This window comes from Sphaerodactylus townsendi, linkage group LG04 (genome assembly GCF_021028975.2).
Source record: "Sphaerodactylus townsendi isolate TG3544 linkage group LG04, MPM_Stown_v2.3, whole genome shotgun sequence".
In the NCBI taxonomy this organism is placed as follows: Eukaryota; Metazoa; Chordata; class Lepidosauria; order Squamata; family Sphaerodactylidae; genus Sphaerodactylus; species Sphaerodactylus townsendi.
Window position 1 is genome coordinate 22,833,142 of NC_059428.1, and position 144,179 is coordinate 22,977,320.

The 144,179-nt window shown below is 42.0% G+C and overlaps 1 protein-coding gene across 1 annotated transcript; it reads right to left on the bottom strand.

Moving 5' to 3' along the window:
- Positions 1-9,335: 9,335 nt before the first annotated feature.
- TRPC6 (transient receptor potential cation channel subfamily C member 6) lies at positions 9,336-113,150 on the bottom strand. The gene is made up of 11 exons (XM_048494032.1): positions 112,697-113,150; positions 40,332-41,106; positions 36,500-36,679; positions 33,479-33,643; positions 24,092-24,308; positions 21,416-21,637; positions 18,823-19,087; positions 14,731-14,771; positions 14,515-14,630; positions 14,064-14,139; positions 9,336-12,664 (listed from the first exon to the last, which is right to left on the bottom strand). The coding sequence occupies exons 1-11, from the start codon at positions 112,828-112,830 to the stop codon at positions 12,513-12,515; spliced, it is 2,343 nt and encodes a 780-aa protein (XP_048349989.1). The 5' UTR covers positions 112,831-113,150; the 3' UTR covers positions 9,336-12,512.
- Positions 113,151-144,179: the final 31,029 nt, after the last annotated feature.

Consider the following 144,179-nt stretch of genomic DNA (forward strand, 5'->3'; position numbering starts at 1 on the left):
ACTGGAGGTAGCACAGAAGGGGATTTTGTTTTGTTTTGGCAGGGACAGAAGGAACTGGGGAAACTCTGAAAATGCCTCATTGTGAGGGACATTGAGAGGGCAGGAGGAGGGAGAAAGAAAAGAAAGAAAGGGTGGCATGCAGGCTGCTTTCCTCTGGACCAGTGTTTTCCAACCTTTTCAATGTCACGGTACCCTTCACCTCACTCTTCATATCTCATGGTACCCCTCCCATCCTCCCCCCACCTTCCCCTCCCAGTTCCCCTGCTTGCCACCCCCCACCTTACCCTCCAAGAATGAAGGGAAGCACGGGGGTACGGGTGGGTAGGAAGTGGCTGCTGACCTTGCTGCAGGCCCTGCCCCCTGGGCCAGCTCCATATCCTTGCTGGTGCTGGTGGGAGACACTGCAAAAGTGAGGGGGGGGGCGGTAGCATTGCCGTGGTACCCCTGGGAAATGCTCATGGCACCCCAGGGTACAATGGAACCCTGGTTGGGAATCGCTGCTCTGGACCATGTCTATGCATAGCATAGCAGAGGAGATGGTGACCTCAGAATAATCTACTCATAGAGAGGGCTGCCATCATCTTTGCTCTGTTCCCTTCCATCTTCCTCTGCCTGATTTTTTTCTCTCCCAGATGGAAAAGGCATTTCTAAGGGCTCCATCTGATTATGCCATAGAGTTGGAACCTTCAGGTGGGGCCTAGAGATGTCCCAGAGTTACAACTGATCTCTAGAGATGTAATTCTCTGGAGATCAGTTCTTTCTGAGAAAATGGCTGCTTTGAAGGGTAGACTTTGTAGCACTATACCCCTCTGAGGTCCTTCCTTTCCCCCAAAACCCTGCCCTCTCCAGGCTCCACCCCCAAATCTCAAGGAAATTTCCAACCCAGAGTTGGCAACCCTAAAATATGCCCAGAGAGAGAGAGAGAGAGAGAGAGAGCAAATGACCCAAGGTCACCCAGCGTGCAGACTGAGTGAACAAAAATGTACAATAAATAAAAGGCTTGCTGGACATTTGGATCTAGGTCACCTCAGTCTGACATTTAGAGAGTAATCCTAAACAGGCCTCCTCAGAATCCTGCTTAGGTCTGTTCAGTGGGGTTTCATCCCATGAATGTGTTCTTGGGATGGTACTGGAAAACCACTATAGCATTCAGGCATAAGAGTTTAGTAATCAATTCAGCAAGCATGTAAAAGTGCTTTCGAAAATGCCAGGGAGGGGTGAGATTTGGGAGGGGAGGTATTTCAGCAGGGTATAATATCATGACTGTACCCTCAGAAATTTTCTCCAGGGAAAATTCCATTTTCTCCAAAGAAACTGATCTCTGCAATCAGTTGCAATTCCAGGAGATCTCCAGGCCTTTCCTGGAAGTTGGCAAGCCTTGAGTGGAGGAACCTAAGCAGGGTACAATGCCATAAGTTTGCCCTCCAAAACAGCCATTTCCCAAGGGGAAAGTGATCTCTATAGTCTGGAAATCAGTTGTATAATCTGTAGATTGCTAGGCCCCACCTGGAGAATGGCAACCCTATTCAGCACCGCAACAGTGGATAAAGGGATCAAAAATGCTTTAACCTTTTATGTGTGATTTAGACAGAAATCTTAACAATACTTTCCTGGAAGTTAATCCCTCTGAATAGGGTTAGGGGTAGACCTGCTTACGATTACTCCCTTTCACATTAAAGTACCACAGACAAGGCTTTTAAAATGCTTAGCATGAAAATCGCTGTGGGGGTCTATGATGCAATATCTTCCACGCTACAAGCAGGCAAGCAATGCAAGAAGCTCCCTGTGTCAGTGTGATTATGCAAAAAGATTCCATAGCCGTTCACTGCTTTCGGCCACTCTTGGAAGCAAGAATGAGGGACCACTGCCCCAGTGTGGCGCGTCCAGCTCTTGCAGCCGTCTGTTGAAACTCCAGAATTTAAATAAAAACGTATCTAAAAAAAGAAGTTACAGATAATTTTTTAAAAAGATGCTCACTTACAAGATTTACACTTCCCAGTAAAGCAGATATGGGAATGCTGGAATTGCAGTTGCCAATTGCCAGGTAGAATTTGGAGTTCCACCAGAACTGATCTTCAAACTACTGAAATCAGCTTCAGAGGTTAGAGTCTGACACTTCATTCCAGCTGAGCTCTCTTCCTTCCCCTAGTCCCATGCTACCTCCAAAATCTTTAGGAGTTTCCCAACCAGAAATTGGCAGTTCTAGCTATGAATCTAAGGTTGCCAACTATGACTTGGGAAATGTATGGAGATTTGGGGGCGGAGCCTGGGGTGGGGCAGGAGTGTGAATCCATAGTGTCCACACTCTAAAACTGTCTTAGTCTCCATGGTGATCAGTCATAAATCTGGGAGATCTACAGGCCCATCTGGAGGTTGGCAACCTTAGCTGACATGCTTTTAGACCAAAAGTACAATACACATACATTGAAAAGTACAGGAAGTTTGGAATTATTAAGTCTTTCTTCAGCAGTAGAATTGCTGTTGTCATATTCTTTCTGCCAGAATCTCAGAGCAGCATGTGTGGTTCTCTCCTGCCCATCATTTTTCCTGCAGGTTAGGCTAAGAGGCAGTGACTCAATTCAGATATCATGCAAGACCATGGGTGAACTGAACCCATAGTGTGACTGTCTGAATGTGGTCCTGTTCACTAATTATGGGCTTAACTCCATGATTTGCCATACTGGCTCAGCTGTACCAGGCCTCAGCCCTGGCCAAGAGAGGCATGACTATAACCACTGCAACCTTCTTCTAACCAGGGAGGGTAGCAGAATCCATGACTTCCCAATGCTGGTGTTCATAGAATCATAGAGTTGGAAGAGATCCCAAGGGTACTTGGATGGGAGACCACTCAGGAAGACAAGGGTCAGGCACTGGCAAACCACCTCTGTTAGTCTCTTGTTTCAAAAATGTTACTGTATTGCCATAAGTCAGTTGCACCTTGATGGCACTTTACACACAGTATTGTTTGAAGATGCAGTAGTTTCAAGTTCAGCATTACCTCAATTCTCAGAATTGGGATTTCTCCCCATTATCACTTGCCCTGTAGACAAGATGGAGTTCTCAGGTAAAGATTTATTCCTTCATGACAAAAACAAAAGAAAATATATTCCGTAACTGAAGAATATTATATAAATCATGAGGGGAAGGTTGAAACGTATACAAAAGAGGAAGAAATCTGACACATTTTCACAGTGATTAAAATAGGGACCTTTGATAGAAAGTAACAAAAATAGATAGAGGCCAGCATGGTGTTGTGATTAGAGTGTTGGATATAGTAGACCTAAACTCAGTTTTAGGGTTGCCAGCTCAGCCACATACAGTGGGAGACTGGGAGAGGCATTAGGGAGAAGTTGGCGATGTGACATCATTTCCAGGCTTTCCTGGAAGTTATGTCAGACATTGATCAATTTTTTCCCCACTGTTGCTCTGAACAGTGGTTGGAAACAAGAGGCGGGGGCCTGGGAATCCCCAGTCCTCGCCAGAGAACTGGCAACTATTTGGAACCTCACTGGGTGACCTTTGGCCAGTCATGCTCGCTTAGCATAACATAGCTGTTGTGAGGATAAAATAGGGTTGACAAATCTATCTTGGAAAATTCCAGATTTGGGAACAGTGCCTGGGGTGGATGCTCAGTTAGGATATAATGCCATAGAGTCAGCTCTGCAAACCTGCCATTTCCTGGGGAAACTGATCTCTGTGGTCTGGTCAGTATTTGAAATTCTGGAAGAACTCCTTGAGGATGGTCATGCTATAAGAGCAGAATGATGTAAGCCGTTATAGATTCCCTTTGGGGAGAAAAATGGGGTGCAAATAGCTGGATAATTAATTAGCTTTGCAAAAAGAGGCTGGCTTCACTTTCTTGGGCATCTTCATGGCAAGCTCTCTTAACAGAGGCCTGCCAGTAAAGGACAGCACTTACACAGATGGTGGCACTTAAGACAATCAGTACATGTACGTTTCCACAGTTAGGCAAATAGCAGCTTTCTAGGACCATTCCAGGTCAGGAAAATAGTGTAAGGAAAGGCAGATGAAACTGCTCCATTATTTAACCGCAGTTGATTTCATCATTGTCTGAGCTAACTAGATAATACCCATTTTATTGTGGATTCAGGATAGGCTTACCAGATTGCCATCACAGTGATCAGCCTCTTGATTCAAGTTATCAGCTCCCACTGTCATTGTTTGCTCCAGTGGGAGACAAAATGGGGGATGGGAAGTAATGATGTCACTTATAATTGTATCCAAAAGCGGCATTACAACTCTAGGGATTTGCAAAAATTCCGAAAGTCTCTGGTAAACACCATAGAGTCTGGGGGGATTCCTAGAGTACCGTGACATCACTGCAGGGTTCAACAGGAAATCTCATCATTTCACCCAAGTCCATCTGACAGTTCAGGAACAAAGATGGAGTTAAAGTTCAAAGGTTTGTTTTAATGCTTGACCATATTTTGTATGGCTCTTCATTGACTCTAATAATTACAGTCGGTTGTCTGTTTGTTCAGCATAATTTTTATATATATTTTTATAATCACCGCCCAGAGCCTTAGGGGGTGGGCGGGTTATTAAGTTGAATGAATGAATGAATGAATGAATGAATGAATGAATGAATGAATGAATGAAGAAAGAAAATATCATTGTGGTTTACAGTAATTATATAACATTAAGGCCATTCTTATCAAGAACCACATAATGGATTACAGTTACCGCATAAATCTGTTTTGCTTTCTAACAGGGATTACATCATCTTCACAAAATCAAAGTGCTGTCTATTCTCACAAATTTCAGGATACTATTAATGGAATGTAAATTCAGAGATGTTCAGCCTTTCAGTTATATCAATAACTGTCTCATATAGTATTTATTATTGGAGGTTAGCAATATTACCATAACCATTTCTAAATTATCATTAATTTATTGATTTCATTTTTCCTATTTGATTGATTTGTCAGTTCATTCATTTATACGGGGGGGGGGAGGTTTTTGAAAACAGTAGCATTGAACAATCTATACAGTATTTATTTGGGGCACTCAGGGAGCAAACAGCAAATAATTCAGTCTTAAGACCAATAGCAAGCCCAAGCACATCAGTATGTGACTCTTGATCCCATTACCAGACATGGTCAGCTCCATACAGGTGAGGCAGCAGCCTTGGGATGTAGATTTAGGTGAGTAGTAACCTCCATTTGTTGCCATTGCTGGTGTGGTATAGTGGTTAAGAGCAGTGGACTATTATTTGGATAATGGGGTTTAATTCCCTGGCCCTATACATGAAGCCTACTGGGTGACCTTGGGCTAGTCACAGTCCTCTCAGAACTCTCTCAGCCCCATCTACCTCACAATGTATCTATTATGATAAAGGGAAGGGAATTGTAACCCACTTTGATACTCCTTAAGGGTAGAGGAAAAAGTGGGGTATAAAAACTCTTCTTCATCCGTACCATCAACATGCACATTCAGTCCCACCCCCCTACCCAGCACCTAAATGCTGCTGTTGTGATAATTCTTGAAGCTGTGGCTTAATGGCAGAGCATATATTTGACACAGAGAATGTCCCAGGTTCAATTACTAGCACCTGCAATTAAAAGGACCAATAGTAGGTGATGAGACCTCTGCCTGAGGCACTGGAGAGCTATCACCAGTCTGAGCAGACAATACTGATCTTGATGAACTACCGGTAAGGGTCTAATTTAGTATTTTGGCAGATTCATGTGTTTCTGCTTTCATGCCAGACCACTGTGCATAGCTGGTAAGGCTTTCCAAGCTGTGGCAGGATGTGAAAGTTCAAGGACCTCTATTGTCATGTACAGTTGACTATGCTGAAAGATATTTAAGGAACAAGGAACATGAGAACATAGGAAGAAAGGTGAGCTCTCTGCGCTGGCTTCAGAATGGTTTTGCTGGACCTCTCCTCTCCAAGACAGATGGAGTATTAATTTGCTTTGCTTTCTTGTCAGGATTTGCTTTCTTGTCTTGATCTCTCACTCTGTACTATGCCAGGGTAATAAAGTAACTTGCATGTTGAGCACTTGGTCTTCCAAATAGTCCTTATATTTCTTGAATCAGTGGGTCAGTTGTAGGAGGTGTGTATTCATTCGACTGGAACCATTTTCCCTGGACCCTGGTCATTGTTCCTAATCTCTGTACACAAGTTGGGGGCATTCTGAAATCACAGGCCCAGTTCAGAGACTGATTTGGGCAACTGTGGGAAATGATTAAATTGAAGACCAACCTTAGAGGCCAACAAGATTTTGAGAGTTAAAATGAAAATAGTTAAGCTTCTTTTTTTCTGTATGTCACAGCTTCAGTCCATACGGTGGGTCTTCCATCCCAGTTGCTATTTATCAATTAAAAAAACTCTTATGGAGATACAGGAAGAAATCCTAAAGAAACAAATCCCATTGTATTCCACCAGAATTACTCACAGGAGAGTGTTCTTAGCATGGTCGGCACATTCACAGATCTCCAGACATGTAATTGAGATTGGTCATTGGCCTTCACTGGTACAAATACATTTACTAGTAGGCCCTGGACTACAATACTGTGACGGAGGCTCTTGGGAATTATCTATATTGTTCCCAATCAATTAGAAGTCTCCATCGGGAGCAAGCAAGGCCCTGGGAAATTCCTGAAGTAGCAGTAAATGGTCAGAAAGTTCTGTTGTTTACAAGACCTTTGACATGTAATGTTTGGCTGAGGCCAGGACTGGGTGTTCTTCACAGTAAAAACAACAACATCTGTATGAGGCAATTCAAATTCTGCATCAAGGAAGGCTACATCCAGTAGCAACTGTGTATTATCCAAACCTGCGTCATTTTGCTTATTTTGTATCATACATTCTGTATGTTCTTGGTCGCTGCTGATTCTGCTATTCCTACTATTTTCCATAGAGTTGAAATACATACCAATCTTAATTCTGTTCCCAATAGCTTGAACCCACTCTCGTTTCTGTAGAAATGTACTTTTACATACAGCCCTAACTGAAGTCTTTATTGGAGCAGCCAAATGAATGAGGCTCCAATCTGTCTTGGCTGATGCCCAACATAACCTGGTGTAATCTTAATTGATGCTATCATTGTTGTGAATTCCTTCTTCCCATGGCAGATTTCCCACTATGCCCTCATGCTCTTTCTGAAGGTCTCTATCCCCCAGGAGAAGCATTTCATGCTCCATTTTGGACTTCAGGGAGAGAGGAGGAAGTCTCAGAGGAAGTCTTACACTGCTGATGAAAACCTCCCAACCCTGAAAATCTTCTGACATTCCTCCTTAAAATGATTCAAGATTAATAAAAAATCAGTATGCATATTTACTTATTTATATTTTGGTCATTCAGTAAGCTACGTTTCCCTTGCAGGGGAAATTCACAGTGCGACCTACCATATGATGCAGATACTGCCTGTTGGTTCTGAGGAGACCAGAGCAGCCCAGCAAAGTGTGTGGACAGGGAGTTTGATGAAGGAGAAAAGGGACTTTGGGAAGGGGGGAGAGGGGGTGTGGGGCCAAAATGCATCCCAAGATGTTCCAGGTGATTGGAGCCTGGGTAAAATGACCCCATGTTCCCCACACCCAAAATATACCACTGAAGTTGCCCTCCAGTTTCTGCTTGCTTTGATAGAATGCATACTCAACATGTTCCCAAAAGTCCAGAATAATTGTGAGTAAAGGCAGAGTTCTACTAAAGTTGTGGGATATTGGGTCCCCCTGAACCATTTCCCTGGACATTTCATCAAATGAGACTGTCCTATGTTTGATTCACATGGCTATTTCGTTCCCTCAAAAAGCCATCTGTGGGTGGATGGGTGGGGCAAGATTCACATGGAGCTCCTCTTGCAAAAATGTTCTTGACTTTGATTTTCAGACAACCATGAAAAGGGAAAACCTGAGTTTTTGTTGGCAAACAGACCTCATAATGTTGCCAATTCGATTCTCCATTTTATTTTGGAATGTATTCATAACCATATAGGGGACCGTGGATGTTGCATGGTCTAGGTCCTAGGAGGACAAGTGCCAAAGGCTATAACTAGTATAAAAACCTTGGAGGGGGAGGATGTTCTCTTCCCCATATGCACAACACAGTTTTTTTAAAAAAAATTATCCACATTTCCCCTCTTTTTAATACATCTTCTCAGACCCAAAACTTTCCTTCCCCTTCCATTCTGCTTCTCTCCTTCTTTTCACTCAGTATTTAATCTCTGTTCCCTGCCCCATTTGTTAGCCTTTTCACCCCTACTTTTGATAGAAATAAGTATCACAAAGTCAAACATAATTTGTGCCAAGGCTTCCAAGCACACATATATGAAGTATCTTTAAGGACTGGCATTTGCTTCTGAAAAACATAAAGTAGTCATAGTTTATGAAAATATACATAGTGCATTTTCCTCACAGCCTGCAATCTCTCACTCAAAAAAGGACTCTCAAATGAGAGGATAGAACTTCCATGCTAGGACTTCCAAATCATTATATCTACTTCTGAGTGTGGATCATAACATTTCCACAATGGGGCCAAGGATAGAGAAGGGGTGTTTTTCTTCAAGCTTGCGGGAAACCACAGATGAGTGGGACTGAAACAAAGGTTTGCAGAAGTTCTTATACTGCTGTCTATAATCGTGATCTAATCTCTGTTATTACAAAACCACTGTTGGAATTGCATGGGTGGTAATAATGTCCACAAACATTGGTGGTAGAACCAGTCTTTTCCTGAAAGTATTTCTTGGATCAAGATTTCAAACAGTTTTTTCTTCTTTTCCAAATCCGGCAAACCAAAAGGATCTTAGGGACAAGTTAGGCAAGATGTTGGAAAATCTGTGAATGGTTCTAATGAACATTTTTTTTTTAGAAAGTAGACATTGTGAGTGGCCCAAATTAAAATCAAGGCTTCCTCAATGCTATGTTCATACCCCTACACTATTTTCTCAGCCTCAAAAGACCCATGCCAAAATTGCTATATTTCTGCAGAGGGGTGTCCCATCCCTCAGTTGTACAGGTAATTACTCTTGAAGTGGATCTTTGAGGTAACAAATGGATTGGGTGGGAAAAGATCATCCCCTTTCCACACAACAAAGCTCCAATCTGGAAAAATGCTCAGGAAATCCAGTCACAGATCTCTCAACATCTTAATTTGGGGAATTCAGATTAGCCTGTACACTCCCACACACGCCAGCTGGGTGACCTTGGGCTAGTCACAGCTTCTTGGAGCTCTCTCAGCCCCACCTACCTCACAGGGTGTTTGGTGTGAGGGGGGAAGGGCAAGGAGATTGTAAGCCCCTTTGAATCTCCTGCAGGAGAGAAAGGGGGGATATAAATCCAAACTCTTCTTCTTCTTCTTAATTACTTGACCTCGTGGCTTTCAAGTTTTCTACCTTTAGGAACACTTTCCAAGCTGTCAAAAAATTGCCACAATTTTTTTTCAAGTTTTATTGGACTGTGGATATGACCTCAGCTCACACATTACTGGCTATGTTTCTCAGGCTTCTCTGTTCCCACCCCCAAGTGAGGGCCAAACAATACAAAAAGCTCAGTTGCATGATTCATCAACAAACAGTTAAAAAATTAAAATCGGTCTCAGATGCTGCAATTGGGAGGATCGCTGAGGAAGGATTATACAGCCATTTCTCTTGCTGCTATTTTTCTGTTCAAAATATCCTTCTGGTGGTCTGTCCCCTCCCACCCCCCAGTTGCTGGAGAAAATACAGGGACCGGCGTTCTAAGGCAATTTGTTAAGGATGGCCACATCTCATAGTTTTTACAACTTCTACCCTTGTGCTTTCCTATATTTTTTACAATACATCTGATCTAAGCTCTTTTCCCAAAGAAACACCAAATAAATCTCATTTTGTTTGCCATTCCTGAGACAGGCCTTTAAAGCTTCCACACCCTGAGTACACTGAGCCTCTGGCTCACGCTGTATTATATGGATCTATCCATATGCTCGAGTCTAGTACTTGACCAGGTAGTTAAGGCTAACTCTTTTCGACTGAAGATTCCTAATACAGTTATCGTCTCGACATGATGGTTTCATGCAAAAGCAAAATAACAAAACAAAATGCATTACTGTATCTTATCACGCTTTAGAACACAGTCAAAATAATTTTTGCTTTCCGAACAGTAACCAATATTTCATCAAGGAAACTGTCTTTTCGGTTGTTTGGCTTGCAGCTGAAAGGTATTTAAACCTTGAAGAGGGTTTAGAGTCCGGTCTGCCACGGTTTATGCCAGGCAAATTCTCCAAGAACCTCATTCCATTATATCTTCCGAAACTGTCAAAGGCAATTTCATCCAGCTCCATAGTCTTCCAGCTGAACCATAACTGGCCTGAGTCAGCTATGGCCATTAAAATAACCATCTCCATATAAAAAAATTCCCAGATGGCACTAGATCAAGAATACGAATATAAAATGGTTGCACTGCACGAGTAGGAGGTTTTTAGACTCTTGCTATAAATGGGAGACAAGGACAATAATTTTCAAAGAATACATCCCAAACAAGAGATAAAGAAAGCCAACCCAAGAAAATCATCCCTCAAACCTCCCAGCTTCCTGAAATTCTGTTAGTTCCATTTTGGCTCAGTGGCCCTTGTTTCTATAAGTCAAGAGTGAGATAATTCACATGAAAGACTTCATGTGCTAAGAAACGAGGGAAACACCGTCCATCTCTTCTCTTCTCTTCCTCTTCTCTTCTCTTCTCACCAAGGGACACTTCAGTGTTGCTACGTAACAATTCATATGGCTCCTCTAATGTCCACCACCATTACTACCTTCACACTGGCATGAAACTGGCTGCAACAATGTATTGGCCACGACCTTTGTGAGTAACTTGGATGCTTTTGGGGTACTTCTGGTATTCAGAGGAGAAAATTAGAATGGGTGGGCTCGTGTGAAGGTATTAGATGGCGGATGCCATAGGAAAAAGGGACCACCAAAGAATATGATCACTGCTTAGTACCAGTTTAGTCATCTACCAATCTAGTTGATGACCAGGGCTTTATGACTTATGGAACCTGATATTAAAGGGAAGGAGACTTGCTTCATTAGGGAAAACAAATTCTTACAAAAGTACATCTATAAGAAGTGACTGTGTCAGGACCTCTCCATGCTATTAGGCTTGAGTGCCTGTAGCCTACGCAGATGGACAAATTGCCCCAGGGTAAGTCCCTCATACCAGGGAATCCTAGTGGTCTACCTCATCTTGTGAAGAGGCAAGAAGGATTTAAGCACTTATCAGGAGCATATATTAAAATAGCCATCTGCATCCAATTACTGTAAACTCAAGGCTGGTGGCAGATCGCAGCTCTAATATGCCACTACCAACTCCTTGCCAGTAATCCATAGAATCCAGAAGCTATGGTAGTGGTAGGATCATACTGCAGGACAAAATTTGCTGAAGAGGATGTACAGGTTAAACAGTGACAAACCATCTCTGAATGTTCCTCACCTTGAAAATCGTATGAGGTTGCCATAAATCGGCTTGAGTTGACACCATGGGAAGGGTGGGATGGGGCTTACAGGGACACAATATACAGGGTATCTCTCTAAACTGATTGGTTTCAGACATATGGGACCGCCCCCACCCCAGTATAAAGATAACTCCAAAACCAAAGTTCTAAAAATTCCTAAAGTGGACAACATTCTTCTGTTATGCTTGAGGAGTGAAATGCCTTAAGTTTTATAGGATGGATATAAAGACTTCTGGAATCCCTACCTCAGAGTGTATCCATAATACTGGATGAGTGACTATTCCTCTGCAGTTCTCTGAAGAAAACAAAGGACACCAGTACCTTTACTCAGGAAGTTTCCAGGAAAAACCACAACCATTAAATTGATATGGGATACACTCCTGGGATCTGTACCTGGGTGTATGCTTATGATGGTGTAGTACAAAAGTCTGGTAAAGCTATAGTAACATCATAGTCCTTCTGCTGATGAGCTTTTCCTTCACCCATCCCAAGAATTTATACAGATAAGTCTCTATGCCCTCTTGCTGGCCCTCCATAGCAACTTATGAGACAGGATGCCGGAGTAGATGAAGCACTGGTCTGATCCAACGGGGCTTTTCTTATGTTCCTACATCCTTTCTTAATTTATTTTCTGGGGGGTTTTCAAAGTGATTAGAACTCCATTCTTAAATGATGTTATTTGGAAATCCTGTAGATTTCAAAGGAATCTACTTCCAAGTAAATCTGGATTTGATTACTGTGTGTGTGTGATTGGGGGGAGCAGCATCTTGGTTTCAAAACAAGCAGCTCCATCTTTAATTGTGATGCTGCTCAGGTCATGTTTTGTCTGTCGATACTATTATCAACACAAAATAGGCTGATCTTTCATCTATAAATGGGATTAAATACCTCTGCTCAAATGGTTTCCTTCAGTTACACATAAACAGACTGCCTTCAAGATGTATCTTCTTTTGCAATCTGCTCTAAAAATGTCAACTATATTTGAGGGAAAAATAAGATACCAATTGATATGGCTTTTAGTGGATTATCAATTTGGAGTTTCTCATCAAGAAAGAAGTTTCTGTTATCTGTTAATTTGTTCCTGTTTTGGCTCAATGCACAGTTTCTCCCCAAGTTTTCTGATTAGTTCAGCCAGGTCTTCTGTGTTCTGTGATTTTTCTTCAAGGAGTTCATAACGCAGGCTTGAGATGTCCTGCTTAATTTCTTTCAGCTCACCTGTAAGGGAGGAAGTATGTATTTTGATGTTATTATCGCCCGCTCTAGAAAACACAACTTTGATTAGGATGGGGGGTGGGGGTGGGGGGCTTAAAGACATGGAAAATTTATCCTCAAACACCAACTATATCATATTCTATCTTCACATTCCCCAGTGAAAAATATCTGATATCTGTAATATGTCTTAAAATGGGGGGAACTCACAAGGTGCTGGTCGGGGAGGGACTGAATTTCGGGGGAATGGCCAATAGGGTCTGCCAGGAGGTACTGAATATGCATCTATGTGTAGGTGTATATATGTTGTGCATATGATGCTTGAGATTACTATTGTGTGTATAGACAGTAAATGTTATAGGGCAGTGAGGGTGAACCTTTTTGAGATCGAGTGCCCAAATTGCAACCCAAAACCCACTTATTTATTGCAAAGTGCCAACACGGCAATTTAACCTGAATACTGAGGTTTTAGTTTAGAAAAAACGATTGGCTCCAAGGCGTGCGTTACTCGGGAGTAAGCTTGGTGGTAGTCGGTGTCTTTGCTTTGAAGCAACCATGCAACTCTTTGAACGGGTGAATCACAACCCTAGGAGGGTTTACTCAGAAGCCAGCCCCATTGCCAGCAACCAAGCTTACTCCCAGGTAAAAGATCGCATTTAACAGGGTTTGCGTGAAAATCAGTGGGGTTTAATAGCGCTTAACAGGGTTACCTACACTGCTTCCCCAAAACTAGGTCTTAGGTTTAATGCTAATAATAGAGTCCAGCGGCCCAGGCCAGCCTAGATGTGTGCATGTGCTGGGGGGGGGGTGATTTCCCCCCACATTACAAACTCTGTTTGCATGTGCCCACAGAGAGGGTTCTCAGTGCCACCTCTGGCACCCGTTCCATAGGTTCGCCACCACTGTTATAGAGCTATACACTGTTATTAGTTTTGTGTTTTTAGTTCACACTTGTTTGGAATGCATTTTTATGTTGGTGCAAGATGGGATAGGGAGAGAAGGCAGAATGGTGTAGCCCAGATCTCAAAACCTAGCAGGGTCATTACTTAAAAGGGAGATCACCAGGGAAAATTCAGCAAAGGGCATTGGCAAATCCCTCTGCTTGCTTTGAAAACCCATTGCTGGCACTTCTGTTGTGGGATAATCAGTCTTGGCCCATGGATAGGAAGTTGAGCAATTGTGCCACCCCCTCCTCCCCCCACACACACTGTACTTCACCTCATTGTTCTTAAAATGGTTGTAATTTACCACTCACAAACTATTTGGGTAGCACAGGTTTGAAATTTAAGTGAATAAATAAATGTATCATAGCAAAGTCTTTATAAAACCACAATCTTTGCTTAGCCATTTCCTAGCCCCAGTTCTGCTACCCAATATTCAGACATCAACTTTAGCAGAAACCCACCTTCATTGACTTCATCACTCTCCTTGTCCACTTGAGCTTTCAGGACATATCTTTTAATAAGACGTTTCATAATTTTCTAGGAAAGAGATGCAAAAAAAAATTAAATCTTTCTGGCACTGGCTCATGCAAGCTTACTCAGAAGGCCCAATAAGTCTTAACTCACAAGTAAGCAACCACAGGATCACAGCCTAAGCAATCACAGGATAACAGCGAAGGTATTAGCATGGGGCGCAATAAAGCACAATGGGCCTTTCCCCTCGATAAGGATTCATAACAAATGCAGTTGTGATATACTGTATTCTGCTAGAATCATGCAGTAATTATTATAAAAGCATCTGGCCACATGCAGGCAATTTATTGTCTACCCAGTTTCCTGGATTACAGACAATTGTGATTTTCATTTATTCATTAGTTGTATTACTGCTAGTCTCTTTTAGGATCTAGATCCTACCTGATACTTCCTTTGAGGGTTACTTAAGCTGTTTAAATTGAGGTCATCTGTGCTTTTGATACTTGAGTGCTTTCTTTGGCCTAGCTGGAAAACAGAAAGGAGGACAAAAGTCTTTACTGAATCCGCAAAGCAATTAAGATTCATAACTTCTCCTTTTCTTCCCATCTCCAGCTTGCATTTTTCTCATCAAAATACTTAAGTCTGCAATGTTTATACCAGGAGGACTGCCAAAACCACTGGAGGAAAATGCCCTGTCTCTTTAACAGAAATTTAATGAGTGGAAATGGGTCATTGAAGCTTTTAAGGGCATAGAAGGAAGTGACATCACAGTGTTCCCATTAAGCCTCTATTAAAAAGACAGGCAGTTGGAAACCCTAGTTGTAGTATTATGGCAAAAGGTTTTGCGCGGACTACAGTTTATTTCAACACATGTGGTAACCCCCTGTTGGTGTGTGTGTATATAACATGCACAGTGAGCATAGGTGGGTATAGAAAAAATGTAAAACAGTGGTGCCCACAAGTCAGCTTTGAGAATGAAAAGCAGAGAAGCAAATCTGATTGTGATTGTTCTTATGCCAAACCCCAAATAAATACAGTGAGTCATTCACAGAAATAGCCATTCTTACATTGTATCTCTCTCTCTACCTATGAGATACAGGGGGAGAAACATAATTCCAGTCAGTCCAATTTGAATCTAATCAGATTTGTTGATAATTTCTGGTTCAGGCTGGAACCGCTCTATGAAATCTTTTTTGGATGAAGAAGGGTGTAGAGAGTGGCCTATTCATCCTCAGCAGAGGGGCACTGTTAACACCATTGAAATTCATGGTGGGAAAAGTTAATTAACTTTTCCCACCATAGAACTTGCTGAGGAACCTGGCAGATCCTGGGGAATATCTGAGTGTGTAAGCACTGGCTGCACATTTTTGAAGATGGAGGTGCCAGACTTTCAAGGTGGATCCAAGAGGCCTCCTGGTAATAGCAACCATGCTTGGTGAACTTTGCTTCTGGGAGCAGGGGTTGGGTTTGGGTTGCAGGTTGAGAGAGTTATCAGAGAACTCAACCAGCAGGCTTCACATGCAGGAGTGGGGAAACAAAATATGCCCTTTGGGGGCCCATAAATTTGAACCCCCAGAAACGAAGTTCACCAAGCCTGGATGCTATTATCAGGAGGGCCTCCTGGAGCCACCTTGAGAGTTCGGTGTCTCTATCTGACGCAGCAGTGGCGTAGGAGGTTCAGAGCAGGTGCGCTCTGATCTGGAGGAACTGGGTTTGATTCCCAGCTCTGACGCTTGAGTTGTGGAGGCTTATCTGGGGAATTCAGATTAGCCTGTGCACTCCCACACATGCCAGCTGGGTGACCTTGGGCTAGTCACAGCTTTTTGGAGCTCTCTCAGCCCCACCCACCTCACAGGATGTTTGTTGTGAGGGGGGAAGGGCAAGGAGATTGTAAGCCTCTTTGAGTCTCCTATAGGAGAGAAAGGGGGGATATAAATCCAAACTCTTCTTCTTCTATCTTCAAAAATGTGCAGCCTGTTTACATACTCAGAAATTCCCCATTGACTACAATGGAGCCAAGGCACTGTAGAGAAGAGAATCTTGGGGAAATTTCTTGGGGTGCCTGTCAGGGTGCATTTTTAAAGCTAGTGACACCAGCCACAGAGTATCATCCGGAGACTGTTCTGATGGTACCACCCAAGTTTGGTGAAGTTATACTCAGAGGGACCAAAATTATGGACCCTCAAAGGGGTAGCCCCCATCTCTTGTTAGCTTCCATTGGAAACAATGGGGGATGGGGCACCCCCTATGGTGGTCCATAAATTTGGCCCTCCTGAACCAAACTTCACCAAACTTGGGTGGTATTATTGGAGCAGTATCCAGATGATACTCTGAAATCTTGGTGCCGCTAGCTTTAAAAATGCGCCCCCTGCAGGCCAAAATGCAGAAACAAATCACAGACCTGATTTTTTCTGGTTTACTCGAATATTCGAGTATATCCGAATATGTTATTTATCTTATTCTGGCATACATAATTTTATGCCCGAATAAATCCGAATCTGAATTTTACCAAATTTCTAGGGTATTGACCAAGTCTAACCTTAGGTTCTGAATAAAAATTGTGAAAGCAAGTGCTGTATCTCTTGTTCAATGTTCGTGCTGCAATGCATTACCACTTCGTGGCAGGATGCACTACTTTTTCAAACGCTGTTCTCTGGCAGGGCTTTCTTGAAGCATTACATGAGCAGTTGAGCACATTGCTCATTTCCCGGAATGACAGGTAAGCAATATCAATTCATTCCACTTTCAGGAGTGAATAATCAAGTCAGAGGTAACTGATAGATGCCCTGCTTGTGAAGATAAGGAACTGATCATAGTAACAACTAGATATTAACCTGTTGCCTCTGAACTTCTACTATAAAGCTTTTAACTATTTCTTTGATACAGGGAAAGAATAAGAGTTTGGATTTATACCGTTTTTCTCAACTGCAAGGAGTCTCAAAGCAGCTAACAAAGTCCTTACTGTCTCCACAATGGATACCTTGTGACATAGGTAGGGCTGGGAGAGTTAAAAGAGAACTGTGACTGGCCCAAGATAAACCAGCAGGCTTCATGTGTAGGGACGAGGGAAACAAATTAAGTCCGAGGTTACAGTCCACAGTTCATGTGGAGGAGTGAGGAATCAATCCCAGTTCTCCAGATGAGAGTCCACTGCTCTTAACCACTACACTGGCTCAAGAACAGACTTGACAGAAAAGGGCTTCTATAGTACATGACTTCCCTCCCTCTGGGAGCCAGTACAGTGTAGTGGTTAAGAGCAGGTGGATTCTAATCTGGAAAATCAGGTTTGATTCCCCACTCTTCTACCTGAGTGACAGAGGCTTATCTGGTGAACGAGTTTCCGCACTCCTACATTCCTGCTGGGTGACCTTGGGCTAGTCACAGTTCTTTGGAACGCTCTCAGACCCACCGACCTCACAAGGTCTCTGTTGTGGGAAGAGGAAGGGAAAGGAGCTTGTAAGCCACATTGAGTCTCCTCACAGGAGAGAAAGGTGGGATATAAATCCAAACAGTTTTTCTTCTTGTCATCCTGCCTCTTCCCTATCATTCCAGTTTCTGTGGAGTTTCCATGGCCATGGCAGAATGTGCAGAGACAAAGGCAGAAAATGTAGAAACAAAGGTGTTTGCAAATCCCCCACTGGTACATTCTGTGAAATTATATTGATATTATCTTTACGAATGGTATCTTTATGGATGGTAGAATCATGCTTTTTGTTTTGCTTTGGCACCAGATCAAAAACTAATGGCTGCAAGTTGGCCATTAAAGAAATCAGAAGGCTTATTAACCATTAGAAATCTAAAATATCTCTCTGGATCAGCTCTAAAGGCAAAGGGTTGCAAAAGTTATTGATAAAATTAGGTTTATTTTATATTAAATGTATTTGTGTGTGGGGGGGGTCCCCCACCCTGGGGGGGAGAAGCGCCAGAAACGGGACTGATCTGTGTTCCGTGGTTCAGCTGTGAGGAGATCTTGAGGGAACCTGGATATTTTGGGTGACTATCCCAGGATTAATCGCAGTGAGGAAATCACCAATGTCTCCTTCCACACTTGCAGAATAATGTACTTTCAATCCACTTTCAATGCACTTTGCAGCTGGATTTTACTGTGCGGAATAGCAAAATCCACTTGCAAACAATTGTGAAAGTGGATTGAAAGTGCATTTTTCTGCAAGTATGGAAGGGGCCAATGGGAATGGCTAAAGTCCCAATAGGAGTGGCTGAAGTTATACTACTATACAATTTGATCCTTAACATTCACATCTGTAATTTTAACTTTAATACCCAAATTACCATACATGAATGGGGGTAGCGGGAAGTGCCATAAAGTTGAAACAGACTTATGACAAGAGATGTTCAGAGGTGGCTTACCATTGCCTGCCTCTGCACAGGGACTATGGACTACCTGGATGGTCTCCCATCCAAATACTAACCAGGGCTGGCCCTGCTTAGCTCTTTAGATCTGATGAGATCAAGCTAGTCTGGTCAGCCAGGTCAGGACCGCACATGAGCAGAAGACTAAAATACAAAACATGAGATATACTTCCATCATGATTTTGGAACAGACTGGGTTTGCTCCCCATTCCCACTGGTCACAGCTCTGGCTGTTCTTGCTCCTGTTCTTGCTCTTACTTAGATGTCACAGGTCAGTTTCAGCCATGCTGCGACCTGGGGCTTCAAAATGGGTTCTGGGTCTGGAAAGAAGTCCATTGATCCACAGAGTGCAATCAGATTCCAGGAACAATAACTTACGTAGTGAATGCTTCATTCTGTTTTGCCCCCAAGTAGTAGGAGTAGAGATTAAACATTCCTATCATGAAGGCCACAAACACCATGATAAATATGACCATGAATTTGAATATGTCTTTCACAGTTCGGCCAAGGGATATCTGCAGAGGTCCAAAGCTTTCATTGGCTGGTAGAATGTAAGCAATTCTTGAAAAACTTAAAACCACGGCGATTGCATACAGGCCTTCGGATATGATTTGAGGGTCGGATGGATCCCAGTCTATTCTAGCTAAAAAGAAAAAAAAAGGGGCGGGGGAAATGAGAATTTCAGTTTAGTGTTTTAATGTGGTTATGTTCCAAATGAAGAATGGGCCAAATCTTCAAATGGGGGTAAAGTGGCATTGTTCTCCAGAAATGAATGGTACCATTATTATTGTAGCCTCATGGCACTATAAACTAGCACAAAATATTTTCATTATCCATAGAACTGGGTTGCTGCTACTCAAAGTTAGCCCAGTATATTTGGACATGGAGCCAACGTCCAGGTGATCTGATCACCTACCCAAACTCTGCCTTCCTCAGGCTCCATCCCCCAAATCTCCATGCATTTTCCCATCTGGAGCTGGACATTAGTGGATAAAGAGGAAGAATTGAGTCCAGTAGCACCTTAAGGAACAACCAAGGTTTCCAGGGGAAAAACTTTCGAGAGTTGAAGATCCCTTCGCCAGAAACCAAAGAAGATAATAATAATATTTTGCGGAGGACTAAATCCAGCATCAATTGTAATCATGAGTGAGTCCTAAAATAATCATTTGGACATAATTTCTGAATAAATGTGTCCAGGCTTGTCAGTTACAGTGCAATCAAAAGCAGAGTTGCATCCTATTGAGTCTACTGAAAGCAATCAACTCAGAAGGGTATAAGGGATTAGGCTTGGTGATTTGGTAAATATGAATTACCCCAAACCCCTGAAAAATGCTTTATTGGTTTTTGGGATTAAAAAAAAAATTCTGCTAAAACAACCAGGGCTATTTGGCAGAGCCAAATAGCCTGGGAGCCAATAAATGTTGAACATGATTGGTGGTTATCAGCTTTTGGAGTGGAGTGAGGGAGAAAGAGAGATATGATTGGTGAACTGGTCTAAGCCCAGTGCAGCACTTAGATTTCCCCGCCATCTCTGTACCCCAAGCCCTCCTGCCTCCTGGGCTTGGAAACAGAGGCAGTGAACATGAGAGAGTGGGGAGAAATGGCCCGATACTGTATGTGGGGCTGAGCCATCCTGCATGCAAGATCACCTCCTCCCCACACATGCGCACACTTCTGCTCTGGAAGCCCTTCGGGGCATAGAAAGGAGAGGCAGGAATACAGTGGATCAGATCCTGGAAACAGTGCTGATGCCTCCTCCCCCACCCCACTCTGCATTTCTCAAACCCTGCAGAGGCTGAGAAGAGCCAGAGAGGGTAGTTCTCTCCCATTTCGCAGCTGCCATCACAGCACAAGGATCTTTATTGTGTGACTGAAGGTAACTTGTAGCAGTAAGCAATTTATGCTGGCTCTGCCTCTTCTGGCAGTATGCTGTGTCCAAATTTCAAAAGTGGTCGAGGGTCATGGACATCTTGCGCCTCATGGAAGCATTTCTGTAATAGAGTTAGCCTGATGTTCAGACAGGGTACCCTTGAGGGGCCCTTTGCCAAGCTGAAACCAAGTATAGAGATAGTTCTGAGTGATTCAGTTGCTAAGCCAAGATGCTGGCTGTGGTTGTCAAGACAATGGCAAATCTCACGTTCTCTTGCACCAAGGGGGAGCCTTGTGAGAGGATAGAAATATTATGCCATATGTGGCTTGCTGTGTACTACTTAAGTTGGGGTGTGACCTAGACAAAGTAGATGCATCCTGAGGTCAACAGAGGATGTAGCAGAAAGGAGAGAGAAGAAGAATGAAGGTATTGTCTAACCTCCTGCCCCCCAAATGATAAGAACCCAGTCGCTAACTACCATATTTCCAGGCAAGATATGAGATATGAGGTGGTTTGTTATTGCTTTCCAGCAACCCTGGTCTTTCTTTGTGGTCTCCCATCCAAGTACTCACTACAGCCAACCCTGATTAGCTTCTAAACTCTGACCAGAACAGGCTAATCTGGGCTATTAGGCTGCTTCCATATTAAAATAATTCTTTTAACAAGACCTGTAGACAAATCTTACTTTGACTTGGATGGCCCAGGCTAGTCTAATCTCATCAGCCCTGGTCAGTGTTTGGATGGGAGACTACCAAGGAATATCATGGTCTCCAGACAGAGGACAGCAATGGTAAACCACCTCTGCCAGACTCTTGCCTTGAAAACCCTACTGGGTTGCCATAAGTCAACTGTGACTTGACACTTCACACACAAATTTTGTAAAGTGCCGTCAAGTCACAGCTGACTTTTGGTGACCAAAGCAAGGCAATTTAAAAGCAAGTGAGAAGTAGAGGTGGTTTGCCTTGGCCTTCCTCTGTAAAGTCTTCCTTGGAAGTCTCCCTTCTAACTGACCCTGCTCAGCTTCCGAGATCTGATGAGATCGGGCTATACATGCTGCCTTCCCTCCCCCAACAAGTCTTAATGGTTTATATATAAACTCACCCAAAGTGTAGTACTTTATGTTGGGGTCTAGTGCTGCAGCCGACATGTTTGATTTCGCAACAATGCTTTGGGCTCTGGAGGCATGCCAAAATGCCATAAACCTTGCAATGAAGGAGGCAGCAAAAATAGCTAGCATACCAAAATCTAGCATATTCCACAACTCAAAGAGGTACTCCTTGGGACCTTGAGACCAAATTTCTTTACATTCAGACCATATCATACCTAAGCAAAGAAAGAGAGATCACACACATTACATTAGCTTACAATTATGTGAATTACATCAGATAGAAATAGAGACTTTCAGTGGGACGCATGAACTGGAACCTGAAATCTGCAGTATGTACAAAGTTTCCTAGCGTAGCATAAGATTGGGCATTTCCAACTCCTCTCCCCAGTTACAACTTGCAACAAGCAAATCTACTGTACATCAGAAGGAATAATGATTATGGAAGGTATTTCAGTGGATGGAGTATATAAGGTATATAAATAAGGTAACAGGTGAGGTTGTAACTTATACTTTCTTTACAATTTGGGGGTATCCATTTATTCCTTCATGTCTCCCATGGTTCTCATCCCATTTTTAAAATTACGTTATCATATTGGTTCCAAAAGTGTGGCAATTAATGAACGGGAAAGCTATACCCAACATCAAGCAGAACGTTTCTGATGTTGCATTTTAGTGCCCTCCGGGTATCAATATTTTAATGTGCTCATTAGTGCCAACTTATTCTCATGCCTGAAGCAAACAACTCTCTTTAAAACGTGGCTTCTTAAAGTTCTAATTCTTGCACTGCCATTCTCAGCAGAGTCACACGCTTCTAAACCCATTGAAGTCAATGGGTTTAGAAGGGTGTAATTCTGCTTAGAACTGCACTGCTATAAAGTAAGGCATAGCCATCTATGATGAAATGAGTTTGGTTTAATGCACGTTGTTAATTCTAGAGACTAACAATTCTCCAAGCCACAGATGTTTTCAAAATAACTTGTCATCTCTTTGTTCTACATAAGGTGAAGAAGAAAAGGAAGACAGGCGTCCTTTTCATATCTGTATCATCAAGAGTAATGTCTACATGCTAGAACTGGATCCTTCTTTTCCTAAGCCTTTGAAATGTAAATTACACATGAATTAATAACAGCATGTCACTGGCACACTGCAGGGTGTGTTTTAGATGTGACTATCAAATACATTATCTGGGCTGGATCGTGTACTCTGCATTTGTTCAGCTTAGTGGGGTTAGTTTGAGAACGATTAATTAGTACCCAGTTAACAGGCCTGATTCAGGGGAGGGGCTGTGGCCAGTGGTGGGATCCAAAAATTTTAGTAACAGGTTCCCATGGTGGTGGGATTCAAACTGTAGCGTAGCGCCAATGGGGTTGGGTGGGGCATGACAGAGGCGTGGCTGGGCATTCCGGGGCAGGGCATTCCTGGGCAGGGCTGTGGCAAGGACGCAGCTGCTGTGCCGGTCCTTGGGCGGGAAACGAATGCATGCAGGTGCAGGCTGCCACGCACGCCGGTGCACCTCCTGCTAGACTGCTTCGAGTTCTGTGTGCTACTGCTGAGAGGAGGGGCGTAACTAAGGCAAAAATCCCGTGGCAAAATCACCAATTAGTAACCCCCTCTCGGCACACACAAATAATGAGTAACCAACTCTCGGGAACCTGTGAGAACCTGCTGGATCCCACCTCTGGCTGTGGCTCATTGGAAGAACTTCTGCTTTGCATGCAGAAGGTTCCATGGTCAATCTCCAGTATCTCCACTTGAAAGGACCAAGTGGAACTTGATGTGAAATATCTCCACAGGAGACACTGGAAAGTCACTGCCAGTGTAAAGTTGACAGTACTGACTTTGATGGACCAAAGGTCTGATTCCATATAAGGCAATTTATGTTTGTTCATAACATACAATCAGGATATACAATCAGAACATTCTACAGACAAACTTCATATAGTCCTGACTGGCACTTACTACAGTGAGAACACATTGAAATATTGTTGTCAGACAGATCCTTGCAACATGCAACGTGCACAGGGATCTTTGAATGAAATATAATAAAATTTCTTTTCCCACCACACCATTTTTGCTTCTCTTCTTTGGTTTTGGTCTGGCCCTTCTGTCTGCACCCTGGTTGGTGCAGCAGAGCAAAAAGAGACACCTTGGGGCATTCGAAAAGTTCATATAAACTGTACACAGTATCCATGTGGCTTTGCAAAGCAAAGTTGATCCACTAGGTGTGTGACAAAAAACTAGACAGCAGAGATCTATTGGAATAGGCAATTTCGAAAACCTAGAGTTCAGGATGGAGAGGAGCACCTGATTAGCACTGGGGAGAAAGTAGAACTGAATAACACAATACCACTATTTAAGTTTCATGTTGAACCTCCAATGGGGTACAAGGCGGAAAAGAAGATTTGGATTTATATCCTGCTTTTCTCTCCTATAAGGAGTTTCAAAGTGGCTTACAACAAACGCCTTCCCTTCCTCTCTCCTCACAAGACACCTGTGAGGTAGGTAGGGCTGAGAGGATTCTGAGAGAACTGTGACTAGCCCAAAGATACCCAGGATACCGAGGAGGTTTCTTTCCTTTGTATTACACTGAAGTAGAGACATTGAAAATATAACAGAATAAGAGTCCTCTTTGGTGATTGCGGAAAAGAATTTTAGGAAACAGTCCTTACCTATTACCCAAGAGATAATAAGCATCTCCATCCAGGAGAAGCAAGAGGTTTTCATCCTGAACAGCTGTTCTTCATTGTCAGTCCTCGATTCATTAGGTTTTATTTTGGTGCCATCAAATCTGTCTGCTGCATTCATGACTAGCAGCCCCAGAAAAATGGTGAAAGAGGCAGCGTGTGCCACAAACTTCATGAAAGGTCCACGCATTATCCTGCCCACCTGCAAAATGTATAAAAGAAACACCCCCACACAAATGCTATTAACTTATTTCTATGTTAATTTCTATGCTGGCGAGCAAACAAAGAATAAACAAAATCTCCCAAAACAAATAAGAATATAATCCAACAGTCAGATACCCTACAGAAATACAAGGGAGCCTATGGAGTAAAACATGGATTTCTCTAATAATACAATTTTTTTCCTTTAGAAGCCATCTGTACCTACTTACCACTTGTCTGTTGCTCAAATGATCCAGGTACTTAAGGGATATAACTGTGCAAGGCATATAACTGTGCAATAACTGTGTGGGTATGACAAGTGGAAACACAAGGCATGATGCTTAGGTTTTGTTCCACACTCCCACAGGGGACGGGGTGTGTGCCGTGCACTGGGTGCATGCCTGGGAGGCAAAAAATCACCCCCAGCCCCCTCCCCTCCCCCCGCAGTGCCCCCAACCCCCTTCTTACACTTACCTCAGTTCTATTCCTCTTCCTAGAACTTTTTCAGGCTGGAAAAAAGGCCTGTTCACAGTACAGGCTAAAAGCAGCCCGAGGAACTACAGTTCCCAGGAGACCTTGGGGCTGACAAGGGAAGTATAGGCCCCATCAGGCCATTTTTAAGCCTGAACTGTGAATAGACCTTTTTTTCAGCCTGAAAAAGTTCTAGGAAAAGGAAAGGAACTAAGGTAAGTGTGGGAGGGGGACACTGCGGGGGGGACTGCGGGGGGCCATGGGGGCGGAAAATACAGACTGTGCACCAGGCACAGTTTGGCCCAGCTATGCCTCTGCATTCCCCCCGACCACACTAAAACAAATGGCTGCAGGACTTTGGAGAGGGGCTTCTGCATGACAACACTGCATGATTGTCCACTTTCCAGGTTTTTTCTAACTTCACTGTATCCCTCTCCACCCCCCACCCCCCAAACTTGCTTGGGTTTGATCTTAGATGGTACTCAAAGTGGATTTTTGATCTACATGAATGGGAAGGTGAAATTTTCCACTCTTACTAGCATACTTCTAGCTCCATATAGTCTTCTTTCTCCCTGCACCTGCCATTTTCCCCATCCCTACCGTTGGTAAGCTTTTAAAAAAATCGGTAATAGATATATTGTACCACAGTGTTATACTTGCTACTGATTCTTTCAAAAGCCTTCCGGGGGCAAGGGGAATGGTGAACACAACAAAGCTGGGGGAATTTCCCTGGCCATTTCCGCACAGCCAAATAACAGCACTCTAGGGGGGAAAACGTCCCTAAGATGCTGTTTGCATTGCAGCAGCGCTGTCCTCGGCCCCTCCCCCCAAGCAGCATGAAGATGCCACTTTTAAACCTCACTCGTTGAGCAAGGTTTTCAAAAAGCGGCGTCTTCCTGCCAGTGCGGTGCGAACTGCACCGGCAGGAAGGCACTGCTTTTGGCCCCTCCAATGACTTACTTTGCATTCCTTTGCAGCTCCGGGTGGCTGGAACGACACGCCCATGCTGCCCAGTGACCCCCAAGGAGGAATGCAAGGTAAGTCCCTCGCAGACACCCTGGGCGGCTCCGTGTGGAGCCGCCCCTGCGGGCAGCGGTGGCGGCATTGGGACTGCCCACATGGGACAATTCCAATGGTCCCGAAGCTCTACAGGCTTCATCAAAGCCGGTGGGAAGCTGCTGCCTCTGGCCGTATGGAAACAGCCCCTGTGTGGAAACTCCTAGCCAGTGTAAATGTAGAGGCTTTCACCCCAGCAATGAGAGGAGAATTCATCATATGAATTCATCATATCACCTAGAAATGTATTGATGTCCTTTTCTGCATTCTTATTTTTTCACACTTCCAAATTCCTGTTTCTTCCAGGAGGGGGTGTTGGTTCAGTTCCACATGTTCTGCCCCCTTTAGTGGTTGATTTTTGGCTAACGTAAGATTAAGTCCAGTGTATCTCCCCACAGATTTAAACTGCAGGCTTTTATGCTGGATATAAACTTGTTTATTATAAAATGGGCCACTAAAGGGAGGAAAACAAATGTGGAACTGAACCTGCCCCTGCCCTCAAGAAACAGGAAATTAGAAGCAAGGGAAATGAGAATGGGGAAAAGTCCAATGACTGTCACCAGTTTTAGGGTGGGGCTCAGTTGCACCTAAAGGGGCTGATGGTGGAAAAACAGGAAAAGTGCAGCCAGGTAGTGGTCCTATTTCTATCATTTCTTCATCTGCTCATTCTCCCTGTGGAGAAGAATTAGGTCAGTCTAGGCCCTATTAAACTAATGCTGGTATGGGGATGAAGCAACTATGGAGAATTGATTCCCTCGGGGGTAAAATAATTGAAATTGTTTAATTAACACAGTAACTATATCCAATCACATTTTTTCTGCTATGTGGAAAGGAGGAGGATAAAAATGTTTTTAAAACAAACATGCTTCTAAACAGTGGCCCTTTTCACAAAAGTCACCTGAAATGTTTGTAATATGTTTGCAAAACATTTTCGATCCCCCCATTTGTTTGCACTCCCTCCCTCAAAATGTTTCATGGCCGCTGTGAGGGTTTCCCCCCCCCTCTTTTTTGGCTATTTGTAGAATCAATGCTTTGAAGGCTTGATGCATGGATACTCTGTTGCTGTGTGTAATCAATGCTTTGAAGATTTAACCTTTTTTTCAAAAAAAATCACAGAACTGATGAAAATAGAGTCAAAGGGGAATGGAGTGAGCTCAGGGATGCAATACAAGGGTGGCACAGCCTAGAAAACCCACAACAGCCATGCTTCTAAACACTTCAAGAACAAACATACTTCTAAACATGTCAGCAACAGAAATATGGAAATTGGATATTTTTCAGTTTCTCTGTTTTGGAAGACCTTGTACTTTCAGTCTTTTCTGTACAGCCTCTGCATCTTGTCTGGTTTCCCAGGTGGGAAGATTTTTAGATGGCAATGTAGAATCCTCCTCTGTGTTGCTGGGATGTTCTTTCTCCTGACTAGAGTTGGCAACTTTTAAATGTGTCCCTCCAGCTATCCTTTTAACTACAGACTGATCTGCAGCAGTTATCAGATAGTGTTATTTTAACTGTGTCAGGAAAAGCTTCAACTGCCAATTTCCACTTATTGAGCCCCTATTAAAGCTACACCTTTTCTTTGCCTGGCCAGCTGACAACAGTGAAACCAATGTGCTCTTCAAGAGAAAGAGTTGCATTCCATTGAAAAAGATGAGTAGACAGCCCTGCCCATGCAATATCATGCAGTTATTTGGGTGACCTAAAATTAGCGTCAACAATCATTGGAGCCTTTCCCCCTCAAATACTATCATGTAATTTAATCTACAAAAAATACCCGCTATGTCATCTTTATGTTTTTATTAGTCTTACTTTATTTACTTAAAATGTTTATATGCTGCCTTTCTGTTTTATGCTCACTTGTTCGCTAAACAGACTTCAAAACCAACATGCTAAATCACATCACTTGTGCTTCAGGAGAGGCTGAGACTATGGGTCATGAATTATTTCACTGCCCTTTATATAAGAAGTTATGGGCAAAGACTGTTCTCCTCCTCCTCGACAAATTTCCAGCTTGTTTCATAAGGCTTGTTTAGAAAAACTGTTAGCAAATGAAACTCCTAATATCTCGAGGCATGTGGAACATTTTTGTGCCTATGCAATTAAAACTCATGGCAAGTTTGGACATATAACATTTTAAAAGTAAGTATTATTATCACCTAAGAGACTTTTTTGGATTTAAATAGTCTTACCTTAAGTTTTATTGGTTAATTATATTTATCTTTTATTTTTTAATAGCAAAATATACATGTATATACTTATTGTCGAAGGCTTTCACGGCCAAAATTACTAGGGTGTTGTGGGTTTTCTGGGCTGTACGGCCTTGTTCCAGTAGCATTCTCTCCTGACATTTCGCCTCCATCTGTGGCTGGCATCTTCAGAGAATCCTCTGAAGATGCCAGCCACAGATGCAGCTGAAATGTCAGGAGAGAATGCTATTGGAACAAGACCACACAGCCCGAAAAACCCACAACACCCTAAATTATACATGGGTGATTTCCCCACTGCCAATTAATCCTGGGATAATCACCTGAAATATCCAGGTTCCCTCAAGATCTCCTCACAGTCAAACCGTGGAACACAGATCAGTTCCATTTCTGGCGCTCCCCCTCCCCCTCCCCATAGGATTTTCCTGGACCTGCTTCGTTCGTTCGTTCGTTCGTTCATTCGTTCATTCTCTCCTCATTCATTCATTCATTCATTCATTCATTCTCTCCTCAATTTTGGACATTAAGCAAGGTCAGTACTTGGAGTCCATCAAGGAAGACTGCGGAGGAAGGCAATAGCAAATCACCTTTGCTTAGTCATTTCACTTGAAAACCATACTGGGGTCGCCATAAGTCAGTTGTGTCTTCATGGCACTTCACACATACACATGTATGTGGGAAGAATTAAAAAAACTGGGAGGGGGTTGAGACGGCTAATTACGTGTCGCCGCCTCCCTCTGTTTTCCTTCTGTCTTTCTCTGAACTGACCCTTCACTGCCTTCAACATTCCGAGGAGAAGTCCTCACAGTTCTCAATGGGCCATTGAGGGATATCTTTTTAATTAGACCACTATTTATCTGCATGCTTTTAGGAATCTCCCAAGTATGCAGAATGTTATGCTTTGTTTGATTTGGTCCACTGCTTCTTCCACTGCTGTTGTAACAGGTTCTCAATCATCAAGCTTGCCATCAGAGGGAACATATAGGAAGCCCTTTAGAAATTTCAGGGAAAGGAGGAAGTAAATGATTTGGAAATTTACTATTCCTATTCACACAGCCAGCCCCCCGTCCCCATCTCCCACCCCACCCCAGACTCTGTGATATCTACAGTATTTCAGCAGGCCAATTTTTTCATTACCATTTTGGGTGTGAATGAAGGAATGAGGAAAGCATTTTTGCACAAAATGTGACTTCACTAACATATGCCAAGTGATGTTAGTATATGGGTGTCCTGATTTTTCTGGTTTCATGATACTCAGAAGTGTGATGTATGTTCATGTTAGCTTGGACGGATTTATGGAGGAGAAGTCGATCTATGGCTACCAATCTTGATCCTCCTTGATCTGAAACTGCAAATGCCTTAGCAGACCAGGTGATCGGGAGCAGCAGCAGCAGAAGGCCATTGTTTTCACATCCTGCATGTAAGCTCCCAAAGGCATCTGGTGGGCCACTGTGAGTAGCAGACTGCTGGACTAGATGGACTCTGGTCTGATCCAGCAGGCCTTATAGCAAACTCTATGGCTAAGTTCAAGACCCCTCAGGATTTTTCAAGCATGAAGAGCTACCATAGCTTGTTGATGCCTCCAACGGATGCCTCTAAACAAAATACCTCTTCATGTTGCATGACAATGAGATACTCTTCCATGGACATTTTCATAACTCCAACAGCAATGGGAAATGAAAGCCACTTTCTTGGTCCTTGGAAACTAAATTTAGATTGGCTCTATCATCAAACTTTCTCTCCTATCTCATGAAAGGCACAAGGCTCCATGGGACACAGGAATCAGATAAGTTAGAAGAAGGTTGAGCTGTCTTGAACCTCCATTCAGAACAAGTTTAAAGAAAAAAGGAGACTCTCCAGGTCATTATTAGGAATGTGAACAGAAATTTTTATTTGGATGAGGATTTAAGTGATTTCTTTGATAGTAGTTTTGCCTGGTCTCATTAACTTCACAACAGAAATGTTTGAATTAGTTAATCAAGCAGGGAATTGTTGCTGTTGTTTTCATTGGAAATATATATTCCTCTCCAGCTAGGACACACCAGCTGGCATCCAAAGCAATGGTTCTATAGGCACAAGGATTTCCAACTGCAGAACACATTTTGCAGGAACAAGACTGGGGGTGGGAGGGTGGCATTTTGCTGTCATGGAGAGGGGTGGAAATTCATGTTTTGAAAGCAGAAATCCTTTCATCTGTGGACACACTGATCTGGATTCAAGTCATTCCGAATCCTCCTTCCAACCTATTGAGATAAATTTTTCCAGAACTGACAAACTTATTTAAGGGATTTTCCTTGACAAATTACAGTCCACACGAGAGGCACATCTATAGGCAGATGTTTAAAAGAGCTTTTCAGATTAGGTCAAATATTAGGAACCTTGCTGTTTAATGGTAGATCATATGCTTGCTGGCATATGTTACTGTGAACTCAACTGATCCTCCTTTTGTGGTGGAGAAGTAAGATCAAAATACTTTAATAAACGTGCAGGCTTTTTGTACATTGCACAAATCCATCTAAAACCCCACTGTGGCTGTACAGGAATTTATTTGCTGGTCTCACCAAATCTATCCACTTGCAGACCCAACATTTTAAAAAGCAGAAGGGAAGATGCAGACAATCCCACTGTGATCAGAAATGTGATGGAAAGAACACACTCACTCATAAGTTAGCAGTCGTTCAAAAATATGCACTGCCGTTGAGATTTTGCATATGTAAGAGGCTCCCATGACTAAATACAGTGGGAAGAACTCCATAACAGAGACAACAACAGAGGCGGCTACACTACTAAATTGCAGGCTCTTGAACATTATGTATGTATGTTTCTCCAAAGGCTGCAATTTTCAGAATATCAGTATTCAATACATATTAGCAAAAGTATAACTTTCACTACAGTAGCACTGAAGAGAGAAGTAGGTAGAAATTATGGCATTGATGCATGAGAGATATCCAGCCCAATCTAGGGGGGGCGGGGGTAGAAGAGCAGCAGCGAGGGACAGTGACATGGCAGTGTACTCACGCTGCCACCAATGAGGTTTCAGGGGGCGCAGAAGGGTGGGATTTAAAAACCTGGCCACCTGAAAAATTCCAATGGGAAGACCAACTTACGCCATACTTTTTGGTGGTGCAAGTCAGCTGCCAATGTAGGGGGCATTCCCAGGCTCGAAGTCCTTTAGAAGCTGACTAAAGTAGGCTCTGCCCCTGGGAATGCCCTTTGGAATGCCAGTGCATCCTCCTGCGATGCAGGACCAACAGTGTTGAGGAATACTTCCTGGTTCCTGCGCCACAGCACCCTGCCCCTTGGCGCCAGTTTGCATAGCATATTAAGTAGACTGTCCATTGAAGTCCATGCACTTGAAAGGGTAGAGGGGAACTGTGGCCGAGTGGTGGAGCATTTGCTTGGTGTGCAGAAGGTCCCGGGTTCAATCTTCAGCATCTCCAGTTAAAAGCACCATGTGATAAGTGATGTGAAAGACCTTTAGTCAGAGATCCTGGACAGCCACTGCCAGTTTGAGTTGATGATATTGACTTTGGTAGACCAATGATCTGATCTAGTATATGGCTTCTTCGTGTATTTGTATGTATGTGACAATTCTGCTTACAATGGCATTGCAAGGAAATGAAGGGCAAGCCCAAAGAGTAAGGACAGCTGGAAGAACAAGATAGGAAATATACTTAAAACGCCTTATGACAAAGCTGCTAGAAAGGCACACAGCATTCTGAAAGGAGTACAGAAGTTTGTATTTGAACTACCCTATTTGGATATATAGCTGTGTAAGCTGTACAGGCCTGTGGAAGGGCATCTGTTTTGCACGCTAAGGATCTAGGCTCATACTTGGTCATTTTCAGTTAAAGGACCTAGAGTGGGAGTTATTAAGAAAGACCGGGGTGAGGGGGGGGGGCAGGGTATACGGTAGGCTGTCAGAATAGAGAATTTTGAGGTAGCTGGTCAAAGACTTGATGTGAGCAACATGATTAAAAAGCAAATGTGTGTGTGTATACACACACACACACATACACATGTACATATATATATATACATATACACATGTATATATATACACATACATACACACACACACACACACACATACAACACCCTGTCCGATTCAATAAAGTCTATATTAGACCACTTAGCATTGAATAGATACAGATTGTCTGGTGACCCATGTTTCTGCCTATAAAAATTCATGGTGAAGGAAATTACCATCAAGTTCCAACTGACTTATGGTGAACCCCATAGGGTTTGCAAATCAACAGATGATCAGAGGTGGTTTGCCATTGCCGGTCTCCATGTCAAAATCCTGATGTTCCTTGGAGGTCTCCCATTCAAGTACCACCCAGGGCCCACCCTGCACACCAAGGTTGCTAAGTGGAGGAAGGCAATGGCAAACCATCTGTGTTAGTCCCTTGCCTTGAAAACATGACTTGATGGGACTTTACACACACAATGCTTGCTCTTGAAAATGTCAGGAAATATAATTCTGCAGTCACTCCATTACAATAAATAACATGGCACTAAGGCATCAGAGGCAGAGCTACAAGGGGGCCGGAGGTGCACATTGCACCAAGTGCAAGCCTGGGGGAGGGGCAGCAAAATTTTCAGGTTTGTTTTTTGGATTTTTTAGTGTTTTTCAGTTTTTGGCCTGCAGGGGGCACAGTTTTTATGCTAGCAAGACCAAAATTTCAGGGAGTTTTCAGGGGACTTTCCTGATTACCATCCAAGTTAGGTGAGGTTTGGTTCAGGAGGTGTAAAGTTATGGACTCCCAAAGGGGGTGCCCCATCCCCCATTGTTTCCAATGGAAACTAATGGGAGATGGAAGCTACACCTTTGAGAGTCCATAACTTTGGACCCCCTGAACCAAACTTCACCAAACCTGGCTGGCATCATCAGGATAGTCTCCTAAAGATACCCTGATATTTTTTATGCTATAACCCCAAAAAATGCACCCCCTGCAGGCCAAAAATTGAAAACACATTAGAAATTCAAAAAACACAAACTAACATGGGCCCCCCTGAAAAACTCAGATTTTGCACTGGGCTCCATTTTCTCTAGCTACGCCTCTGTGAGGCATTGCAGAGTGTCTCCATTGTTCCGCAGCGTATCTAGGGAAAAAGTAGCCCGGTGCAAAATCTGAGTTTTCCACCCATCTCTCTGTATGTGCGGCCACCCTTCCCCACCACGACCAAATAACTTTTTTTGCACCAAGTCTTGAAGTCAGTGTATGGACCTGGAGGGAAGGAGGAGGAGTGTGGGGGTGATTTTCCGCCCCGCCCCCATGTGACTAAATGGCCACAGCCCGGGGACATTTGACCCCCATATGCCCCCCGGTGGTATGCCCCTGCAGTTGTTTATGGACGTTCTTTCTCTTTAGCCCGGTATCAAATATGCATGTAAACCAAGTATAGAACTTTTTGGGTTTTTTTAGTTTGCACCAAATACCTTGCTGCACGGAGCAATCCAGTAAACCGCCGACAGGAATGGCAACCCAATCGCAACAGCAAGCACCACCAAAAACTTCACCGCCATGGTCTGTTGTCGTAAACCTGACAGATTTTCATACCAGATAGAGAGGAGCTGCTGCTGGCAGTTGGGGTGTGCTACAAACTAAAGCACAAAGAAAAGGAAAATTACAACTCATTTGTCACTCATGACAAAATCAGCCTGCTTACAGTAAAGGGAAGAGTTTGTTCTAATGTTTTGCTCTATCTCTACTGCAAGGAGTCTCAAAGCAGCTTACAAACGCCTTTTCTTTCCCCCCGCAACAGGCTCATTGTGAGGTAGGTGGGGCAGAGGGAGTTCAGAGAGAACTAGGACTGGCCCCAGGTCACCCAGCAGGCTTCATGTGGAGGAGTGAGGAATTAGAGTCTCCAGATTAGAGTCCACCATTCTTAGCCACTACACCACTACACATATAAGAACAGGAGGAAATTGGGTTCATGCCATTATCATGAAAAACGTACGGAAGCATGAATACAAGTTTTTCACCCTGCCACTGTGTCCTCTATTTATTGCAAGAAAAAACTGTCTATTTATTGCAAGAAAAATGGCGCTGCTTGGCCCAAAGACACACTAGACCTTGTCTTCAGCAATTTCATATTTTAGAAGTTTTTCCTTCCAGCAGGTTTGCCCAGGGGACACCTGCTACAAGTAAGAATAGCAGGCCGGGCCACCAAAATGGCATATTTTGCTCTATATTTTATACTTGGATATGGTTTGAAAGATGCCCGTGGGAAGCTTGTAATCCAGGTGCAATGGTGTTATCTTTCAGTAGATCGCAGAATCTTGCAGGAGACATTTGCTAACTTTGAAGATAGTAGGCTGCACTTTACGATATCCTCACAGACATATTTAAAGAGTGTTTGAACAGCAGAGTCCTTGTGGACAGGATATCATATTATGGACCTTTGCCTCTCTGTTGATTTTCCCTGCACATCTGAAGGCAGCTTAGATGTTGTTTTGCTTGTACTTGCACAATATTGTGGGTGAAATAATCACTCCTGTTTATCATTTATGATGCATTTTTAATTTTCTCAACACTTTTCAGCTATTAGGAGAGGTGTCCTACAGGAGGACAGTTGCATTTTACTGCTCCAGAAGGGCAGTTGCATTTTACTGATGAGATCTCCTGGACTTAGATAGGAATGACTCAATATGGGATTGCACCATTAGTGGCTTGCTATACATTAAATACATGGAAGTGTTAGGATTTGAACCTGTGTCTAAAATCTCTTAATCCAATTATTTATCCTCTGGAGCATGTTAACTCTCAAGCAGGCAGAGACTCTACTCTATATTCCAGATGCTATATTCTGTATGGTTTCCTTGGAATGTTATGTGTGTATAAACAAACAGTTTAATCTGTACAAATCCTCATTGACTAGGAAGGATATAAAGTATTTACAATGCTATTTTTTTATCCGCCACTGAATTAAGTCAATGCTTTATAACTTGTGCTTCGTCCTGGTTCAGAATCTTCTCTGCTTTCCTTATTGACCATATAAAATTGTGAACAACGTAGTTAAAGAATTCTTACACTGTAAATTTTGTCACTAGAGGCGTTTCCCAATTTTACTTTGAGGTTCAGTTTCTTTCCTCCACTTTACTCTTTTCTTATTGTGGTAGTACCGGTAGGTTTCTGAGCGATTGATTTAACACTATAGGGCTATGCTGGAAGCAAAGAAAATCCACAGGAAGAGTCATTCAAGTTAGAAAGTACCTTTTCCTCTGCATAGAATATGGGAAGTCATGCAGACTGTTTGGTATTAGCACCTCCACAAGTATACGCCTCAGTTTTCATTAGTGCCAAATGAACCTGCAGATTAGAAACTCCTTGGAGATTTTTCTTGGTTTGCTAACTCTTTTGAGACAAGACCTTCAGTTTCTAGCATGCTGGGCTTATTCTACCGCAACACTAAGGCCCCTTCCATGCATGCAGAATAATGCACTTTCAATCCTTTTTCAATGTACTTTGAAGCTGGATTTTATTGTGTGGAATAGCAAAATCCATTTTCAAACAATTATGAAAGTGGATTGAATGTGCACTATTCTACATGTACGGAAGGGGCCTTAGAAAAGTCTGAAGTCTTCCTTCAACTTGTGCCTTTTCCTTCAATGAGAAATCTGCTTGAGTTGAAGAAGGAAGGATCCATAGGCTGGAGGAACTTTCTTCCACTCTGGTAGGGTAGAGAGTTCCATAAATGCAGAGTGGTAAGATGCAGAACTATAGTCCAAGCTCTGCTCATGACCTGAGTTTGATCCCAAAGGAAGCTGGTTTCAGGTAGTCAGCTCAAGGTTGAGTCGGCTTTCCAACCTTCCAAAGTTGGTTAAATGAGTACCCAGGTTGCTGGGGGTAAAACGTAGATGATTGAGGAAGGAAATGGCAAATCATTTACAGTCCACAGGGCCTGTAAAACCAAAATGTTCCGCCGAGCTTTCAGTTACGGTTGTCATGGATCCATTACATCATACCATTACATCACACTGTCCCCTGAATTTTTGCATCCCGCCCTCCTTCCCTACCCTAAAAGGAAATTTATATAATGGGATAGGTTTGGAGATGTATAATATGGGTACTGAGAGTTCTTGACAATTTAATTGCTATCTATGAATGTTTTAAAATGCTGGAATTTTAATGCTTAAATTATGCAATTGCCTACTGTTTTATGACTGTGGTCGAAAATATGTGTGTTAGCCACCCTGAGCTCAGCTTCAGCCAGGGAATCAGGCTGAATAAATAAAATAAAATAAAGTCTGCCTAGTAAATGTCATGATATCACCCCCATGGGACAGTAATGACCTGCAGCTTGCACAGGGGACTGCCTTTACTTTTTAAAGTAGCGTATCATCTGCTATCAGTCATACCTGGATACTGCCTTACCAGTAGTCTCGAGAAGGAAGGTGAATGGGAAGGAATTAATGGAAGCTTCCCCAATTCAAGCTCAATAAAAACTGGAGGCTCACTTTTTTCACTTCATATTTAATGGCGAGTTTTAAGCGGCTAAGGCTAGGACGTTTGTGCTCCCCACGGTTCAGCTCAGCATCGCCATTCAAGATAGCTTCCACTTCTTCTGTGTTTCTGCACAGGTCTAGGAGCCCAACGACGAAGTCCTTGCACTGCATGGACAGTTTTTTGTAATCGTTCTGTGAAAGAAAAGAAGAAAAACTGCAGAAGAATCCTTTGACATAACACCCAAAAACAGAGCTTGATAATGCCAATAGCATATATAATAAAATATTCCGGTTATGAAAGCCATAACATCATCTTGATCCTTCAGTAGAAATGGGAAGACATGACGTTCTGTTCTCAGACTGGATCCTCTCTCCATAAGCATATGGGCCCTCTTGATATATTAGGTCTGCAAGTCTTAACCTAGTTAAGCACTAGGTTAATAAACTGGGGCTTTATGGCGCAATCCTGAGCGGAGTTACACTATTGAAATCAAAGAGTCTAGAAGGAACTGCACTATAAATTAGACAGTGGGCTAAATTTTAATTGATGGAGATAAAAGAAAGCGGGGACTTTGTGTGGATTTTTGAGGTTGCTTTGTTGCTGGGAAGGTGATAAAGTATATATTCTGCAACATTCCATGTACATTGAAAGTGAAATAACAACAACAATAGTACAACAATAATATGTCCTTTCTTTGTAATAATGAATCTTTGTATCTGCTTATTTGATTGTCGGTATCTGCTTATTTGCTTGCAGCCTCCCTGGATGGTTTCCTGCTTCTGAGGCAGGGGTGGGATTCTAATGATTAACTACCGGTCCCCCCCCCCCCGCCACACATTCCCCCACCCACTTACCTGCTGCTGCACCCCCCTTTTCGATGTTGGGCTGGGGGTAGGTGAGGGAAGGCGGCTGCTGCTTGGCCCATGTGCCGCCTGGCAGACCTCCTGGCTACCAAAGGGGCTGGGCTTCTTTTACTGGCTGGCCATGGGAGGCAGCCAGCCTCGGAGCAGGCCGTGTGCCTGGGGACGGCTGCGTGGCCTAGGGGGCCTTTCTCCAGCATTGACCAGGAGGTCTGGGTGGGTAGCTGCCACTGGAGGCCCTGCAGGGGGCTGGCTGCAGATCAGGCCACACGCCTGGGCTGGCAGTGCGGCTTTCCAGGGTGGTGTTCCCAGGCTAAGGCAGCAGGCAGGAGGCCTGGGTGGGCTCCAGCTGGGCTGCAGCTGCCAGAGGCCCCTGCAGGGGGGCAGTCACCAATCGGGCCGTGCACCTCTGGGCCGGTGGTGTGACTTTCAGGGGAGGCCTGCTCACGCCTGGCTGCTCCAGGGCTCTGAAAGCCCCCTTTCTCCCCCTCCCCTGGGGGACTTTTAGCGCCTCAGAGCAGCTGGCCGCTTTTAGCAACTGGTTTGCCTGAACCGGTTCTATCACATTTATACCCCACCAAATCTCTATGATTCAAGGTAGCTTACAATAAAAATTTTATCTGAACTGCCATTATAGTGGATTTCAGTAAATTCCAGGCATCCTGAAGAGATCTGATCATGTTTACCTCCCCTTTCAGCTTCCTTTGGGCTAGCTCAGGGGTCTGCAACCTCTAGCTCTCCAGATGTTCATGGACTACAATTCCCGTCAGCCCCTGCTGATGGGAATGCCAATTGGCCATGCTGGCAGGGGTTGATGGGATTTGTAGTCCATGAACATCTGAAGAGCCGCAGGTTGCAGACCCCTGGCTAGCTACTTCATAACTGAGAAGATTCCTCTTCTGAAATCAAAGAGGTCTATGCTGTATTTTTGAATTGAAAACTGCTGAATTGGCTCTTTTTAACACATTAGGTCATATTGTACATTTTTCTTGTGCTTTCATCATTACACTTTGCTTATCTGTACACCAAGAACCTCTGTTCTCTCTCAATATCCAGTATGTGGAACAACCAAATCCATTCCAGTCTCTTATACAGGTAACCACACCTGAAAGATTTATGTGTTCACACCAAGCCTCTCTTAGCAGTTCTTCCTCATTCTCCTCCCTTTCTTGTGATTTTTGTTAATAAAAAAATCTCCAAAAATATTTCCTTCCCATAAACATCTGAAGAAGTGAGCTCTGACTCACAGAAAGCTCAAGTTGGGATATATTTTGGTAATTTTTGAAGGTGACACTGGACTTCTGTTTTTTTTTCTTATTTTACCACCTTTTATGGAAAACCCAGGCTGTTTATTTTGAACAAAACATTAATCCAATGTGTGGACCTTAATGGTAAACAGGGACAATCTATGTCAGTACTTGCATGGGACACCACCAAGGAAGCCCAGAGCTGCTACACAGAAACAGGCAATGATAAACCACTTGTTTGTCTTCTGCTTTGAAAGCCATATGGTGCTGCCATAAGGTGGCTGCGACAATGGCAATATCTACCAACAGTTATCCAATGAAAGGAAACGCACTAACTACCTTGCCCTGCTGCTGACTTCACACAGTTAATTTGGTCCCCTCTTTCCCCCTACTTTAGATGCTCTGTCACTGTAGCTTTGATGCTATTTTTGCAGAGCTTTGTTTGGAAGGCAGCCCAACATATATCTAGCCACAAAAAGACACAGAGGATGAGAGGGAAGCAATTTAGTGGAGAAGCTGAATTGGGTACAGAGAGCAGCACAGAAAGCTGTGAGTCTCTTCCTGGGCTGCGTACGTCACAAAAGCCTATGTCACGACAACTTTTCCTGGACATTTCAGCAGAATGTGGGTGTCCCCAGATCCATCAGCATTGCCAGTAACAAATAAGGAACACCCACCGTCTTGTTTACCACAGCCCTTTACTAGGGCATGCAATCTAAACCTCACATCTTTCTGCTACTCTGAGTTCTATGGTGGATTAAATTAAAGGTCCTGAGTGCGTTTTTTGTGAGTGCAGAAATTGGATTTTCAGTTCTGCAGTGACCAGAGGTGTAGGGTGAGAAAATGGTGCTCGGGGCAAAATGCCCCCCCCCCGCAGCCCCGCCCCCTTCCCCACGGCACCTTTCCCTTACCTTTTCTGCTGGCAAAGCAGCTGGCTGAAAAAAAGAGGCTTTTTCAGCCCACTGCTTTATTGGCTGAAAAAGCAGCATGACTGGGGTGAAGCGAGGTGGAAGGGGGAGGCCTCACCCCCGGCCCCCTCCACCATCCGCCTTACCTTTTTCTGCTGGCAAAGCAGCCAGCTGAAAAAAAGCTATTTCAGCCTGCTGCTTTGCTGGCTGATAAAGCATTCTGGTTGGGGCGAGGGCAAGGGGGGAAGGGGCAGCCTCTCCCACCTGTAGCCCCCTCCCACTTACTTTTTTCGGCTGACTGCTTTGCCACCTGAAGCTTTTTCAGCCGGCTTTTATCAGCTGGCTGCTTTGCCGCCTGAAGAAGCAGCTTGGCTGGGGCAGGGGGAGGGGGGAAGGGGAGAAGGGAGGCTCCCATCATGTGAAGGTCCAGCAAATTCCAGGAAGGAGGAAGGGGTGGCTGGGCCTCGGCATGTCAGGCGCAGCGAACGTCGTGCTGAAGCCCAGCCACGCTTCTTTTTCCCAGAAGTGTGTGGGGGGGGTGATTTTTGCGTGAACTCCACAGGGCATTTGTTCCTATATGTCCTCATGGCAGCTATACCACTGGTGGTGACTAGGACATTTCTTGATACAAATGCTCCTGCTTCTGACTCTGGCAGGCAGCAGTGCAAATGAACCAGCTCCAAGATAAAGATCTTAGCCCGCAGAGGGGGCTTTTGAAAAATTTCCAGATAGTTACTCGTTTTGCATTCTGCCTGCAAAATCAATGAGACAGTTTACTGTAGGTTTACTTCACTGTATCACTTCCGGTCCCCTAACCCCAAAACTCACCTTGAACTCTTTTTCAATGTTAGCAAGCACAGCTAGCTCATTGCTGAGTTCTAACGCCGTCATGACTGGATCTTCACTAGACAAGGAAAGGTAAGCAGGGCTGGCCAAGCCTTTGTATGCATTGATCCTGGACCTGGAATGGCTGAAAGAGTCATGCTTCTGTTTCTTATTGCATTCGCTACATTTGCAGAAGTAGTCGTGCGGCCTTTCGATCCGCGCCCCTTTCCTCAGCAGGGTGTGCACAATTTCGTACTCATGGCAGTGAGAGGCCAGGATGATGGGGGTGACATCATGAGAGAAGCGTGTCCCGTCCTCGTCATAGGCATAGAAATCGTCGTGCTGGAGCTCTGACTGGCTGGGACTCGTGGCTAGCCTCTTGCCTTCAGCAAACGCAGGGTGACTTAAGATGGCTTCCACTATTCGGACGTACCCTTTGCTAATGGCCAAAAGCAGGGCATCCCCAACACGTGAAAGGTTCTCCTTCTTAAGCAAAAGTTCAGTGATCTCCAAGTGTTCATTTGCCACTGCCAGCTGCAGCGCATTTTGCCCCATGTAGTCCACACAGTTCACATTCAGCGCAACACATTCTTCCAGCATTTTACGAATGACAGGGATATTTCCATATTCCGCTGCTTCCAAAAAACGCTCCTCTTCAACAGAAAGGCTGGTCGAGTGGTCATTAAACATATACGCTGGGCCTCGGTTTGCAAGCCTCCTGCCCTTATCTCGGACCAAAGTCTGTTGTCGGAGGGCATGTCGGTTCTCAATGCCTCTACTGCACAAAAAGAGAGAAATTGGTAATGCTTTGATTAAAACAAATTTAATTAGTGTTTCAGTATAATGTGAAGGAAGATGCTTTGAGCCTTAAGCAGTGCTAAAATGCTATTTCCGATCAGTCAGCTTCTTGCAATCTTTTTTATAGGCTAGCAAAATAAAATTAGCTGTAGTTGGCTGTAATGAGAGGAAAGGGACCATGGCATAGTTCAATCACATCAGATCTCAGAAGCTGAGCAGGAAGGGAAACCTCCAGGGAAGATTTTGCAGAGGAAGGCCATGACAAACCACCCCTACTTTTTAATTGCCTTGAAATCCCCTTTCTGGGATCATCATAAGTCAGCTGTGACTTGATGGTGCTTTACATATACGGAGTTGGTTATGATCTTATACAGGTTTGTATAATTAATAAAAACTGCAAGATCTGACATATACTGGGATACTTTACATTGATTCTCCTGTCCAGAACTGCTTCAGATTCTCCATTATGGTCTTCCATTTTGCTTTTGCAGTTTTTGTCAGTGAACCCCCACAATATTTTCTGATCTTGGGAGAACTGGAAAGCAGTTTACAGTTTAGGAAAGGAAACCGCTGGTTTGAAAATGGAAGGGGAGGGGCAAGGAATCCCTGCATATATTCAAGCTGTCTTGACTTATACACATCCATTCTTGGCACTGCAGCTAAAACCATAGCCCAATGTTTGGAGGAATCTTGACCCTTTCAAAAATATTATCTCTACCCAGTGGATCTAGTAAGCCTTCCCAATCTCCTTCCCCCACCCCTTGACCAATACTAGAATCATGCTGGAGCTCTGACTGGCTGGGACTCGTGGCTAGCCTCTTGCCTTCAGATTATCCTAAATTACTTGCCTTCAGATAAGTTACTTGCCTTCAGGCTAGCCTCTTGCCTTCAGATTATCCTAAATTACTTGCCTTCAGATTATCCTAAATTGCTGCCCACATTATGTGTACTGCTTCTTCTAGCCTTTTGTCACTCCTAGAGAGCTGCCTCCACTTTTCTTCTTGTCTAGGGTCCTCTTTCTCACCCACACATACATTCACACTCAGATATACCGGTGTTCTTGGATTCCATTCATCCATGCCTTTTTATCTCCTTTCTGAACTACGAAGTCATGGCCATCAGAAAATCATACTCTTAATTTGCATTTTCAAAAACCCTACTGTGTGAATCTCAGGTGCATTACCAATGAATTATTTATGCAAAACATGCCAAATAAGTAGGGAGATGAACAACAATTTCTCATCGACAACCGTCTATCCCCACAAGAATTATTACTGAGACCCTGCTCTTAGTCCCTTCTTTTAGGGTGATAAGCTGGCAATTTATCAGCCAAATGGCTTTACCATCAAAACACAGAGGTCGGAGAGCACCTTACCAACTAAGATTTATTTTGTGAGTCAGAGTTCACTGCTTCAGATGTTATGGAAATCATATTGCATGTTTATAGGGAAAACTACAGACAGGGAGGAGAAAAAGAGGGGCAGATAGAGGCTGTGTCTGAATCACATCTTGAATTTTGAGATGTAAAAGGGGACTGTGAAAGGAACTGTAATAGTTTCAGGTTCTTATGCATAATGGATAATGAGAAAGGTCAAAGGTCTCAGCCTCTCTCTCACGCCAATTTGTGCACCTATGTGTATGTGTGTGAAGTACCATTAAATCACAGCCAACTTACGGCGACTGCATAGGGTTTTCCAGGAGATGGGTTGCAACAGTCCATGTGGTTTACCAGGAGCTGACTTCACGGCAGCACAGATTGACCTACTTGACATGGCCCACCAACCCTAGCAGAGGGAGAAAGGGGAAGGGAGGGGGAAGGGTGCCATGCAAGGGAAGAGGAGTGAGGGAAGAGAGGGAGGAGTGGCATGCAAGGGAGGGGAAGGAGGGGGCCTGGCATCTTGACATGGCCCACCCACCCTAGCGGAGGGAGGGGGAGGTGTGCCATGCAAGGGAAGGGGAGTGAGGGAGGGGAGGAGAAGGAGTGAGGGATCGCATGCAAGGGAGTGGAGGGGAAAGTTAAAAAGAAAACCCACCCTAGCAGAGGGAGAGGGAGGGGAGGGAAGGGGAGGGGTGGCATGCAAGGGAAGGGGAAGGAGGCATCTGAACTGAGAGGGGGCCCAGCATCTTCTACCCTCTCAGTCCTAACTTTGTTTGGTGGCAATCTACTGTTTGGTGGCAATTACTAAGAGGAAAAGTTTTATACAATACTGCAGGTCAAGAGGATCGATAGGAAAACCAAGCGGGAGGGAGGGGAAGGGGTGGAATGCAAGGGAAGAGGAGTAAAGGAGGGGAGGGAGGGAGGGGTGGCATGCAAGGGAGAGGAGGGAGGGGGAGGGTGGTCCGCCATTGCCTTCCTCTTCATAGCCTGATGTTCCCTGGTGGTCCAAATACCCATCCAAATACTAACCAGGCCTGAGCTTGCTTAGCTTCTGAGATCTGATGAGATCAAGGTAATCTGGAACATATTAACAAATGTGTAATTAAATGGGAGGAAGAAATGATATGAAGCATTGATGTCTTTTCTGTGGTGACTCCAAAATGTAGGCTGTTATCCCACGGAAAGCCCATATGTGTTCTCCCCTCTTCTTCTGTAGACAAAAGAAACCCTTGTATTCTATTTGGAATTACTGGATTAATTGAGATTTTTAGAGGTTTTACTCAATGTTTTTATTTACCCCTCTATAAATAATAGTAACCGATATATAATAGTCACCTATTAAACAGTATTGTATTTTCTTGTTTCGGATGAATTTGTGTAGTTGTATTTCTAAAAAAACTTACCACTGGTATGCAACCAATATTTAACTAAAATGCCACTAGTTTTTTTGTTTTATTTTCCTGCATATCTAAATCAACTATTTTAATTAAATTGTTTACATACACACACCTCATTCTGTCAAATACAAAAATTATGTAGACAAAACAAAAAGCCTAAAAGCTGAAAATATACTATATAATATTAATTTTAAATCAAATTACATGTAATATAAAACAAATGTTGTCCACAAGTACCATAGTTCGATTTGAGTAGCTTATCAGCCCCATCCAGGACGCCAGGTGGCAGGCTGTGGCATGTGACCATGCCACCCTGCTGCTACCAGAGAGACTTCCCAGCAGTGTGGAAAGACTTCAAAAGTGTAAAGGCCTCCCTGCTGCTGAGAACCCCCCATTGGGCTAAATCAGGGGTAGGGAACCTGCGGCTCTCCAGATGTTCAGGAACTACAATTCCCATCAGCCCCTACCAGCATGGCCAATTGGCCATGCTGACAGAGGCTGATGGGAATTGTAGTTCCTGAACATCTGGAGAGCTGCAGGTTCCCTACCCCTGGGCTAAATAGACTTACACCACCCAAAAGGGTGTTGAAAGTCACAAGTCCTGGCTGGGAGGGAGCCGTCTAATATCAACCCCTCCCCTGGTGATGTCCCAGCCCGCCCCTGCTGCACAGTGGTGGTATCAGGGTACTGGAATACTGGCACACGTCCAGTGCTGCGTCCCAATGCTGGGGAGGGCTGTGGCAGTCGCACACCGGCAATTTCAACCCTCTGCTGGGGCAAGTGCCCTAGGGAGGGCAAATCTGCCAGCATGGCCATGTACCATTCCCCCATGCCCCGCTTTGGATGAGGCCATATGTCAGTACAGTTTTTAGTTTTCATAAGGTAAATCAATCCAACTATGGAAAAATATTTTTTACATTTCTCCATCCATCCTTATCTATTTAGAGAAGATTTCCTTTTCAAATTATTATGGTGGATGTCATCAGTGCTGCTGAGATTTAGTCATTATTTATTTATTAACTTTTCTGTCCATATTTTATTAAGAAGACGCCTTCTTAATAAAATATGCTTACATTTTTAATAAAACATAAGCATATTTTAAATAAAATATTAATAAAATATGCTTATGTTTTAGCTTCTTGTTGAAATGCCACTAAAGGTTGTCATTGTTATTTATTAACATCATTTACAGCTCGCCTTTCTCACTGAGATTCAAGGTGAACTACAAAATACGAAAAGCAATTCAGTCCACACAGCAAAGACCTCCAACAAACAATGCAGAACTACAGAATGGAAAAACAACCCAAACAAAATACGCTGGTGATCTGAACTGTCTTTCATTCTGCATAATCATATACTTTTGCAATGTTTCTTGCCACCTGTTATCCTATATCTGAGAACTGGGGTTTAGTCAGCATCTCCTTGGGCATTCACTTCGGCCTTTACTGTTGTCAAAAATTATTCAGTTTTCCAACTTTCCTTTGAATGTCCCTTGTCTATTTTAGTCCAAGTACTGAATGCTAAAAGGGAATGTGTAAAACTTCCTAAAGACTGGTTTTTCAGGTTCAAGGGAATTTTGAGTACTTCCCTTGTGACCTAGCTCTGCGACTACAGTGCAATATTCTAGTTGCAGTGATATAGTGGCTAAGAGCAGCAGTGACATAGTGGCTAAGAGCAGTGGCTAAGAGCAGGTGCATTCTATCTGGAGGAACCGGGTTTGATTCCCAGCTTGGGCTAGTCACAGCTTTTCGGAGCTCTCTCAGCCCCACCCACCTCACAGAGAGGGGAAGGGCAAGGAGATTGTAAACCCCTTTGAGTCTCCTACAGGAGAGAAAGCGGGGATATAAATCCAAACTCTTCTCTTCTTCTTCTTCTTCTTCTTCTAGTAGTCCTCAGAAGCCGGTGATAAGCGAGCTGAAGCTGTCTGACCAAACTCCAAGAAACTGTCCCTTCATATACTCTCTGTAAACGCTTCCAATTGAAGAGAGAGCTGAAAGTAGAGCTCTGTGGGGCTACTACTGATCAAATGAGTTGGGGCAGGCTTACCAATAAACGATATCTTCACTTCACTTTAGTTGATCCCAGGGTTAGTCAGACAATTTGCATAGTTCTCTCCCACCCACATCACAGGGACTTTTTGAACTGTCTAGTGGTCTAACTCAGAATAGCATGGTTTCCTAAAACTTTGCAAACAAGCACCTGGTGTCTTCTGCACAACTCTTGCTGAGCATCAAGGACATGTGAGAAAACTAGAGAAACACTCATATTTGTGCAATTAAACATCCAACCAAAATAAAGTCTGACATCAAGACATCAAACATGCAATTTCAAGGAAAAAAGGGAGAAAGGGATCAATACTTCCTTCAGCTCTAACAAGAAACGGTCCAATAAACATTGCAGTTAATTTTTCTGGTTGGCAACCTCAAATAAATGTCCCAGTTTTGTGATTATGAGGATTTACTAATGCATCTGGACCACTTGTTTAATGCTTGTATCTGGTGGTCTGGATTTGCTCTGTACCAACTCATGTTGATGTTCTGTGCCAGACGCCTTTTCTAGACCCAGGCTAAAGACTCATCTAATTCAAGTATCTCCCAATTCATCATTTATAGATCAGGGATGTCAACTATACAGTCCTAAACCATTTTTATGCCCAGTATTACTCTGGTGAGTAGAGCAAAGGGTCAGTTGCCTAAAGCATAACATATTGACACAAACACAGAGTAAGTAGCACAGAGTAAAAGGAGGACCAAAACTAGACAGCTGAAACCACAAAATGTCCTAAAGTGCAATCCCAACCAGAGAAACACTCTAAGTCCATTTAAAATCACTGAGTTTAAAAGGGTATAACTCTATTAGATACAGCACTGCTGCTTCCCAGAAGCCTCAAAAAATAGGGGAAAGCTTCTGAGATTTGATGAGATCAGGTTATGCTGGGCTATCTAAGTCAGGGCTCGATTTAAAACCCCTCTTGATCCTGAGTGTGTTTGTATAGAGGGGACAAAAAAACTGAATTAAAGTGATTCTCTACCTATGTGCTGTTCTCAGAGCAGAAGAAGCTAAATTCTTAACAGCAATATAATAATGGCTAGGCTGGCACCAAAATTACTACATATGCACCAACTGTGTGAGGTGGGAGAGAACTCAAAGGGAACAGATTAACTTTTATTAAATGCTTGCAAAGAAAACTTGTAAAATACCAAGGAAATTATGATTTGAATTACAAGCAGTTTGCCCACCAAATAAGGAGTTTCAAGCAAAAACCACTGAAGCACTGAGTCCTGCTTCTGGCCTTCAACCATAAACAGTGCAGGTGGAAGTCTATAACCAAAATAGGCTGGAGGGGTGATTCAGTTGGGTAGGGTCAACCTCTGCATCTCTCATCTCCAGTTTGCAGTAGCTGCTTCAGTGAGAATCATCACTCTGCACCAGAGATCTCCAATGTTATAATACCCACTGATATGTTTCCTGGTGACAATATCCTTCTTCTGCAAAGCTAAGAGTTAATTCTAATTTTCCTTCACATCCCCAGAGCAGGAAGCATCACCTTTGTGTCTGTAGGGCACACCCATTCAAAAATAGTTATCCCTGTGATAGCCCAATACATGGTTTGTAACTTGCGAATATTTTGTTATTAGTACCAGGCTCCATGACAGTCATTTTGTGCTTGGATGCCTCCCCAAAACACCACAGCTGTTTTGTGGTAACAACCATTCAGTGTTCTCCAAATTCGCAAACTGCTCACAGGGTCAACGAGACTGTTGTGCTATATGCACTCACGAATTCTCTCTGAATCTTTCTAATACCACAACATACACAGCGTGAAGTACTCTTGCAAGATAGCTTTTCCAAACATCTTTTTAATCAAGCATACTACAAAAAAATTTTGCAGAGGAAAAATGATCCAGCTGAACAATGTTTTTTAAAAAAATCTGAAATGCTGTTAGATTATTCTGGCCTTTTCAAGAGCTAAAGAAAATCCCCTTAAAGCTTGATGGAATGCTCTACTCCAATTCTCTAAAGTAAATATAAAGACAAGCTTCATTTCTAACAAGGCAGGGGCACATAGAACAATTTCAGAGTCTGACCTAAAGTACTAGATTATACGGCAGAAAACCTTTAAATCTGATTTGTTTATTCTTGAATCAAGGGGACTCTTTTAAATGCAGAACTAGATGGAAACTGATGCTGAATTGAGCACCCTCAAACCTCAGCTTCGTGTTTAAACTCTCACTGATGACTACAGAGGAAGAGTGAAAATGAGGATGCCAGGAAAACATACAGAATTGTCAATTGTCAATTACTGCTGCGTGTTATTATTTCAATGACTTTGCTCCTTTGGTCTTAATAGCAATCTGATAATAATGAATGCTTCTTCCATCACGTCTTCCCGGCATGAAAAGCTGCACTTACTAAATATACTAAACTTTGCTTACTGATGTCTAACTTCTGTTAAAGCCATTTGAGTTCTCCATGGCTGCACAGCTTCTGGTCTGTTCCATGAGATTATTCTCTACCAGCAAGCGAAACAGCAAGCTTTTAATCCTCAACACAAACTATACTCTGTTCCACAGAAAGGTAATAGTACAGTTGTGTATTCCTCTGCTACAGAACAAAGCATGCCAGACCTTCTTTGTTGTAGATTGCTCTAGCTGGATCCTAGTGCCTACCTAGCCCTGCTCGCCCAACAGTTTGATGGTCGTTTGATGAACTACAAATGCTCTTGTATCAAAGAACATGTTCAATAATGCACAAAATAATGGTTTTGACAAAGGCAGCACATAAAAATGAATGTTAAGTCTCATATTTGTTTGGGACTATATTCTAATGCGGAAGCATACTATTTTCTCAACTGCTGCACCTCAACTAACCACACTAATATCTTTCTGTGGAACAGATTATAATTTGCAGAGGGATCATGCCATTCCCAGTTACATAGGCAGTGCAATCCTCAGAAAAGATATCTGGGAGCAAATCCCACAGACTAGACCTGAACAGAATTTTGAGATTTCACAATAAGCATCACATAACTTCAAGCTCTAAATTTTTCTCATTTCATTGCTGCTTGTTGGTTCTACATTCACTTTTACCAAAGTGATATAAAACATCTCTCTTTTTTTGACTGCCATATAAAAAGGATACACATTGCAACAAGGCTGCTTTTATGATACTTCACGTCCTCTGGAGCATAAACTTGTACTATATGTAACAAGGCACACATAAAAACAGCTCACGTTCCTATAAGAAGGAATATACTTTATTCCTGGGCTCTGTGGGTCGGGAGTTGTCACTTTCAGTATAACGCCCTATACAACAGGCATCCATGAAACCCAAATCTGCATTCACATATCAGGCATATTTATTTACCTTTTTCAGCTAGATTCACTTCCAATTAAAATCCATCACAATACAGAATGCAAGTATGCAAATACAAATGAAGCTGGTGCAGTGGGAAAAATTTATGTTAATTCACACTGAGACCAAATAATGAATTCAAATTAACAGTGCAATCCAAAGGGGGTGGGGGGCTGAAGCTGCATTGGAATTCGTGGAAACCCTGTGCTGGGCTGTACAAACCCACTGGGCTGTACAAAGTGGTGCAGATGCCAGTGTTGGGCTACTCACCTCAGTGTTGGGATGCCCTACAGCTGCATGGCAGCCAAACCCAGAAGCTGGCTCCTGTGGCAGCGGGCCTCTGTCGCAAATGCCTGTGCCAGAGTTGTGTGGCACATTCCAGAGGTTGAGTCAGCTCCCAATGTACTTTCAGGCCAAATATGCCCCCTCCCAGCAGTGCAGACTTACACCACCAAAAATTGTGCCCAAAGCCACTCTGCAATGGGCTTTCCTGGGTGAGTAAAGGTTTTCTCCTTCTCCCACTGTGCCCACGATGCCAGTTGCCTCTTTGGAGGCAGCATGGCAGTGCCGTCCCCAGCCACTGCTCTATGGCCCCCTCCTTTGAATTGGGCTGCCCTTATCCTACTGCACCAATTGTCTCTTGCTTTTGCTCCATGCTTGGTGTGTCCCTCCTTCTCATATTGCTTATTCTGAACCAGATCTTTGGTCTATCAAGGTCAACACTGCGTACTCAAGAGTGGTAGTGGCTCTTCAGGGCAGTGGCGTATCTAGGAAAAATGTAGCCTGGTGCAAAATCTGAGTCCCCGCCCACGTATGGGTGGCCACTCTCCCCCACCATGATCAAGCATCTTTTTTTGCACCAGGTCTTGAAGTCAGTGTATGGACCCGGGGGAGGAGGAGGAGGGGTATAGGGGTGATTTTCTGCTCCCCACGTGACTAAATGGCTGCAGCCCAGGGGTATTTGACCCCAGATGTCCCCCTGGGCGGTACATCCCTGCTCCAGGGTCTTAGGTTGAGGTCTTGCACTTTACTTGCTACCTGAGATCCTTTTCATTAGAGATGGTGGGGACTGAACAGAGACCTTCTGCAGATGCTCTACCCAAGTGATACAGCCTTCTTCCTTCATGGGTAGAAACAGGTATGGGTAGAAGGATGTTTTGCTGCCTAGCTAACTGAGTCTCTCTATTTTCTTTGTTTTGAGTTCCTCTTGCCAAGTTCCACCAGGCTAGTCAATCCCTTCTGTGTATTTTCAGTTAGAGTTAATGGATAAGAAACACAATGAAAAAGAAATTACCAAATACTGCAACATCTGTTCAAGAACACAAGGGCTCAACTAGATGTGACATGTCCTCATGTCTGCCGTGGAGACATGCAAACCTTTTAAGACTGTGATTTTCTTCTTTTTAAAAATGCCATAGAAGACCAGTCCTGCAAACCAACCTGTAGCATCTTGCCTTTGGAATGTCTAATTTTATAAATAAATAAACATCTCCCATTACACTGACAATAAAACTCTAGGAATGAGTTGCAAAAAGTTCTCTGCACAGGAGGGAAAACTGGAAAGGAATAAAAGTATGAAGAGCTTCTAAAACCTAGCCTTTCTTCTTCGCTATCACCAAGAAATGTTTTGAAACTGCCATCGCTTTCACTACATAGAGATTTTTTTTTATCACAGTGGATACATGTTGTCTAAAGTCATGAAAAATCTCTGTACAGATGCAAAGCCTGCCATGCAACATTATTCTTCTCTAGAATGGAAGAGGGAGAAACTCACCTCTATGACTAACAAGAATTGATACCTCCCTGAAGTTACCAGTCCAGACTAAGCTCTGAAAAATCTATTAAATGTACAGAGTTAATGAAGACATGAAAAATGTAAGCATTTACTATATTGTCATGGAATATAGCCTGCAGTATTTCTTTCCAAAGAGTAAAAGAAGTTTACATGGATGCTGTAAAAATGCTCTTCATGACATAACATGTTGTTAAATATGCAATTTAGATTCTAGAACAATTTAGGTGAAAAGAACTGGGGATTGTACTGTGGAATCAATAGACGCTTGCTATTTACTATTATTGTCAACTATTTAATTAAAAGAACTGCCCAGATCCAGAACAAAACCTGCACTGGTCAAATTAAACAGCAAACACTTATCCCAGCTTTCCTAGACAGACAGACAGACAGACAGACAGACAGACAGACAGACAGACAGACAGACAGACAGACTTTTCTGCAAACTTGGAGAGTACCCCAAGTCTGAAGAAACATCTGTTTGGAGTATGTCCCCTATCTATGGAATTAACAACAGGCAGAAGGCACACTTTCCTATTAAATATATAGATGGGTCCAATAGGAAACGGACCTGTAGAAGTGGGGATAATCCTACCCAGACTGTCCATATGATGATAATTTGTAATTTGGTAAATGTGTAATTCCAAATGACTGTGTAATTCCAAATGACTAGATACATTAAACAGAAAGACAGACGGACAGATGGACATAATTCCCTATAAAATGGGGACTTTTTTTTACCTTTCTAGGGAAGACAGGATGCCTGCAATGAAGGAGACATGCATCTTTGACAGTTTCCTTGAGTGGAAAACGTAAGAACATTTTTTGGTTAAGGGGTCCAAGGGAAACTTTGTTGGGTAGGACTTCCTCAATAGTCAAGGAGGAAAGCTTATTATGTATAGTTAGTTAAGTTAAACCAGTCCACCAAATAAAGTTGTGCTCTGCTCTCTGTTACTAGCAAGTATTAGAGTCTCTCAGCCCTAAGTGTCTAATTGCCCATCTAATAATACTGAAATAATAATAATAATGAAACCCTGCCAGTAGAATTGTGTTTCCTATTCCAATGGAGAGGAGTAAAGAATACAAACAGGTATAATAACTACATCATATAATATTTAAAATAGGAGTCACCAAACCTTTTGAGCATGGTGGGTGAAGCCACAAAATGGCCGTTACAGCTAACTTTGAGTCACACAGTCGCTTACTTTGAGTCATACAGAGGTGACAGCTGCGACCAAAGCAACATTTTAAAACCCTGCACAGCCAATCAAATCTCCAGTGGTCAATCAGAAGGGGCAAAGTCCACCGCGCTCCGCCCACTTTTGAAAACCACTTGGCCAGAATTAGGAAAGGTGTTGATGGATGTTAGGGACCCCTGGTTTAGAGTTTTGTACTAGATCCTGGGAGACCCAGGTACAAATTTCTGCTTGTCATGAAACTTGTTGGGTGACTTTGAACAAAATTCTTCCTTTCAACCTAACCTACCTCACAGGTTGTTGTAAGGATAAGATGAAGCAGGACAGTGAAGAATGTATGTCAACCTGTGCTCCTTCAAAGAATGGTGGGGTAAATAAAACAATGAGTCTAAATACTTTTAGAGCAAAATTAAAGAACCTCCCTCAGGAATTTACAAATAAAATCTGCTCACATCCCTGCTATCACCTTCAGTCCAATTCTCCCAAGTTCCACCTGTTATATGGGAATATGAGACTACTTTTTGTAGAGCTTGTGGAAGGATATTGTGTACATGAGAAACGTCAAACCTTTTTGAGGAAATATATAAATACTAAGTTTTGCTATATATTTTTTCAATATCTGGGCTGTCACTCATTCTCCTAAATTTAGCATTCTCTAGTATTTAGCAAGGAATTTAACATTCTTTTTCACCTACTCTCTACACAAAGACCATTTTATGCACCGTAAATTTCCAAGATTCATTTTAGAATCTCTTGCCCTTCTTTCCTGAAGGAAACATGACGTCAAAGTTTATAAATGCATCTCTCAGTAGTGTGACTACAGATATGTGCCACACTTGCAAACAATCTTCACTAAAGAAGTCATTAAAAACTCTCATTGACATTTATTTGGAGTACTTAAGGCAACTCCAAGGGAGTCGGTTTGGGGGCTTTAGACAGTGTGAAGCAGGTTGCAAAACAGGAGGCATCGGAATCAGATGAGGGAACTGAATTTAAGAGAGCAATTCTGACTTAATGAGCATCCAATTAATTGCTAATATATTCACAGAAATTAAAATCTTCTGTTCTTTACAGCATACGTACGCAAATGCCGTCAAGTTGTAACCCACTTATGGCAACTCCAGCAAGGGGCTTTCAAGCCAAGTAAGAAGAAAAGGTGGTTTGCCTTTACTGTCCCCTGCAGAGTCTTCCTTGGAGGTCTCCAATCCAAGTACTGACCATGCTAAGTTTCCCAGATTTGCTGCCTTCCCTCCCAGATCTTTCCAGCATAGTCACCGTTAGTCATCAATGACTGAGTAAAATTAGATTACACACTGATACGAGTGACCAGGGGAAAGTGTGATAACATTGGGCTGCATGTTTTTCTTCCTTTCTCGGGGTCTTAAATAGTGATTAGGGAGGGGATGTCTATTTTTATACAAATATGTACTGAATGAATAAGGGGAGTTAAAGCCTTCTTCCTCTACTCTTATCCAGGGAGAAGTAGCTTCAAGTGGCAGAAATCCCAGCAGCAGGCAGGCAGAGGGGGCAGGGGGCACAGAAGAGAGGGCGCAGGAGGTGGGGAGGGAGGGAGACTGGCAGCCAAACTACCCCCACATGACGTATGAAAGTCCCCCTGCCTCCCCTGTGATGCCTATACTTCCAAAACATTTTTATTACAAAAGAAATAACACAGCAGAGTACTTGCTAACCAATCCCTTGGAGATGAAACACCATAAGTTTCTCCTTCTAAACAGATCTACTTGGGGGAGGGGGTGAAATATACAAGCCTCTGAGGTGTTTTCAAAGAATACAACACACATCTATATTCAGGAAAGCAAATTCTAGGGGGAGATGTGTACATTTAGACAAGGCTAATATTAAAACAAATTGGAGGAGAGGAACATTAGAAAGGAACATTAACAATGTGAGATGTGTAGACAGCATCATATTATTGGCAGAAAATAGTAAAGACTTGGAACGACTACTGATGAAGGTTAAAGCAGAAAGGGGCCAAGCAGAGTTAACAGCTAAACATCAAGAAAACAAAAGTACTGACTACTGGAGAACTACACAACTGGAAGGCTGATGATGAAAAAATAGAAATAGTTCAAAATTTTCTATTTTTTGGCTCCATCATCAACCAAAAGGGAGAGATTGCAATCAAGAAATCAAGAGGTTGAGATGGAGTGGTAGCCGTGAAGGAGCTAGAACAGATTATTAGGTGTAAGGATGTGTCACTGGCAACGAAGATCAAGAGATTTCATGCCATTGTCTTCCCATTACCGTGTATGGATGTGAAAGTTGGACCATAAAGAAAGTTGACAGGAAGAAAGTTGATTAATTTGAAATGTAGTGTTGGAAGAGAGTTTTACAGATTCTCTCTCAGATTCTCAAAAGACAAGTGAGTTCTAGATCAAATCAAGTCTGAACTCTCCCTAGAGCTAAAATGAGTAAAACTGAGGCTATTATACTTTGATCATATTATGAGAAGACAGGAGTAACTGGAAAAGACAATAATGCTAGTAAAAGTTGTGGGTAGCAGGAAAAGAAGAAAGCTCAACATAAAATTGATTGATTCAATCCAGGAAGTCATGGCCCTCAGTTTGCAAGACCTAAGCAAGGCCGCTAACATTAACATTTTGCAGATCATTAATTTATGGGGTTACCATGAGTCTGAAGAATCTTGGCAGAAATAAGGGTATAGGACTAGGATTGGGGAGACCCAATTACTCATGAAATTCATTGGGTGGCTTTGAGATTGTTACTCTCTCACAGCCGACCATATCTCATAGGTTAGGTCCTATGGATAAAACGGAGGAAAAGAAGGCCACATAAATAAGAGAGGAAAGGAAGGAGTAGCAACATAACATAGATATCCATAATACTTGAAACCAATGGAAAAGTCACACAGCAGTATATAAGCTATTGAATTCACTTGAGTTCTTCAAATTTAAGCAAGAGAGAGAGAGAGGAAGGAGGTCAGGGAACAATAGTACTGAGCACAATGAAAAATCATAGTCTGGATAATCTTAAAATGGAATAGAAGCTGTATTAAACAGATGTGAGGATTTTTCCTTGTGGGGAACACAAGAAGATCCTGATGTGGGAGAAACTACCATGTGGCCCTGCAGCTAATATGGGGAAGGGGTTTTGCATCCTCCCCATCTTTTTCGTTTCCCAGCTGAGCCATGATGTAGCTTTAAGGTTTGTCTCAACCAGGAAAAGGGAATGGAAGATGGTTGCTGGGCTGTTGCGGAGCCTGTTAAGGTATCTGTTGTGTCTGCGCTTTTGCACAGATACAAAAGATGGAAAGGAGGCAGTGGGGCCAGCAGCAGACAGTGTAGGATGGTGCATTAGGATACTGTTGCAACCTGCTTCCATGCTGGTTGATGCTACTGCTGGGGCATATTTTCACACCCCCACGCAGAAACAGCTTTAACTGTGTAAAACTGTGCTTGGAACTATGTTAAACCATGCTTGAGATTTTGCCTTGGAAAAAGAGAGCCATTTTTGCTAGCTCTTTAGTGAGAATGATCACTAGCACTCATGGGAAAACATGTTCTGCTTTACTGTTCACCAAAATGTATGCACAATTCCTAAGGAAGAATGGAATTGCTGCCTAGTGGAAGCCATTACCAACTACAGCAGGACCAAGATTTCACTTCTAGAATAGAAATGCTATTAAACTTTCATTAGCACCAGATTGATGTTTACTCCAAACACTGTATTCCTCATCCAGTATAAATCAGATTGCAGCTGAGAACTCAAGAAGGCACCGAGGCATAAAATTCACCGCCATGCAGGGCTTTTAATTGCAAAGACTCCTGTGGTGGCATTTGGATTTTTTTCCCCTCCTGAAAGCATAGGATTTTATTTGGGCTGTGGAGCTGTTTATTTGGACTGTTATCCAGTCCTTCTCCAAAGATTCAGGCAGACAGTTATGGATATACAGTGACAATCTGGATGAACACATGAAATTGCCTTATACATAATCAGATCAATGGTGAATCAAGGTCAGAATTAAATAGGCAGCAGCTCTCCAAAGTCTCAAGTGGAAGTCTTTCGCATCTCTTACCACCTGCCCCTTTTAGCTCAAGATGCTTGATCTATAACTTAGCTATAGACTCATTTCTTATATTGGATTCCGCGACATGCAGAATAATGTAATCTCAAGCTGCTTTCAGTGCGCTCTTTTGAAGTTGCAAGGAACAGCAAAACTAATTTGCAAACAGCGCTGTGAAAAGTGGTTTGAAAACGCATTATTTTGCGTGTGCGGAAGGGGCTTTAGTGTAGGTTACAAAATGGTATTTGAAATGAAACAGAAGATTCTCTGTCCCAGCGCAAATGTCATACTAAACCAAAGTTTGATGCTTAATGAATGGGGTAATTGTTCCCTTCTTCCTTCGCACACTGGTTTCACCACTTCTGTTTTGCCATAAACCACAGTTTGCCATTACATGGTATTAGGCAAAGTTCGGTTTGTGCAAAACATAGGTTGCCTGCAAACCAGAATTTTAAACCTTCACCTAAAGGATCATTTACATAGTACCAAACCACAGTTCAGTGCTAACTGTGTTTGAACTCTCCCTGTGTATGGTAAAACACAAATTACTAATGCAAGAAATTTGCTTACTGGACATTAGTACAACCTCAGACATACTTACTACCCAGTACCTCCAACTTCTCAAGCTCCATATTATTGTTTTTGTGTGCCCGTCCTGAGATGGTTCAAGCTGATGTTGTTACCTCTCTTTGTCATGCTTTTCTCTTCTCCCTTTGTATTTTTTTAAAAATAGATTAGGAGGTCCACAAGAACAAGACAGAGAAGAAAGTGGCGATGGTGGTGGTGATACAAATTCACCATTTTACAATGATGATTTTCAAACCAACCAACCAACCTCCTGCCCACACACATATATCTGTGATCCAGAAACACCCTTGAAGAGTCAATATCCTATATTAAAGTATCCTCAGAAGACACTTAGCAAGTACAGAGCCTTCTACAGTAATAATTCTGAAAATAAGAACAATGGGAGTACGCCATCCCCAGGGAGCCATTCGCACAAGGGGCGCAGCTGCTTCGAAGCCGCCGTTTTCTGACCTTGGGAAGCGAGGTTTTCGGAAAACGGCAGCTTGGAGCCGCTGCCGTGTGAACAGCAGCGGCTCCAAGGCACCCTCCCCCCCTTCACTTACCTTGTCTCTGGCCATCCGGCGCGTCGCCGAGGCCTGGGGACACGCCCCCCTGCCCTGCGACACCGGAGCATTTGTGCAGGGCCGGGGGGCATGTCTCCAGGCCTCGGCAACGTGCCGGACGGCCAGAGACACGTCAGGTCGGCCGGGCGACGGCGCTCCGCGGTGCCATCGTCCCGGCTGTTTCTGGGACAGTTCGTGCGAACGGTCCCAGGGGGGTTGGGTCGGCATGGTATACGCCAACCCAACCCCCATCGTCGCTGTGCGGAAACGGCCTCTGTGTTTTCACTGAATTTTCACAGGCAAGGCGGAAATTTAGATTTTGGGGTTAGAATTTATTGGTGAGATAGATCTGTCAATGTATAGGGGACTTTGTAGAATAAGGTGAGCAGTGTAGAGTAATGCGAGGTAATAAACTGCCCCAAGGAGTTTATTATCTAAATTTCAGCAGTTGTGAAGCAAGGGAGGAAAGGGGCATGAAAAGTAAGGGACTAAACCAAATGATATGAAAACACAGGCCCTTTCCGCACATGCAGAATTATGCACTTTCAATCCACTTTCAATGTACTTTGCAGCTGTGCGGAATAGCAAAATCCACTTGCAAACCATTGTGAAAGTGGATTGAAAGTGTGTTATTCTACATGTGCGGAAGGGGCCATAGAGAAGTTGGGATCTGAAGATGGGTTTGAATTAATATCATTAAGCTTAATCCATTAGCTATAACAAGTTTTACACTGCAATATAAAGCAGAGCTTCACCATTTTAAACCCATGGAAGTTAGTGAGCTTAAAATACAGGACCCAGAGGCCAGGAGTCAACAGCGCATACACAATTTAGATCAAAAAGGGGCCGTACAGCCACCCATTCTCTTTCAGCTGAACCTACCTGAGAGGAGATGTTGTAAGGATAAATTTCATTTCACTGTGTAAACAACCAAACAAACACATAAAATAAACTATATTCCAGCTGACAAAATCTTCTCTCAATTTCTTGCTGGCATTGCAAAGATAGCCACTTTATATGCTTGATCAATAGAAAATAAAAGCTGGCTAAGTCCACCTGATCGCAACCTGATGCTCTTCTAGCAGATCACATAAAAATATTCCTAGGGCAGGAAGAGATTGGGCTTTAACTTGTATTATTGCCACAAATGTAGACTCAGATCTCATCTGAGATCTTGGTACATCTGCCGAGTGGCGTAGCACCCACGGGAAGGGGGGGGTGATGCCCTGGGCGGAGCCATGGCCAGGCTGTGGAGGGGCATTGCGGGGGTATTGCAGGGTGAGAGTGGGCGCAGTTTCCCCTTGCTCTGCCTCTGCATCTGCCTTCAAGAGCCATCTATCATTTGTGACTCAGTATTGTAGAATCTTGGCACAGTTTATAGCTTGTAAAGGTCTTATAGACTGTAAAGATCTTTCCCCTGCCATGTCTCAATTTGTAAAAAAAAAATGAAAGCAAGAAAGTGGAAGTAAGGATGCTTCAAAAAAAGTTATATCCCATTTTCTTAATTGTATCTGCAATTTTATTTTTAATTAGCAGTTGAGCAGACTCTAAATCAGGGGTCCCCAGGGTTTTGAGCCTGCAGGTACCTTTGGAATTTTTATGCAGCAACAAAATGGCTGCCACACTTAATAAATAATAATAATTAGGCCACAGCCAGCCACAAAATGATTGCCACAGCATAACTTCAATAGTAATGCAGATCCTTGTGCTGTGGGAGATCCATGTTGAAATTCCCATTCATGCCACAGATGTTTGCTAGCTGAACTTGCCCCAGTCACACTGTGTAAGCTTAACCAATCTCACAGGATTACTGTGAGGGTAAAATGGAAGGCAGAAGAATGACCTCCCAGGCTTATCATGAGGATAAAATATGTTAGCTGCTTTGGATCCCCACTGGGGAGAAAGGCAAGGTACAAACAAAGGAATAAATATCTTATACCACACGCAGAGGAAAATAAGACAGATAACACTTCAATTCAGCACTGTATTTGAAATGGATACCTTTAGGAAAAAATTCCCTGTCAGAGAAGTAGGGAGTACCACTTTACTTTCCTCTCCCAAAAGCTGAGCAAAGCAGTCCGATTTGCTGAAGTTATGTAAAAAAAAATACTTGTGTATTTTCTCTCCTACTCAAGGCGGAGGCTCAAAGACATCTTTTTCCCAGCAGAAGGACAGCATTATGGACCATACCTTCAGTGCAAGAGGCAGTGATGTGAAGTTGTCTTCAACTCAGTATTGTGTTTTTCATTGTAAGCTGCCTTGAGCAGGACTCTGAAGAGGTGGCATAGAAATGTGCTACATAAATAACAGGGAGACCAAGAATGGGGAATCAGGATATACCCTAGGTCTCTATCATGTTCCTGAGAGTGCTACCACTTGATGAAGAAAGTTCAAGTTCAGAACTTGAATCGCTTAACCCCATATGTTCCCCAAGCAAACTTGAGGTCAGCAACTGCGAACCTCGTGGTGGCCCCCAGTCCTACCACTGTCAAATTGGCCTCAAACAGGACAAGGGCTTTTTTGGCCCTGGCTCCTACCTGGTGGAAGCTCTGTCACCTAACATCAGGGCCCTGTGGGATTTGATGCAATTCCGCTGGGCCTGTAAGGCAGAGCTGTTCTGTCAGGCTTTTGGTTGAGGCTCAAAAAACTGGAAACTGAGATCAAAATTGTAATTGTCTATTCTCAATTGCACTTGTTGCCGGCCCAAATTCTAATTCCCTATTTGCTTTAGATGACATCTGTTGCCAGTCTTATTTCAACTCTAATTTTAGTTGATTTTAGTTTAAATGTATTTTAACTAGATTAGATTGGATTTTAATTATTAAAACTGTTTCAATTGTTTAATTGTTTTAATTAACCATATTTTATATACTATTTACTACTGTAAGCCACTCTGAGCCCTTGTGGGGAGGGCGGCATACAAATAGAATTAATTAATTAAACTCTGTTCAGCTATAAAGCTCACTAGATGAACTTGGCCAATTAACTATCTCTCACTCTAAGGGCCTAACCAGGTGTGATAGTTTCCACAAGCATACTTGCAGGTAACTTAGAAGTGCTGTGTCCATCAAGTTACGACCACTAGCATGGAGGTAAACATATAAGTTACAATGACATAATCAAACAGACAAAAGTTAGTGATTAATTGTACAAATTGAAAATGTCACATCTGACACTTTCTTCTTGTTGTTCTTGTGCACTATATGTATTTTTACTGAGAATTAATAATTTTTCATAAGTGTCACATCTGTTTGGACCTAATTCAGGCCTGCATAACTTGTTAGTTGCGGGACAAACCTGGTCCCATACTTAGAAGGAAATAAAAACAATTAAAACTTCAATTAAAACATAAATAAACATATTTGCACTGGGACCATTAGCAGCCAAAATATTTATTTCTCTGACTGGTTACCATGTGACTGACAACTACAGAGACAGATGGATATTAAAGTTTTCCACCTTAAAAACAGTGGGAAAGCATTTTCACAAAGTTGACTGGCATGAAAAAAATCATGGCAGAAATACAGAGAAATTGAATGTGAAAAGGATTTGGTGCTAAAAGCCTTCATTTTATTGGCCTACCGTCAAGGCATTAGTAAATCCCAATGAGTGACAACTGTGGATCTGTCATAAAATGCATTCTTGAGTGTAAAGTGGATTGTCTTGGCTACTGCCATTTGCATTGATCAGCCATCACAACACTTTCAGTTCAAGATAATAAAATCACACCAACACTTTTAGTAAATTCCTTCAGCAGATAACAGCACACAATCAGGGTGGTGTTTATGAGGCCCTGCGATCTAGCAAAAACACGAAGACTCTAATCTGGAATAACAGTGGTAGACTCTAATCTGGAAAAACAGTTTTGATTCCCCACTCCTTCACATGACAGGCAGACTCTAGTCTGAAGCAGGGCTGGCTTTAAGCAGATTGGACCAAATTGCTCTCAACCAGACCCCGTGGTAAGGTAATCAACTTTATTGTAGTCAAATATTCAGCCTCATTTGCTGCCATTCTTTACACCATGGGTGTTAAACGTACAGCCCAGGCTCGATCCTTTGGGGGCTCTTATCCGGCTCAAACTTTTCCAGCGGTGGCAAGTCCAAACTCAGCATTGAACTGTGGGCTCCGCCTCCAAAGTCCACATGGACCTCTGAGGTGGCATGCACAACACAGTGCTGGATCCAAGCCAGGCTGGGCCCACAGCTTAACACGGTGCTTAGCATGGCCAGTGCGGAAAAAATTCAGGCTGGATAAGAACCTTCAAGGTGGAGGATCAGACGCAAGGGCCATATATATCTTTGACACACAATTCTAACATTTTACAAACCTTTCCTGTAAACCTGGGGCCCCGCAAAAAAAAAAATTCAATTGGGCCTCGCAGCTCCTAAGCCTGGTCCTGATCTGGAGAATTGTGTTTGTTTCCCCACTCCTCCATACGAAGTCTTCTGGGTGGACCTCAGGCTAATCACAGCTCTCTCAGAACTCTCTCAGCCCCACTTACCTCACAAAGTGCCTGTTGTGGGAAGAGAAAGGGAAGGAGTTTGTAAGGCACTTTATATATCCGTATATATACAAACCCCTGAAACAGGAGAGGCATATCTGATGCATGCTAGCAAGACTGTATATAAGGCTGGTTCTCGGTGAACTGTTCTATCACTATGAATGAAGGATAAGCAAATATTCCTGTTTCGTTTCATTTAGTATTAACTTCTGGCTTTGTTGAAAATTCCAATTCTCTAGTTGTCTCTGGATGGATCAATTTGTATTGTGCAAACATGTTGGAAAGTTCTAAGCACACTGTATGGTTTATTGATTTTTGAATACATGAAATATAAAGGAGAGTATTGTTACCGTGACTAGTACCCATTCTCAAGATCTTGAGCAGAAGTCTTTCCCATCCTTTCACCTTTTTTCCTACAAATACTTAGAACTGAATACAGGATCTTTACTATACAAAACATACGCTTCACAACTGAGATATGACTCCCCAATTGACAGTTGCTTCCTCTATTTGTAAAAATGAGTTGATAAATTAGGCAAAACACTGTTTCAGAACTTCTCCCCAGGCCACTTTGTTGAGTGCGCAAAGACATCTTGCATTGCAAAATAACACTGAATTATAGAAAAGTAAATGAATACTTGAAAACACTGTTCTACCACTGCCTGGCCAGGGGACACCTGATTAGTTCACAGCATGTTAATGCCCTCTTTTATTGGGCTGAGCTTATCCAAAAGTGTTAATAGAAAAATGTTTCTTTCTTGGCAGGTGAAAATAGAGGTTAGTCAATTCACAAGGAGCTCAAAGAAAACCCAACACATTTATTCAAGCCCCCGATAACACATTTATTACAGGTAGTCCCCCGTGCAAGTACCGGGTCATTACTGATGTATGAAGTGATGTCACATCGCAGTATTTACTAGGAAGACTATGTTTACGAGATGGTTTACCATTGCTGTCCCTAGCCATCTACACTTTACCCCCAGCAAGTTGGATACTCATTTTACCAACCTCAGAAGGATGGAAGGCTGAGTCAACTACCTGAAACTGACTTCCTTTGGGATCAAACTCAGGTCGTGAGCACAGCATAGATTGCAGCACTGTAGTTTACCACTCTGCATCATAGAATAGAATCATAGGATCACAGAATTGAAAGAGACCACAAGGGTCATCAAGTCCAACCCCCTGGCAAGAAGGAATACACCATGAAAGCACTCCTGACAGCCGGCCATCCAGCCTCTGTTAAAAAAAACCTCCAAAGGAGATTTCATCACATCTTCATGTGGCTCCAACATTTTTATTAGCTTTACAGAAAATGATCATAATTTATGTGAACTAGGGTTCTTTACAACCTGCAATCAGCGAGTAAATTAACAATGGGAACTTAATTGTTCTTTCAATTTTATGGGTTTGCTGACTCTCTAAAAATGGAAAATATGCCTCTTAATCATAACGTCAATGTTCCAGGCAAAAGAATGTGATATATGCATTCTCATACTGCATTCTTAACAGAATTGTGTCTGAGCACCAGCCTTCCATGATTTAATGTCTTCTACCTCCTAAAAATGGAGGAATATAAAATGAGATAAATTAAAGCAAAACTATACTGTAGCAGGACTGACATTTCATTCATATAAGAACTCTTGATGGCCTATATGAAGCTGGCGACATGGACTTGGATTAAATTATGATAGTGAAAATGTTATTAGCCAGCTGCCTTACATTACAATGCATGAGAAAAGAATATGGATTGTAAACCAAAGTCATAATAGGCTCCTAAGAGAAATCATTAGGGTCAAAATGAAATATCTCCACCCCTGCTTAAATGTTCGTTTTCCTGTTCTTAGGTTTTAGCATTAAATGATCTGGGTTGGATCCAAATTTTGGTTTCTATTAGTGCTTCCACTAGGGAAGCAGAGTAATTTGTCCCAATCACCCCTTTCCAAAACAATTTCGAAATCATGCACAGCATTTAGGGTCTCTTCACCTGTCCACTCTGAGGACACTTTCACACGTGCAGAATAATGCACTTTCAATCCACTTTCACAATTGTTTGCAAGTGGATTTTGCTATTTCGCACAGTAAAATCCAGCTGTAAAGTGGATTGAAAATGGATTGAAAGTGCATTATTCTGCATGTGTGAAAATGCCCTGAAATGCATAGCAGAAGCTGCAGGAGGAGGGTAAAGACAGGAAAATCCCCTCCCTGTGGTATTCTGAACACATGAAGCTGCTTTATGCAAACTATTTGTCTATTGTGTCTATTGTGTCTATTGCCAATTGGCCATGCTGACAGAGGCTGATGGGAATTGTAGTTCCTGAACATCTGGAGAGCCGCAGGTTCCCTACCCCTGATCTAGAAGAACTTGAGATTTGCCATGTGAAAACTGACATTAAATTCAAATGCAGCCTAAGTTCGTAGCCTATGTTTTAACAGCACACTTAATTTTAAATGAACACGCTCTATTTCCCGACATAGTTACAACAAGGGTATTCTAAAATCTGTCTTTTGAAATCTGGTCAACATTATGGCTGCTTTTCTGTATTTGATATAGTTAACAAAGCATCTGTAGTATCATTATGTAGGACCTCCCATTGCCAAAATTGCACAACATAAAAGAGCCACTCAAAAAACATAATTCCCAAATGAGAGCTTTTGCTCACAGGAGATGCCAAATATTCAGAATATTTTAAGGAACATTTTTGGCCTGGAAAAATATGCCCACTTCCAAAACACTTCAGCCTTGACCGGAAACATATTTATTAATACTGCTCTTAAAATTGCCTTTTTCACCTTAGTGACATCATCACAAAGCCAGACCTGATTGCCTATATCTTCTGATGTCAACTCATTCATTATCTGATTTCCACAAGGGTGGTGTCGCCGTCCCGCTTGTGACTAATGCAGGTAGCCCCTCCCCACATAAAAATATCCAGTAAAACTTGCCCAAAAGTTTGGCCACGCCCATTACATCTTGGCCACAAAATGCCATACTACCTGAAGAGATCTTCACCCATGTTTCAAAGAGATGCTCACACTATTGCTTTGAGGTGGCTCCACACAATGTGATTCTAACATGCTTAATTTTCTTAACTTGATACAAGACAGGGTTGCCTGACAACTACCAGGAAAGCGGGGGACGGGGGGGACGGGACAACACAGTGTCCTGGGAGTTTTTTTTAAAATAAGACCTCATCTACTTACATGAAGCTCTGATTGTAGAGTTCCTGCCGGTTCCTAGAGCTAGAAGTGAAATGGGAATATCTAGGAATGATTTAAAAATTATATGGTAAAATCAGAAGTTCTTACCATAGAGTTTTTGGCAGTTCCTAAATTTCCCCTTTTCATTTCAAGGGAGCTCTAGGAACTGCCACAAACACCATAGCGAGAACAGAAGGACTGAAATAATCCTTGAGCTGATCTTAAAACATGTGATTGGGCACTAGGCAAACATCCCTCAAATGTACAGAAGCTAAACCACAAAGAGGTTTTGTATGTCAGTCAGGGGGGTACTGCCCAGGGGAAACATAGGGGGTCAAATGTCCTGGGCTGTGGCCATTTAGTCACATGAGGGCAGAAAATTGCCCCCCCCCTTCCCTCCCGGGTCCATACACTGACTTCAAGACCTGGTACAAAAAAATGCTGTTTGGTTGTGGTGGGGGATGGCAGCTGCCCATTAGGGGGGGCAGGGACGGAACGAGATGGGACAAAAAACTCAGATTTGGCACTGGGCTACATTTTTCCTAGATATGCTTCTGATGTCAGTAATAACACTTATTTGTTTTATTTATTTGTTGGATGTGATATTCCGCCTTCCCCAGCTGAAGCTAGCTCAGGGCCGCTGAGGCAACTGGCTCAGGGTGTTCCAGTTAGACCCAACAGGCAGCAGAAAGCCTCCGGTATGATGTAGTCCCAGTGACACCATTCCCCTCTTCACAGAAGCAGGCTGCCATATCAGTATTCACAAAAGATAAAATTATGGTCCATAATAGCCCTCAGAAGAGGGAATTAAAGTCTGTTTGTCATAGCTGTGATCAGAATGTTTTAGTCATCAGTGTTAAATGCACTAGTTTTCTGAGCCTTGTATTACACATTCCACAGTAATAATTGCCTGCATGGGCTTTGATCATCAGCACAAATGGCAAGGAAAAGAATAAGTTATTTTATTCTTTTTAATGATGGGGCTTCACGGGTATGTCAAAATCTGCCTTTCATGTTATTACATCTTCCAGTACTTCAGAATTGGAGACAGAAAAATAGGAACACTTCTCTTATGGTTAACTGGAGGCCTTCCTACCTACCATTTATCCAACGGACAGCATAAATGGCTTTCCCTGCTCCTTTTCTCATCACAACAACCCTGCAGGATAGATTGGCAATAGAGAAGTGATTATAGCAAGTTTATAGAAGAATTGGAACTTGACGCCAGGATTCCTGCATATTAGTCTGGAAAACTCTGGCCAGGAGAAAAAAAACCCCCGAAGAACCACAACAAAGTAAAGAAAGGGTCAAGAATTAATTTCCTGGCTCACATTATGAATTTTTGTTTAAAAATAAACTCTTCCCTCTACCCAGCTTCATACATGAATGGGAAAATTCATCAACACAGAGATGACCCAGTTTGGCTATGAAGTTAAGAACTTGCCTCTTTTCCCCAATCACCTAATCCTCCCATACATGCAGCTGCTTTAAAAATAAAATTAGAGACCTCAAGAGATCACAGACGCTTCAACTGCAGTTCTCGCACACATACAGAGATCACAGTGCTTTCCCTCATCAATGATTTCTCTAACTCATCTGGCTTGGGGTCTTCATCTTTATTCCTGCTTGCAAATTAGAAGAGCAAGGGATTGGGAAAAGGGACCAAGCAAAGTTTTAGCACCACTCTCTGTCTCCTCCTCGAAATGTCTGTGCACTCCTACCTGCCACTAACTACAATTAAGGTGTTTGTCTCTATCATCTCCTGCACAAAGGGATTAGTCAGCATAGCTGGCCAACCTCCATCCACAGTCCTGCCTACCTGCCAGTAGGTACCAGCAGAATTTTCTTCTGGTTAGCAGGCACATCTCCAGACAATGGAACCTGTTCTTCTGCAATATCAGAAAGCTCCAGCAATTCACTCATTGCTGGAAGGTAAAAGCATTCTGCCCAGAAACGCTGATCATGGTACTCCTCTTAGTAGTTTTATAAATGTTTATAATAACTTGAACAAAACTACCACAAAACTAACAAAAGCTAACACAAAGGTGATCCAGTTACTTTACCCTCTACACTACACATACAGAAACTACACATAACTATTTTGCCTTCCTGCCCATCACCCAGGCCCCTTCTGCATGGGCCAATATATGTGAGCTAACGATGGTATAAAACCCAATTTTAGGGGGAACTTTGCATGGATACTGTTCTTAATGTGAGTCCACCCTGTGTTTCCCACCCCCGGGTTTTCAAGAATCAAACTATTTATGATTCTTTTGTTTTAACACAGTTTGCAGTCACTTCTGACGAAAAGCTGAGCAGGGAGGTGCTTGCAATGTGGCTGAGCATCCCATTTTGTTTGTCTTTTCTGCCTGGCAGATGCATAGCCACACAGATGCACAAGGGGGTCCAGCCATGCATGCCAGCGTGGCTACGCACCAGCGGGAGGTAAGGTAAGAAAAATGTGCCTCCATGCGAAGGCATGATGGCGACCCACATTACTTTTGTGGGCTCCATTCGCTAGATGCACGGAGGCATGAGAACAGAGGCATGCTTTATGCCAACTGCAACCCACTGTACTTTTGCTGTGCAGAAGGGGCCCCATTGCAGAAATTATCCATATTATATTAATATTCCATTAATATCAGAAACCAGAAAGCTTTAAAAATCTTTGTAAAATTCAATTTCTTTAAAAAAACAAACACACACAAGACAGCCTATCTGTGTAAATGCAGAGGGAGGGAGGGATGGGACGGGGGGCTGGCAGAAGGGTACTCCTCTTTGGTGAGAATAGTGGCAAACTATTCTGGATGGCTCATGTCCCTATAAAGCACAAAGCTGCTCAGTCACTCTCTCCTCCTTGCAGCTCCTCACTTTGTCAACAAAAAGCAATAGTCAGAGGTTGGTTGTCGCTTTCAGCTCTGCCTGAGATACAAAAATTGGTAATGTGCCCTAGCAGGGAGGGTGAAACAAGAATGTAGTCGATGACACTACTCCCTCTGACAGAGTGGAATGTAAAAGACCCATTCAGGTGTCTTCTGTTTATCATTATTTTGCCAGATAGGAAGCAAAAGTTGGCTAAAAAGGGCCTGCTTTGTTGATAGAGGGATCACATGAAAGTCTCAAGAGTACAGGTGTATTAGAATGAAAAGCTAAAGGGCCAAAATCAGTCAGTGAAAATGAGTTTTTATCGTGGCTCTCGAGTCTGGTGTTAAAATTACCCACTATGTAGACTTTTGCCTGGGTGGAGGTGCTCCAGATTATCTCTAAAGTGCCTTTCCTATGAAGTGTATGGGGAATAAACACCAGAGAGACTAACCAGTCCCTGACAAATAATCCCCAAATCTTAACACTTATTCCAACCTAGATGTTCTTCAGAACACCATCAAGCAAGCTAAAATCAACTTATCTCAGATTTTTGGAAGAGACTTCCAACATCAAAATCTTTCAATAACTATGATCAACCAATCATATAACTTTTCAAAACATCTACTCAAGTTCAATGGCCCTGCCATGCCCAATTTTCTAATGGATCAAAAAAAAAACCCCAGGCTTCATGCATTCAGAGTATTTCCATCACCTCTGTTCAAGGACTCCTCTCTTTGTTCAGAAAACTGTGACCAGATAGTGAGTGCAAAAAAAAGTCAATTTCCAGTTATTGCCATATGTAAGAAATTACTCCAGCTGAGTTAGTTATATTAAAGAATAGGCATGATATAGCTTAATAGATGTTGGTATCAGTATTCAAACACTTTAAGGTATAAGAATACGCTTATATCAAGCAGAAGGATCTGTATGATACAGGGGCAAGAAAAATAGAGTTGCCAGATAGAAATCTGGCTAACACCCAGGTCAGCAAGGAATAGCCATAGAAGGAAATTTGCACAAGGAAAAGTAGGTCAAGGTTGTAGCAAACTTAAAAGTTTATGCATTTGAAATTACATGGAGTTCACTGAAACTCTCAAGTGTCTTTGTGGAAGAAATGTTGTAGCTGAAGTAAGGCTAGCCAGACAGGGAGAATAAGAAAGAACAGATTTCACCAGGACATATAGATACAGACTGTAAGGTTGGTTGGTTGGATAGATGCTGATATACCAGGTAGGAAAATGACCATATTCTGACAGAAGAAATGTAGAAAAGAGCATGGTTGATAAGGACTTCTTGTTTTTCCTGCATGGTATAGTGGTTAAGAGTGGTGGTCTCTAATCCAGAGAACTGGGTTTGATTTCCCATTCCCTCACATGACGGCAGACTCTAGTCTGGTGAATCCTGTTTGTTTCCCCACATTTACACATGAAGCCTTCTGGGTGAATTTGAGCTAGTCACTGTCCTCTCAGAACTCTCAGTCCTGCCCACCTCACAAGATGTCTACTGTGGAAGGGGAAGGTAATTGTAAGCTGCTCTCAGACTCCTTAAAGATAAGCGAGGGGCATAAAAACCAACTCTTGTTGTTAATCTTAACAAATGTCTTAGTATAGAATTGATAGCATTAGAACTCATTATCACTGCATATAACCAATTTCTCTATTACCCGTAACTCAGAAATACACTGAGTGTCCAATGGACAGCTATTTTATAGGGAAAATTGGACCCTCTAGCCATACTAAGGGAGCTTTATCTTTCCAGGAAAAAGGAGAGTGCTTGTCATCACTCTTAAGTATTTACATTAGTTAATCTAATGGTTTGGGCACTTGGTTTGATGGGCTAAGCTCAAGAGTGCCCAAAGGTGGGGAGGAAGCTGACTTAATCACAGCGGTAAGACGATGATGATGCAAATAAGGTGGTCTTAGAGAGGTTAGTAGAAATTAGGAAACTGACAGATTTTCTCAAAGAATAACTAGCAGAAACTTCCCAGGTGCTACTACATTAGCATGCTGGTCTCAGGGAGACAGATAAGGGCTGGGAGTGGGAACTGGCTTTCCCAGCTGAATGCCTTGTTTTACCTTTAATCACTTTAGGAGGCAGGTTATTTTGCAAAACTGATCATGTTGAGGACAAGTCCAGGCAGGGTTTCTGTCCTTGTGGGTAACACTGAGCCAATGCAGAGAATGGGCACCCCATCTTGGTACTGTACTGCTAGCCACCCCAAGGGTTGGTAGGATGTGTAGGAGCACACCCTCCAAAAGGGGAGACCCCGCCCCCGCATGGTTCAGTCTAGTAACACCAATGCCATCAAGGCTTGCTTTCTGCTGCCACTCCCTGTAAGGACTGCCCTTGATCCCAACCTGCTCCAATCAGATGAGTCTTGCAGCTGGGCCCAAGGGATTTCTGGATAAACTGCCATAGATTGATATACTACTACTACTGCCCTGCAGTCATCTCCTGGTTTAGTCGGACACCCATCCTCTAATGTGGTAGACTGATGCAAAGTGGGGAGAGGACAAAAGGCGTGATCTGGATGTTTCTGCTGATTTCAGTGCCAAGATTCTAACTCAGAACATCTCTTTCACTGGTGCAGTGTTATTCCAGCACAGAGGCAAACCATAATTAACACAGGAGTCCACTCACCCAGCTTTGCCCAATTTCTCCCCTTACATCTGTTGTACCCCATAAGTATCAGGAGTCTTCTTCTGAAACTCTGGCATAACAGCATTGACGTGCCAGCTCAGATTTTACAACACCTTCAGGAGCCTTTAGCAGTCATCCCACCTTAAGACAGGATCACAACCTCACAGAAAAATGAGCACTGAATCAACATCTGATCCCCATAGCCAATGGTTTCCTAGCCAAAGATGCATCACCTAAGAATTAATGGAATATTGACCAAATTACACACGCTTAAAGAAGAGACTAGGAACCAATATGAACTGTGTGTTTTCCTCTAAACAGAAACAAATGGATCTCCTTTAGGAGTCATTAGCCTTGGAGTATTGCTGTCCCTGTTGCCAGACTAATGCAATCACTATAATTGAAAAAATGAAATTTACATAGAGACAAAAATGCAGTTTATTACTAGAAACATGGACAATACAAAGCACTGGAAAACATACTTAAATTTCGAAACTACTCTAAGCTGTATTTTTCCTTTCTTTTTTTGTAATTCTACAGCTACTGCAAGAACTAATCTTTTGGGGACAATTAAGTTACCCTCCAGGTCATAATAAGACAAGATTAAAAATGGTTTTTTAAAAAAACGAAATTTTACAGCACAAACATAGGCCAGCTTCTGGTGTAACTTCAATAATGAAACAGCTACTGACATGTTTTAACTATCCCACTCTAGATAAGAAGATTTCGTTCACAGGAGGAGGATCCTGTGATGCAGATTCCTCTTTTACCAGCAGCATCCCTCCTTGGAATGGGAGAGTAGAGCGGATCTAGGTAGAGGCGTATCTAGGAAAAATGTAGCCTGGTGCAAAATCTGAGTTGTCTGCCCCCCCCCCGCCCCCGCGTATGGGCAGCTGCCCTCCCCCACCACGACCAAACAACTTTTTTTCCACCAGGTCTTGCAGTCAGTGTATGTACCCGGGGAGGAGGGGTGTGGGGGTGATTTTCCATGACTAAATGGCTGCAACCCGGGGACATTTGACCCCATATGTCCCCCTGGGCGCTATGTCCCTGGGCCTAGGGCAGTGGTGGCGAACCTTTGGCACTCCAGATGTTATGGACTACGATTCCCATCAGCCCCTTCCAGCATGGCCAATTGGCTATGTTGGAAGGGGCTGATGGGAATTATAGTCCATAACATCTGGAGTGCCAAAGGTTCGCCACCACGGGCCTGGGGGGAAGTCACAGCACCATCAACGTTAATACACTTGTGTAGACAGCGAACACATTTCAGTGGCACCCATTAGAATGAACCTCTTATGATGCAATCTTGAGGGGAGGGGCAAAACCGCTCAGTAGGTGGCAGGACCCTGACCAGTCACACACAGTCAGCCCAACCAGATGGTTGTTTGGGAGGATAAAGGGCAGAAGGGGAGAACATCGTAACTCTTTTTGGGTCCCCACGGGGAAGATGAGTAAATATAGACGTAAATAAAAAGCATAGAAGACCTGCCCTCTGTTCTTTCTGGTTGTCTTGACTGGGGGGAGTCTTTGAATCACTTCTCGAAATATTTTTCATGTACTGCATTTTTAGATTTTCTCTATGATCCTTTCTCCATTTTTCCTCGGAATCAAACCTACATGTTTTCACCACTCTTTGTATAGTTTGCTAAAATGGTCTGAGGAACAGTCTGACAAACTTAAAATGGTTTCTCATACAAATGTCCTCATCTCAAACGGCAATAGTTTCAGAAAGTTTCTCCAAAGTGCTGAAAAGTCTGCAATGACCATTCTGAAAAATATCTTTATCGAAGCTATTATGGAAAAACCTATTAGGACACAGCAGAGAACAAGCCAAAGAAGATTGAAATCTATGCCGTACTCCAAAATAAATGGATTCCGTTTTTCCCGGCTTTATCCAGCAGAAGCAAGCACATATCTTGAGAAGGACAGAACAAGCAATCAGCATGCTGGCATCAACAGTCAACAGCTGTTCAGTGGCAGGGACCTGCCAGCCAATGATAGAGTAGGCAGCTGAGGAGGCACACAGAGAGACCTGAACTGCTAGGCAGTTTGCAAAATGCAGCTGCATCAGCAGGGGGTGAGGGGAGAAGGAAGGAAAGTATGATAAAAGGTACAGGCACAAAGGAATGGGGCTTACAGAGCTCATAGGAATGGGAATACACCTTTAATAATAGAACAAAAGAAGCAATCTCAGCAGTAGCATTTTCACCCCAGTGTGAAAATCTGCGAAAACCTACCTGTTTTCACAACTCTTTGAACAGTTTGCTAAAATGGTCTGAGGAATGACTTGACAAAAATAAAACGGTTTCTCATACAAATGTCCTTATCTCAAACTACAATAGTTCCAGACAGTTTCTCCAAAGTGCTGAAAAGTCTGCAATAACCATTCTGTTTGGATTTATACCCCACCTTTCTCAACTGCTTACAAACTCCTTTTCTTCCTCTCTCCACAACAGACACCTTGGGAGACAGGTGGGGCTGAGAGAGTTCTGAGAGAACTGCAACTAGCCAAGGTCACCCAGCAGGCTTCATGTAGAAGAATGGGGGAACAAATTAAATTCACCAGATTACAGTCTGCCATTCATGTGGAGGAGTGGGGAATCAAACAAGGTTCTCCAGATTAGAGTCCCCGGCTCTTAAACACTACACCAGGTGGTTTACCATTGCCTGCCTCCATGTCATAATAATGAATGTTTTTTAAAAAATTATTTGCTACAATGCATTATAAAAGGGGTTATCTTACATTTGCATACAAGTTACTATGTCCAGTAATTTTTTTCTAGATTTACAATCTTTTTTTTAGGTTAGGGCATCTTATACTCAGAATTGCCTTCACAATATGGCTTTTTTAAAAAGCCTTCCTAGTGTAGTGATTTGAAAGGCTTTTGTTGCATGCTACTGGAAATCCCCATAATCTTCATGAAACGAGGACCACAATTATGTAAAAGCATGCTTGGCACCTTGCTTACCAGAGACCTAATAAGCACAGCATACCTATAATTGGCACTTTAACAACTTCATTTCTGTAGCTGCATTTTTAGCGGCAATCTCAATCCCACTGTATTTGTGCAAGGACCAGAACATTAGCGGAATTAACATGGATATTGTGCCAATAACAGCCCACTTCACCACTGTATTCCTTCAATCATCGGATGGGCTAGGCAACTGCTATATTTTGAACAATGCACAATCTACATTTCCTTTCTCTGGTTTAGCCAGCTTTACTGGGTCACCCACGTTCTCATGGTGCTAAATAAGTACTGTACAGAAACTGGCAGGAAATAAATCAGGATGCAGAATTCTGAGTTGCTCCCTCATACTCTCCCTCTTCCTCTGCTTACAGTTCGATTTTATGCAGATTTAATCCCACTCAGTTCAATGCAACTTAGGTTCAAAGAGTGCTTAGTTTGATAGTCGCCTGGCAAAAACACTCAAGGATTTCCATACCAGTGCTACTAAGGATATAGTTTAATTGATTGTCCTAACCTCTGTGGAAGTACCTCCCTGCCCAACAAAAAAAACCAGGGGATTTCTTGGTGGATTGGTGCAATGAGCTTCTTGCTGTCTTTCCTTGTAGTTGTGTTGACATGCATATCTTATGATCTACATCATCTTATGTGGATTGTGATGGATCAAAGTGATCAGATCACCTATTAGTACCTGCAAAAAAATCATCTACAGTTCCACTTGCATGGGTGGGTGAAGAATTTAAGTGAGTTCCATGGGTAATGGATCACAAGTCTCATGTATGCTCTGACCTGGATAGATCAGGCTATTCCAATCACAGAACCTAAGCAGCATCAGCCTTGGTTAGTATTTGGATTCAAGAAGATCAATGAAGTCCAGGGTCACAAGACAAAGGGAGGCAATGGTAAACCACCTCTGAATGTCTCTTGTCTTGAAAACCCTACAGGGTTGCCTTAAGCACTTAGCACCATCAGATTCTATGACTTTATAGTTATGGGGATAAGTTTGAAAACATATAGATATCCTGAGAAATTCAGCTGTGTTTCTTCTTATTGGTCTCTTTCAGTTCAGTGGAGGGAGGAACCTGATTCACTCACACCTCAACACTCCTGAATGTGGGTGCTTTAGTGTCTTAAGAACATAGCAATCATTAGCTCCATCAGGGGAGGGGCTTAGCAACAAAACACACGCTTTTTAAAGTGATGGTACCAGATTAAATCCCTGAAATTACTAGTGGAAGGATCTCACATGATGGGTTTCACTGCCAGTCAGAACAGACAACAGTGAGTCGAATGGACAAATCATCTGGTTTGTTATAAGATAGAGTCAAGTATAACACATCATTCACGCTCACTCTTATGATTTGTTCAGATGCTGGGTTATATTGTTCATTTACTGCTCACTTATTCCCGTTTCAGACTGCAAAACACAGATAAAGGAAGCCCTCAGTGTTCTCCTGTAAGAGAATTCCAAATCTTTTCAGTTTACCACAAAAGTTAAAACATTTGATGAGGCAAGTTCAGTGGTAGGCAGACCACAGCTCATGTTTAATTAGAGCTGGAAGTGTGGGTGAAGCCCATTTCCCACATCCATTCAGATATCAAAATGCCATACCTATAGCGGGGAAAGTGTAGCATTACCCTGGAAAACTACAAGGAAGAAAAGCCTACTATTGCCAGCGGTTCTCAACCTGCGGGTCGCGACCCCTTTCACAGGGGTCGCCTAAGACTCTCTGCATCAGTGTTCTCCATATGTAAAATGGATAAATGTTAGGGTTGGGGGTCACCACATCATGAGGAACTGTATTAAAGGGTCGCGGCATCAGAAAGGTTGAGAACCACTGCTCTAGGCAGCTCATGCAGTATTTATTGTCTCCTATAGTTTACCCTAAAACTTAATGCTTGTTACCTGTCATTGGGTTCTTCTCTTCTTCCTGGAATCTTCTGAAATATTTTGAACACATTCAGCATATCTACTCATCCTAACCTCTGTCTGAGACTGTGAGGATCCATTGCTTAATTCTGCATTCCTATTACTTAATCCCACTGGATCCAGGGACCTATCCTCCATGCAAAATGGAACAGCATCTTTTTTTTACTACTACTGAAATATAAGTATTATATAATCAAAATTAGGCAACAGAGCACTCACATCTAAGAAAGGAGGAGGAGGAAGAGAAGGAGTTTGCATTTATGCCCCACCTTTCTCTTCTGTAAGGAGACTCAAGATGGCTTCCAAGCTCCTTTCCCGTCCTCTCCCCTCAACAGGTAGGTGGGGCTGAGAGAGTTCCGAAAAACTGTGACTAGCCCAAGATCACCCAGCAGGAATGTAGGAGTGTGGGAACACATCTGGTTCTCCAGAGAAGCCTCAGCCACTCAGGTCGAGAGGGGAAACAAACCCAGTTCTCCAGATTAGAATCCACCTGCTCTTAACCACTACACCATGCAGACAAACTGAAAGGACCATTTCTCCCAGTACATCCCCCAAATATCATTGAAGTCAGCAAATGAAAATCTGTTGGAGATCCTTGACCCCAAAGAGGTCTGGTTTGCTTCAACCAGGGCCAGGGTGTGTTCTGTCCTAGTCTCAACCTGTAGAATGCTCTGTCTAGTGAGACCTGGGTCCTGCAGGACTTATTGCAATACCGCTGTGCCTGTAAGACTGAGCTGTTCCACCAGATACAGGGTGGAGGCAGCTACCGTTTTTCATCTTTTGGCCTCCCTCTTGCCCACCTACCTTTATTTCCCTCTTGTATTTAAATTAGTATGATTTAATCACAATCCAATTTAGATTATGCTTTTCACTGTTTTAATAGTTTTGTAGTATTTATAAATTGTTGTGAGCTGCCCTGAGCATGCAAGGGGAGGGGTAGAATATAAAACTAATAACTACAACAAAATATGAATCGCTGGAATCCAATGGATTTATGCAATTAATTATGTGCTTAGATTCCATAGAGTCTGCCTGTGCTCTGATAGTTACAGTGCTATCCTCAACAACCTGACAATTATCCAGTTGTGTGCTCTTACTTGTTTCTGAATAAACTCTCCTATCTTCTCTTTCCAGACTTTCTTACCAGAGCACATAAGGCCAAGCACCAGTGTCTGCATAGCCCTGCTCAGTCTAAATTCTGGTTCCCATCGTGTGCTTTATTTGTGTTTCTTATGGGTTTTTCCCAAGCACCCTTCCCACTAGCACAAGAGGCTGAAAGGAAAGAAATCCTCTTGTGATCAGCAAAATATACTAAAGCAAAAAGTTATACAATTGCACAGGAATCACATTTTCTTTATGTGCTTTATTTGCATTTCTTAACTGTTTTTCCCCAAGTACCCTTTCCGCTTGCACAAGGGGCTAGGAGAAAAGAAATCCTCTTGTGATCAGGAAAGCATACCAATATGTGAAAAGTTATACAGTTGCCCTGGAATCACATAGGCTCATTCCGCACACGCAGAATAATGCACTTTCAAGCTGCTTTCAGGGCTCTTTGAAGCTGTGCGGAATGGCAAAAACAGTTGTGAAAGCAGCTTGAAAGTGCATTATTTTGCGTGTGCGGAATGAGCCATAGTTTAAGCTTCTAGAAGCACAGAAAGATGCAGACTTCCGGTTACGAGGGAAGCGGAGACGGACCGTTTCTCGGCAGCTTCTGCAGCAGCTCATAATAAATAAACTTCTTAAGCCTGTAGCCCAAGCCAACAAAGGGCTAACAGGGTGAGAAGCCCTTCCTGGAAAAGGGAAGGTCCGGAGGGGGATATAAATCTCCCCAATATCGTCTACCAGCAAGCGGCAGGGCGAGCTGATTGCCCACAACGCGAACCCTGCTCGCCAAACGGAAGAGACGAGAGACCGAGAGCTGCGGAGGCAAGCGTCCGTATAGCCTCGTAAACTCAAAACAGCTGAATTTAAGGGTAAGAAGTACCATTTACTTGACATTTTGCGAGTGGGCAAAGAAAACTGAAGAAATTTAACTTTACCATACACTGAAGGTCGGCGTTTAAGGCAGACGACGCGGAAACTGCGGTCTCCAAGTCAGTTAAAGAAACAGTACGTATATGGGCTTAGAGCATGCGCAATTGACGAGACGGCTAAGAACAAGCGTTTTGGCATTACCGTAAACTATAGAATAGAAGCAAGAGCTAAAACCATAACAATTTAACATCTTTGGAAGGCGGAAGACCACTGGTTGTTTATGCCAGCTCTTGAGACTCTGAAAAAATAACCTGCAGACTATTTACATAAAATCATGGCAAAAGCAGTTAAAGGAAGGAAAAATAGTATTCCAGATATGGCTGAAAAAGCAGAAAATGACAGCAAATTGGATCAACTGATGGAGATGATGACTGAAATAAGGAATGAATCAGTACAAAGATTTAATAAACTGGAAGACAAACTATGTAATTTCGGAAAAGCCTTTGAAAAAATAGAGAAAGACCTAGATACAGTGAAAGGAGAATTAAGTAAACTGAAACCCTTAGAAAATAGAATACAGAAAACAGAGGAAAAAATAAAAGAACAAGAAGAAATCAATGAACAGATGGAGAGGAAAATTCATTCCCAGGATGGAGAAATTGAAAGACTTATAAAACAAAACGCACTACTTGAACTAAGGCAAAAAGAACGAATTTTAAGATTCAGAGGGGTCCCATCAAAGGACAGAACAGAACTGAATAAGGTCATGATTACCAACCTGGCCAAATACCTGGACATAGAAGATGACGTTCTGGAAGACGACATTGATAAAATAATCAGACTTAGTTTCAGAGCACCAGATAAGGAAATAAAAGATGGTGACGTCCTGATTTTTTTCAACAGAAAACAAACCAGAGACGAGATATTGAAAAAAAACTCTAAGAAAAAAATGACGATCGATTTGAAAGAAATTACCATCCTCAAAGAAATACCGAAATGGATACTCAACAAGAGAAAAGAATTCTCCCCTATAGTCAACTTACTCAGAAAGGAAAACATCTCCTTTAAATGGGAGGAGATTGAAGGAATTCAATTTACTTATAACGACAAATTTTATAGACTCTCATCAGCCAATCAGGTTAAAGAAACTTTAGAGAAGATTAAATTAAATTTAAGACTAGGGAATAAGTAAGTACCTGACTGGTTAATTTCTTTCTTTCTTTTTTTTGTCTTCCTCTCCTCCTTTTCAGCCTCTCCTACTCATCTATTTAAGCGTTAAATAATATTGAAATAAATAAGTGGAAAATGGTTGGGAAAATTATCTGTTGGAACGTTAATGGTATGAATTCTCCGGTGAAAAGAAGAAAAATATTTTATTATCTAATTAAGAATAAGTTTGATATTGTTTGTATACAAGAAACGCACATAACAAGGAAAAAAAGATACAGGTTTATTACAGAAATCCACAAAATGGGTATAAGTTTTGTTTCAGCAGGAGAAAAGAAAAAAAGGGGAATTGTGATGTATGTAAAAAAACAATATAACCCAAAGCAGATATTTGAGGACAAGGAAGGAAGATTTATTGGAGTGGAAATTACCTGGAATAATCAGAAATCTTTATAGGTGGGACTATATGGTCCTAATGAAAATAAAAGTATTTTCTATAAGCAGATAGGGGAAATTATGAAAGAACAAGAATATAACAGCATATGTATCATGGGAGACATGAACGGGGTGGCATCAGTACAACTCGATAAGTTAACACAGAGTAAGAAAGATAGAGAAATTAACAAAAAGAAAATAGAAGGAAAACTGCCTATAGCTTTCTTTGACCTTTGTGAGTACTTAAAAATTCAAGATATATGGAGAACGCACCATGGCATTTAAAAAAGCGATTTCACTTTTTTCTCTAATCAATATAAAACATTCTCCAGATTAGACATGATCTGGGGAACCAAGGACCTTTGCTTAAGAACAAGCAAAATAACAATTGGAGAAAAAATATTGTCAGACCATAAGCCAATTATTTGGGAATGGAAGGATGCTAAGAAATTTGGTATATGGAAAATAAATGAATATCTGTTAAGGAAAGAAAAGGTAACAGAAAAAATAAAAAAAGAATTGGATAATTTCTTCAAAATTAACCTGAATGGAGAAGTGAGTTTGAATACGGTATGGGATACAGGTAAAGCGTATGTTAGAGGTCTGTTTATGAAAGAAAATGCAAATTGGAAAAAAGAAAGAGAGAAATACGAAATGGAAATCAGACAAGACATTAGAAAGTTAGAAAAACAATTGATGTCTGATTTGACTAATAAAAAATTACTAAAAGAGCTGAACAATTTACAAAATCAATTAACAATGTTATATACTAATCAAATGGAAAAAAATTTAAAGATACTAAAAGCTAAAGAATTTGATAGCACAAATAAAACCAGTAAATGGATGGCCTGGAAAATTAGAAGTAAAATACAAAATAGAAATATTGACACAATAATAAGAGAGGAAAAAAGATATACTAGTCAAGAAGAAATTATAAATCAATTTTTGGATTTTTATAAATCATTATATAAATATCAAGAGACCAATAAAGAAATAAAAGACTTTAAAATAGGAGAAAAGATGAAAATAACTGAAGAAGAAAAGAATTATTTAGACCAGGACATATCAAAAGAAGAAATACAAAGAACTATCAGAAAATTAAAAACAAACAAGTCCCCAGGTACGGATGGACTACCAAATGAGTTCTATAAAACATTTGAAACTCAGCTTACTCCTATACTATATCAAATTATGAATAAAATCAAGGAAAAACAGACAATACCCAACTCATGGGAAGAGACAGTGATAACGGTTATACCAAAAGAAGGGACTGATCTGACCAATGTCAAAAACTATCGCCCAATAGCTCTATTAAATAGCGATTATAAAATATATGCAATGGTGCTAGCTAACAGACTTAAACAAGTACTAGGTAGGATCATACCATCTGACCAGAGCGGCTTCCTACCTGGGAGATTTATCAGAAATAATATAAGGACGGTTATTAATTTAGTGGAGATCTTACAGAAAAAAATAAATCAACCAGCCGCATTAATTTTTTTAGATATTGAAAAGGCCTTTGACAGTATAGGATGGAATAGCATGAAAGAAATGCTGGTAAACATTGATTGTGGAGAAAATTTCCAATCTTGGATACATGCCATATATACTCATCAAAATGCAAGAATTAAAATAAACGGGGAAATTTCACAGAAATTTAACATCGAAAGAGGCACACGCCAAGGCTGCCCGCTTTCCCCTCTTCTATTTATTTTGACAATAGAACCACTATTGGAATACATTAGAACAACAAAAGAAATAAAGGGAATAAAAATTAATAAATACGAATACAAGGTCAAGGCATATGCTGATGACCTGGCTTTATTTATAGACCCTCAGGAAGAAACGATGCAAATCCTGAAAAAAACGTTAGAGAAATTTAAACAAACCTCAGGCTTACAAGTAAATGAAAAGAAAACTAAAATACTGCTGTTTAACTCAAGTAAATTTAAAGAAAAACAAGTCGAAGACATAGTGAAATTTGAGATAACAAATAAAATAAAATACTTAGGAATAGTCATTACTAAATCTAATATCTTACTTTTCCAAAACAACTATGTGGAAAAATGGAAAGTAATTAAAGAAAATCTTAAAAAATGGAGTAGTTTAAATTTAAATTTATTAGGTAAAATAGCATTGATTAAGATGACCGTCCTGGCTAAAATGAATTATTTATTCCAATCCTTACCAATTATACTGAACAGAGGTTTCTTTGAAAACTGTAAGAGAGATTTAATTAAATTTATATGGGGCGGACATAAGTCCAGAATAAAATTTGAGATAATGTGCGATGAGAGGAAAAGAGGTGGACTAGGACTTCCCAACTTAGAACTTTATTACAATGCCGCATCTATGGTCTGGTTCAGGGAGTGGGTCACCTTATACAACATGGAATTGCTCAACCTGGAAGGGTATGATTTAATGTATGGGTGGCATTATTATATATGGTATATGGAAGGAAAAGAATTCAAACACTTTATGGACCACATCATAAGAAAATCAATATATAAAATTTGGGAGAAATTCAAAAGAGAAAATAGGTTAAAAACCCCCAAATGGATTTCACCGCTGGAAGCAGCGACACTGAGGGTAAACCAATCTAAAACAATAGTAAGATACTCTGATTTATTAATTAAAGACGGATCTGAATTTAAACTGAAAGACAGAAGTGAAATTGAAATGGATAATGTACAATGCCATTGGTTTACTTATAAACAAATTATTGAAAAATATAAAGTAGATCAAAGAAGAGGATTTGAACTAGAAGAGGGAGAACTGTGGAAAATATTAATAGAAGAAAAGAAAGGAATGGTAAGCAAAATTTATAAAATACTGTTACAAAAGGAAGAAGAAACAGAACAAGTCAAAATTTGTATGGTAAGGTGGGCCCAAGATTTCAATAAAATTATTTATTTAGACCAGTGGGAAAGAACATGGGAGGACCTCAAATTTACTAGCTGTACCAGATTAAAAGAAAACTTCTATAAAATGATGTTCAGATGGTACCTTTGCCCAAGTAAATTAGCATTAATATATAAAGGGGCCTCCCCCCTATGCTGGAGATGTAAGGAGGAGAAGGGCTCCATGTATCATATTTGGTGGAACTGTAAAATAATCAAAAACTTCTGGCAGGAGATTTATCAAAATATTAAAACCATTATAGGAATAGACATATGTTTCTGTCCGGAATTATTTTTGTTAAATATGATAAACGACCAAATACGGAATAACTGTAAAATTTTACTTTTGTACATGATAACTGCAGCTAGGATTTTGATTGCACGAAATTGGAAGAAGACATCTCCCCCTCAGATTCAAGACTGGATTCTACTGTTAACCGAATACGCATCAATGGACAAACTTTCTGGCATACTAAAAAAGAGCAATATTGAGAAGATTTCAGAGACATGGCGACCATTAAATGACTTTGTACAAGCAAAATATGGAATGAACAATTATACCTTCAATGTTAAATAACATTTACTTAATGGATATATAGGAAAATAACAATATATAACGATAGTTATAGTTATTGAAGTAACAATATAATCCCTATAAGGGATCTCCTTAAATCGGAAGTCCGTTTTTTTTCTTCTTTTCTTCCTCTCTCCTTTCTTTAGTTTTTCCCTTTCTTTTCTTCTTTCTTCTCCTTTTTTTTCTCTTACTGTTCTCTTTCTTTAATTTAATTTTATTTCTTTTTTTTTAATTATTATTATTATTAATATTTTTTTCTTTAATTTTTCTTTCTTTGATTCACTGTATAATGATATAGTATTGTTATCCATTTTTTTGGTGAAAGTTAATATACAAACACAGTAATAACCGTCGATGTAATGAAATGGATTTATTTTGTATTGCATTATTATGTTGTATTGCACTATTTTGGTTAAAATTAAAAAAAAAGATAAAAAAAAGGCACAGAAAGATGCCACATCCTTTCCCCGTATTCCCCGTATTCTCCCTTATTTACAGTTATCCCTTCGGCATCACAACTTCCCCCTTGTTTTGATACATCATGGGCGGGCATAAGAAATTAAATGGAAATTTGGAGGAAGTTTTGTGGAGGCCGCAGACAACACGCAAAGGCTAGCAGACAACACAGAAAAGATTTATAAACTCAAAAATGCATAAAATATATTTATAGTATTGTATAATGTCAACATATTTTATCTTTTAATACTATAAATATACACAATTTCTTTTTAAAAGTTAACAGAAAAAGAAAAAAAAATCAGACTTATTCTCTGGTGCGAAGGGAGGGCCAAAAAATGTACATTGATTCCCAGATTGCAGCGGGCACTGCAGGGGACCCCTAACCCCAATGATGTAGAAAGGATAACTTTATTTGGAAAATGAATATGCTGCCTCTCCACAGAGGTTTGTCTGTCTGTCTGTGTCTGTCTACTGCCCTCCCCTGAGGGGCTCAGGTTGTCAAGGTAGCATGAAACCAAGGTTGTTGCTAGTTATTTGCTCTGTAGCTACATGTTGTGAGTACACACAAATAAGTTTCAAAGTCACAGATGCACCTGCCAGACATATTCTACCTTTTTTTAAGAAGTAAACACTTCTTAATTTTAATAAAGAATATCCTGTGTGAGAATATGTTCGTACTTGACAGAAATAACAAAGACCTATAAATTGGTGGAACAGAGTATGCAGTTTAAAAAAATCAATTTTGTACCATCTCTGCATACATAGATGGTAAGATGGAAAGCAGTGATCAGGATAGAATTACAATGTGTCCATGGCTGGCTGGATCAAATACATGCAAAATAATGTATTCATAATGAAGATGCTTATGAGGACTAGAAAGGGCCATTTATCAGGATACCCAAGCTGTAATGAAAGGTCATTATGGCACTGCCAAATGTATTCCTAAGCAGAGTTCCATCCTTCTAAATGCATTGCCTGAAACTCAACTTAGGATGTCACTGAAAATTCCATTGGGAAATCCACCCTGAGCAATTTTAATTCCAGAAACCAGAAATAGAATTCATATGTCTTAAAAGCGAATGAAGGTTTATCTGGTTGGCTTATAAAGGGATATGAGGTGTTCCCTCAACAACACTGATCCCGCCTTAATAGCACTGCTAACTTTCATAGTCAAAAGGGGGAAATTATTCATTCAGTGCTGAAGCATACAGAATAATAGACACCTCAGAATAAAGCAGATCTTTTTTACTGGCAAGCTTTGCCTATCTTAAGTCCAATCTACTAGGGACATCTCCTGCTCAAGCACCTTCGAAATCAGCGCGAGCCACTACAATAAACTTGAATGTCAAACATAAATCAGAAAGGAGGAGGAGAAGGTAACAGGCCACCACATGATAACTAAGCAAGAAGAGAGAGGACATTTTCTGAACAAGCTAATTACATTATATGCTGAAGGGTACTTCGTTATTTTAGTATTTATAAGGAAGTGAAAGTCAGCTATGCAGAAATATGACTAGAAGACACAAATTACAGTGCCTGCGGACAAATTTCTCAAGTTTATGCTGTAACCCATTTACACATTAATTTTTCATTTTGGTTAGCGCAGCTTTTTTAGGGAATAAACGGCTATTAGCAACACATTTGAAAAGTACCAGAGGTCTAAAGTATTGCAGTGTTTTCAATTACTATTGATTTTCTTGTGTTACGGTACATGATTGAGGATCCATTTTACAGGCATGAAAGATCAAGTTAGGTCAAGATCAACATCTCTATTCTAATGCCAGATCCTTCCCCTACTTCTCTTTTGGGGGTTTTTCCCCCAAATGCAGATTTCAGATTAAACTCCATGTTGGAAAAACAAACACCTACAAGCAAGACTTAGGAAATGCTAATCTATGATTTGATCCATTTCCTCTCCCCCACAAACATTCACATAGTTTAATGGTTTGCAGAATGATACCTTATATTGTACTAAGCCTTTTCTCCTTCTTCCCCACACACTCTCTGACCCTTCAGCAGGTCTGTTACAAATCTGAGAAACAGAACAAGAAAGCGGGGATGGGAATCTTGGAAGTCTCTGCCAGTTAATAAGACCTATGCTGATTCACTTCCTGTTATTTGTACTTAATCATGGGTGTGGCCATCTTGATAACATTAGAAGTATTAGAAATTATTTGAAAACTTGAAATGTATAGTACAGATATGTAATTCAGAAAAATGAACCTCCAAGACTGAACAGGAACATAGGATTCTTATCACACTTGGATGCCGGCTTAGCTCTACAGCAGCACCCATACAGCAGCCTATTTGTGGGGTGCCCGGATACTGGCATCTCTGCCCTTTCTGCCAGCGTGGTTGCCCCTTACACCAGCAGAGGGGGCAATCGCATCAGCACAAGCCTCTTCCACACCCCAAAGAGGATTCATCCCTTCTGGCATTGATCCATAAAGCTTATAACTCAAAAATCTCGTTGGTCTCTAAGATGCTACTGGAGTCTTATCTACCTGTTCTACTGCAGACCAACAATGCATACCCTCTGAAACTAACACAAATGTGTGATACAGGTATTATTACTATTATTACCTAATTAGCTAATATCTTTTGAATAAATTTATATTTTAAATACAATTGGGAAGCAAACTGAAATAAAGGATATGGGTTATTTGCAGATACCTAATAAAGGTGCTTATTACAGGGCACACTTTTAATTAGATTTGCACAATGGATGTATTTATACAAAGGATTATTAAATTCGACAGGAGCACTTGTATAACATGAACGGGTATAAGAAAACAATTCCATTTGGAATATGTAAAAATCAACCACCCTCTTTAACACCCTCTATATCTTGATTCATGTCATTCTGTTTAAAAAGTCCTTTCCTACTGGTATGTGTCATTTACAAGCCTTGTTGCTATTTAAAAAAAATTAAGTATTTTATAATTTACAGTTCAAGTGCTAGATTTAGGAAATGATAAAAAAAAGACTCCATTATAACTTTGGGAACAAGGACAACCCAAAACCTCTGCATTTTCGAACTGAAGTGATTCAAGAATCTTCAGAATTCATCTCAGTTCGTAAAATACAGCTGGTGTCAAATTTTGCTCCCTGATTTTCAACCAAAGAAATTATCTTTCATTTATTGAGTTCTACATGAAGCTCAGGATATTATATTTAACATTTTATCCTCACAACAAGCATATGTGAAATAGGTCTAAGGGCCTATGAGTTGCCTAGGCTGGCAAAGTCATGGCTGGCAAAGTCTCTTAACCAAAATATCTCAACCACAGGTGTTAAAGTACTAATTACAGGGCAAAACTAGTCCTGGACAATTCCACTAACTAAAAGGAGATTTGTAGCACCTTGACCCTGAACAGATTTATTCTGGCCTAAATTTCTGTGGACTAAATCAGCATTAGATTGTGAAATTTCTGTGGACATAATCATCATTAGATTATGAAATACATTCTCAATTGGCAGATTTATTGGTACACATACACACACAGGTACAGGAGGATAAAACATAGTTGTAAGAGCAGAGTGTTTAGCACTGTATAAAACTTCAAGCAATGCATTATGGCAGAATATTCTATTCCACAGCATCCATCTCATATCATATCAAACAGAAGCATTAATAACTTATCAACAAGTACAGGAAAAGAAATTCCACCAAAACGTTAGGAAGAATTTCCTCACAGTAAGGGCTGTTCAACAGTGAAATATGCTGCCTGATGGTGAAGTCTCTTCCTTTGGAGGTTTTTAAAAAGAGGCTGGATGGCCATCTGTCAGGAGTGCTTTGATTGTGTATTCCTGCATGGCAGGGGGTTGAGAGTGATGGTCCTTGTCGTCTCTTTCAACTCTATGATTCTATCATTCTAATTTGGAATTATACATAATTATACATATAAATCTATGAATAACATTTTCACATATTACTTGTGGAACTGCCCCATTATGTATAAACGTAAAAGATAGGGGCATTTCATCCTGAGGCTAGGGTTGCCAACTCTGGGATGCGAAATTTCTGGAGATTTGGGGGTGGAAACTGGGGAGGACAGGGAACTCAGTGGGATATAATGCCACAATATCCACCTTCCAAAGCAGCCTTTTTTCCTCAGGGAAATCATCTCTGTAGTTTGGAGTTCAATTGTAATTCTGAGAGAACATTCTAGAAGATGGCAGCTTTGAGACTACAGTCAGATTTTGGATACTGGAAGGGCAAATAATACACTTGGCTGCCAAACAGAATGATTTCTGATTCCTTGGGAATTCCTTGGGAATTTTGGCCATTTTTTCCTTGGGAATTTTGGCCATTTAGAAGAGAAGAAGAAGAGTTTGGATTTATACCCCCCTCCTTTCCTGTACAGAGACTCAAAGGGGCTTACAATCTCCTTTCCCTTCACCCCCCCCCCCCCACAACAAAGACTCTGTGAGGTGGTTGGGGCTGAGAGAGCTCGAAAGAACTGTGACTAGCCCAAGGTCACCCAGCTGGCATGTGTTGGAGTGCACAGGCTAATCTAGTTTAACAACAGGGTGACAGAAGATACTCGTACATCAAGTTGCTTTTACCTATAAAAGAATCTTATTATCTTGTGAATGCTGTGGCTGACATTGATGTAAGTAAGGTTTTAGAGGTATACATAAAGAGCAAGTTTTTATCCAATGAAATGAAATCGAGAGGGACAGATCAAAGGTGCCAGTTTTTGAACAAAGTGGGCCAGTCGTATTTTCCTCTTCAATTTGCAATAAAATGAGGTTTGTTATCTAAATAAAGCACCGCTAAGATAGAGATAATGTTATTAGGCCCCCTAACATTTCACAGATGAAAACACTCTTGCAAATCCCTATTCCCAAATAAACAATCACTGCCCAAGACATTCCTTAACCACCAAAAGCTGCTGAATGCTATAATTGGTCTGCTGTTTGTTGCATTCATGTATTCTGCAAGAGTCTGTCCTCTGCAGATTAAAAAGTCAAGAGGGGGTTTGTTTTTATGTTCAGAAAAACATAATTTTCCTAAAAAATTGTTAACAATAGGGAGCCACAACAGCATAATCCATGTATAGGTTGGCAATAATAATAATAATGTAAATGCCTACCTTCCATTTGTCAAAGGTACAGTATATAATAAGTCTGTGCATACAGTCATTCTGTTCCACATGGGTGCAATAAACAACTTAAATCACTTCAAATTGTTTGTGTTTATTTTGGTCATATGTAACTTCATAAGTAACCAAAGTTACTGAAACTATAAATAGGCATAACAATCTTACAGCAAATGAAACATAAACATCTATGCTTAAATTAGTACATTACACACACACACACACACACACACAGACACACACACACAACGCTCTGATTTATAGATTAATATAACTGCAAGAGAACAATTTCTCAAATTTGTATTAAGTGTCACAAAACGTCTAGGTTCACAAATATGTAGTATATCTTATCTAATGTATAACATTATAAATACACAAATACAAGTTTATGTCAAGTGCAGAAGCAGTTGAACAGATGCCCAGTACAAGTCAATTATGAATGGCGCTAATGAAAAGTGTTTACAATTTATTTCTTCCTTTTTATGATGCAAGCATTTGGCAAGTTAGAAACAAACAGTTGCACTTGACAAGGCATTAACAGGCAGTTTCTTTCATCTTAAAGTCATGAGACCTTTAAATCATAACAAATAGTTCAAAGAGGCTCACAGCCAGTAAAAGGTATAGTACTCCACAGTAATCAACCTGTTTGCAGCCTAATGAGGTCTTCCTCAGCACAAAAACTCTCAGCATGGGAATTCAAACCTTTATAGGGGTTGGGCATTTCAGTGTGGTGTGTCTTTAACTGGATTCTTAAATCCTGTGGAAAAAAAGCCTTCAATACAATTACCACATAGCCTCTGGCATGGCACAGCTCTCTTGGGATGTGCAACACCTCAGAAAGTCTTCAGTAGTGTTCCCAGCTATTAGGGACCCAACATGATGTAGCAGTTAAGATCAGTGGCCTCTGATCTGGAAATCATTCTTCCATATGAGGTCTGCTGACTGATCTTGGGCCAGTCACAGTTTTCTCAGAACTCTCTCGGTGCACGTGGAGACAAGCAACGGCAAACTACCTCTGAATGTCTCCTGGCTTGACAATTCTATAGGGTTGCCATAAGTCAGTTGTGAAACGGTGGCACACGTGCACGTACACATTTGCCATTTATGCATGAAGTTTTTACGTCATGGCTGCGTGCTTTGCAGTGCGTTTTCCCCACACTTTCTCCTGCTGCCAAATGAACACAGCCCAGGCAATCAGCCGTTCTGCCTACCCTCCACTTCCTTATTCTATCAGAAAAAAAGAACAGCTGTTGTGTGGGCGGGAAAGGCCAAGAGGAATGAGAAAACCCAAAGAAAGCAAAACGTGTGCTTTGCTTTCATGGTGTAGGGGGGCAGTTCGCATTTTGACAGATTTCAAAAACCGCGGAGCTTCTCTGATCTGTGGCACGGTTAATTCAAAGAGATGGGGAGGGAATGTGTGTGCAACCAAGAATCTGACCCCAAGGGAATGTACACTAACTGGGGGAAGACTACAAATGGATAAATGCCCATAGCTAACAATAGTTCAAAAACCGTTTGCCTGTGCAGCTCACAAGTCAGTGCTGTAGAAAATATAGAAACAGACCTAGGTGCATAAGCAGTTATCCCTTCATTTGCTTATGTATATAGGTCATAGGACCACAGCTTCCAGTGGCTATGTCCTGTCTCACTGCTTGATGCTGCAATTTTTTAAGCTCAGTAAAGGCAGGGGACTGGAAATGCCATTTTAAAGAATAGCGTTCAGTAAACCGACAGCCATCACCACTGTATATCCAGTGCACAGAACTGCAAGGGTCTTCAGGAGGTATGTAAGAAAAAGTACAACAAAGAAATTAGATGCATCTGTTTGCAGGCACTTGATAGTCATACAAACAGCTAGAAAGTGAAGAAGGTATTTTCAAGGTTTGATGCCTTGTTCCTGCACCATGGACAGTGACTCAGCCCATGAAAATATTTTCACCTTTTACTTCCTTGGATATCACACTGCTGCAAAAGACCCAAAAGTTGGGGAGGGAGAGAGACATGGAGTAGAGCCAGGTGGGGAGACACGTGAGTTTTTGGTAGTTCTAGGAACATAGTCTAATTTCTTTAGCAGAAGAGAAACAGAAACCACTACGAATTAGTCTGTTCCCCTAAAGAGAACATGTTAAAAACACACTCGCTCAGTTGGAAAGAAACAGGAGAAGAATTTTAACGTTTCCTCTCTCTTTTCTAGCAACTGGCTTAAGTCCTTTTTTTCTTTTTTGGTTTTTTTTTGTTTACAATACAAAATCTTTTTCTGGTGAGGTCTGGGATAGTGACAATTTATGATTTTCCCAAAGCAACTCAGAGTATTCCCGGAAAATAACCATGCAATTCTACAGCAGAGTTATACTCTTGTAAACCCACTGACTTCAATGGGCATACTGTAAATAACAGATTGCATTGTTGGCCATACTGTAAGTAACAGATTGCACTGTTACTTTCAGACTGCTAGTTTCACTTCCAAAAAGCTATCAACTGAATGAATGAATGAATGAATGAATGAATGAATGAATGAATGAATGAATGAATGAATGAATGAATGAATGAATGAATGATCTGGGCATGGTTACTATTTCTCACTGCTGCACGAATATCCAGGTGGCCATGATGGATAGTGTTCTGACATCACAAGGGGCACTTCCGGTATCTTTTGCACCAATGCCATCCTGTTACCTTTTTTGGTTGTATCAGGCAACCAAACACCTATGGTTTCTTCTTTATTTCACTGAGTAGATGAATCTATAGTATATAGCTCCAGCAGAGTAGTTATTATTATTATTATCATTATTAATTCGATTTATTAGACCGCCCTTCCCCGAAGGGCTCAGATGGCACATCACACACACATGTATTATTTTATAAATGGTTGGCTCAGTATTTTCTTTCAAAGTTTGAAACTAACCAAAACAACAGGGGAGACAAATGGGAAGATATGACCATCTGGCTAGTGGCAGCTAAGATCTGCACCAAGCATTCTGTTCCTCTTTTTGCTTGCCACAAGACGATTTGTTTTCTGCAAGACTAACTGTTGTAACCACAACAGTTTGACTAAATTTGCCTTCCTCAGCAGTGACTGCACCCTTCTGTTTTTGAAATTAGTGATCTGTTATCTACTAAAGTAGCAATTTGACTATCTGTTCTCAGCAGAAAGGGAGAATATTTACAAACAAAAGTGGTGTTCCCCTCTATTGTTGGAAGAAGCCTTGTGGCTCTAGCATTCCAGCACTTCCTTTGTTGCCGATTTGATTCCCACAACCGTGGATGTTCATCAAGCATTTAATTAGACTGTGCATACAATGGACACTACCATACTGCCCTTCTGCCTCCCTTCGCTCCTGGCACCTCACGAGTAAGGTAAGACTCCAGGGCATCGCGACTCCCACCCCCTATCATCCTTGGCTGGTGCTATGCCACTGATACCACCACTTGGAAGCTGTAGTTCGATCCAGAAAATTCTGTGCGTGTGACAACTTGATAGTTATCGGTTGTGCAGATGTAGATGTTAAGTGATGTGTGTCCTACTCGTGAGGGTTTGGAGTCCTGTCTATGTAGGTTCTCAGAGCCCTGCATCCAGCCTACTTATGCCCAACCTTTTCCTTAGGGTGCACTGGCCTTGGGCAAAAACACTGGCAGAACAATATGCTGATATAAATGAAAATGTAGACTGCACTTTAGGAATAAAGAGTGAGTTGTTCTCAAAACCACATAGTTCCCAATGTAAGGTACAAGCTCCTTCCATTCTGAGATCATCCCCAGATTGGAAAGCTTTCTGGCCAGTATGACTGCCACTAGAAAGATTATTTCCCATGAAAGATACTTCAAATTCACCGCCTTGAATGGCTCAAAGTGCCTTTGTAAGTGCCTGCAATACTTTCCCAAGACTTCATGTGAAGAAATGATGTTCTACTTGGAAGAGCTAGCTGCATGGTTCCTTTCAATATATCTTCATAATGGGGTTGCCAGCAGTAAAAGAACCCCATCTCCTAGGACTGCTGCCAAGGTCTCTTTAATGTATTCGGCGTCAGCCCCAGTTTCCAGCCCTCAAAGTTGGAAAGAACTATGTCCTTGTGAGATGGACAGAAGCGGTTTACCATTTCTTACCTTGCCCGTCCCTTGAAGGCCAACTGAATGTAACTATATTTTTTCAGGTATTTAATCTGCTAGCTTGCTCCATAACTTCTACTCCTCTTTAAGGAACGTCAAACTATCCTAGTCTAGCCTCTCATTAGCCAGGCTGTTAGTTGTAACCAGATCAGATCTTGGTGCACAATCAAGGCCAGGAACAGGAGATCCTGTCATTCGAACTACCTCCAAGGAGGAGTCTGTGACAAATTTACCAGGTCTGAGTGATTCCACATGAAATTTCCTCTTTTCTGCCCACAAGCAGGGACATATTAGATAAAGAACTGCTCTCCAATGTCCTGATTTTAAGGGGACTACAAAGAGATGCAAGTGGACTCTCTTGTGTTGTTGAGGTACTAGAACTCTCTCAATTGCTCCAAATTCCCAAAGGTGATTCACTACCCTCCATAACCACTTTGCCTACTGAGGAGACTTGGGAAGTGGCGATGGCTGGAAGAAGATGGAGTGATGTTTTGATCTTGCTTGCCACACCATACCAGTAGTTGCCTGAACTTGTCAGTTTGAAATCCGTGTATTCTCCACCTCTCACGTGTGCTCTGAAGGTTCAAAAGCAGCTATATGACTTGCCCTTTTGATCTTCATCATTTGATGAGTAGATGGAACAGAAAGGCATAGCTTTAATTCTTGTTCTTTGTTTCCATGGGGACCTTTTCTAAACAAGGGCCACCCAGCCACTGTTTAAAAACCTCCAAAAAAAACCAACCCTCTACCACACTCCAATGCAGTATATTATACTGTCAAACAGCCCTTACTGTCAGGAAGTTCTTCCTAATGTTTAGGTGTAATCTAATGTTTAGGTGTAATCCAGTACTCCTGGTTCTAGTCTCTGGAGCCGCAGAAAACAAGTTTGCTCCATCTTCCACATGACATTCCTTCAAATATTTAAACACACCTATCATGTCACCCTTCTCTTCTCCAGACTAAACATCCCCAGCTCCCTAAGTCTCTTCTCATAAAGCATGGATGCCAGACCTTTTGCCATTTTGGTAGCCCACCTCTGGACATGCTCCACTTTGTCAATATCCTTCAACTAGACACAGTTCATTTTTACCATCCTTAGGGACCTTGCAAAGAACAATTACATGAGCACTCACTAAGAGACCCTAAGATCCTCCATAGCCTCCTATGTCATGCATAGAAAAAAATTTTTTTGCAATTGCTCCTAAAGAAGAGTTGTTGCCAGGGCTAGCTCATTCCATCTTAAGAACTTTATCATACAGTAGGGGATACCCTGTGATAGGTTTGGTAGACTTTTTAAAACCTATAGCAATTTGGTAGGGTTTTTTTTTAAGCAGTCGAATTAGTGGAGGAAGAGCACGCATCTTTTAAGGTAAAGCCCTGCTTTTAGCACCTTTGCCGATAATCCAGGAGAAGGCAGAGGCATGAGAGAAATGGTGTCTTCCCCTTTGCTATCCACATCTGGCTCATGAGCAGAACTGGGTCTCCTTGTGACTCTATGGGTTCCGATTGTAGGAGCCTCATCCCTGATGATAGGAAAGATGGGGAAGTTCACTCTGGAATAACCTGTGTGTCCTTGTGCCTAGATTGCTCCCCCCCCCCCAAACTGCTTTTCTCTGTTGGAAACAGAGTTCATGGTGGTATTGTTGCCAGACTGACCTATGGTGGACCAGGGGACCATGTTTGGGAGAAAGTGGTATCTCTACCCACCTCAGCCAACCCTTGGGATGCCTAGTAGTGCAGTGCCAAAATGGGGATCCCATTCTTTGCATTGGCTCAGTGTATCCAGAAGGAGAAAGAACGATGTCTGGACTTGACTCCCTAAAAACCAGTCCTGCATAATGCCTCTCTCACACTCTTGCTGACAAGATTAAGTGAACACAAAGACCTCACCCTGGAAAGAGTTCCCATCTCCAGCCCTGGATCAAACACCCCGGTGAAGTCAACGAATGCGCTAATATGCTTACCTGTCCAGTGTTGTACTAACTAATGTTTCTTCCTCTGACTAATACCTTTTAACGACCACCTCATTTGCACTGTCATCGTTTTATAGCTGAAATTTCATCAGCTAACTTTCCCCCTTGGAGACCCTCTCAAGCCTGGAATATCAAGCTGATATCTTGGCCCATTAGATCAATGACCTAATCTTTAAGGTTGATGTCTGTCTCTTGGCTTTCCCCAGAAAGGCAGGAACTCTTTTTTGTTCTGGGACATTAAGGATCACTCTGCATGACCATGAGGGTTCGTTCTTCCATCTAAGAAGCCCCTTCTCCCAGTAGCTTGTGTTCAATATCTCTGAATACCTGCCTGTGATATTCACAACATGTTGTTCTGCCATAGCTAAGCGCAGTTCTGTTCATCAGACCATTCTGCTCCAAAATCAGGTGACTATAACCCTTACTTTTCCCTCCTCAATTTCTCATCTATTCCAGACCTATCCCCTCCCAGCTGCTTACATCCTAGGACTGATTTTATTGTTTGTTTGCATAACCCTATTTATTTTTGGTTCTCTTGCAAGTTTCTTGTGACAGCTGACTCTTATATACATAGGCTATCAAGGTCTTGTGTTGCCCGACCTCTAGCTAAGCCAACAGTCTGCTCCTGCTAATTTCCCTCTCTAAAAGGAGAGTCTTCCCACCACTTTGGGTGTAGTGTTAGATCAGCCCAGGGAAAAACACCTTTGCAAGGTCTTATCAGCCTCAGATGTGATAAGGTTGGTGAACTCAACCCAGTACCATATTACAGGGACCATGTTCACTTGCATCCCCCACCCCCCCCAAAGGCATCTGAGGAGAGAAATGCTGCCTAAACTGATCAGTAACCAACCCGAAATTTCCCAGGGTGGGAAGACCAGAAGGCTCCCCATGGGGGGCTCACCTCAGACGATTGCTCTTGCTGCTTCTGCGTCGCTTCCCTGCAATGCCTGGAATCCACTCTCCACAAGACTCAGATGGCTGGATGCTCCCTGCAGTCCCTGTAAGGGGGGCTGTTGAAGCAAGAAGAAGATCCCAGACCTCGGAACGCCCTGCCCAGGCCATTTCAGACTGGTCCTTCAATGCCCTTCGGCAATGCTCAAGTCCTTGGAATGGGAGGGACTTTTCTTTCTGGTAATACTTCTTCGTCTTCTAGTTCCAAAGAGGAAGGTGTCTTTTTCAAGCTCTGTTGTTGTCCATCTCACAGGTAAGTAAAGATCGGCTTTGCAAAGCAACTAATCTGGCCCTGAAGCTAAACCTCCAGCGCCTGGCTGAGGCAGCAGGGCTATCCAGACTGGAAAGAAGAGCCCCCTGCTGTCCAGGAGAACCTCTGCAAATTTGCATAGCTCTGCCTGAAGCAACTGGGGCGTGGCCTAACCATCCCTGGATGACTGAGGCCCCACTGAAGGAAAACCTGAATCAAATTGCTCTTTAACAGAAGAAGAAGAGTTTGGATTTATACCCTGTCTTTCTCTCCTATAAGGAGTCTCAAAACGGGTTAAAAACTCTTTCCTATCCTCTCCCCACAACAGACACCTTTTGAGGTAGGTAGGGCTGAGAGAGTTCTGAGAGAACTGCGACTAGCCAAGATCACCCAGCAGGCTTTGTGTGTAGGTGTGGAGAAATAAACCTGGTTCACCAGATTGGAGGCTGCCGCTCATGTGGAGTAGGGAATCAAACATGGTTCTCCAGATCACTCCTAATCACTACACCAGATGGTTTGCCATTGTCTGTCTCTATGTCAAGATGATGCAGATTTTGCATAACAAATTACAGTATTTACTCCAATGCAAGACTAGATTTTTCCCATTAAAATGTGGGTTGTTTTACAATTGCACACAAGTTACTATGGGACTGAGGAAATAGTAACAATGCTAATCCAATTAAGGCATTAGGAAGTGGCAGAAGAGCTGCTAGAGCTACATCTCAAGCGCTGCCTAATCAAAAAGCTACTGAGTACCAGCAAATGACATAAACAATTCATGTTCACACCAGGTTCCATGAGAACCATTGAATAGCTCTGCACCTGCACAGTCTTGTGGCCCCAGAAGTTCTGCTCGCCCCTATTCAATGAGTTTGAACATATATTCCCTGTGGTCTACCCCACAAGCCAATGCTGGAAGGTACTTAAGAATGGATAAGAGCAGTGGACTCTAATCTGGAGAACTGGGTTTGAGTCGCCTGATAAGTGAACTGCTCTTTTGGGGTATATTGAAAGAGGTGGTCATGCAGAACGAGGGTCCCAGACCACCAAAAGTGGGAAGCTTGGAACCCCCAACTTAAGTCTCCCCAGTCTCGGTCTTCACAGGATTCAGTTTCAGCTGACTGTCTCAGTTACTTCACTACAGTCTTCAAACAACTGGCCCAAACAACCAGGGCAGTATCAGGCCGGCCACGCATCAATAAGTATAGCTGGGTGTCATCAACATACTGATGGCCTTCACAGGTCTTACTTCCAGGTCTTAGGATTGCAGTCTTAACTTTTTTTTATGTAACAGAGAAGTTTCTTCTATATGACTTAGATAAAGTATGGATTATCTGCTGGGTAAAAAGCACAATCCCTAAGAATTTTATGGCAGAATTTTTAAAGGACAGACCCGAAAATAGTGTTACCCACTGAACCCAATAGAAATGAATGAGAAAATAAGCTAAAGATTCCAACCATGGTGCATTTTCCCCCTTTTAAGTCACAGGCAATATGTGGTAAGCTCTGCAGGGCTTTCAAGACAAGAGACAATCAGAGGTGGTTTGTCATTGCTTGCCTCTGAATAGCAACCACGGTATTACTTGGTGGTCTCCCATCCAAATGCTAACCAGGGTCAACCCTGCTTAGTTCTGAGAAGATCAGTCTAGATTGGGCTAGCCAGATCAGGGATTTGTGCAATACAGTTAAAAAAATGAATAAAGTTATTAACAAATGCAAAAAAGTTAAAACAAATCCAAATGCATGTCCCTTCTCTTCACACACGTAGGCAATGTTTGCATTGTAGTAGGGAAAGTTAAATGAGCAGCTACAAACATCTCTGCATTTCCTTCTTGCAAAATGTAAGCTCTTATGAAAGTTATATTTACTGGTATTTATTTGCATTTTGTGCACATAGATATAAGAAATATACTGTGGTCATTTAGGATATGTTTTGCTAATACTCAGCCTAATGGGACTGGAGTTTATATATGTGAGAAAATACTTTTTTCAGCTAACAGCAAAATCAATCAATCCAGCTTTGTTTATTTTCTCCAAATAGACAGCTTAATATAAGTCCTGACTGTAGATGTACAAGTTATGAAGCTTTGCCTATGATCTTTCCAGAGACATGTGCAATTTGTTCCCAATTAATGTCACGAAGATCAGATTTTCACAGATCATATTCTCATGCGGTCATAATATTAATCCAACATAACTTCCACCTGTTCCAGATACTATGCAACCTATACGCAGATCTACCATTTGCCCAGTAACTATCAGACTATTAATTTTCCCCACTTTCTAATCTGTTCAGAGAAGGCTATATGTTAAGGATTCTGTCTGAAAGGCTACATCAGTATATAGTTGTGTGCTTCTTTTCTATCAATAATGTATTCTACTTGCATGCCTACTTAATTAAATTTAAAATATCACACCAGTGACACGTCAAAGCAACAAGTCACAGAGCAATGACTCAGAACAGACTGGATAGTTGAAAATAATTGAATAGGTTTTTAGTAGCATCTCAATCTACTGCTCTCTGTAGGATAACACTGCAGAAGAATACAGGTATACATAGCAGCCCACCCACTCCCCAACCCTGATGAAATGTACAACTGTGCACTAAGGTAGTCTTTAAAATGAAATTCTTAATCTATAGTGTCCTTTGAATCTATGTGCATTCATGCACTTGCATTCTTCTTCACGGCAAGCTTTCCTCTCCTTCCCTGTAGCCTTTCCTCTATGCATTGTTTTTTGCCCTTCCTGAAGCCATTGCGGGGCAGAGCAGAGAAACTGTGAAGTTTCTAAATGCTGGCAAAGCACCATTTTTGCTGTTGCTTCACTTTTCCCCATTACGCAAAACAGTTAAACAGGAGGCATAATTCTCTAGCTGGGTTTTGTTGCTCCTTCCTATCTTCACCAGTTCACCCAGAAGCAGGTTTTCCTGCTCTTCTGACCACCATTTCCAAATGATCAGAAGGGCTTTAAGGGTTTTTATGTGCTTTTTATAAAATGTGGTAGGTCTAACGCTGAAGCAAGGGACTGGTCTATTGAGCTATCAGACACCAAAGGAGAAGTGGAGGTGGCTTTGCAGGAAAAGAACAAGGCATGCAGGATTCAAACATCTAACCTTTTGGACTGGCAGGAGTACTTAAGAAGGGCCCTTTTAAAGTACAAATAGCAATGGCAACAGGGCTCTGCTAGTGTGGTACATGCATTGAGTGTATATGTATATAATGGAACACTCTGCTCCTCCCCTATTATGATTCACTGATGAATTTGCCCTCCCTGAGGGACTTGCCCCAGTGGAGGGGTGAAACTGTCAGCAGGCGGCCATCACAGCGCTCTGTGGTGGCGGGATGTGGCACTGAACTCTATGCCAGCAATACTGCACCCCTACTGCTGGCATAGTGGGAGTGGTCCAGGGGAGGAGCCAATTGGCTTTCAGTCGGCTGCTGCCTCTGTTGGACAAGCAGACGGGCCTTGGGACTTGCATCATATTTTGGGTGACTTAAGTCCATTAAGCCCAATGGGGTCTTTCCAGAAATGGGAAGGCTTTTTTGTGTTTTTAGCCTTCCCACACCACATGGAAAACCTTCTTGGGAATGGTGGGCTGCCACAGCCATGGTCAGGATAGGGCTGTTAGTTTGGTCATATTGGGTGGAGCTCTTGGTTTCAGTTTCTAGACCTTGTAGCTTCTGCTGATGGTTGTAAGAGGTGCCTTCCTTGCAAATAAAAGCTGTTGTTTTGGACCAGCTTGTCTCTGCTGAATGGACCTGAAAATGAGTACCTGAGTGAGTACTCCAGCCTAATCTCTTGTGCAAACAGAAAACTGAGAAAACCTCACTGCAAGTCAAACAGCCACGTGGCAAGCCGTAACTGCACAAAACCCCTATAAGATAGTGGGGGGGGAAGTGATAGCCTGGTTGATACAGGAAAATGGTAGATCTGAGTATAAGTTGCATGGCATCTGGAGCAGGAAGAAGATCCATTCTATTATAATATGACAGCATGAAAATACGATCTTCCTGTGATTAATTGGAAGCAACTGGCACATGTCTCTGGAAGGATTACAGGAAAAGCTTAATAATTTGTACCTTCACAGTCAAGACTTGTAGTAAGCTGTCTATTTGGGGAACATAAATAAAGACAGCTTGATTGATTGATTATTTCTGTTTGGTGGAAAAAGTCTTGTCGTACATAAACTCCAGCTTCATTGGTTTGTGAATAGACAGCACATTTCCTAAATGAACACAGTACACATCTTGTATCTATGTACACAAATGCAAGGAAACACAAGTACATATAGCTTGCATATGCAGCCTACATTCTGCAAGAAGAAAACATAATGATGTTTGCTAGTATTAGACTTGTTGCTTTGGTACGGCAGAGAGTAAGTTCCTGCGCGCTGCTCCCAGACTCTCGGGTTTGAATATTTTGGCATCTTGAAGTACAATCAAATCAACAGAACCATATGCCAGTATTTTTTTTTAGACTTTTAACATATGTTTAATAAATAAATGATAACAGCTTATGTGAAACTTTGGGGCATATGGGAAGCTTGAGGTTGCTTTTCTGGGAAAATCTGAATTTTTGAAAAATCCAGAAAATATTTCTCATTCAAGTTTAAATAAGTAATTTTAAGATTTAAGTGACGTTAGCAAAAGAAGGCAGATGGCCCATATAAAAGCACTGGACTTTGTTCATACTCCATACCCCACATTTAGCCCCATCCAACATGACTGATTTGCAGCACAACAGCCCTGCTAGCTATAAAAACACAGAAAATATTTACATATGTAAGGCAGAAAATATCCCATGGGGAAAAAATATAGCGTTGGATTTTCTACCCAACATCATCGACAATGCCCTTCTCTTTGCATGACATAATATTAATAAAATAACTGTAGGGAAATAAAAGCCATCGTTTTTTCACTTGAGGCTAACCTGCTTGTTTTACACTTGATCATTCCACACCTGCCATAATACCAACTTTTATTATTCCTTCAGCTTTGGTGAGAAGTCATTAAGATTCCGCTTCTGAGAGATGCTGCAGCATTTGGGTCAAATCTAACTGATTTGTTTTAACCTCTTATCTTGCAGAGGGCTTAATGAGTTTCTTTTTCCCCAACACAAATATGCCAGATTCACAAGTTAAAGACATAAATCCTAGGCCACCAATGCCAAAACAAGGGAAGAGCGTTCCTTTCCTTATTGTTCTTCTCTGCAGCTGCAACCAAAAGGTATGTTCTGAGCATTTCACCATCTATATATATAAAAATCTAACAGTGTGTTTGTCCCTAATGGTCTCCCTCAGAAGCTGCTGGACGGATCACCCCCAAATTTTCACAGGACGTCCCTCCCTGTTGCTGGCAGGCACTTGGACCTTCAAACCGCCGAACGTCCATACCTGAGCCAGGTAAAACGTCTTTTTCCTGGTGCACTAGGCCATGAAGCTGCCTCTGTTTAACTGTCACCCTTAGAATGTTCATGCAGCCTGTCTGTCTGTGGCCTGAGGGCTTAGAATGTTCGTGCAGATGGGCAGAGATGAGCATTGAAAACAGTAAAAAGGTAACACTGTTAGGTAATAAGAGTGGAAGTGAAACACATACACACTTTGCCATGTGAGACACCAGGTGGGGTTCCCCCCCTCACATGCAGGTAACTTTCACTCTCTGTGCCTCACCCACTGCTACCACACAACACACATACTCTCATCCACATCCAGCTCATCCTCACACACCCCACTCTGCCCTTTCACACATCCAACCACCACTTACCCACTTCCTCACCCATATTTGCCACAGTTCTTTTTTACTAAAAGCGAGTTGAAGTTTGCCTTTTTCTTCTAAGAAAATCTGCGGGGTGGGGGCGAACCAACACTACCTGCTCCGCTTCTTTTGCACGTGGCCCTTTAAGAACCCAGGGAGCTGGCCTCGATCTGAGCGCCTCACCCCCCTGCCTCTGCTGCCTGACTGGGATAGCCTCCTTGCCCCAGTTCTGCCTTACCCAAGCCAGGACTGTGCGTGTCAACCAGCCCCATGGACAGCGGGATTCACACTCTGGACAGTTCTGTTGTGGAATGGGAAGGGTTACCTTATACTAAAAAAACAAGACAGCACCATATATATGCTCGTGTATAAGTATATGTTTGTGTATAAGTCGACCCACGTATAAGTCGAGGCAACTAATTTTATCACAAAATACTGGGAAAACTTATTGACTTGTGTATAAGTCGAGGGTGGGAAATGCAGCAGCTACTGGTAAATTTCAAAAATAAAAATAGATACCAATGAAATTACATTAATTGAGGCATCAGTAGGTTAAATGTTTTTGAATATTTATTTCAAAGAAAAACAGTAAACTAGCTCTGCAAGTGGAAAAGAGGATCAACAAGAACAATATGGTCTCAACAATAACTTTAAAAGTACAAAAACCTTAACTTTTTTGTAAGAAAGGGTTTTAAACAATGGATCTTACAATAAAAACTGGAATGAATATGCCTGTTCACTGTGACTCAAAACTACCCTGCTTTTTAAAAGAATAGTTCATTATTTTTAGTGTTCATATTTTAAAAATTGCACATGGCAGGTGTCATTCTAGAAGGGACATTCACACAACCTGTCAGGGGGGGAATGTTTATGTTAGCAGTACCAACATTTCAGAGTATCTTTAGGAGACCCTCCTGATGATACCACCCAGGTTTAGTGAAGTTTGGTTGAGGGGGTCCAAAGTTATGGACCCTCAAAAGGGTAGCCCCATCTACTATTAGTTTCCATTGGAAACAATGGGGGATGGGGGCACCCCCTTTGGGGGTCCATAACTTTGGACCCCCTGAACCAAACTTTACCAAACTTGGCTAGAATCATCAGGAGTGTCACTTGATGATAGCCTAAAATGTTGGTGCTGCTAGTCTAAAAACTGCGTCCCCTGGCGGCTGACAAAGTAAAAACCCTAACATATTTTTTAAAATACACCTCACTCATGTATAAGTCAAGGGGGGCTTTTTCAGCACAAAAAATGTGCTGAAAAACTCGACTTATACACGAGTATATATGGTACTTCATTTCCCTTCTTGTATTTCGGCCTTTTAGAAATTCACTTGCTACTGGTCTTCGTTTTAACCCACACCTATGTAAGAGAGGAGCTGATATAACTCATTATTTTCATTTCCTGTTCTGATTCCACATCTTGTCATTAATTTTGATCCACCTCATTTTGTCATTGCCCTTGATTATTGGCTCTGCTCCTTTGTCCTGGTATCACTTTGAGTATGAGTTTTATTGAATAATTTTATCATTTTAAATGCTACTTTTAAATTGTTTATGATCACCGCCTTGGGACCCTGATCAGGTGGGAAGGCAGCATAAATGTTTTAAATGAATTAATTATTTTTCAAATCTAACCATTAAAATAGAAATTCAGACTCTTCTTTACAATTAGGTTGCCTTGGATACCTCTAATAAGAGACTATGGGAGCAAGCGTAAGGAGTTCTACTCAGAAGTAAGCCGCATTTTATTCAGTGTGGCTTACTCCTGGGCAAATGTTCACAGAATCATAGCCTAGGTCAAGATTTTTTTGAAACGTCTGCTTTTGTAGAAAAAATGCTAAATGGTAATATTTATATGAAAATATATTTAAATACTGACTTGTCTGACTATTCAGATCAACTGGAAAGGCCATTGCCTTCTGAGGGTGGGAACCACCTGGGTGAATCCTCTCCAATAACCACACTGGACTCTTTGCTGGGATAAACATTTTGGCCATAGCCATTTTATTAACCAAACCAAACAGAAGCGTGAGGCATAGCATGGGTCTTGATCTGACCTGTCTGCTTCATAGCAAAGCTCCAATGGGCAAATGCCCTGTATTGGGCTTCGCTCCACTGAAGGGCTCTGCTGGGTGGACGCTCCTGCCAAGTGGTGATCCCCGTTTGCTGGTACAGCAGGGCGGTTGCCTCTTGCCACCGTTGTCACTTCCAGATCACTACCCATGCGCCACCGCTGAAAGGCTATGACGAAACATGCAACAACAGAATAAATCCCTGGGAGAGATGGGTGGGCAAATTGCCGACTGGCCGGAGCACATGGCCAGAACAAAGAAGGGCTTTCCCCTTTAAAGGGTCATTCCGCCCTCCCCCTTTGGTGATGTCAGCCCTGGCCCAACATGACCTGGGCTTCGCTTCCGCCCTCAGTTAGGCGGAAGCGGTCACCTTGGCTCCACCCATCCCACCCGCAGATGCAACCGCAGCCGGTGGGTGATTCACAGCTGTCTTTATGAAAAGCAACATTAAAAGAACTGAAATAGCAAAATAATCAACAAGGTATCCCACAGCAGCATAAAACAATCAATGAAACACATCAAAATGTATGCCTAAACCGGAAGATCTATAATTTTTAAAATAACCAAATAGAGATGGGTGCTGGTGAACATTCCTAGAGATAACATTCCAGTTTCATAAATTATTAGCTCCATACTAAAGGGGACTATCAGGACCTCCCAAGCAGGTCTTATAGCACAATCTTAGGCAGAGTCACATCCATTGACTCCAACAGACTTACAAGACTATTAGCCCCATCCAAAGGGTCCCAGTAATTATTGCTTTGATGCAACGTGGCCTTGCACCAGCATCTTTGACCCCTTCGCTGGCATCAGAGGCACCCCTGCCAGTGGAGAAGGCAAGGATGCTGGCATCAGCTGCCCCTCAGTTCCATGGATGCAAAACCCAGAAATGGTCACTACTGCAAAACCCAGAAATGGTCACTAATAAAACTGCAAAGATTGTCATGCCCTTATATAAAGCAGTGGTGCGACCGCACTTGGAGTACTGTGTCCAGTTCTGGTCACCGCATCTCAAAAAGGATATTGAGGAGATAGAAAAAGTGCAGAGAAGGGCAACAAGGATGATTGAGAGACTGGAGCACCTTCCCTATGAGGAGAGGCTGCAGCGTTTGGGACTCTTTAGTTTGGAGAGGAGGCGGCTGAGGGGGGATATGATTGAAGTCTATAAAATTATGCATGGGGTAGAAAATGTTGACAGAGAGAATTTTTTCTCTCTTTCTCACAATACTAGAACCAGGGGGCATACATTGAAAATGCTGGGGGGAAGAATTAGAACTAATAAAAGGAAACACTTCTTCACGCAATGTGTGATTGATGTTTGGAATATGCTGCCACAGGAGGTGGTGATGGCCACTAACCTGGATAGCTTTAAAAGGGGCTTGGACAGATTTATGGAGAAGTCGATTTATGGCTACCAATCTTGATCCTCCTTGATCTGAGATTGCAAATGCCTTAACAGACCAGGTGATCGGGAGCAACAGCCGCAGAAGGCCGTTGCGTTCACATCCTACATGTGAGCTCCCAAAGGCACCTGGTGGGCCACTGCGAGTAGCAGAGAGCTGGACTAGATGGACTTTGGTCTGATCCAGCTGGCTTGTTCTTATGTTCTTATGCTTTAGTCAGCTTTCACCTGGGTTTTGCCGTCAGGTAAACTGCAGCCTAGTTACACCACCCTTTTGGTAGTGGCACCATCCCCAGCTATCTCGGGTTGTGAACTGGGTCGCCTAATTCTGTTAAGGTCTACACTGATACAGAAATGTTACCTCAAGAGGTGTTCTGTGGGAGCAGCAGGGCCCGAAGTGTGAATAATCACAGTGATATCAAGGTTATCTCAAATGTTATCTAGTCTCAATATTTGCTTTGCAATATTGCAACTGAACTGATTACGGAAAAAATACTCACTGTACATTCATGCTGTTTCATTATTGTTTGATGTCCTCTTGTTTCCCTAGCTACTGCTTCCTTCCAACACTATTTTTTCCTTGTTTGCTCTCCCCCTCCTCAGAGTCAGACTGCCACATTGCCATTTAATCTGATTGTGTGTGGATGAACTCTCATGGTCTTGTTTGCATGATGTCATATCATCAACTGCTGCACCATGCCATCATTCATCAATCCATTCATTTACTTCATTCACACCCGGCCTTCCTCCCCAAAGGGGATCCGAAGTGGCTTGTCCTGTTTCCCTGTCCTTTATTTTATCCTTATGAGGATAAGGTAGATGAGGCTGAGTAAAGTAGATTAGGCTGAGATTGTGTGACTGGTCCAATGTCACTCAGAAATCTTCCATGGCAGACTGGAGTTTCAAGCCAAGGTCAAGCAGATGCTAGTTTGACACTGGCTGTCACACAGACAGCATCAAATCAACACAAATGTGTGCGCAATTGCCAAAAGACGCAATGGGAGACACTAAGGGCTAAACTAAACTAAAGGTATCTTTGCTGCCAGTGTGCCTGGGATTTGCTGGGCATCTGTGCACTGGATTGGCTTGCAGGTTTTTTCTGAGCTGGCAAAAGTGTCTCCTGTTTTGATTTTCTCATGTTTCTGTATTGTTTTAACATTGGTTTTGGTTGGCTTCATAATGCAGTGGGTTGTGGTTCTACTGGATTGATTTCTGGTTTGGTCTGTTAGGCTTATGGTGGTTCTTGGTATGGGATGCATTGAGCTGCGGTGGTTGCTCAAATGCATGCCTCTTTTCTTTTTCCCTGGAGCCCAAGAAGGCTGTTTTTTCCTCCACTGGGAACAGCCTGGTTCCTCCACTGATGCAGCCTGGGAAAATGTTCAGCTGCAATTGCATTTAATGGGAGATTTGTGCAGAGCTCTGGGCAGCAGCTGATTTTCATGGTAGAGGCACCAAAATTGTGACACAACTGCGGGTGACTCTCTCAGACAAACCCCTAAGTTTATGAAGTTTGTGTTTTGTGCCCCCAAAAGGAGTGCCTCCATCTTACATTGGAAAACTGAAAACTCAATTGGATAAATGGGGGCAGCCCCTTTGGGGGCTCACAGAATTAGACCCCCTGACCCACAAACTTGGGAGGTTCTTCTAAGGAGAGTCACCTGTGACTATACTGCACATTTGGTGCCTCTAACTTGAAACAGCGTCCCAGAGCCCTTCCCAAATCCCCCAGAGACTTTAATGGAGCTGGACATTTTCAGATCATCTGGGGAAAGGTGAAAAACTTTATTTACTGGTATGGCTGTTCAGCTTTTTTCAGCTTTTCCAAAAAAAATCAGGTCCAATAAACATGAATCCAAAAAATACAGGGAAAAAATGGTGCACACTACACTTCGTTGCTGTGCCTACCTGTGTCAATATAACTTGATAACTTCAAGTAGTATAAATCAAGGAGAGATGGATAACAATAAGTTTTTAAAACATAAAAGGACAGAATTAGTGAGGTAGGATTTTTAACCTCTTATAGCCATCAGAACATGTTTCAGATTCTTGTCTGGTTCCTTATATGGGGGATGACTTTTAACTCAATTACATTATAATGTGTAGACGGCGTTAAACATCCATATCCTTGATTTTAATGTATAATTGGTGGGGGGAGGGGTGTACTTACTGATACTATATAGGAAGCCCAACACATTCACAGTTGCATTGAGTCTTACTGAATGCATAAAATGCAATCCTAGAAAGATCCTTTCTAAGTCAACTGACTTCAATGGACTTAAAAAGGTGGCTAATACTGAGTGGAGTTATTTTGACAATGGATGGGGAGACAGTTTTGTCAGCTATGGTGCCTGTTTCATATGAAAATTAGTAACCTGCATTCTGAACTTCATGTCAGTATTTCCAAGGGGCTCAGCATCTTGCCATCCAGTCTATAATCATTTCCACATAGCACAAATGAAATGTTTTCAGGACCACGACAGTGCTTGGAGGACAGCCAAAACAGAATAACTGCTGCTTTACATACAGGTTAAATTCAGCTGTTAGACATCTACTCCTCCCATGCTCACTCTCCCAGTACTACCACGACCTGCTCAGGCACTGTGTACCAGAAAGAGTTCATTTCTCTTTTCTGCCATATCATATTCCTATCCCTTCAAATACCAGAGCCTAGATCCACAAGTGTTTCCAAAGCTGCAAGTCATCATGCTCAAGGACCATGACTTTCCCTACTTGCAACAACCCAGTATGCCTCACTCAAAACTTCTCCTGCTCCAGGACAGGGTTGGAGGAAGGGGTACGTCAGGATGTTCCAGAAGAGGAAAGGTGGGGAAATCATGTATCACATATGCAAGTACTGGTATGGATCGATGCTCACAGTTTGCTTTACTCCCACAAATCCTAAAATTTCAACTCAGTTAAAAAGAATTCTTCATACCTATTCCTAACTATTCTTAGACAGATGAACACTGTGCAAATATTCCTATTTCTGACACTTTGAAGACAGCATATCTTATTTCCCTTTTCTTTTGTACCCTTTTCTTTTCTTTCACACTTCTCTGTCTCCCATACAATGCATTCCTGGCAGAAATATCCCTGTTCTGTAAACTGCAACTAAAACAATTCTTTATTTGTATTTACTTTATTGTCCCCATTTCTTGCTGGAACACCAGGTGGATTACAGGATAAATGCAGTCAGACATCACAGAACAGCCAGTGAACAATGCAAACTCCATTAGGATTACATAATAAGAGAACAATGAGAACAAGACAAGGTATTCAGGCAGGTTGTTGTATAAGGTAGAAGCGTCTGAGAATGCACGTGAACAGGTAGCTGCTGATCCTACCCATTTGCAGAGAGGCTTTGCTCAGAAGGCTTTGCTCAGATCACTGAATTAGTTGGTTCTTGAAACATCTTCTAGCCATGTTTCCATTCACTTTCAACTGCATCTACACAGAAAGCTTCTATACGTGCTATACTTTTGTGTCAAATTCAATGTAAAGATGTATTTGCTGGTGCTTGGAAAAAATACCCACAAGAGCTATCATCAGAAAGGGTTCCAACAGTGGCTGCAAATATATCAACAGCAGTCTCATTATCCAGAAATATGTGCTCCCAATGTTCATCCAAGATCCCTATTTTATATTTATATATATATAGGTTGTGGACATTTTATCTTTCTGAATCTTTTCACTTTCCATTTGGATATGAATTTGTCATACTGAACAGCTACACAGGGAGAAGAAATGTTAGGTGCTTCTGACTGTTCACAAAATACATCAACTTTTACCGACAAGTAGTTTTTTCTCCTTACATTTGTTTGCTGTTCTCCTAAAAGCTAAGTTCCAGTGATTAATCTGCATCCAGGTTGCACGAATTCAAATGGGGGCTCACTCAATACAATTATCACCCCATGAAAACTGCCAAGGAAAGGACTAAACTAAAGGACTAAGCTGGTTACCCCTAGATTTCTAATCTGAGAGGATTTCCCCCCAGAAACAAGCAATCAGTCACATGAGTCCATCTTTGCATTCTGAAATGGTAGTTATTTACTTAGAATATTTCTCTGCTGCCTCTACAGAGTCCTGCTCAGGGCAGCTTACAATTATGAATGATACTCTCACTTTTCTATCACAGTGAGACATAGACCAACTGCTCAGGGAGTATCTCTGGGGTTGACAACTCACAACTACACAGAGAGTATCTCTAGGGTTGACAAGTGGCCTAGAGAAAAATATCCTGTCCCCTCAATAAAGGTTTGCTGTGTGAAAATGGACAGTTGGATGTTTTCATGGCATAGAGTGAAATAACCGGGTAAATTACATCCCACTGAAGTTCTATTAAAAGGAAAGGACATTAGGCCTCTATTAAAAGGATAGGGCCTGTGGCTCAGGGAACTGCTTTGCATGGAGAAAGTCCTGCACGGAGAAAGTCTTTGCATGGAGAAGGTCCTAGATTCACTCCCTGGCATCCCCAGTTAAAAGGACCAGGTGATAGGTGAGGTGAAAAACCTCTTCATGAGACCCCGTGAGGTGAGGTGAAAGACCTCTGCATTGAGAAAGTCCTTTGCATGGAGAAAGTCTCTGCTTTGCATGGAGAAGGTCCTAGGTTCAATCCCCAGTTAAAAGGACCAGGTGATTGGTGAGGTGAAAGACCTTTGCATGAGACCCTGGAGAGTCCCGGCAGTCTGCATGCACCACAACCCAGATAGACCAGTGGTCTGACTTACTGTAAGGCAGGTGTCATTTTTCTCTGGACCAGCTGGTAACCATAACTATCTCTAACTAGCTCTTCCAATTTCCACTAATAGCAATCACAAGTCACAAAACGGTGCTGTTATGTGTGGCCAGTGACTTAGAGGAGGGCCTCCACACTCTTATCAGCATGCCATTAGTCAGAAGCAGAGGAGACTTAGGTCACAAGGCAACCGTGGAGAGAGGATTGGCTAGTGACTGTCCTGGTGTACCAGGCAGGTCTGCCTAAGTCAATGGCCCATGCTGGACATGCTTGGCTGGGAGTCAGAGTGTACTCAGTACTGAGTCATACACCGTCAGTCTCTCCTGCCATCTTATAACATCCACCATTATAGTTAGTCAGTTAGATCCTCCCATGCTAAGTAGCAACAAGTATTCTGCAGCATGTATTGCCTAAATAACTGTCTCCTTTTCCTACAAGCCAAATTCCTTTGAAAATACCATTGTGCTGCACTTCTTGATACTGCCTCCCCTAGCCACATATCCCAATCTGCAGTCTTCTCCAGAAGATATCCAAGATGAGAAATCTGTTTCCATTCAGTGCATTAATTTGCATTAACAATTATTTGTGAAGATTGACATACACATGAATTGGAAGAGCAGGACATGCACATTTGAGAAGGGGGCAGTAGAAGAACTCCTACTTTACTTGTGCAAGCTCCAGATTCAATCTATGCCAGTACCAGTTACAGAAAAGCATGTTTTAGGAAAGACTCCTTTTTATGCTACAGACTTTGAAGTAAGAATGATGTAATAGTAAACATGTAACACATCAAGCTATTTTATACTGACCATGTGTATATCAAGCACTGCATACTTTGATGGGCAGCTGCTCTCCAGCATCTCAGGCAGAGGATTTTCACATCATGTGCTCCTTACTCTTAGTAACTGGAGATGCTTTAGATGGAACTTTAGGTCTTCTGCATGCCAAGTTGTTGTTTTGCCACTGAGCCATAGCCCTATCAATGTTGCTTAATCTGATACCACCAGTTAGTAGGTGGCAGCAGGTCTGGGAGACTTTGACTGAGTCTTGTTGAGCGTCTGCTCACTGGAGTAGACAACAGATGGCTAGTTGAGGTAATTAACATGTCTAGGAAAAGGCTAGATTAGAAATCTTATTTCAAGCATCTAGCTTTCTTTTAAAATGTAACGGTAGTCCCCTATGCAATTACCAGGTGATTGCTGACCCATGGGGTGACATCACAACATCTAGAAAGCAGACTATATTTCCAGTGTGGTTTGCCATTGTCTTCCCTAGTCATCTACACTTTACCCTCAGCAAGCTGTGTACTCATTTTACCAATCTCAGAAGAATGGAAGGCTATCAGCCTTGAATCAGCTACCGGAAACCGATTTCTGTCAGGACCGAATTCAAGTTCTGTGCAGAGTTTGACTGCAGTACAGCAGCTTACCACTCCATGCAATGGGATTACTAGCTTTATTTATGGGGGAGAAATTGTGGTTCAGTGGTGGAGTACATGACCTTGTCTATTGACAATCACAAGTTCCATTTCAAGTACCATGTGCAAGAGACACCTGTCTACCTGTAATCCTGAAGAGTTGCAGGCAGCCAAAGAAAGATACCACAGAAATTCATGGATTCATGACCTGGCTCAATATGAAGCCGTTTTCTGGAGGTTCACACATTTACCACTGTTATAACCACCTGACTAGAGATGTTATGTCTTTGCATTCTTTTAAAGATTAGTGGGGATATTTAAAGTCAGTGATCAGAAGTCTTGCAGTAGCTTTAAAACTATTGAAATTATAGGATATATTTAATGCATCTGAAGAAATGATCTCTATTCCACGAGCTGGAATTTTGTTTGCCTTCAAGGTGTCACCAAGACTTCTACTTATTTTGGAGCAATAGACTAACATGGCTAATGTCAGTGATAAATTTACATTATATACTGTGTGAAGAATGCAACTTGCTCTTTCCTCTTACAAATGCAACTGGTATCTGCCACCTCTCTCACTCTGCCCTTAAACATACCTGCTCTACTTAGTCCCACATTTCTGTCACTCCCACACACATCCAGTTCCATTTAAAAGATACTGGCTCTTCAATTCCTGCAGCCCTCACACACATTTTACCAAAGTTCCCTCTCTACTTTTCTCCCCACTAATGCCTATATGTTGGTGCACAGAAAGAAACTTGTGATATTGGATGCTTCAAAACACTGGACAGGAAGGAATGATACTCTACTGTAGTGGTAGCCAAGATTTATGGCAATTGTGCCACAAATTATATCTGAAGTATGGCAACTTCAGCACATACTACACAGTACACAGCATAACCTCCCCCTTCCTTTGGTGTGATTTGATCTCTAGCTGTGACGCAGCCAGAAGAGCAACATGGGTGAAGCGGACAAGAATAAATCCCCATTCTTGTGCTGTCGCCAGATCTACAAATCCTGCTGCTCCGTGTTCAGGTGTGCCACAAATGTCAGTCGCACCAGTGTTGCAGGTTGACAATACACACTTCACAAATATTACCCCCCCCTTCCTTTCCCTCGCCACAAACCCCATGTGCACCTAACCCTATATAGATCAGGACAAAATCTACCCCCCTCCTAAATTTCACGAGCACTTTCAGCCTGTCCTGAGTTTTCTGAGGATAAAATGGGACAGGGAGCCATGCATGACATTTTTAACTCCTGGGAGGAAGGATGGGATAACAAAGAAACAAACTCTTCTGTTCAGTTGTTGTGGTGAACAGATGCTCCATAGAGGGCAGAAACACCCCTTCACCTGACTCAAAAGCGAGCTTTGAGCGATCACAGCGAATGATGTATTTTTTTTTGCATGATTCCCCCCCTCCCCTGTTTTGTAAGCCATTATGTTTGCAGAACGCGCCTAAGAAATCCTTTCCAAAGGTGTCCCCGCTCCCAAACTACTACCCCCTCCCGCCGTGCCCCAGAAGCTCAGCTTCGCCCACACCTAGGCCCCTCAACCCCCTTTGCGAGCAGCCCTGCCGCGCTTGGCCACCCTCGAATGCGCAAACTCCCTTCGCTCCGGCTAGGCGCTCAACGCGAGGAGCGACGCAACAGGTCCGGGTCCTCCCAGGGTGGGTTAAAGCTCCACTCCCTGAACTTCTGCCTGTCCACTAAGTCGGGGGTGCGGGGTGGGGGGAGGGAGAAGAGCGGGGAGGGCGCCCAACCCGCCCCCCAACTCTGCCTGTCGCCCCTACGCCCCATGTGCCCAGAGAGCGCTTTTGCGCGGCGCGTGTCAACGCTTCCCCCCCCCCGCCCTTTCTGCCCTCTCCCTTGCCCTCGGGGGGAAGCCACTCACGCCGGGAAGTAAGCGTAGGACCCCCCGCAGTTCTCCTCGCACGGCTCCGAGTCCATGAGCAGATAGTCCCGGCTGTCGTTCCGCCTCGCCCCGCCGACCGGCGAGCCGTTTTGGCGAGGCTGGTTGTGGCTCATGGCGTTTCACTTCCCGGGCTCCTCAGGCAATCCGTGGCGCTTTCGGAAGGGACGAGAGGAGGTGGTTGTTTTTCCGCCGCTCCCCCAAAAATAACACTCCCGACGCAGACCCGGCGGGGCGCGACCCTCCTGCTCCCGAGCCGGGTTCCTGGTGGACCGAGGGTCCCCTTCTTGGCGAGGGGGCGAAAGTCCTTAGCTCGGCGTCCTCGTTTTGAGGCGGGCCAAAACCGACCCGGAGGCAGCCTAGCAGCCCTTCTTCCTCGCCTGGGTCCCTGCTGCCAGTCCATCCAGGCAGCTCCACCAGCCGCGCGGAAGAGCCCCTCGAGCCACCGGCTGCGAGGCGAGGAGTTACTATGTCAACCAGCGATCAGCACCCTCCCTAGTCGTCACTACCCAAAGACATCCCACCAGCCCTTGAAGAGAAAAAAGGGGGGCTTAAAAAGTTTATGCAGCTCCCCCTGACCAGGAGGAAAACACACACACAACACGGGAGAAGAAATCTCTCCCCAGGTGCGGAGTGGGGAGGTCTAGCCCTGCCCCACCTTGTGCTTACCACCTACACTTTATGTTTTCTTATTACCCTGAGAATAATGCATGTGGTTGTGCGGGGGGGGGGGGGGGGCCTAAAACACATGCTGCATACAGTATGCTTTTCAAGGACCTGCTGTGTTGGAGAGTTCTTGGGGAAGATGCTCCTTGAGTAACAGTAAAAATAAAGCAGTTCTATGGGGAGTTTGTATGGAATCAACCCCCCCCCACCCCGCCCCGCAGCCTCCGATGGGAGAAACTGGGAGTGTCATCTTCCCTGACTATTAGTCTGTCTTTCCAAGAAATGCTTTAAAAGGGCTGTTTCTTTTTTTAATCTCTAATTGGCCATTTAACAAATAGCAAGACTTCCTTGTAAATAAAAGGATAACGGTTGTGCATGAAAATGTATTCCAGCCTTGGTGAAAAGTGAGTGACTCAAAACTGTGTTTATCTGGGCTTCCAAACACAGATTAGGTTGCCTTTTTTTCTTGGCATGTTTATGCAAACAATTATTAGACATCTGGTTGTCTATTCTGGAAAACCCTCGGATTAACAAATGCAGCTTGATCTGGCTAAATTGTTATTCAATAGCAACAAAGTGCGCCTAATTGCAGAGTTAAGGCATCCGTGACTAAGGCTTTCACAGCCAGAATCAACTGGCAGTTGTGGGTTTTCTTGGCTGTGTGGTATAGTCTGGTCGTTTTATCTCCTGATGTTTCACTCACATCTGTAGTTGACATCTTCAGAGACATGTCATAGTACGATGTATTTCTCTCCATGGCACAGTGAAGATGTCAGCCACTGATGTGGGCAAAACGTTAGGTGCTAAAACTACCAGACTACGGCCACACAGCCTGGAAAACCCACAGTAGCCAGTTAAGGCATCAAATCAGGATAACTTACATATCCCCAGTAAGGAAAACATCACCTGACGGCCACCTGTCAGGCATGCTTTGATTGTGTGTTCTTGCATTGCAGGGGGTTGGACTTGATGACCCTTGGGTCAACTTTATGATTCTATTATCCTTTCCAGCCAACATGAGTTCACTACCAATTGTATCCAAATTTACTCAATAATGGGAAACACCATTATATTCGATTGGACTTCTACCTGAGTAAAGATTGCAGTCTCAGTCCAGTAGACATGAGACAGGAAAAGTAAGGAATCTCTGTCTTTCTTTTTAAATGCCATTTCTTAACTGCTCACCTTGTTTAAGATTCACTAATGATTAATTAAAATCTTCCTTCAAAAGTACACATCTTTTCAGCTCCCCACCCACTCTGCACTCTAAAGACATACAAACTGCATCGATTTGAGCCTACTTAGATTTGCAAATCTCATTGCCACACTGCCATGCTTCATATTATTTTGAGGCAAGTATCTTCAATTTTAGAAGGATTTTCTTTTCTTTTAGTAGTTCATATGATACCTTAGGCAGCTATGGCCACTATGCTGGTTAAAGAGGTCAGAGATCACTCAATATATAATTTTGTTAATCTAAAATTACCATCTGTGGTTTAAAAAAAAGAGAACCATTGAAATTGTAGCATACCAAATATAGCATACCGATATCCTTTTAATGTTTCTTCTGAATTACTGCCACTGAATAATCTGAGAACATTGCTATGTGCTTCTTGAGCTGTTGCAGTTAAAAATTTTATTCGTCCATAAATCAAACTGCAGTGACTGTTCCGTTATCACTTAAAGAACAGGTTACCAAAACATTTTTATAACTAATGCCAGGCAGCCTAATCCAACAGGGTGTTGGGGAGGCGGTAGAGGGATGGCCAGGGATGACGAAGCAGAGCTTCAGGCAACAAGCAGTGCAAGATCTGGGGGAGAAGGAGAAACTTCTTTATCTCCCAGGAAAGCCCATAGAAGCATATGCCTCATGCCACATTTTTGTGTGGTGTAAGTCTGTGCCTCTGAAGGGAGGTGCTCCAGGTGTGAAACTCTTCAGAGAGCTGACTACAGTTGGCTCTGCCCCCAGGAATACCCCAGCGCAGAAGCAACAGCATTGGGGCAAACTTCCAGGTTCCGGCATATTTATTTTATGTATTATTCGGTTTGATAAACCGCTCTACCCCTGAAGGGCTCTGAGCGGTGTACAGACCCACAAAAACAAACAATAAATAGCAAAAGGTGCAGAAGAAGGCAAATCGAACAGTACATTTAAAATCCAATAAAATCAGTAGCAGCTATACAACCCACCCATATTTTGTTAGCTGACGTCTGGTCATGCCCAGGAGGGGACCAGCAATTTGCTGAAGATGGAAACAGATGTTATACAGAGCATCAAGAGGGGGCAGACACTCTGCGGCCAGCCTCCCCAAAAGCCCGGTGGAACAGCTCAGTTTTACACGCCCTGCGGAACTCACCAAGGTCCTGCAGGGCCCTAACAGCTGGAGAAAGAGTGTTCCACCAGATAGAAGCCAACCGCACAGCTCCCCTGCACTGCCTTAGTGTCCCTATACCGGTGTCTGTGCCTCTTGGTGGCACAGATTTTAACATGGGGTTAAGCAGCAGTGACAGAACATTCAGTCTCATTCTCTGTCTGCTCACAGTTTCCTGACTGTCAAAAATATGGAGTTACTGTAATTCATGTTCACTGGTAAAATGCAGCAGTATACAAAAACAATAGAATAACAAAATGTTAGACTTTTGGGTAGTGTTGACAACTCTGGGTTGGGAAATTCCTAGAAAACTGGGGGTGGAACTTGGGGAGGATGGAATTTGAGGAGGAACCTAAGCAGGGTATAGAGTTTGTCTTCCAAGCCAAGCATTTTTCTCCCAAGGGAGATCAATTGTAATTCCAGGAGATCTCCAGTCCCCACATAGTGACAGGCAACCCTTGTCATGTCCCCAGAGACACCCCTGTTATTTTCTTTATTTAAGCCTCAGTTATACCATTAGATAGAATGGGCTAATTGTTTTTGTACAGTATTATGTGGGAGGGAACCTTAGTTAGACCCTGTCCCTTTAAGAAGCCCTCTAGAGGCAAAGCACTACAATATCTTTATTAGCTTGTAGTCTTTTTGTTTTTTCAATCTGTTTAGTTTTCAGGTGTCTGGGGAAGGCTGGAGACAGCAATATCTCAAATGTATAAGGTGTTAAAGATTTCGAGTAATCAAGTTTCAACAGAATTGCAAGGAAACAGAGTCCAAATAGAGGACACCGGGAGATCTCAGAAGTGGCACAAGCAGCTCAGACTTTCTTAGAAGCAGTTAAGGAAGAGTTGGTGTCTGCAGGTTCTTCAAACAATCTCCAATTGTTTCCAGCATCGCAAGTATTCATTAGTAGTTAGACTTCATGGGAGGAGTCAGAGTCCTAAACTTTCAATACTGTTAAACCCTTTTTTGAACTGTTATTTGTCTATGGAGCTTACACTCTGTTCTGACCAAGTGCAAGGCATCTGATTTTAGTTTGCTTGTGGAACAGAACAACCTTACTTATTCAGTTCTTACTGAAATTCTGCTAAAACAAAATACAGGCAAGATATTTGAAAGAATTTTTTTAAAAGGCTGTTGGTAATGTTGAATATTCAGGTTTGGTAATTGCACTGAGAAATAATATGGAAACTGTACATGCTGTCTCTTCACACAGCATAAATATTTGCCAGCATAGTGATCTAATAATGTTTCTTTGGTGTAGATTGAGTGAACCCATTCCCCTTTTTATTTCAGCCATTCAGGGAATGGAAGAGTCGTTTGAAGCAGTGACTGAATTATATCCCATCATGGAAATTACAATGCAGTATCAGAGAAACAGTGTATCGGTTACCAATGGACAGAAAAAGAAGAATGATAGAATGGGTGCTCAGCAATTTGACTCCTGGACAGAATAATCATAATAGTCATAATAACATATATGTGTTCATACTGAAGAATAAACACTGCTCATATAGGTAAAACAAGGACGTGCAAAGATGATTATGATTTTACAATGTACAGATTTGTGACAGTGCTCAGAACTGGAGCACAGGAAGATAAACGCATAGATACAATACGTCAATACTGTTCAGGTTTAGGTCTAAGTCTAAGACTACCAAAATCTTTCAAGGAGGTTCCGTTTACAACACACAGGATTCCAACTTGCAGCACCTTTCAAGTACATTTTAAATTGTCCCAAATATCCTGTATTCTAAGTGAAGTTTCACAACAAGGCTGCAACATGTCATTTTGAACTAGGGCAGCTTGTACTGAGAAAAGTACAGAGGTGTCACCAATAGTAGAATCAGTGAAGGAATTAAGATTGTTTAGAAAATTGTACTGGTAACACAGTGTTAGGTATGAATTCATTTACAGCCATCTTTTTAGGAAGGCTTTGAAGACATTTATTCTTTCAAGGGCTTTAGATTAATTTGGGAGAACAACTGGCATTAAGTGTGCTGTTCACTGATAGTGGTTGTTATTCAGAAAGCAATGCCAGTTTTTGAAATTTTTTTTGCAGTTATTTAGTTTTGGTAAGAAAGAAGGACCGGTTCAATGCATTTATCTGTTTCTTCTCTTGCTAGCCACCTTGAGCCCTTTTGGGATGGATGGATGGATGGATGGATGGATGGATGGATGGATGGATGGATGGATGGATGGATGGATGGATGGATGGATGGATGGATGGATGGATGGATGGATGGATGGATGGATGGATGGATGGATGGATGGATGGATGGATGGATGGATGGATCTATATTCCCTCCCCTTTCTCTCCTGTAAGGAGACTGAAAGGGACTTACAATCTCCTTTCCCTCCCCCATCCCACAACAAACACCCTGTGAGGTGGGTGGGGCTCAGAGAGCTCCAAAGAACTGTGACTAGTCCAAGGTCACCCAGCTGGCATGTGTTGGAGTGCACAAGCTAATTTGGTTCACCAGATAAGCCTCCACAGCTCAAGTGGCAGAGCAGGGAATCAAACCCAGTCCCCCAGATTAGAGTGCACCTGCTCTTAACCACTACACTATGCTGGCTCTCATAGGATGAAAATATTTTAAAATGTATAAGCAAACAAAAACAAAGAAGGCTTGCCATTTGCACACCTGTGAAAAAGCTCACCCTCACTCCCAACCCCAACCCCCCACACACACACACTGAGAAACTGAGGAACAGCAAGAAAGAAATGGCTGGGAAATAGCTTCTAGGAATTTCTCCTGTCTCTATGATCTTTGCCATAGAAATTAGGAGAAACTCCTACAGAATCACAGGGAAACATCACACACACACAGAGAGAGAGAGAGAGAGAAAGAAAGAGAGAGAGAGAGAGAGAGAGAGATTGAGATTCCACCATCCCTGGGCCAGGCACCACCCTCAAAATCTCCAGGCATCTACTGACTCAGTGCTGCCAACCCCTATTACAAAGCAATTGCTAAAGATGCAAAAGGACTAAGGGCTAGCTCCTATAAATCCATTTGGCTAATTGCAGAACACATTCTTGCACTGCAGGAATGCTTGGACGTTAGTGAAATGGATTCATAGGATCCAATAGTAAAACAAAAATTAAAAAGCAATGTGAGCACCAGAACTTGAAAAAGACCTGCTGGATCAGAGCAGTGCTGCATTTAATGCAACATTTTGTTTGGCCAACCAGTTGTCCTGGAGGAACAACAAACAGGGCATAAAAGTCCTGATGTGATCCAGAGATTTACTGCCTCTGGGAAGTTCCCTTTTTATAAATAACTTGAGAAATCAATCTCATTATTCAAATCATGGGGGTTAGAAGTGTCTGAAGGTGAAAATAAGCTTGATCCTTCTTTCCCCGCAATTTGAATAATGAGATTGATTTCTCAAGTTATTTATAAATATGATTCTTTATTGTGTAATAGGATAAGCAAGTCCTTCAAGCATCTCCTGTTGAATTGTGCCTTCAGGTCTGTGAGTCATGGCGGGACCTGTGAAATAACAAAACACACAGCTGATTAGGTTCCATTCTCTACAGCTGAAATACATTATTATTAAGTAGCTACTAGATGGCTATATTTCCTATTAAGAGAACACTGACTAGACAGACATTATCGCAATGTGTAATTGACGAGAAGACATTTGTTTGCATTTAGCCCAGTACTTGGGAACTTTTGTGCAAGCTGCATTTATTTGTGTATGTTTAATAATGGGCTGTGGTATAAATTCTATAAATTCTTTTGTAATTTTATCCTTTTACTGAAATATATGGCACTTTGCATTTATTACTGTATTATTGTATTTATTATATTTTTATATTTATATTTGTGTGATTTTTAATAGCATTTATACCAAAGTTATATAATGAATTATGCTTCATATACAATGCTCCCTTTGTAGTATATTATAATGCCTAAGACTTGACTTGTTGATTTCTACTTGGGCAAGTATAGAAAATCTATGCCCAGCTGAAGAAGCTATGCACAGCGAAACAGAGATCATCTGGAAAATCCTGTCCATATTATTACTTCACATTGATTTTTGTTATCTCTTCACTTACCTGGCACTTACCTGGAGTGTATTTGTTTGAGATTTGAATCAGTATCTGTTTTGATGACCTACTGTACATTTTTGTAGTTTGGCTTTTTTCCTTTTGGGGGTTTTCATACTGCTGACTGGCAGATATATATGCATGTACTTACCTTTGTCTGTCTTCTTGTTCATCTGTTATTCTTGTGATATATGACTGTTACACCTTGTAATTAAACTGAGTACTTTGCATCTTAACTTTGGTAGTTTTTTCATCAGCCAGTAGCTCAGGTGTAGGAGGTATTCTTTTGGTTTGATTGGCTTGTTCCACTATACCCCATCTTCTTTGTTTTGGTGAACACTCTGTCTTTGCCAGAACTAAAGGTCTAACAGGTTGCTTCTAAATAATATCCTGACTTGGTTTCCCTTTCCTCCAGCAGTTCTCACAAAGTAAAACTATTCTCAAGCTGTGCAGCTTCCCCAAGGTCAGGAACTTGATAAGGCCCCAGGTGCTGTCTGGCTGGAGGAAGAAACCATTACTACTAGCCCAAGCAAAGAAAAGTATTGTTAATTGTTTAAGCTGAGGGTTTCTGTTGCTATATCATCCCAGCCTCCCCAGTGCGATGGCAAGAGCCAGGTGCAATCTTGACACACATGTAGCCAAAGGAAGGGACGAGTTCCCCACCTCAATTCCTGTTTCTAGTGACAAAGACTGCAGGAAGAAAGCCTGAAGACCCTTTTCCCTCCTCAGTATTTGGAGATGCTCAGTGTAACAGAGATGCTTATAAAGATTAGTTCCCATGTGAATGTGTGACTGTGAGTAAGATTGGGCACCCATGATCCAACTTGTGTCATAAGTAATGTGTATTTTAGACCTGAGATACAGGTATCAGAACTATATGCATTATTCCAAGTGAGGCTACATCACATAAATAGATACAAACAGACATTAAAGTGCAGATCTTTTCATTTTAATCCCTTTCCTAACAATCTCCATCTTTTTCACTGCTGTCACACATTGAATCAATATTTTCATTGAGTATCTGCCACATCCTTAGTCAGCTTTAATTCTCAGTCTCCACCTGTTTTGGCCCGATCTGCATACATTTAAAGTTAGGACTTTTTTGTTCCATGGTGCCTCACCTTATACTTACCTACATTTATGATGTTGCTGCCCACTAATCTCACTAAGAGAAATCTTCCTGGAACTCTTCACAGTCTGTCTTGGTTTTTGCTATACTGAATAATTTTATATCATCCTCATCCCTGGCCATTATTCTGCTTACCACCAATTCATAGTTGAGCAAGTATAATCGTGGCAGTGCTAATACTTAGGGCACTTTCGCACATGCAGAATAATACACATTTAATCCACTTTCAGTGCACTTTGCAGCTGGAGTTTTCTATGCGAAATAGCAAAGTCCATTTGCAAACAATTGTGAAAGTGGATTGAAAGTGCATTATTCTGCATGTGCGAAAGTGCCATCTTGTGAGGATAATTGCTCCTTATTCCAAAGGCATCCATTCCTTTGTGCATTCCAGGGATGTTTTATTGTACTTCATCATGTGTTATTCTAGCTGCCTTAAATATGACTACTGAAAGGTAGGGTATAAATACTTTAAATAAATATACAAACATATATTTTGTTGACCCAAAGGGATGACTCATACAACCATACTCATACAACCAAAGGGATGACTCATACAACCATGAGTTAGTAAGGTATGACTTAAAGTTATCCTCTGAGCATGTGAGCATACTGTTATGTGATAGGTTCAGCGTGACATTTCTGTTTCATTTACCCCATCTTCAATTTAAAGTTTCAGAAACTGTTGTATTTTATAGTAAAAAACTTGAGGTAAACATACTGATTGCTTTGTCTTATGAAAAGCCTGCATTTTTATTTAAAAGTTGGTCTTTTTTAGTAGAACCATGATCAGTTATGATAAGATCTGTATGAAAATGGAAAATCAGAGACTATTGTTTTGTCAAGAATGTTTGGGATGTTTAAAAGTTTATAGTATTACTAGAAATCCATCCATATTTGAGAGATGGTTTTGTGGTTTGAAAGGAGGCCTCTTGGTGAACAATTAAAGCATCTTCCTGGAACTGGAAATGTAAAATCATGTTTTAAAATAAACATGGGAGCAGAATATCAACTCTAATATTTTGAAAAGAAAAATAGTGTTATATTTTCAACCAGGATATGAAATTATCAGTTACTATAAACCCCTCAAGCTTTTATTTAGAAGTCTCCTCTGACACACAAAAGATGCATCTCATAAAACCAAATAGTTAATTTTCCAACTATCAAGCCAATAATGTTCAATAAATGATGGAACTGCTAGAAACTAAGGAATAATGAAAAAATAATAATGATCACAGAGTCAATTATGGGCTATATTCTTCCCTTGGGACTTCTTGGCATTGTTGTTAAATAAGTTATTAAGAAATATTAAATGTCTGTCAAACCTTATCTTGGTGGGGAAAACTGCAATGGCAAAGTATTGAAGTCTGGTACAATTTCATAAAATGACTAAAGAGCTGGTCAATAATAGAAATATTATTAGGTTTTTGGAATCACAGGGGATCAATAATTTTTTTTCAGTTGCTGCGAGCACCTTATTGGAATAAAAGATATGCTTAGAATGTCAATTTATCAGCTCGATTGAAGTGCTGGAATTAATCAGCATGTGAGAGTAATATCTGCTGCTTATATTGTGCTAGGGGAACACTACACTGGGCTCATTCCAGTCCTTTCATTGCCCAAACATGGGATCCTACAATACAACAGAGTCCTGTGTTCTCCTTCTCTCTATGGCATGCCCACACAGGCTCCCAGTGCACCAAGCCATTACAGAAAATAGAAGTCCTGTGTGTCCTTCCTTTATGTTCATTATGCCTTCCGTACTTCCATTGTGTCAAAGAACATACACTGCAAGCTCACATTCCTTGATTTAGCAGAGAGAAGAGAAACAGATGGGAACAGGTAAGGATTAAGACAAGAGTCAAGGCTCAGGCTTTCAGGTATTCATCCCATAATCATAAGTAGTTTTTAGTTCTGTTAGCTGGGAACTTTCTTTTGAGTAGTGTCATTAACAAAGGCAAAAGGACCCAGGATAGGGTTACCAACCTCTCAGTGGGGTTTGGAGCTTTCCTGGAATAACAACGGATCTGCAGTTCCCTGGGGGAAAGGACAACTTCATAGGACAGATTCTATGGCATCACATCTTCTATGGCATCCCATCCTGAAACTCTGATCTCTCCAGGTGCTGCCACCAAATCTTCCTGGAACTTTGGGTGTGGAACTTGGGAAGGGTAGAGTCTGGGAGAGGAAGCTCAGCAGAAATATGATGTCCTTCCTTGCCAAGCCCTAAATGTCCCAGGCTAGTCTGATCTTGTCAGATCTTGGAAGCTAAGGAGGGTCAGTTCTGGTAGTAATTTGATGGGAGACCTCCAAGGAAGACTAGGGACACTACACAGAGGCAGGGAATGGCAAGCCACCTCTGAACATCTCTAGCCTTGGAAATTCTATGGGGTCATCATAAATTAGCTGCAACTTGACAGCACTTGACATACAAACATGTGTGATCCTGAGTACTAATATCAGATATAGTATTCTAGCTACCCCCAGCAATAGAAGTAAGGCAGGTGGCCATCCAATTTAGGGTCTCATTTGTGAAGTGGTGCCCATCTTTGGAATCCCCTTCGAGTATGGCACACCTAGTGACTGCTTTACCACATGTTGGATAATGCAGGAAACTGGAAAATCTAGTTGCAAACGACTACATAAAGTGCATTCAGAGAGCATTATCCAACATATGTGAAAGCAGCCCTATTGTTTAGAATGTAGGGCTCATGGCTAACCTTTCTGTTTATCCTGTCCACTGCCAGTTTATTTATTTTTAACTCTAGCTTGGCTTTTATTTTAGTGTTATATCTATCTATAACCATTGTTTTCAATTCATTTAAAAGTGGCACTGTAAATAACCAAAACAAGAATGTTTTGAGATTATGTGTGGAATCCTTGGAGGGATATAAGCATGAATAAATAAAAATAAGTGAATGTAAGTATCCAAGGAAATAAATAGGTTCAGGATGGTTGTTTTGGTATGGTCCAAATATTCCGGTTTGAGCAAGGGAAATATCCCGGTTTGGTCAAGAGGTTCGCACAGTCCCCAGTTCTAAAGCGGGTTTGCCCCTTGATATTTTCCTCATCCCGGGATTTCAAAAATCACCACTATGGTGATTCTTTTCAAAAAATCTCAGGTTGAACCTACTACCATGCAAATACCATGGAGCAGAACCAGTTTATTCTTCCCGCCCAGCCTTCTGATCTCCCCGTTCTGCTGCCCACCCCCCTGATCTTGCCACGTGACTTCATGTCAGTTTTCAACTCTGCTGAACCATCAACCGTTGCAGCCCCCCCTTCCCAAAGCATTCCCCCAAGCACGTTTTCTGCTCTTGGTATTGACCAGGTGCCATTTCACCTGGATTAATCAGGAAAGGTGTTCCAAAATGTCCCCGTTTTCTTTTCTGTACATGTACTAGTTGCTCGGAGAGCATAGCTAGGGAGATGTGCACTTTGGGCCAAATGTTAATGGGCATATTGGGGGAAAGTCTCTAGTTTTCCACAAAAAAATATGAGAACATGAGTGGGAAAGTGATGTGATGCTGTGTCCCATTATTTTTTGCTGCCGCTTGCCACATTAGGCCTGCGCTGGGCCCTATCCGTAAACATCTCTTAACATGTAAATTCTGGCAGAAAAAATACAACCAAGTGGTCTGTAGCCAACATTTTTATTACTCTTATAAACTTATGAAGGTTTAATGAACAACATGTTTTTGTGTGTCAAAGATTTGAGTTTTTAGTGTCTCATTTCTTACCACACAACTGGCAATTGAATAATTGTTTTGAATCATAGACACTATAGACCAGGGGTCTGCAACCTGCGGCTCTCCAGATGTTCATGGACTACAAATCCCATCAGCCCCTGCCAGCATGGTCAATTGGCCATGCTGGCAGGGGCTGATGGGATTTGTAGTCCATGAACATCTGGAGAGCCACAGGTTGCAGACTCCCGCTATAGACTATTAACTTCAGAGGGCTTTCCCCTCTTATTGTGGCGAACAAAGGAAGGAAAAAAAAGAGTAGGAACACACCTGGTCCCCTCTCTTCAAACCTGCAAAGGTCTGAATAGAATCTTTGCGCATGGAAGTGTCTCTCCAGCCTAATTTTTCAGCAATTTGCCTTTAGTTCCTAACAGCCATGAATAATAATACTGCTTTGAGTGCTTAGAGAAGAACATTAATTAAATACTGACATGTTTTGCACTATCTGCAGACTCAGTGGAGCAGGACTTCCCATTTCCCCTTCCTGCTGCAGCCTACAGAGCCATCCAAAATTCTGTTTGTGGGAGGGCAGTGGACCTTCAGGAACAGCACAGAGAACCATGGTGGTCTGTAGTCAAACATAAATTGGCACTCATTCTAAATTCTTTTCTACTCTTGTGTTTTTCTTCCGCCCCAGTGACTCCTGCTATATTACCAGAGAAAGGCAAAAAACCTCAAGGATCCCTATGCCAATCTGGCCTGGAGGAACATTCCTTCTTGACCCCCAAGTCGTAATTGGCTTACGCTGGGTCAATCATCCAGGGCCTGATTCACCATGACTGATCATGATTTTCAAGGAAGGGCCATAAAAGAAGAAAAGTTTGAATTTCTATTCCATCTTTCCCTCCTGTAAGGAGACTCAAGACAACTTACAAACGCCTTCCCTTTGTCTCCCCACAACAGACACCTTGTGAAGTAGGTGGGGCTGAGATGCTTCTGAATGAACAGTGACTAGCCCAAGGTCACCCAGCAGACTTTATGTGAAGGTGTCTGGAAACAAATCCAGATCACCAGATGAGAGTCCACCACTATGTGGAAGAGTGGGGAATCAAACCCAGTTCTCCAGATTAGAGTCTTCCACTTTTAACCGCTACACCATGCTGGTACATCAACCAACTGACAAAAGGAGCTATGTGGCACGAAGGAGACCTAAGTAGGGTTGGTTGATACCCAAAAAAATTGGTAAAATTTTTATTTGGATGTTTTGGGATATAAAATGGTCTGTATGCCTGAATCTGACTAATAACCAATTCAGATATGCCTGAAAATTCAGGTAAATTTGAAAAATTCAGGTCCGTTTTAACTTTTTTTGTATTTTTGGTGTTTTTACACGTTTTGGCCTGCAGGGAGCGCAATTTTAAAGCTAGTGGCACCAAACTTTTAGGATGCCATTTGGAGACTGTCCTGATGATACTCCCCAAGGTTGGTGAACTTTGGTTGAGGGGGGGCAAAGTTATTGACCCACAAAAGGGGTGCCCCATCCCCCATTGTTTCCAATGGGAACTAACAGGAAATGGGGGCTATCCCTTTAATCCACTTAAAAGGATCAGGTGGAGTATGATGTGCACAACACTTCAGCTACCTGATATAGCTGTGGAAAACCAGGTAGGCAACACTGACCTTAACCAGATGAACAGTCTGACTTAGTATAAAGGAAGTTTTATCATGAGAAATCAGAAAAACTGAACAGAAAGTATCAGTACAAAATGCACCTGCCTTCCCATAAACATATATATGGGTATCTTCTTACTCTTTCTTCAATCTGGTTAAAAAGGAAACAAGTCATTTTAGCTGATATGTTCATCTAAATTTGTACAAGATATTCCAGCAGTTTCAGGCACAGTCTAGGCCAAGATAAGCACTTAAATCCCATTGATTTTGATGAAGGAGAACCAAGTTCATACTTAACTACTGCACTAAAATCAATGGCATTTAATTCTGTTTATCATAGACTGGATCATTCCATTTGTTCTGATTCAGTACACCAGTATAAAAGTAATTGAAATCAAAGAATATTACATTGATGAGTATATTTGGAGAGACATATTTTTATTTGATGGGTTAATTATTAGATGCATTTGGTATATGCCTGGATTATTGCTACTCTGTCCATATTGGAACCAGATTTAATGTTATGGAAATGTGTTTTAAGAAATATTGTATGAGGATTCTGGGTTTTTGTTCCCAGTATGCAGTTTGTGTGCATATTGGAATGAGAAAGTGATTTCTCTGATTGAATAGTCAGTACTTTTCTCATTGCATAATGTTTACATTATATTAACTCCACCTATAATACAGTGTGTTTAACTTTTTAATAATAATAATAATAATAATAATAATAATAATAATAATAATAATAATAATAATAATAATAATAATAATAATAATAATAATAATAATAATAATAATGTGCCATCCCAAAAACAGTACGGCAGCACTGTGGTAGTAGTAGTGGGTGAGGCACAGAGAGTGAAAGTTACCTGCATGTGTGTGTGGGGGGGGATCCCACCTGACGTCTCACATGGCAAAGTGTGTATGTGTTTCACTTCCACTTGTATTACCTAACAGTATTACCTATTTACTGTTCTCACTGCTCATCTCTGCCCATCTGCACGAACATTCTTAGCCCTCATACCAAGCCCTCAGGCCACAGACAGACAGGCTGCACGAACATTCGAAGGGTGGCAGTTAAACACAGCCAGCTTCATGGCCTGGTGCGCCAGGAAAAAGACATTTTACCTGGCTCAGGTATGGACTTTTGGTGATTTGAAGGTCTGATTACCTGCCCGCAACAGGGAAGGACGTCATGTGAAAATTTGGGGGCGATCCATCCAGCCGTTTCGGCGTTAGGGAGTCACCAACAAACGGTTGGTTAGCTTTTTATATATATAGATGTGTTAGCCACTTTGGTGGTTCTGATGAGTGCAGAAAGGCAGGGTATACATTTTGTAAACTAATTAATTAATTAAGCTCCCCAAAGACCATCGCCCTTTTGGCATGACCAAGATACTAAACCCAGGAATAGGGCTACCGGTATGCATCTGGGATTTACCTAACCAGAAGAACGTTTCCCTGCATCACTTCTTGTTGCTGTAATCAGATTGGGACTATAGTGCTAGGAGAGGAAGTTAAACTATTTCCTCTATGCATTTTCCACTATCAAAATTGCTGTATAACCCATTGAAAAAAAATACAGATACAGTACATGATGGCTATGTATTAATTTTTTGCAAACAGTGTCAAAACATCTCTCATTGAGCCCATGGGCACTTTTGAAAATGAGAAGTGTTCACCATCACAAAATGGCTGTCATAGGGTACTAAGGTCAATAAAAAACTATAGGGAACTAGATTTGAGATCAGTTGTACCTCATAGGCTAACAAGATTTTTAGGGTACTAAAAATGTAGCGAGGTTCCAAACCAAGCATCATTCTATAATGAAGACAGGTTTTTTTCTGAATGGGTGCTCCCCAGTGACTCAAAGGTAACATCTTTTGGGTTTTATTGAAAAATCTTGTGCTGCAATGAGTTAAAAGAAAGTCAGAACTGGCTGAGTGCTTTAGGGAAGAGATGCTTTGAGGAAGAAGGAAATAAGGATGAGAAAATTCATCAGCGAGCATCATGGTGCCCATGAGAGTTGTGCCTCACCTCCTGCTATGAGGCCTCCTATGGGTATCCTTTATTGCCTGCAACCACTTAGAGCAGTGGTGGAAGGAGGGAAAACCAGCATGACCTATGGCATGATGTAATTTCCAGGAAAAAGCCAGAAATGATGTCACATCACTCTAGGAATCACCCAAAACACTGTGATTTTACCACAGAGTTTCTAGAAATTCCTAGACTGACAAGATATCACTTCTCCCTGGAAGGGACATCAGGCTGCACATGCACTGTTCTCCCCCCCCCCCCCCATGTCCCTGCCCCAAATTTCTGGCAAGGTCTGACAGCACTAAGACTCATAGATACCACTTTCGGGACCAATGCTCTAAATCAGGATAGTCACCTTGATCATCACCAGGAGGAACAAAAGGTAAGTTAAAAAAAATTAATACTGAAGCCTTAATACTTTTTCCTTTCAGTTTCAAAGTATCAGCCAGCATGTTAGACTTCATCACAGGAAGAAGGCAGGCTCATTCAGTGTGAGAGCTGCTAGGCTCAGCTATTCACCCTATGTCTTTTTGAGAAATTATGACATAAAACAATTTTCACAAAGATTGGATTAAAAATCCCTTAAGCTATTTTTCATCCCCCAAACTAGCAGATGGGCCAGCCGCAACGTAATTTTAAAAAGCACTCCATTACATGGCTGGTAACATTTTTTGAATTATTAATTATATTTTCTGGTTACACAAATTCGCCCAGAGAGTTACATGACTGATGAGGATTTATAAATATTGATAGGGTTTCTAAGATATTTCCCAGTCTGAGTGTAGTCCTAAAAACACTTTCCTGAGAGTAAGCATCACTGAATAGGTCTGAGTAAGATTTTGAGAACACCTGCTTGGGCAGCATAGGAAGTTTGGTAAAAACATATTTGTCTTTTTTTCCCCCTGCATTCATTTGAAATGGTATTTAAAGTAGATCCAGTTTTTAAAGAAATGTTAAAATAAATTACATAAGCTGTTCATGAAATATGGCTTGCCAAAATAATCTGGCTTTCCATTTTTGGGGATGGGGAATTTGTACTGAAAGATAAAAATATAAAATACAATTTCTACGAAGGGAGAGTACTTTGCAATAACCATGAAAGCCTACCACGGCTGCAACGCATCCCTCCCCACAGATGGCATTTATGTGGGTTTTTTTACATTTGTATTTGATAATATTTAATATTGTTCTCTGACACATTTCACTTGCACATGCATTTCTGAGATCCCTTTCCTCTGGAATCTTTAAAGAGGTTTTTCAATGTAAAAAGGGAAATAAAATTTAACTGTTAAAATATCACATAATAAAACATGCAAATGAAAAAAAAAGAAATGTTCCCTCAGAGATCATGGGATATTTTATCCAGGGAGGAGGGAGCATATCGTTTAAAATATTGAGGGTATTTGTTTGTACCTATATCCTCTGTGAGTGTCATTGGAGCCTGGTTGAACAGCAAAAATGGTAATTGTTCAATTCCAGAAATTAAAAAAAATAACTGCCAAATGAGATGATTTAGTTATTACTCTGAGGTAAAAGTTATTACCTGAGGTAAAACTGTACTCTGAAGTTTTTACTCTGAGGTAAAAACTTTACACCCAGCAGATATCTAAATTATTTTATATGTTTTTTAAAATATTTTTATTGTATAGTTTGAAATAATTGTTCTATTTACATCTTTCTGATATAATTTCCAAACAATACATTTTCTCCTTTTTTCCTCCCACCCTCCCCTAATATTATGTTTTCTTTAACCAAACAGCAGTAAGTTCATTCATATCTTCTTATCCATATGTCTCCTTTGACTCCCGTCTCCTTCATCCAATTCTCATAACTTGTCCATATCTTCATTATTTCATTCTGTTTTTCTTGCCATGTTTTATTTGATAATATTTCAAAAATGTCTAATGTCACTTGTTCCCATATATATTCCAACCATTTCTGAATCGTCCATTTTTTCTTATCTTTCCATCCAAACACTATCACTGCATGTATTGCTCTAATCAACATTTTATACATATTTCTATATTGTATATCTATTTTTTCATCATCAATTATTCCATAAATAATAGATCATTTCTTAATTCCACTTTATTTTTCACAAATTTCTCTATCCATAGCAATGCCTTTCCACTGAGTTATCTTATATGAATCTGCCTGGCAGTTAAGATATTCTTATGAAGCTCTCACATTCAGAAATGAGTTGGGAAGCGGTCTACCATTGACATCAATACCTGGTGGCACATTAACACACTAGAAGCACCTCACAGAATTTATTTACCTGATAAAGTCATCTTCATTTGCCCTGATGTTTCTTCAAAGTATTGCGTTCTTTATACTGGTTATTTATTGTTAGGCTCTGTTTTCTGTTTGCTTTTCAACTGCATATTTTGTTTCTATTCTGTTTTTCAATTGCATATTTTGAGATTCTATTGTTCTTTCTCCTGTTATTGTTGCTATTATTTTTGAGTGACAATTTTTCTGGAATGTTTACTGCTGATTTTCCTTTGCTAGGTTATTTTTCTTTTTAGTCATGGTTGCAAGCTGCCTCATGCCTTGATTAAGATGATATAGATGGAAATGGCTTAGAAGCAACTAAAAATCAGCCCAAAATATTGTTGTGTTGATTTAACAGTATACCAGTATATGTACCAAGTTCTCTGAATTCCCAGCTTCATTTTAAAAAGTAAGTCTCTAGCCCCTTCTCTTGCAGAGATATAATGGGAAATGCATATATCCACAATGGAAGGATGGAGAGTTTTTTTTTTTTAATGAAAGCTGGGAACTAAGAGAACCTGATGCATATAATGGTATTATGCTGTATTAATATTCTAGGGCCAATTTTGTTTTTAAAAAGGGAAGTCCCTTTGGAAGTAGCAGGAGGAACATGGCTGCCATGTGGGCTTTACTGTGATGTTTCCCAAAATTTCGGAATAAACCAGGTTTGAGAAAGATTAGATAAAAGTCTGGAAAACCCCAAATGTACTGTGAGGAAGCATGAAAAAAGCTCCACTTTTCCACAACATTGAACTTGGAGTAGTTATGTGCAAATGGTCTGAAGTAGCTACTGGATTTTTTAGCACTCTACATATGTGCTGAAGCCATTCCAGAAAATTAACCTTAAGGGAAAACATTTTTTCTCTGATACTATGATAACTAGCTTCCCAATAACTTGCTTTCCTTCTCCCAATTGCCTTGACTTCCACATTTCTTTCATCAAAAACCAGGCCCCTCCCCCAGATAATCACAGCCATATATAGAAATGAAGGTTGAAGACTAATGTTATTACGATTGTGGCCATATATAGGCAGTAAAACAGGACTCTTTTTCCATGCCTGTTTAGTGTTTCAGCTGATAGGGTTGTTGGTTTTTTTAAAAAAAAATTCTCTTGTTCTGTCTTTTCCATGCATTCCTGTTTAATATGGCTATTATTTTTACCACCTCCATGACATGATCAACACCATGTCAACCAAACCACATGACAGGAAGCAATTTGATATTTGGGAAACTATTTTTAAAACTTCTTTCTGATTTACATATAAAAACCTCAACATTTTGAAAAATGAAGAGGGCAACCTGTCATGGAAGGCTTTCCATTCTCACTGTGGTGGCACAGATTTCCTGTCTGGCACTGAGACCTGACAGGTTGCCATTCACAGTTCTGCGAAAACAGCTGTATATATGTGAGGTCTATCTACTCCCTCACAGTTAGTAGTTACACATCTATTAAAAATAGCTCATAAAAGTTCAAATTACTTCCTGTCATCTGATTTGGCCCAAAATATCCTGTTTATTCTGTCACTGAGGTGGTAATGATCCCCACCTACCATCATAAATCTCTCTTCTGTTGGCTTCACTTTTTGATCATACTGAAGTGATACAGAAACCAGATTTTTTTTAAATTAAAAATATATTTTCATATTTATGTACACATGTTGAATTTCAGTGTTTATAAACTAGGAGTCCCATTCCCCTGGTAGGGATGGGAGTCCTCCATCCCCTCTCCTGTTGCCTGTTGTCACTCTGAGTAGTAGTGGGAGAAAAAAAAAACCTCTTACAACATCGTGTGTGGCACTGTGTTCCTTCCAGTAAAAAAGTTACTTAGAGTAGCTCTATGGTTTTACCATAATGTTTTCAGCGAGTCATAGAACTACTAATGTCAATTCTGATTTTTTTTACTGGAAGTGACATTGTGCCACAGCTTGCATTATCTCCCCCCCTCCCAATATCCCTACCCACAATCCTCCTGTCTGTTGCCTGGTGTAAGATGGCTTCCCCCTGTCCTGACCTGGCAAAGTGCTCTCAGGAGTTTTCCTGCCAAAATTATAACTGTCATTTTTAGGGCTTACTGAGCAGCTACCAACTGATATTTATACTGATGAGGTAGCATTAATGTGATCATTTTGTTTTATTTCTTTCACTTTGTGTTCTCCCACCTTTGTTTATAACACATAGTAAAATTGTTCTTTAACTGCTCAGCTGGGCACCTCTCGAGTAAGCAGAGAAATCTGCTGTGAGGGAGCACAAAAATAACTGTTTTCCTTCTGTCAAAAAAAAAAAAGCAGGCACCAGTGTCTCTTTGAAGTGAAACGATGGAATAAGATTTATTTACAAGAAAAATGAATGTTAGCAAAGGAACAACTATTTATAAACAAGAGAACTGGTACAGAGTGGTTCTTATATTCAAGAAGTTACAGCATCTTTCCATAAGTGCTACAAGTTTGGCTCGGCTCACTACCTTACTGTCCTCAAAATGTTACATTGAATTTAATCTTAAATAAACATACACACAACATTTTTGGTCACACTATATTCAGTTGGTCTTACTATTAGGTTGGAGAGATCTTCCTTTTACGCTTAGATAAGTATTTCAAAAACAGTTCCTTAAACACTAGCTTCTATCTAGACAATCCTCTCATCTATGTCGAGCCCACACATTGCTTCAAAGAGCAGGAATTCCAGCTATCCCTCAGGAAACCAATTCTCTCCTGATCTCTTTATTCAAAATCCCACACGCTCATACATTTCCCTGCTTAGTATCTGAGTGGAGTTTTCCTCAGAGTAAAACAACCAAGCAAACTGTGTGTTTACTGAGTGTCACTATTTTTGTTTTCACCAGGGACGTGGTACAAATTTTCCTTTTAATCTAACCGTCCAGTTTCTCAAACAGAGTAGCTTAACCAGCTTAGAATGGAGACCAGTCAGCACACACCCATTCACAAGCTCACTCAGAGGAGATCTCTCAAACTGCCAGAGAACAGAAACACACAAACACCCATTCACTCTAGCACTCAGATCAGAACTCCCCTCAAAATCATCTCACACATCCTTTAAAATCCTGCCTTTCACAGCCAGGCAATCGCAAGCAGTTCTGACTTAACTCCTTGTGTTGTGCAGACCACTGGCAGAAAATAAGGCTAAATGTTGGTAAGCGTCACACCTGGCCTACTATAAGCACACTTTCAGAGTGAAGGTATCCACTTGTGTAGCTGAGAAGGCATGCTTCTTGCTCTTTTTGCCAGACTTCAGAACGTTCCTGTTATCGCTGTAATTTTAAGAAGAAACCCCAAGTCTCTGTCTTTAAAACAGCTTTTCACATATTCAGGGGACACTTTCTCACCAATTTGAGTTGTACATCTACCACAGAATATTTGCCCATTGCAGGAGATACTAGGGCAATGATGGCGAACCTATGGCACGCATGCCGGAGGTGGCACACAGAGGACTCTTGCTGGACATGCGAGTGCTGAATCTCCCCCTCCCCCTCTCGCCCTGCCTTGGCTCCTTGGTCTGTCCGTCAGAGGTGCCAGAAAGGGTCTCTGAGAAAGGCTGGCGGAGAACCCCACTGCCTTCTGGGGTGTTCCCTTCCCGCACTGCCTTATGGGGCGTTCAGCTAAGGAGTGCTGGGGCTGTCTCCTGGGCCAGGCCAAGGTTTTTCTGCTCTCCATCTCGCTTGCATCTGGGGGCCCCGTGGAAAAACAAACATAGCGGGGCCAAGCTCGACTCCTCCCTTCCTTCCCCCGGACGCCTCAACTCCGAGAGCCTTTCCCACTTACCTCTGCACCGCTCGCTGCTCTCCCTCCCAGCTTCCCACGCTCCAGCTTGCAGCAATGAGGAAGGGAAGGAGGCGCTCCTCTGCAAGCCTTTCCCTGCCTCGTTCCGCGCAGGCCTTCCCAGAACTGTGGAGCAAGCAAGCGGTGTATCTCCTGGAAAAACAGCTGGCAGAGGCGGAGGAAGCAGCAACGGCTCCTGATGCAGATCCTGAGTGACCAAGCGGGCCTCTGAGTGACCAAGCAGGCCTGGACTCTACAGTAGTAATAGCACCACTTGTGCTCAGCTGCTTCTACCCTGTGTATCCTGTCAAGTTCAACCCTCATCTTCTGTTCCCACCCCATTTACTGGCATACCAACATCTTCACAAATAGATGTTGCATTTCAGAGGGCCAAAGGTTTGCTTAGTCCTGACCAGAGGCGTATCTAGGCAAACTGGAGCCCAGGGACAAACCTGAGTTTGGCACCCCCCCAAATATGGGCAGCCACCCTCCCCCACCATGACCAAACAATGCACCAGCTCACAAAACACCTCCCATCTCCAGCAAAACATACATGGCTCTCTCCCCACCAACTCTTTCCTAATTTTGTCCTCACACCAATCCTATGAGGTTGGTTGTTAGCCTGAAAAACAGCTCCAAGCCAGTGCAAGTGGGTATTTAGCATGTAAATCTCTCACAAATCACCCCCAGCAAAACATTTACCAAACAACATAAGAACATAAGAAAGAGCCTGCTGGATCAGACCACAGCCCATCTAGTCCAGCACTCTGCTACTCACAGTGGCCCACCAGAAGCCTTTGGGAGCTCACATGCATGATGTGAAAGCAATGGCCTGCTGCTGCTGCTCCTCCTGAGCACCTGGTCTGCTAAGGCATTTGCAATCTCAGATCAAGGAGGATCAACATTGGTAGCCATAGATTGACTTCTCCAAAAATCTGTCCAAGTCCTTTTTAAAGCTATTCAGGTTAGTGAACATCACCACCTCCTGTGGCAGCATATTCCAAACACCAATCACAGGTTGCATGAAGAAATGTTTCCTTTTATTAGTCCTAATTCTTCCCCCCAGCATTTTCAATGTATGCCCCCTGGTTTTAGTATTGTGAGAAAGAGAGAAAAATTTCTCTCTGTTGACATTTTGGTGCTGCTAGCCAAAAAACAGCGCCCCCTGCAGGCATAACACTGAAAAAACACTAAAATTTTCAAAAAACACACTAATGAACCTGCAATTTTTTGCACCTCCATTTTTGTGGGGGCTGCCAGGGACATTTGACCCCCCCTTGTCTCTAGGCAGATATGCCACTAGTCCTGACAAACTAGGTTCCATTGCCCCTGTTTTTGTGGCACAGGTAGGTAGCACTAGGCAAGGAGTGTTTCAAGGAAGCTTTACTTTTATTACTGAACTTCTCATTTAAGAATCTCTGATAATCTACAGAGCAACTCCAGGGTTTCCCAAGATACTGTTGTGTCCAGTCTTGTTTCATCATTATTTGCTTATAACCAAATCTAAATACAACCCTCCCCCCAATCCTCCCTTTTGAGTAAAGTGGTCCCCCCCCCCTCCAGATGGTAAAGCCATTAAAATGTAAATGGATTATAGGGGTCAAAGTTTTATCCATATGCATCATTAATTAATAATGGAATTAACCAACACACAATGGTATCTTTGACACATTCAATGAACTAGCAAAAGTAACAAGGGCAGAATTACAAAATTATTAAAACTATTGGCTAACTTAAAAAACAAAACTTTTTCTCAATCTGCATAATAGCTTCACTTGAATATCCCTGTTTCTAGCTGAGATTCTAGTGTCATTTTATGGTCATTTAATAACAGTGCAGCAGTACCTAATTACACCTACACGCATTACAAGCTATTATCCTGTAACATTATCACTTTCACCATACTGAATAATTTGTTCATTTTTTGTCAACAAATGCTTCTGTGTTCCATCCTGACAAACATTCCTCCCTTGGAAAGCTCCAGCAAAGACAGTTTGAATGGAGTGTAAATGTAACTAACACCCAGCTTTTAGTCTTGCTACAGTGCCACAAACTGCCCTTGGTGCAAATGGAAACTATGCCTCCTGGGAATGGTTATAGACACCAAGTTAAGGCAACTGCCATTTTTTTCTTATGAAGATCACTTTTTAATGGTTTTTTTTCAAGGTTTTGCAAAAGGTCCAGTTTTTCACATCATTTTCACCCAACCTGGATGATAATCTCTGAGATTCACTTTCCAAAACTTTAAAGTAAGGTGTGACCTTGAAAGAAAGAGGATGACTATCATGTTAGAAGAAAACAGAAGGGAGTCAAAGTTTGCAGCAGATGTTCAGCTGATGTGGCCAAACATGAAACAAGCCCTGGATCTCCTTGCCTCATACAACCACACTGAAAGTCCAGGAGAATTGTGGGAGTCATGAGACCAAGTGCCTTCCACGTGTTCTAGTGCTTTACCTAGTGCCTTCCAAGTGATAGGCCATTTCTGATTGACCAAGGGAGATCTGATTGTCTGTGCAGAGCAAAATAACATTGCTTCTGAAGATGAACTTGAAAAGCATTGTATCTAACTTTCTTTTTTCTGAATTAACTTTTAATTTTAAAAAATGGCTTCAGCAGCAGCTGCCAACTCAATGTTGGTTTTATTGTTTTATTCCTCTTTTCCAATCTATTTTTAATATTACCCTTCTTTTCCCCTGAATTTAGATTTACTGTGTGTGTGTATGTGTTTCTCTGTCTCCTGTGGCAGCCATTTTGTAGTTAGCTCCCCCTCCTGCAGCAGACATTTTGTGGTTGTATCAACCACCCTGTCAGAATTTCAAAGGTGCCCACATGCTCAAAAAGGTTAAGGGCCCCTGAATCAGACAATCTTTTTAAAAAGTGTGCATTTATAAAACCCTGATAAAGTTTGCTTATTCTTTATTGAAACAAAAAAATTAGCAGAGGCAATTAGAACAAAAGCAATCACAGAGTAGGGTTTTGTTTAAAGATAAAATCAAGGAACAGAAGCATCAAATGAAAAAGGCTTGCAGAATATACATATTTTGCTGGTATTCTGAGGTCTACCAGCTGTGCATTTTCGGAACTCAATTTACATGTACACCCACTGCATGGATAGGGCAATATGTGGATTTTCTATATGGGTGCAACAATTTTCTATATTGGTACAATATTCACAAGAATCAGAACCTTGAGGACCATCACACCTCCGAAATATGGAGCTGACCATGTCCCACTCCGTGTGATGCAATGTAACATCTACAGATATAATATCTACAATATTTATTGCATTGGTGCCTTAAGAATTGTCTTCAGTACTGCTTAGAAGGACTTCCCTCTAGCTTCCTACTCCTTACCCTCCAGTGATAGGGATACAGGCCCCTAATGCAAAACTGATCTGTTGATCTGTTAGTACTGAGGAACCATATTAAAATCAGAGCTTAATTTGCTTCACAATCTAGCTGTTGTATTTTGCACAGAATGAAGTTTTCTAACAGATTAATATACTGTAGTCATCTTTCAGATACAATCCCTAGAATGTCCAATTAAAAGATTTCAAGTAAGCTTCTGATGAAATCAAACTTAAACTGAGACCAGATTAGTAGATTCAAAATTTTTTTGCTTGACTAAAAGGTTCACTGAGCACTGTGTTAAAAATTGTTTCATATTTCTGATAAAACCCTTTGAGATACCGTTGTTAAAGCATCAGGCTAAGAGCCATGAAATTCAGCCATGAAACTCACTTGGTGAGCCCCTGGGCCCGTCACTCTCTCTGTTCCACTCAGCTTAATCTGCCTGAACTCATGTGAGAATAAAATGGAGGAGGAAGTACCACAGATGCAACCCTCAGCATTTTGGATGGGTATGAGGTAAACAGATATTTACAGAGCAAAACTCACAGGCAGATTCCCATCCTCCCCCCGCCCCCCCATTGCTTGATTGGCCAGCCTACCCACTGGGCAGCCTACCCAGGGAGCCACATTTTCTGCCTACCTGGCTCATATGGCTGCTGCAGTGGTGGAGAAGTGTGGCAGTTCTGACTCCCTCTTTCCTACCTGTTCACTGTCTCCCCCTTCCCCACTCTGCCCATCTGGCACTTATGGTTGTGGTTGGACAGTGGCACTACGACGGAGAAGTGCCGTTGCCCCACCACAATCACATGGTGGGATGACAGTGGGCCAACAGTAGCTCTCACTCTTCCTACTTTGCCCTCCTATTCCTTGCCCACTTACCTGCAGCATCAGTAGTGGGCATTGGTGGGCTGCCACAAAATGGTGCCCAGGGCAAGCCCCAGGTGCCACTCCAAGCCCCTGTCAAATTTCCCCACTTCTATCCCAGCAAAAAACCCACCAACAGACCCTTTCTTCTGCTTTGATCGGGTGGTGCCAGCCGGCAACACAGTGTGGTTCTTCTTGCAGTTGTGGGACAGTGGCACAGTGGTGGCGGGAATTCAGCATGGGGTGGGGGCAAAATGCACCAATGGACTTACAAGTAGAAAGATAGGGGTGGGGGCAAAATGTACCAATGAACTTAAAAAGCAGCAGCTCCTCCCTTCTCCAATATAGTACCTGAGATATTGTAACACAGTATCACAAGATCTGTCTTTTCCTAACTTTTTTTCTTTTGGGGATTTTTTAAAATTTGTGTGTGTGTGCGCACGCACGCCCGTGTGTGCATGCATGCATACGTGAGGGTGGATAAGTGTGTGTGTATTTGCAGAAAAATGTCTCCTCTGTGGAATTGGCCCCATTTTGGGAATTTTTCTACCCATATGGGGGCCAGATTTACAATTAGATATATGTATTATAAACATATATTAAAATCATGGGTGTCAATTCCTATCTTGGGTTGTACTCTGTTCTTCTATTCCATTTATTACCCACTCTTTACTACAGTCTCAGGGCGGGTTACAATCTACCGCACCCACCCCAGAACATTTCTCATAATTCTTTTGTGGAATCTCTGTCAGATAGGTTGAGGTGGAAAATTATGGAAATTCATAATTTTTCTTGTTTTGAACTCCCAAACTTCCCAAAACAGCACGATAAAAAACATTTATGACAGTGGATTTTCTGACCTGATCTTTAGAGAGAAATTTAAATAAGCAGGCAGATATGATACTGGAAAATACTGAGATTATGTTACACACTTTACTTTGGATACTGGGGCTTCGCTCATATCTCTTGGGCATTACCGTGAAAAGGAAATACATATTTTAAGATCTCTTTTCGCGCAAAACCATTAAATGTTTTAGCAGAACTAATGAACACTGCAAAAAGCTCTTTGAAATTGTTTCTGGACCAGCTGTTGAAAGGTAGCTTTAGGCAGACCAAACACCTCAAGTTCTTGGGTTAGTGAGGGAAGAAAATATCAAGGTACACTTTACAAAATACCATGTATAATAAAATTGAGCTCTGGTGTGAAGCTTGTGGAAACAGTTTTGCTAACGGGCCATGAGAGAGCTCATAAACATCTCCAAGCTATTTAGCAGATACACAAAAACTTTGTCTTCGTTTAATACAACTTATGCGATAAGATGAGTACTTCAGAGCGAAACAGGGTATGGAGGAATAGCACAAAGGTGATTTTGAAAAGTGACTTAAAGTACAGACATTCCGATGCAGAAAGATTAGAATCTGAGCTGCTTGTGTACACCTAGTACTTCCATTGCATCTATAATGGCCTCTTAAAATAGAAAGTTGTCTTTCAGTCCTCAGAACTGCACATATTAAAAAATCTTCTAAAGATTTAGTTTTCGTATAACCAGTAACAAGTACAGACCAACAGTAGGGAACCTTGTTCAATAAATGCCAGGGTTTCAAAATTATGCAAGTTTTACATAAAGCATGAGGTGAGCATTCCATTAAAAAAAAGTATTTTATGTCTCAGATCTAAATCTCATATTAAGAAGTTCCCTCCTGGATATACAACTGGCCCTGCTTCTGGCTGATAAACTAACTACCGTAATTAAGAGAACCTGGAAACAGAGGCCCATTGAAACTAGCTGGAGGAGAGGACTGGACTGCCTCTTCATGTGTAAACAGAGAAACACAAGGAGATCTCCCTTCAGCCCTACTGTGCAGCTAAAAGGTTCAAGGTAAGTGTTCCATGAGTAATGGGCTTTTGTGAAATGACAGTAGTGGGGGGGGGGGGCCTTCCAAGCCACCTCAGGCAGGTTATTACACAATAGCATCACTCAAATCAATGTATCAGCATCCAGTTTCAATTTGAACTTCTTTCCCTCAGGTTTTGAGAGAGCTCTTCCTTTAAACTCTACTTAATGCTTGAGAAAATGGGGGGGGGGGAACCTTCCATGAGTTCCAGCAGCTTTTTTGAACCACCAACAGATATCTCCATGTATTGTTGAAGGCTTTCACGGCCGGAATCACTGGGGTGCTGTGTGGCTTCCGGGCTGTATGGCCATGTTCTAGCAGCATTCTCTCCTGACATTTCGCCTGCATCTGTGGCTGGCATCTTCAGAGGATCAGATAATCAAAGGGAACAAAGGCCAGACTACTTCTATTCAGATGCCTCACCTATTGACCTTGCTATCTCTTTTGTTACTCACATGCTCCACTTCATTGTTACTCACTTGCCAGGCCACTCCTATTCAGATGCCCTCACCTATTGACCTTTACTCACAGGTATATATACTCCACTTGCTTTCCTTTCCAACTATCAGATCCTCTGAAGATGCCAGCCACAGATGCAGGCGAATTGTCAGGGGAGAATGCTGCTAGAACACGGCCATACAGCCCAGGAACCACACAGCACCCCAGATATCTCCATGATCTTCAGTTCTCCAGCTATAACATCTTTAGTTATCCACACAGCAACCCCAGCTTCCAGGTGGAACTTGGGGATCTTCTGGAATTACAGCTCATCTCCACGCTATAGAGATCAGTTCCCCTGGAGCAAGTGGATGCTTTGTGGGTGGACTAGCATTGTATCTCACTGAGGTTCCCTTCCTCCCTAGGCTCCATCCCAACCTGAATCTGTCAACTCTACCCCTCATCCCCTACTGGTCGCCAGGGAGGACCTGGCAACCCTATATCCAAAGGTTCTGCTCCATCAGATCTAGCTTTTCTCCCTGGCTGCTCCTTATGCCTGCAACTTCTTATCAGATGCTACTTCCCTTCCTTCCTTCCTTCCTTCCTTCCTTCCTTCCTTCCTTCCTTCCTTCCTTCCTTCCTTCCTTCCTTCCTTCCTTCCTTCCTTCCTTCCTTCCTTCCTTCCTTCCTTCCTTCCTTCCTTCCTTCCTTCCTTCCTTCCTTCCTTCCTTCCTTCCTTCCTTCCTTCCATCAACCACCTGTTCCCGTGGTGGCGAACCTTTGCCATTCCAGATGTTATGGCCTACAATTCCCATTAGCCCCTGCCAGCATGGCCAACTGCCCCAATTGGCCATGCTGTCGGGGCTGATGGGAATTGTAGTCCGTAACATCTGGAGTGCCAAAGGTTCGCCACCACTGATCCTATTCCATGAAGTTTTGGACACCATGACCTCATGGTCCCTATACCCAACTGAAACTAAGAATAAGAACATACAGAGGGAATGAATGCATACCCTTTGTCCCTTCCTTATCTTTGCTTCTCCTTGCCTTGCTTTATCTTCAGATGTTAAATTCCTTGGAAGCTTTATTGCACTCTGTAAATCACCTGGCACTTTCATGATGCTATGTAAATCGTATTTTTATAGGGGAAGGAGAATGGCTTAATAGAGGACATGCTGTACATATAAATCCCACCTAGGACCCCAGGATTGCCAGCATCAGAGAACATCCCCTATCTCTCAAGAACTTGGAGAACCAGTCCAGACAATGCTGATCTATACAGACTAATGTAGGTATAAAAGAACTTCATCAGCATAAATAATAAAAATATGGTATCTTGAACACACTGCTAAATTTTATGGTTGATATAAACTCTTCCTTTCATGCTGTAGTCTCAAAGAATAAGAGAAACAAAGCAAGGAATGTTAATCACATTCATTGGACCTGTGTCCACTGGCAGTGTGTATTTTTGCATTCTGTAGATCTCTTTGTCTGAATAAAAGCTGCTGAATAAACAGCAGATTTCCATCAACCAGAAAGGACCCAATGTAAGATTTTTTCCATTTCCTGTTTTTATTGCAATTGCCTTTGATCAGTTTATAAATGAACACTTTTCGTGGCAACAAGAGTACATTCAAGACAACATACCCAAAATTCATACCTTAAAATTCTTTCTTTATACTAAAACTAGTGTAGTGCTCTTCTGTTACTATATGTACGGTCAAACTAGATGTGATTGGTGGGCACAGGGCCAACCTATGACCACCCACATCATTTCAGTGAAAAATTTAGCCTTTTAAAAATTGTGCTGAGGACCCGATTGAAATCAAGCCAGCACCATGGTAGCAACAAGTGATTTTGTCTCACCACCACCTCCACGTACCTTTTAAGGTGTAAAACAGCCACTTCAGTGCTTCAAAAAGTAAAGAAGGGGAATTTTTTAAAATGGTAGCAATTTTAAGACAGCTGTGGGTATTAAGCATACCTCAGATTCTCCCTTTAATCCATGCCGAAGGGGGTGGATTAAAAAGGAGAATCTGGAGACTCTTCTGATGATACCACCCAGGTTTGGTGAAGTTTGGTTCAGGGGGTCCAGAGTTATGGACCCTCCAAGGCAACACCTTTGAGGGTTCATAACTCTGGACCCTCTGAACCAAACTTCACCAAACCTGGGTGGTATCATCAGGAGAGTCTCCTAAAGATACCCTGAAATTTTGGTGCTGCTAGCTTAACAATTGCACCCCTGACAGCAGGCACCCCCCAAATTTCTCCAGATTCTCCTTTTAAATCCACCCCCTTCGGCATGGATTTAAAGGGCTAATCTAAGGTCCCCAGTTTAAACATTGAAAGTGATGCTGTTTCAGGATGGGGGAGAATCCAACCCAAAACAGTATCACTTTCAACGTTGTTTTAACTAGGGACCCCAGATTCTCCCTTTAAGGTGGATTTAAAAGAAGAATCTGGGTTCCCTAGTTTAAATACCGTTGAAAGTGATGCTGTTTGGGGGTGGATTCCACTGGAGGTGTTTTGTGAGAGATGATGCTGACATTTGTTTGGTAAATGTTTTGCTGGGGGTGATTTGTGAGAGATTTACTTGCTTAATTCCCACTTGCACTGGCTTGGAGCTGTTTCTCAGGCTAGCAACCTACCTCATAGGGTTGGTGTGAGGACAACATTAGGAAAGAGAGTTGGTGGAGAGAGAGCCATGTATATTTTGCTGGGGGTGGGAGGTGTTTTGTGAGCTGGTGCAAAAAAATCATTGTTTGGTCATGGTGGGGGAGGGTGGCTGCCCATACGGGGGGGGGGGATGAGTGGCAAACTCACATTTTGTCCCCAGGCTCCAGTTTGCCTAGATATGCCTCTGCTTCAGGCACCCTAACCCATACCCTAAAACCCAGCACAGGACCAGTCAACAAAAGTAACAAAAACCATAAAAATAGTAAATTAATAAAAGAGAAAAAAATCTAGTACATTAATAGTTGTATTTTCAACTTTTATTTGGGACTTATCTTCAATTTTTTTTCAAACTGTTCCCTACGCAGCACCATCACTAAAATGTATGCACGGTCTACTGATCCTTTCTTCCAGATTACTTATCAACAGCCTTAAATTAGAACTATACACTACCACGCAAGCCCACTGTGCTGTTTTTGTACCAACCTTTATTTACGATCTTGTGGTCATTCTTCATCTCCATGGCAATGTTCATAACCTACTGGCTTACTGAAAGGCATAATACAAAGTTGTTTCTTTGATTTAAGG

Bases quoted from the DNA above. Each gene is read 5' to 3' on its own strand.
- TRPC6 (XM_048494032.1), bottom strand. From the start codon at position 112,830: ATGAGCCACAACCAGCCTCGCCAAAACGGCTCGCCGGTCGGCGGGGCG. The intron at 21,638-24,091 runs GTAAGGACTGTT...TTCTTTGCTTAG, and splicing joins TATTATCTCTTGGGTAATAG to GTATGATATGGTCTGAATGT. The intron at 12,665-14,063 runs GTGGGTTTCTGC...CCTCCCTTACAG, and splicing joins GAGTGATGAAGTCAATGAAG to GTGAGCTGAAAGAAATTAAG.